This window comes from Balaenoptera acutorostrata, chromosome X (genome assembly GCF_949987535.1).
Source record: "Balaenoptera acutorostrata chromosome X, mBalAcu1.1, whole genome shotgun sequence".
Lineage (NCBI taxonomy): Eukaryota > Metazoa > Chordata > Mammalia > Artiodactyla > Balaenopteridae > Balaenoptera > Balaenoptera acutorostrata.
Window position 1 is genome coordinate 133048080 of NC_080085.1, and position 144179 is coordinate 133192258.

General features: G+C 39.4%; 7 protein-coding genes and 1 pseudogene across 9 annotated transcripts in view; 3 read left to right on the top strand and 5 right to left on the bottom strand.

The window, feature by feature from the left end:
• The first annotated feature begins 1259 nt into the window (after positions 1 to 1259).
• On the top strand, positions 1260 to 21714 carry VBP1 (VHL binding protein 1). The gene is made up of 6 exons (XM_007184608.3): positions 1260 to 1394; positions 4857 to 4981; positions 15115 to 15181; positions 16145 to 16243; positions 18567 to 18705; positions 20633 to 21714. Exons 1-6 carry the CDS (start codon positions 1302 to 1304, stop codon positions 20701 to 20703), a joined length of 594 nt encoding a protein of 197 aa, XP_007184670.1. The 5' UTR covers positions 1260 to 1301; the 3' UTR covers positions 20704 to 21714.
• Positions 21715 to 39045: 17331 nt separating this feature from the next.
• Positions 39046 to 42809, bottom strand: RAB39B (RAB39B, member RAS oncogene family). Its single transcript, XM_007184607.2, has 2 exons — positions 42386 to 42809; positions 39046 to 39611 (listed from the first exon to the last, which is right to left on the bottom strand). Exons 1-2 carry the CDS (start codon positions 42598 to 42600, stop codon positions 39185 to 39187), a joined length of 642 nt encoding a protein of 213 aa, XP_007184669.2. The 5' UTR covers positions 42601 to 42809; the 3' UTR covers positions 39046 to 39184.
• A 12121-nt stretch (positions 42810 to 54930) lies between these two features.
• LOC130706385 (40-kDa huntingtin-associated protein) lies at positions 54931 to 56369 on the bottom strand. The gene has a single exon (XM_057538118.1). The coding sequence runs from the start codon at positions 56179 to 56181 to the stop codon at positions 55066 to 55068; it is 1116 nt and encodes a 371-aa protein (XP_057394101.1). The 5' UTR covers positions 56182 to 56369; the 3' UTR covers positions 54931 to 55065.
• A 1187-nt stretch (positions 56370 to 57556) lies between these two features.
• On the bottom strand, positions 57557 to 58007 carry LOC103018418 (histone H2A-Bbd type 2/3). Its single transcript, XM_007184603.2, has one exon. It carries the CDS (start codon positions 57903 to 57905, stop codon positions 57576 to 57578), a length of 330 nt encoding a protein of 109 aa, XP_007184665.1. The 5' UTR covers positions 57906 to 58007; the 3' UTR covers positions 57557 to 57575.
• Positions 57904 to 62079, top strand: LOC103017008 (uncharacterized; annotated as a pseudogene).
• Positions 62080 to 69779: 7700 nt separating this feature from the next.
• On the bottom strand, positions 69780 to 100576 carry CLIC2 (chloride intracellular channel 2). Its single transcript, XM_007184596.3, has 6 exons — positions 100283 to 100576; positions 93806 to 93915; positions 93555 to 93680; positions 72452 to 72558; positions 70900 to 71081; positions 69780 to 70130 (listed from the first exon to the last, which is right to left on the bottom strand). Exons 1-6 carry the CDS (start codon positions 100337 to 100339, stop codon positions 69969 to 69971), a joined length of 744 nt encoding a protein of 247 aa, XP_007184658.3. The 5' UTR covers positions 100340 to 100576; the 3' UTR covers positions 69780 to 69968.
• Positions 100577 to 108538: 7962 nt separating this feature from the next.
• Positions 108539 to 108989, top strand: LOC130706478 (histone H2A-Bbd type 2/3-like). The gene has a single exon (XM_057538640.1). It carries the CDS (start codon positions 108641 to 108643, stop codon positions 108968 to 108970), a length of 330 nt encoding a protein of 109 aa, XP_057394623.1. The 5' UTR covers positions 108539 to 108640; the 3' UTR covers positions 108971 to 108989.
• A 34740-nt stretch (positions 108990 to 143729) lies between these two features.
• Positions 143730 to 144179, bottom strand: part of TMLHE (trimethyllysine hydroxylase, epsilon) — a 59982-nt gene continuing 59532 nt past the window's right edge. For all 3 annotated transcript variants that reach the window (XM_057539115.1, XM_057539114.1, XM_057539113.1), the window contains one exon: positions 143730 to 144179. This exon is cut by the window's right edge and continues 636 nt beyond it. The gene's annotated coding sequence lies outside the window, so the exon portion shown is untranslated.

The following is a 144179-nucleotide window of genomic DNA, read 5'->3' on the forward strand; positions in this document are numbered from 1 at the left end:
TCTCCCCCACTTTTGCAGTTTCATCCGCTCCCTCTTCGCACTTCTTCAGCCTCGCCTAGTTTCCTCATTGCTTTAGCCCTACTGTGTGGCAAGTACTTATTAGGTATTCTACATACATAATCTCATTTAATCTTTACAACAGCCTTGTTGGTACGTGTTGTAATTCTCATTTTAAAATGACTTATGTAGTGTCTTCACCTGTGCTCCTTTCCTACCCCGTATGTCACGGTTATAACATTGATTCTATTATCTTACCAATCGTTCATTTTAAGTCCCTTTACTTGTCTGCAAACTAGGGGTGATATTAGGGACACTGAGCTGTGGGGTTTAAAGAACATGACTCAGTGATTTGCACATAGTTCGTTTTTATTAAATGTTAATAACTATTATATATGTGTCCCCACTAAGTAAGGAAACTGACATTTATCCTTTATTCAGACAGGGCCTGTCTCATGGTAGGCTTTGTGTGAGTGGATGAAGCACCGGTGTACTGTGAAGCACTACAGTGCAGGCAAACGCAGGAACAAACACGGTGGTTAGATGTCAGAAAACAGATAGAAGAATAATTACTTGCTTTCAAAGGGTTGCAGTGGTGGATGATCTTGGGGAATGCGTTGGGCCTAGAAGCATCGGAAGAGTTCTTAGGATTTTCTATGCACACTGTGAAGTTTTGAAAACGTTTGAGCTGGGGTGCTGAGAGTCTGATCAAAGGTGGCTTTCGGTAAATTGTGACAAAATGGGCGGAGTGTTTATTAGGATGAAGCCACTGGGTCCACCCGGAAGCAGGCACAAAACAAGTCCCCTTCAAGGGCCAGGAAGCTCGTGAATATGGTGGGCCCAGAAAGACACCGAGACCCAGGCCCTGTGGTGGCGTCTAGATCCCGATTTGCTTGAATCCGAGAAGGGATCGGGTCGCTTCGAAGGCTATTCTGGAGAGTGCCGCGTGTTCTGGGGTGGTAGTGGGCTCCGTTCCGGCTTGGTCCCCGATTGTCAGGGTCCTCCAGCCAGCCCACCCACAAAACCCCCGGAATCCCTTTTCCCAGGACTAGGTATTGGTCCTCCCAGCAGAGCCAGCTTCGCCTCGGCAGTCCTTCCACGCTTGTCAATCACCTGCGCGCAACCAATTAGAACCCAGAGGTTGGGGGACTCACCCGACGGGTAAGGGGCGGCTACTTCCTGTGAGCCAATGAATGCGCAGACTCACAAGCGAGGGGCGGGCCTGCCGTTGTGAGCGAGCCAATCACAGGCCCCCGGCTACAGGCAGCTCAACAGGCCGTTAGTCGCGCGCTTGCTTCCCCAAGATGGCGGCCGTTAAGGATGATTGTGGTTTGGGAGAAGTGGCCGGAGGGAACGGGCGGCGGCTCCACCTGGGGATTCCTGAGGCCGTTTTCGTGGTAAGAGACACGCTGGTGCTCGGTATCTTGACGCTACGCTATGGGCTACCCCTTCCTTCTTGGCCCCCAGCCCGGCCTCGGTTGTTGGGGGAAGGAATTGAGCTAAAGGACCGCGGAGAGAGCGCTCCGTCCGCTCTCCCCCTCCGTGCCAGGACCGACTGAGCTGTGTCAGGACCCGCCGGGGGGCGCGCGGTCCGAGAAGGCCCCAGAAGATGGGGGGGGGGCGCGGGGCGAAGGACTCAGGAGCAGGAGCGGGAGCGGGGCCGCTCTCAGGGACCGCCTCCCCCCCCCCCACCAGCCCATCCCCGACGCGGGATTTCGACCCTACTTCCCGGAAAAACGGAGGCGGTGAGAAGCTTGAGAGTCAGCCTAGATGCCGGGGAGGCCGATGCGCAGATGGTGACGGGGTACAGTGAGCAGGCAGAGGAGCTCAGGTGTGAACATAGGAAATGGCACCTAGTGTGTTGAAGGGCTGCGGTGGCCAGTTGCCTCGGAAGAAGGCGGAGGGGAGCGTCGGACCGGGGAGACCTTGCAGGCCTTGTGTGGCCCGCTGGGCCCCTGCGGCTTTAGCCAGTCGGCCACGGGCGGTCACCAGAAGGTGTCTAAGTGAAGCCGCTGTGTAAGCACATTTGCTTTTAGCTAAACGGTCTTAACGACTTAGAGAATAAATCGTGTGCAGTTGAGAGGAAGCAGGGAATGCGATGTTGGAGGCTTCACAGAGCAGGGAGACCAACCCAAGGCCAAACAGAGGGAAACAAGTAGTGCTTTCAATCCTGTCCCCCCGTAAGGCTGTTCTCGAAATAGTATTTGGATATTATTTGAATAATGAGAGAAAACCTGAGTGGCCTTCCAGGCCAGTATCGCCCATCTTTCTCCACTCAGTTCTGCCTGAACTACTATAAAATCTTAATGGAAATTTCTCAACCTTTTGGTTTGTACCTATATTGCCTTGTCTCTACCTTTTTGTTCATGGTATCTTCCAGCCTTCAAAAGACCCATTTCTTTTATTTATTCTTTTATTTACACCACTTTTATATACATTCTGTGCATATTTGCATTTGCTGATTCGGTTTTGTACTATTTTCTTCAGTTATTTTGTTTTTTCTCCCTGAGCCGTGCCATTTATTTCTTTCCACTCATCTCCCAGGTAACTGTCAGCAAGAGGGAAAATTTGTTGAATACCGGGCACTTTCCTAATGCTTTTACAAAACTGTAAGAGGCAGATACTGTTATTCTCATTTTGTACATGTTGAAACAGAGGCACAGAGCCCTTGAGTAACTTGCTCCAAGTCACACAGGGTGTAAGTGAGTTCCCCAGGCTTTGAACTTGGGCAATCTGTGGGGCTGCAGAGCTCTACTTCTATGCCATGCTCTGCCACTGGGAGGGAAGTTAGGTCATTATCTTGCCCCCTGTCATTTCTCCTGCCGCTAGCACAGTACCTGACACAGCATAAGCTCATAACTAAGTGTTGATTGAATTTCCATAGTGCCTTAAAATACCACACCCATGGTGCTCAGCCAGAGATGGCTTCAGAAATCTAATTCAGGAGGATAAACTTTATCAAAGGGCTTTATAAGCTGTTATCTTAAAATGCATTTTCCATAAAACGTCACAAGTTATCTTTTCTAGACCTTAACATTTCTATCAATATGATATAATAAATAATCCAAATTTACATAAGTATTTGTATGTTCCTAAACTAATCGGAATAGCATGGTATTATAGAAAGAACAGTGGTTTCTAAATAGAACAAGGTTTGAATCATGCCTCTACTTCCCAGTTGCTGCTTAATCTTGAGCATATTATTTTACAATCTGAGCCTCCGTTTCTTTAACTGAAATAGGAGTAACGGTAGTTAGAGTTGCCCCGAGAAACAGAGACTGTGCTTTCAGTATTGCAAGTAGATGCTTAATATATATTAGTTTCTGTGATGATAGTGGTTAAAAGTCACACCTTGCCTTTTCCCCATTCCCGTTGATGCAGTAATTTGTTTTCTTTCTCTTCTTTAATTGTCCCTTTCCCGCCTTGTCCATTTGTTGACCTCTCCATCTCTCAACATCTAGTTCAGATATGACCTCCCTGTAGTTTTTCCTGACCACCACCCCAAGATGGAATTCTTGGCACCTTTATCTGTTCACTTATACATATCTAATGTTGAACACTTACTAGCTGTTGTGTACTCTTGTAAGTACTTTACACGTGCTAACTCATTTAATCCCCTGTGAGGAAAAGGTCCTTTTTTTCTTTTTACAGATGAGGAAATTGAGCCAAAGAGAAAGGTTAAATAACTTCCCCAAGGTCATCTAGTATGTGATGAAGCCAGCATTCAAACCAGGCAGCCCCTGTCTCTTAACCACAAACCTATGCTGCTGTAGTTAATTCTCCTTGCTAGAGTCTAAGCTTCTAATAACATGTGCTAAAAACTTTGACATTTCTCATCCTACAGTGAGCGTTCTAGGAAGATGCTATCTCCATTTTATCTCCAAAATGCATTTATCTGCATTTTAACTGCATGCATTTCATCTCCACGCAGAACTCAGCCATTGCCTCGGCCTCACCTTTTCAGTTTCTTTCACAGCCTCTAGCTTGATTGCTCCATAGTTCACTCCTTTGCTGTGTTTCTCTTCTTTTTTCTTCTTGCCTTGCTTCTGCTGAAATACTCCCTTATAGCTAGTAAGCATGGATAAGAATAATGATGTAGAGATCCCAGAAACTGTGAGATAATTGAATTTAACTTAGTTGCAATGAAGGACTAAAGTTCTTTAAACTACTAGAAGGCTGTTACAGAATCTCCTTAAAGTTTCCATATAGTTTCACTTAGTTCCTGATCCTTAACTAATTAACTAGCTTTTCTTCAAGGACCAGCATGTGCAGTATACATTAAAAAAATGCAGTTCAGTTTTATTGCTTTTCTTTTGCTTATTTATTCCTGTTACAAAAGATTGTTCAGTTTGCCTTTTAGGCTTACTTTATTTCAACCACTTGATACTCAAGGAAGCAGTTGTGACTTGTTTTGGGATCCTAATGAGCATATTTAGCATGATATCTGTGGCAGAACTTGTTGAGTTAAAAATTTCAGTAATAAAACCTATGATTTTGGCACACAGCCTGTTGAATCGTTTTGTGGCTAGGGCACATGAGTAGGCAATGTGCTTGACTGTTGGTAATTTTCATATTTATTGCTAGTGCTGCATGGCAGATGTATAAAGCAGACAAGGTCATCTTTCTTTCCCTATATATAAATAAAAAGAGGAAGGTGGAAGAATAATAAATTAGCTACATAATGTATGTGCACTGTCTGAAATGGTCTCTAACTTTTTATAACTACTTTTTTAGTTAAAAACAAGCCTTTGGAGAAAAAGAAACACAAGCTCTTTTTATGTTTAAAAATAAAGCTAAAGCAGTCAAAAATCAGAGGTATGAATTCTAAAATTTGTAATATATTCTTTTTGATATTAAAGGAAGATGTAGATTCCTTCATGAAACAGCCTGGGAATGAGACTGCAGATACAGTACTGAAGAAGCTGGATGAACAGTACCAGAAGTATAAGTTTATGGAGCTCAACCTTGCTCAAAAGAAAAGGAGGTAAGTGCAAAATTTCTAAGTTTTTAAAATTAATATTGTATAGCTTAAACTTTTAGAAGATCGAGACATAATTTGCATACACATAAAATGTCTATGCGTTGAATGTTCAGTTTGATGAGTTTTGATAAATGTATCCACTTCTGTAACCATTGCCCAGATCAATATATGGAACATTTCTGTTACCTCAGGAAGTTTCCTCCTGCCCCTTTCCGCCCAACCCTGCGCACTCCCAGAGACAACCACTGTTCTGATTATTTTCACCATAAATTAGTTTTGTCTCTTCTTGAACTTCATATAAATGGAAGCATATAGTAACTACTGTTCTACGTCAGGCTTATTACACTTAGTATAATGCTTTTTGAGAGTCATCCATGGTGTTGTGTGTATCAGTAAATTAGTTTCTTTTTAGTGCTGAGTCATTTTCCATTGTATGTGGATGTACCACAGTTTTTGTCTGTTTTTATCTATTTGCTTGTCGATGGACATATGGTTTGTTTCCCCATTTGGTTTTAGGTCTTTGGGTGGACATATGTTTTCATTTCTCCTGGGTAATTATCCAAGGGGTAGAATTGCTGACTTGTATGGTAAGTGTATGTTTAATGTTATAAGAAACTGCCAAAAGTCCTCCTAGGTGGCTTTAGCATATTACACTGCCACCAGCAATGTATGGGAGTTCCAGTTGTTCTTCATTCTCACCATCACTTTGGTATTGTCAGTCTAAAGATGCTTTTGAAAACATAATAGAATGAATATTGAAGTCCTTATTCCAAAGCATCTAGGATCGTAACATCTTAAATGTCTAGTTCATTCTTTTCATTTTGCCGATGAGATGAGAAACCCACAGAAGTTGTGACTTTGCCAAGACTTCATAAGTGATAGGGAAGAAGTATTCTTGCTCTCGATCCTTTATTCCCCTGTATGTTCATAGTAGCTTATGAAATCAATTCACAGTAATAAATACCTATAGATACCTGCTATACACATGTGACAGCATTCTTCTGTCAGTTGAATGTTTATGGAATTCCTAATAGGTGCCAGATACTGTTTTGGGTGAAATAAGGTCCAGTATCTGCTTTCAACAGGGTTATGGTCTAGGGGCATGATAGATATTTAAGTAAGTACACAGAGTATAGCAGTCAAGGTGTTATGGTGCACAGTAATGAGTTAGCATAGGGGAACGGGTGATCTGAAGGGGGACAGAGGGATTCAGGGGAAACTTCCAAGAGAAGCAGATGGCCATGTAGAATTTTGAAGCCTGGTTATGAGTTTGGAGGCAGGCTCCAGTGAGGAAGGGTAGTCTGGGCGTGAGGGTACCACTTACGCAAAAATACAAAAGTTTGTTTTTAGATGAGAATTCCCTGGTGGTCCAGTGGTTAGGACTCCGCGCTTTCACTACCGAGGGTGCGGGTTCAATCCCTGGTCAGGGAACTAAGATCCCACAAGCCACGCGGCGCAACCAAAATAAAAAGAAAACAACAAAAAACAAACCAAAAGTTTGTTTTTAGATATATTTTCTCATTTGATTTTGGTGACAACTGAGGAAATTTGAATAGGGCTAGGTGTTAGATGATATGAAAAGTCATCAACATGGACAGATGAGGGGTGTTAATAGGAAAAAGGATAGAAAACACTATGAACATTATCTCTTCTTATTTGGGGAAAAAATGTGTGTGTGCACAGAAATACCTGGAAGAATTGACACTAATGTTATATTAACAGTGGTAATCTTTGGGTGGTGGGAAATGGCATTTTTCTTATTTTGCTTACCTGTATTCTTAATTTTCTACAATGTACATTTACTGCTTTTATAATAAAACTTTATTTTAATTTCAAAAAGAAGCATAAAGCCATTGGCTTTGAGGTCATTTGCACGGAAGTTACAGATAGAGAAGAAAATGGACCTCAGGACCAAGCCTTGGGGAAGCGGAGGGAATCCGTGTGTCAAAGTTACCTTGGTAACTCTAGTACTGTGGAGGCATGTGGGATGGCTCCCAGGTCTGAGCAACTGGAAGGGAGAGTTACCACCATCTGAGAAGACTGTGGGTGGAGCAGGTTTGGGGGAAGATCAGGAGGAATTCAATTCTGGACACATTTGAGATGCCTTTTGGACATCCAGGTGGAGGTGTTAGGTAGACAGTTAAATATATAAATGTGACTTTTGGGAGCGATCTGGGCTGGAGATAAAAATTTGGGAGTCATTTAAAGCCAGGGGACTGAATGAGGTCCATCACCAAGAGAGTGCATCAAGTGAAGAGAAGATCAAAGATCTGGACATTGCAACAGTAAGAAGTTAGGGAGAAGAGGGAACACCAGCAAAAAAGACTGAAAAGAAGCTTTAAGTGAGGTCAGAAAAACTGGGAGATCATGGGGTTCTGGAAGCCTAGCTAAGAAAATGTATCATGGAGGAGGGAATGATCACCTGTGTCAAATGCTGCGGATGGCTCACCCAAGTGCGATAAGGACTGAGAATGGACTTGGACTTAGCAAAGTGGAAGTCATTGGTGTTCTGGATGGGAGCAGTGTCGGCCCAGTGGTTCAAAGAAGAATGATGGAGACAGCAAATGTGGAAAACTAATTTTTGAAGAGTTTTATTCATTTAACAATGGGTTGGTTGTCTTTTTTTATTTGTAGGAATTCTTTATATATTGGATACTAGTCCTTTTAGGTTATATGTGAGAAATTTTTCTTGCTTTTGTAATTTGTCTTTTTTTTCCCCTTATGATTTCTTTCGATGAGTAGTTCTTAATTTAAATGTTTTAAGTCAAAAGTTCTCTTAGTAGTTAGTGCTTTTTGTGTATTGTTTAAGAAATCCTATTTTGTATTCCATGTTCAAAAAGACATACTCCTAAGTGTTCTTCTAAAAGTCTTAAAATTTTTCATTTTCATATCTAACTTCTTAATCCATCGGAAGTTTATTTTTATGTGTGGTATATGGTAGGCTTCCGATTTCTTTTTTTAAATGGAAGCACTGTGGATATACTGTTTGAGTCATCACCCTTTATTTTTAATGTAGTTTGATTTAAGAATTTTTCCTTAATGGTTAGTGCTTTTTGTGTCCTATTTAAGAAATATCCCAAGTTCATGAAGATATTCTCTTAATGTTTTATTCTCAAAGCTTTATTGTTTTATCTTTCACATTTAGATTCATAATCTATGGGTTATTCAGAAGTATGTTGCTAAATTTCAAAGCAATTGTGGGATTTTCAAGCATGTTTCTTTGCCCTTTCTATTTATTATAAGTTGATAGTTGTATATGCAGTCTTGTTCATAGTCAGGTTTTTCTTCTCTTTCGTTTCTTTGTTTTTTTTCTTTTTTGGCAACATTGTTTCATAGGTTTGTGTATTGTTTCTCCATTAAGAGGCAGATAGTATCTAGTTGTTTCTTAGAATGATACTGAATTCCTAGATCCATTAATTATGAGTTGCAAAATGATGATGTTCTAATTGTTATTTATTTTTTTATTTATTAATAAGCTGGCATATTTCCATAAAGAGAAATGTCCCTTCATGTACTCTTTGGTAAAAAGTGGCTGCAGGAAATCAGCTCACCTGTCACTTTGTTCCCTTGCAGGAATAGCCCTGTAGCTCCTATCACCTCAGCAGCTCTCTGCTACGTGAACAGTTAGAGGTGCAAATGCTAGTCTGCTGCCAGCTTAACCTGAAACAATTTCTATCCTTTTTTTTTAAAGCTTTTTAGTCTATTCTATTAGGTGCATGCAATTTGAGAATTACAAAGTCTTCTTGGTGAATTTAACCCTATGTAAAATAATGCTTATTGTTTTAGTCAGTTTTGTTGGACACTTAGAGCTACTCTGGCTTTCTTTTGGCTAATATTTAAAAAAAAGAAATTTATTAGAGTATAGTCGATTTACAATGTGCTAGTTTCAGGTGTACAGTAAAGTGAGTCAGTTATACACATACATATATCCATTCTTTTTTAGATTCTTTTCCCATATAGGTCATTACAGAGTATTGAGTAGAGTTCCCTGTGCTATACAGCAGGTTCTTATTAGTTATCTATTTTATGTATAGTAGTGTGTATATGTCAATCCCAATCTCCCAATTTATCCCTCCCCCCTTCCCCCTCTGGTAACCATAAGTTTGTTTTCTACATCTGTGACTCTATTTCTGTTTTCTAAATAAGTTCATTTGTACCATTTTTTTTAGATTCCACATATAAGCAATATCATATGATATTTGTCTTTCTCTGAGTTACTTCGCTCAGTATGACAATCTCTAGGTCCATCCATGTTGCTGCAAATGGCATTATTTCATTCTTTTTTATGGCTAATATTCCATTGTATACATGTAACACGTCTTCTTTTTTTTTTATTTTTTTAAGTATTTCTTTTTTTTTTTTTAATTTTTATTTATTTATTTATTTATTTATTTATTTTTGGCTGTGTTGGGTCTTCGGTTCGTGCGAGGGCTTTCTCCAGTTGCGGCAAGCGGGGGCCACTCTTCATCGCGGTGCGGGGACCGCTCTTCATCACGGTGCGCGGGCCTTTCTCTATCGCGGCCCCTCCCGTTGCGGGGCACAGGCTCCAGACGCGCAGGCTCAGCAATTGTGGCTCACGGGCCCAGCTGCTCCATGGCATGTGGGATCTTCCCAGACCAGGGCTCGAACCCGTGTCCCCTGCATTAGCAGGCAGATTCTCAACCACTGCGCCACCAGGGAAGCCCGTAACACGTCTTCTTTATCGATTCATCTGTTGATGGACATTTAGGTTGCTTCCATGTCTTGGCTATTGTAAATAGTGCTACAATGAACAGTGGGGTGCATGTATCTTTTCGAATTATAGTTTTTTCCAGATATATACCCAGGAGTGGTGGCTAACATTTTCCTGGTGTCTCTTTTCCAATCCCTTTTGTTTCAACTTATTTATTATTTATATTTAAGGGTGTTCCATGTAAACAACATATGGTTATTATTTTAAATCTTTTTAGATAAACTAATTTTTCTTTTTGGATACTTTCAAGATTGTCATCTCTTTTGTTTTATCTGACTATAATTTGTCTTTGTGAGGATATCTTTCTTAAATTCTTCCTGAACTAACTATATGTCAGCTTCCTGTAACCATGGATACCTGTGTGGATTGCTTTTATCTATAGAGGATTTTGCTTTTGCAGGAGCTGTGGGTCTTTATCAGCCTTGGACTGCTTGAGCCCTGTTCCAAGTTCTTGCACTTAATATATGAGCTCCCCCATTGAGCTGAGCGTCAGGGGCCCAGGCTCAGGTCTACAGCTGGTATTGTCACCTGCCTTGAGATGCCTGCTTTTCTCTAGTCCTCACTGCTCAACTCAAAGCCTTTTCCAGTTTTATTCCCTTTTATTTTTTCTGAAAGTTCCCTCACCTCTGTGATACCAGCTGTGCAACAAAAACTGTTTCTGTGCTTGACTGAGTTGTTTTGCAGCAGATGGCTGTGTAGTTTGGATACTAACCTTTTCTTTACAGGTGTTGTAAATCTTTTGTTGCAGCCTGTCGTTTAACTTTACCTTCAGCTGTATAAGAAGCAGCAGCATAGCACAGGGAAATCGGCTTGGTGCTTGGCCATGACCTAGAGGGGTGGGATAGGGAGGGTGGGAGCGAGGCTCAAGAGGGACGGGATATGGGGACATGTGTATGCATATGGCTGATTCACTTTGTTATACAGCAGAAACTGACACGGTATTGTGAAGCAATTATACTCCAATAAAGATCTATTTAAAAAATACGTAAAGTAATTATTGATAGGTATATAAAAAAAGTTATTTAGTATTTCATTCTCTTGTGGTGAACTCTAACACATGAGTTATATGCGCTTTATCTTTCTCTAACTGGAAATTTTGTGATTATCATTTTTTCATTTTTTCTGTCATCTGTTAATTTTTCTCCTTCTCTCCTTCTGGGATTCCTGTTAATATGGATGTTGACTCTTCTAATTCTGCCTTCCCTGTCTCTTTATTATTTCCTCTCTTCTGCTATTTCAGTAATTTGTCTTTTGGCAATTAAATGGATATCTGTGAGTTCCTTATTTCAACCATTACACTTTTTATACCTAGTATTTTTGGTTGGTTCTTCTTACAGCTACTTGTTTCTTCTTCATGTTACCAATATCCTGTCTTTTCTCTTTGAAGTATTTTAAAATACTCACTGTATAATCTTGTAGAATTTGATTTTGTTTCATCTGGTACAGGTTGTCGAGTTTATTGTCTTTATTTTATTTTGTAGTTGAGTTTATCAGATTACCATTTTTTTCCCCATCAGCTCATATTCCCTCAGGGTTATCAGTTCCTTTGGCCATTAATGTGTGTGGGAACAGGAGTAATTCAAGTCCCTCCTGGTGGGCGGGGTTTACACTCTGCGGCACGGCCATTGGACAGATGCTGTTTCTCCCCAACCAGGTGCCTCGGCCTCTGGGACGTTCTTTCCTCTGGGACGTTCTTTCCGTTCCTCTGTCTTTGGCTGTTTTCACTGGCATCTCCCCTGGGAGGGGGAGTGGGCAAGGGGAACTGCTGGGGGCCAGTACCTGTGTTCTCAGCTCCTCAGCCTGACCTTCTCCCTGCCTTTGGCCAATTCTACTGTTTTTCTGCCCTGTAGCAGTGATGGGGTAGGTAATGTGATTCACCCACAGCAATTTAGAGGGAGGAAAAACACCTAAAAAGTTAACCCTTTAGCCTTAAATTCCCCCTTTGAAGACTTGATCCACTTACCTTCTAAGCTGCTGTCTTCCCTCTCACTTCCCTACCCACTCCCAGGACCTAGAGATTTCCATTGTTCATAGAATAACAAAGATCTAGAACTGATCCAAGTGTCTGTTGATAGGAAGTGGATAAACAAGTTGTGTTATATTTGTAAATGGGTATTACACAGCAGTGAAAATGAATGAACAAATCTTAGGAACTTAATTGAGTTATAAAGCAAAACCCCAGAAAAATGCATACAACATGAGACTATTTGTATTAAGCTAAGAAACTAGCAAAGAATATATTGTTCAGGGTTACACATAAATGTGATGAAACTATTTGAAAAAGTAAAAAGACTGTAAACACACAGTTCAGGAGAGCTGCTGTCTTTTGGGACAGAGCAGGGTGGGGAGGGTGTATTGCTCAGACTTGCACAGTGGCCTGCGCTCTAGAGCCCGCGAGCCACAGCTACAGAGCCCGCGCGCCTAGAGCCCGTGCTCCGCAGCAAGAGAAGCCACCGCAATGAGAAGCCCGTGCACCGCAATGAAGAGTAGCCCCCGCTCGCCGCAACTAGAGGAAGCCCGCGCGCAGCTATGAAGACCCAACTCAGCTATAAATCAATCTGTCAGTCAATCATAGAAATCATTTACATGACCAAAAAACTTGATCTGAACATACTAATGTTATATGTGTATCAGATATTTTATAAATGCATGTAGATCTTTCTAGCATTTACCTATATCAGCATATACAAAAATAAGCAAAATTGAGAGATCTACGACATCCATACTGAATTGTAAAGAGTTCACAGAACATTAGCCTCTAAACTACGCTTTAAAAAAAATCAGTGCTAAGGGTGTGTTTCTCAATTCTTCACTGGGCTGTACTACCAGATAGTGATACTATTTTTTAAGCAGCAGGCTTATCTGACATATTTGCCGGGTCAGTAGCACACGCTGTAATAAAGTTTGCCGTGCTAACCTTCTTCACACATGATGTGGGTTCCTTTATATAATTCAGGAAGTACATTTTCATTATCATATTTAAATTTTGTTTACATGCTGATCTCTAATAATATTTTGTTAAATGTATTTTGAAAGAACCACAGCTTTGTTTTTGTATCCTTAGTCTGTTTTCTTACAGATTACATTGTGATTTGACAGGACTCCCAGAACTGTTTTGCACATTTTTCCATGCAAAACACTTTAAAGCCTTGGGCAGCTTTAATCCAAAAAAAGAGCTAAAAATGTTTCATTCTTTCTTGTCTAAGTTTGACTTTGAGTGTTTTCAGCATATTTTTATCTCTTATTTTCTTGTCAGTGAGATTGATTTCATTTGGGAATTAGTTGCTAGTAGTTTTTAAAAATTATTTTTAATACACTTTATTTTTCAGGCCAGTTTTAGTTTCATAGCAAACTTGAGCAGAAAATGCAGAGATTTCCTGTATAGCCCCTGCCCCGCCCCCACACACATAGCCTCCCCATTATCAACACCCTTCACCGGAGTGGAACATTTGTTACAATTGATGAGCCAAGATTGCTATGTTATTATTAACTAAAGTCCATAGTTTACATTAGCGTTCTCCCTCGTGTTGTACGTTCTGTGGGTTTGGACACATGCACGATGTCATGTATCCACCATTACAGCATCATCAGGGTAGTTTCACTGCCCTAAGAATGCTCTGTGCTCTGCATGTTCATGCCTCCCTCCCCCTCCTAAACCCCTGGCAACCACGGATCCTTTTACTGTCTCCATAGTTTTGTCTTTTCCAGAGTGTCTTATAGCTGGAATCATACAGTCTGCAGCCTTTTCAGGTTGGCGTCCTTCGCTTAGTCCTATGCATTCAGGGTTCCTCCATGGCTTTTCGTGGCTTGATAGATCATTTCTCATTAGCAGTGAATACTATTCCATTGTCTGGATGGACCACAGTTTATTTCTGCATTTGCCTACCAAGGTCATCTTGGTTGCTTCCAAGTTTTGGCAATTATGAATAAAGCTTCCATAAGCATTTGTGTGCAGTTTTTGTGTGGACCTAAGTTTTCAGCTCCTTTGAGTAAATACCAAGGAGCATGATTGCTGTATCATATGGTGAGAGTATTTTTACTTTGTAAGAACCTGACAGACTGTCTTCCAAAGTGGCTGTTGCTCCACATCCGCACCAACATCCGGACTTGTCAGTATTCTGGATTTTGGCCATTGTAGTAGGTGTGTAGCGGTGTCTCGTTTTAATTTGCAATCCTCTGATAACATACGATGTGGAGCATCTTTTCGTATGCTTATTTGCCATGTGTATATCTTTGGTAGGGTATCTGTTAAAGGCTTTGGTCCATTTTTTTAATCCAATTGTTCATTTTCTTATTGTTGAGTTTCGAGAGTTCTTTGGGTATTTTGGATACCAGTCCGTTATCAAATGTGTCTTTTGCAAATAAATATTTTCCCACAGTCTGTGGCTTGTCTTTTTGTTCTCTTGACAGGGTCTTGTGCAGAGTGGAAGTTGTTAATTTTAATAAAGTCCAGCATATCAATTATTTCTTTCATGGATTGTGCCTTTGGTGTTGTATCTAAAAAGTCATCACCATACCCAGGGTCATTTAGGTTTTCTCCTATGTTATCTTCTAGGAGCTTTATAGTTTTGCATTGTACCTTTACATATGTGATTCATGTGAAATTAAGTTCTGTGAAATGTGTAGCGTCTGTGTCTAGATTCATGTGTTTTATGTGTGGATGTCCAGTTTTTCCAGGCTAGTTGGGTTTCTAGTAGCTATAATAGAACTTACCTGGTGAGTCTGATCAGTCTCATCATGTCCATTGTTTTCTTAAGTTTCTTGTGTTCAAACAGTGGTCCATTTATAATTTTAAGAACAGTTGTTACCTATCTTGAAAAGAAAGTATTTTTCAACATAAAAGTTAAAGAAAAATTACCCAAAGCTTAAAAGAATCGCAAAGTTGTGCTGGATCTTACTGTGGTGTGTGAGGCATTCAAGCGCTTTCACAGTGTGGGAAGCGCAGGCCTGAGAAGCTGCCCCTGCACGTGCTGGCGCTGAGCTGCCTGTGACTGAGGGAGGTGGTGGTTTTCAATTTAGAATATAGTATTTGAATGCATGTTATTTTAAAAATGAGTATTTAAAATGCAATTCTAATTAAATGTAGAACCTCTGAATCACCTCTGTGGAATATGATGTTCTCTAGAAATGTTAACTAATGATGGGGGGTTTGACGTATAGAACAGGACTCTGTGCACAGTAGTCATTCCGTAAATATTTGCTATTATATCTAAGTATTTTAATAAATATGTCTGAAATATCTTAAATATTTTAAGAAACAAAATTTATTAAATATCTTACAGATAAAGTATCTTAAATAGTTCATATTTATAAATTGTCCTCAAAACATATCAGTAGAAAATGCAAAGCTAGTAAGACTGTGTCCTGGTGCCAAATACTAAGTTAACCTTTTTCTTATTCACAGGCTAAAAGGTCAGATTCCTGAAATTAAGCAGACTTTAGAAATTCTAAAGTACATGCAGAAGAAAAAAGTAAGTGCATTTTTCTTTGTAAACATGAGCAAACCAGGATACTTCAGCAGAGACGTGTTCCTTGACTCCTTGGTCACTGGTATTTGAACCAGTCCTGAGCACGTGTACTGACGTCACAGACAGACATGTGGCTTTCCGCCAAAAGTCAGGTTTAATTCTAGGACCCACACTTCTTGGGGTATTTTACTTATATGTAGTATCTGCAGAACTTAAATGCAATTTGAAATTATTTTAAGTACAAAAAGGAAACGTCATTTTCAGGTAGCAGCATCTAACAGTTTTTGTTGTTGTTATTGTTATTGTTCTCTCTGCGAATAAGCAGTGAGTCCAGTACTTATAGAGCTGGAAAGAATTTTAGAAATGACGTTTCAGGTTCTCATTTCACAGCTGAGGCAACATTTGCAAAGAGGTTACACTTGACCACTGTTACATAGCTAGTTACTGGCAGAACTGGATTTGGGACTCTTCCAAGTCCTCATCCAATATTTGTTACATGAGCAGGCTGTAAAAGTTAAATGTCGTAAGTATATTGTATTTAAAATATTATGTGTATGTGTATGTATATATGATTTATTACTTGACTGGTAGAATAACTACATTTCTAGTATGTTTTTTATGTCATGAACTTAATAAGAGGCTTCAGAAAACTGGTTGTTGAGCATGAAGCGCTGATGAAGTAATAATAGATAGCGCTTGTCTAGTGCTTACTCTGTGCCAGGCACTGGGGTGTGTGTGTGGGGGGTGTGAGTGTGTGAGAACTCTGCTTGCCACAGCGTTCAGAGCTGAGCCAGAACACACAAGCTTCCCTGCCCATCCGTCTGGCTCCAGCATTCCTTTCTTTACCACTCTACTTAGTCTGCGTGATAGGACTGTTTTAAATGGCTTAGGCTCAGCTCTGTGATCTCTTCCTTATAACCTTGGTGTGAAAATGGACTGTTTACAGTACTGTCATTGTTTTTGAAGGAGTCCACCAATTCACTGGAGACCAGGTTCTTACTGGCAGATAACCTGTATTGCAAAGCTTCCGTTCCTCCTACTGATAAAGTGTGTCTGTGGTTGGGGGTAAGTAAATGTAATAGCCACAGCTTCCTTGGCTGACATTTGTAGAGCGTTATTGTTGAAGCTGTGGAAGGAACGAAGGGGTGGCATTCAGGGGGATCGGGGTGTGAGGAAGATTGCCGCGGAAACACGCTCGAGTCCCTCCCAATCAAAACAAAACGGACCAGAGCCCTGCTTCCCCTCCAGCTAATGCTTTAGCTCTTAAATGTAACAGAAGGTGCTGTTGAACCTTAGAGAGATGTTTCTTCATCATCAGAGTTTGTTAGTTCTAGAAAGATCTCTAAATTTGAGGGGGCAAGGATTATTACAAAAACCTTGAGGTTAGAACCCATTTTTAAGAATCATATATTTCAATTTTGATGATTTCACAGACCTTCTCTGTGATTTTTTCGTATTTTACTCCTCTCAGTCCCATGATCGACCAGCCAAGCCATTCCTGACTGTCCAGCTAGCTATCCCTAGGTCTTATTACCTCAGGCAAGTTCCCATACAAAGCAGCCAGTCACGACTGCTCTCAGCTCTCCCAACTGGGAGGATTTCCGCTTGCTATCCTGTAGAGTCATCCCTGAGAGGCGGTCTCGTGCCATGAAAGATAGGCAGATTCGTACATGGAAACTCACTTCTCTGTCCCTTAGCTCCTCCTCCTGATTTCTGTTAGCTGTAATCTTTTCAGCGTTTGTACATTTATTTCTACAAGCATAACTCCCGTACTTGTTTAGTTTTAGTTCTGTAAATGGAACAGCTACCCACCCAGTAGCCCAGATCCTAGGGGTTGTTGTCCTTTGTTTCTCTTTCCCTTGGCGCACATTTAATCAGTAAGTGGGGGTAAGATGATTTCATAAACTAGACTGGGACAACAGGGAGCGAGAGAGACAGAGAGAGAGAGACAGAGAGAGAGAGAGAGAGAGAGAGAGAGAATTACGGCTGGAGCCCACCTTACACGAGAGTGAATTCCAAGTGGATCACATTTGAAATGTGTGATGAAATACTGACACCATCAAAATTGTAGGCCTAGTCACAGATAACTTATTTGGAGCCCTGAAATAAGGATGGTTTTTCAGGCCTCAAAACTCAGAAACCATGAGCAAAGTCAAAAGACAATCAACAGGAAAAATATTTGTAACTCATATCGCAGGCAAAGGACTAACAGGTTTGCAGGGTGACTTGGAGTTGTGTTTTGGGCATGTCAGTCTTGAGGTGACTATTAGACCGTCAAATAGAGAGGCTGATCAGGCAGTATTTAGGGGTGAATCAACTAAGGAGATATACTTGGCACAGGGTACTTCCTGAATGAATGATTGATGTTTTTTGACATGAATGAAGTGTTTTTAAATGTATTCGATTTTCTCTTGTTAAAAGTAAACAAAGTATAGAAATTTTCTGGAAAAGAAAAAGTAATAAGAAGCATCAGTCATTGAGAAATGAGATTGTGGGTCTGGGTTTAGAGAGGGATTTACTCTGCACTGAATATTTTTAGTCCAATCTGAATTTTTATACAGTTTTCTAATTATCATGGATTGGCATATTCAGTCAATAAGAATGTAGCACCTACTTTGTGCTAAGCACTTTCATGTTGTCTCATTTAATTCTTCCAACAATCCTTTGAGTAATTTTTAAATTCCATTTGTCAGATAAGGAAAGTGGTTCAGGAAATGCCCAGTGTTAAGTCAGGTGCTAGGAGTATGGTTCCCCCTGTGTCAGCATTTACTCTGGAGGTAGGAAGGGGGCAGTAAAAGCCAGCTGTTTCTCTCAATGGATCAAATGTAGATAATACATATGTTTTTGAAAACTTTTGGTATCTTAAGCTCAGAAACAACTATTTCAGTTGATCTGAATGTAATACTATTTGGTGTCACAATAGAGCTAGTAGAAAGATAGGATTTGGTAACTAAAGGTACTGGTTCTTATGGTAATTCTTCCATTTATGTAGTATCCCCGAAAGCGTAGGTAACCTGACCTCTTGGAGCCTCTGTTTTCTTAACTGTAGAGAAGGTAACTTGCCTCACCACGGTTGTTATGACGAGTAAATGATAAAATGTATGTGAATATATTCTCTAAACCAGGGGTCAGTAAATGTTCTGTTAAAGGCCAGAGAGTAAATATTTTTGGTTCTGCAGACCACACGGTCTCTGTCACAAGTAGTACTTAGCTTTGCCACTGTAGCATGCAAGTCTAAGTGAATAAAGAAATGGCTGGGTTTCAATAAAACTTAGGACAAAAGGCGGCCGGCCAGATTTGGCCCAAGGGCTGTAGTTTGCCAACCCCTGCTCTAACCTGTAAAGCACTGGGTCAATGTTCGGACATTGTCATGCTTTTCTGTCTTCAGGCGAATGTAATGCTTGAATATGATATTGATGAAGCTCAGGCGTTGTTGGAAAAGAATTTATCGACTGCCACAAAGAATCTTGATTCTCTTGAGGAAGACCTCGACTTTCTTCGAGATCAATTTACTACCACAGAAGTCAGTATCCTTTCCTAAAAAAAGGCAAAGGGGGGAAAGGAGAAAGATGCTTTCAACGTTCTTACATGCATTGCTTTAATGAAAAGAATGTCCTTATTCTTAGACTGATGTTAAGTTGCAGATTTTATGAGAGTAGTAAATGACATACTTGGAACTAATATTTAATAACTTTATAGATAGACTAATCTGAATTTGAAGTGTGAAAGTGTGGAAACAGCAAAGTCGATTTAGCAAATGAGTATTTTTCTTTCAAATATTTTCTCAAGACATCTTCATAGCTAGTCAAGTAGTGTATTTATTAAGGGTCTCCTGTGTTCCTGCAACTGTACTCAGCTGTATGGGGCATGGGCTGGTGAGAGGATCAGTGCAAAACAAGAAGAGTGGCGAAGTCTTGCTCTGTTACAACTGCACATGTGAACCTGCTGAATGATCGTCTCACAGCAAAATATAAGTAAGTTCACTTCATGTACTCAACACCAAGGCAGTTTAAAGTTAGGGAAAGATAGGTGTGGGCTGGAATTAGTTCAGAGCAGGCTTTGAGAAGATAGGACTGAGACTGTATTTAAGGCAGAGAGAACAGGCAGCGGCAGGTATTCTGCTCGAGGGGGAGGGCTCGCATGTTGACCCAGCCGCTCGCTCCTGTCGCCTAGTCGTCGGCCCCGCACAGTCACCCAGCACAGAACCGTGGGAGTCGACCTTCGCTCCTCTCTCTTTCATCACCAGAAGCCGACTAATCACCAGATTCTTGTCAGCTTTCCCTTGTAAACCTCTCTGTCCACTGCTGTTACTCTCATTTTGGCCTTCTAGAAGCTAGACTCAGTAGTTTTCTAGTCTGGTTTCCTCACATCTGTCCTTTACACTGTCTCCACCACGAATTCACTGAGTCACACTTGTTTTTATTCCTCTGGTTATAATGCTTCAGTGCTCTTTGTCACATGCAAGGTGCGCACGTGGGCGCCCTCTCCCAGTGCACCCAAGTTCCAGATAACCCCGATCGGTTTCTCTCGGCCCCCAAATGTGCTGTGTCCTTTGTCCACACTTGGTTCCTCCTATCTACACTGATTTCCCCCTGTTTACCTGGGTTCCTCTGTTTTATCTTTCATATGTCGGCTCAAGCAGCAGAACATTTCTGGACATTTTCCTCTGTGCTCCCGGTGCACGTTGCACGTAGTGGTTTATTCTTTTTCATGCCAGACTGGGAGCTCTTCAAGCGTAGGAGCTCCACTTTCTCTCTCTCCTCCACAGCACGTAGCACATGACAGGTGTTGAGTGGTTGGTGAGGGAAGGCAGGCCTGTTTGAGGCCTAGAGCAGGAGTTGGCACGTGACTGGTAATGTGGAGACTTCATTCAGACAAAAAAAAAAAAACTATAACATTCCCAGAAGATAACATTGGAGAAAATCTAGATGACCTTTAGTACAATGGTGGCATTTTGGATGTACCCCCAAAGGCATGATCCATGAAACAAATAATCGATATGTGAAGGCCTACGCAGGGTGGTGTTTGTGGAAAGGAAAAGATGTAGATGCTTAATAAATTGGGTGAATGTCCTGTTAGCCAAACAGAGGGTAAGAGATAAAATGATTGATAATTGTAATAATTTAAACATTACATGTCAGTGTATGCTTTGAACTACCTTTGAAATATCATGGATGAGGGGCTCTCTATAAAACTGTTGACAGTGTCAAGCACATATTTGTTAAATATAATACCATAGTTGACTAGATATGCTAAACAATTATTGATTTGAGGCCTTGACTTGATTTTGGTGTAATTTTGTTCCCTTTTTTGGCAGATGATACTACACCTTGCTGTAGTCACTAGTATTTTTTGTGTGTGATTTCTGTCTTTGATTCAGTGTGTGAATGAATACTTAGTCGTTGATTGTTATCTTTAGAATTGCATTTGCATTTTCTTTGACAAATCTTGCAGATATGGCCAGGGTTTATAATTGGGATGTAAAAAGAAGAAACAAAGATGATCCTACCAAGAACAAAGCATAATGCTGGCAATTAAAAATGTGGTTCAATTTTCCAAACATGTTATTTTAAATACCCCAAAGTTTATCCTTAAAAGTTGACATAACTTTAAATAATTTTTAACAGCAAGAATGACTAAAATTTTAAAAAAAGATAAACACCACTTTATTTATTTATAAAAACAAAATTAGTTTCAAATATTTTATGAAATTTGCAGTATTTTTATTTTTATTTTTTGCATTTCCAACAAAGTAAATGCTGCTTTCATCATTTTGTTTGTTTGTTTGCTTGTTTGTTATAAGAAAAGTCTTAGCTGAAATGGCTGAAAACTGTGAGATATGCTATAGAAGCTGAAGTTTTGGACAGTTTAGCACATTTTACTTTTTCTTTATTGGCTGGTGTTACTCTCACTTGTGATGTGGTTAAACCAGTTTAGAGGTAGGAAAAACAGTTGGAATATTTGAAAAATTGTTTTTCTTCAGCACACGTGGGGCTTTATGGTCCTCTATTGCTGTTATTTGTCCTATGTAAATGCAGTTTCATGAATTACTGCTTAGCCAGTAACTATGATAATATTCTGTACTTTTCAGGAAGTGGTAATTTGCATTCCTAAACAGTAAGAGGGCTATTGAGACAACGCTTTCTAACCTGATATAAGTGCACAGAGCCTTTGCAATGCTAACATAAAGGAGATCTTGGCCAACATGAAATAACAAAATTACGCACTGAAAACTCTTGCCTGAGGCGATTTTGTACTTCTTAACAGTTCCCCAAAGCAGCTGAACAGGAATATTAAGATAAATATAAATCTGTGATGGTTTAAAGGAGTTGTGAGCTTTTTTATTCATGATAATACTTCGTAAGAGTGTTAGAAGATCCCTGTGGAAAGCCACTGGTACAGTGGCTAGTACTGGGTGATACAGATTCTGGTAAAAACACAAATGTATTATTCCATCTCCATGTAGTAAAGAGTATACTTGTACAATGTTTTGTACTTGTATTTCATGATATTAAAACAGTGAAGTTAAAACTGTGGCACAGTACCTTTTTTTATGTTATACTTTCTAAAATTAACATGGGTCTTTTCACATACTCGTAAAGTTTATTTACTTACACCATAACTAGCCGTGTCCCAAGAACCTCTTATGTTTGTAGAAACAACGTTAAGATCCCTTTGGAAGGAATATAGATAAACAATTGAGAAGTTAAATCTGAAAGATAGCAAAGTTCCTTGTCAATTTTTCTTTCATAATTTTAAATTCCCATATTTTAGAATTTGAGGTTTGTAAACGTCTTGATATATTTTAAGTGCTACTTTTTCCCAAACTTTATTATGGTAAGTATATTGGTATAAAATGTCCCTGTTAATATTAGGATAGGAATGATTTGCTCAGAAGATCTTAATTTTGTCTTACTTTAAGTCCGTGAAAATCTAAATACGAATTTTTAGGTATTCCAGGCAATATGAGGAAACAGCTCTTTAGAGATGTGAATTACAGAGCAGAAATTAAGTTAATTATTCAACAAATATACATAAGCACCCAGTATGTGTCAGAAACAGTATTAGGCTCTGTTAATTAAAAAAAAGATATTTAAATCTTGCCTTTGCTAGAAAGTTTCTCTTATAACAGTCTACATTTTCAGAATAACATAACCATCCTGATTTGACATGATATTTTCAAGCTTAATATTAGGATAGTAAACCCGAAAAGATAATGAGCACAAGATTGACTACAGAAAGTGATACTGAGTAACAAATGTGTTGGAAATGCGACTGAAATGTAACTATTTTTCCACTGTAAACATGTTCATTTGAGAAAGTTTAGAGAATAGGAAAAAAAAGACATTTAAGTTCCACTTGCAGTCCGCCCTAATGATTCTGTGGCTTCCATTTCTTTTTCTATGCATAGGTTTTTTTTTTAAATATATTTCAAATTATATTCTTTTCTTTTATTTATTTATTTATTTATTTATTTATTTATTTATTTATTTATTTATTTATCTATTTTTGGCTGTGTTGGGTCTTCGGTTCGTGCGAGGGCTTTCTCCAGTTGCGGCAAGCGGGGGCCACTCTTCATCGCGGTGCGGGGACCGCTCTTCATCGCGGTGCGCGGGCCTTTCTCTATCGCGGCCCCTCCCGTCGCGGGGCACAGGCTCCAGACGCGCAGGCTCAGCAATTGTGGCTCACGGGCCCAGCTGCTCCGTGGCATGTGGGATCTTCCCAGACCAGGGCTCGAACCCGTGTCCCCTGCATTAGCAGGCAAATTCTCAACCACTGCGCCACCAGGGAAGCCCTATGCATAGGTTTTTTAAAAACATAATTGAAATAATTTTGTCTGTATAATTTTTATCCTACTTTCTTTACTTATTATGGAATTTGCTTATTATATACTGCTTTTAAATTAACATTATTTTACTGGTTTCATAGTATTCTGATAGGTAAACTCTAGTAAACTGTGATTCACAGACAATTGGTTGTTTTAAAAATTTTTTCTGTAAGTAGGAAATAACTTAGCAGTTTGCATTTTTACAGAAGGATTTTTCTTTTATTTAGGATTTTTCCTGAGATTAGATTACCAAAAATGGAATTATGGAGTCAAAGATTATAGCATTTTATTTTCTGGGGTTAACTGAGAGTGGTTTGGTCAGTAGCAACAGCAGGGGATGATGGGAAGCACAGTTGATCATCCTTGCTGCCCCTATAGACGCTGACCGCCACAGCTGCGTAGCCAGAGTGAAGCCCAGATCTGGTTCCTGGGTGAATTTCCTTCCCTCTGTACCATGGTGCCTTGCTCTTATTTAGAAACACCTAATAATTCATTAAGTTCAATCCCTTAATGAATGCATACTCTTCTTTCTTTGTGTGTTTGCTATTCTCTGCCCTAAACCTCATGATACCTTTAAGGGTGTTGAACCGTTTCTGAAAGGTTTTTCTTGGTTGGTTCTGAAGACTCTGCTGAGAGCGTGTACAGCACCCCCCATAGCTGGTGTTGAGTTCGACTACACGTTAAACTCACAAGACCCGGATAGGCCACGTCTGACACCAGTTTGCTCTGAAGGACACAGGACAGGCAAGACACCGTGGGCACCATGCCAGGGGGCAGCTTTAGGCACAATTCTAATGTCCCCACAGGTGGCCACAGGAGCCGCCCTGGCTTAGAAGCCATCAGAGAGCACTCTGCCTTGTAACAGCCAGGGTCAGGGCCCAGGAGCGATAGGCCCACTGCACTCAGGGACCCTGAGCTGTGACTCCCAGCAGGTGTTGATGTGCAGTTGCAGCCCTCCCAGACCAGGCGCAGGGAACCTCCCGGGACACCTGCCGGAAGCAGGCCCGCCCATCCCACAGCTGGCCATCCACCTTCATCAGGTTTCCAGGGCAACCAAACTAGAAAGTGAATCCGAGGTCAGTGCCTCACCTCGAGGGAGAAAGGGGTTTTGAACACCTCACTCAGCCTGTTGGGTTTTGCATGATCATGGCCAGTTTTTGACAATGGCTTACTTCCTTTTCCAGTTCCTTTCATAAGGCCGCTTAGCTAATATCTGCCTCTGCAAAAAAGGTAATAATAGTTCAGATATTTTAAAGAGCCAGATGGAAGCATCAGGTGGGAGGTTTGAAGTTTTACGATTGCATGATGGATTGGAGAGCTTTTTTCTCCTTGCCCCAAGTGACGCCATAAATTTATTGAAGCTTTATGCACTCATCGCAGAGTGGCTTTTTAGTCTTGTGGCCAAAACTCATTGATAAACTTTTACATTTTTTATTTTGAAATTTTATAACTACAACCAGTATCATAGAATAGACAGGCCTGCTAATGCACCATGTTTTCTCTATATTAATACTCTTCTGTATACAGGGAGTACTGTTTACACAACCAGTTCTGAAAGGCACCAGTGTTGGAGGAGTTGGTTAGTGTATTATGTGTGCAGAACTGCTTTTCTTTGAGTTGTTAGCAGGACATGGCCCAGGGTTCTAGCTGAAAACTCAGGTGTGGATGGTGCTTCAGAGTTCAGCTGAAGAATTTACTTTTGTTTGTATCCCTTTCTTGTGTGCTCAGTATATTTGAGCGGTTTGTGTATAAATGATCATGTCTCCTGGCCGTGGTTTATGTTCAGTTGATTGTGTAACAACTCTATTTGCCTTTAGGGGATTCTTTATTCAGAGGTAGGCCATGAGTATTTTTCTGGATCTTTTAGCTCCCCAAATAAACCCATCTTAGACTGAGTCAGCTTATTTTCCCCAGATCAGACCTGTGGATTCTAGAGAGTAAAATATACAAAAATTTAAAAAGCAAAAGGTCAGGGGATAACAATCTCTTCCTTTTCCTCAATACTTAACATCTTTGGCTACTAAGTCCCTGTTCGGAGTGGATTGGGCAATAGTTTATTCTCAGTCAGGTGGTCCAGAGGCAGCTTAAGAGTTAAATTTTAACTGACCCTAGACATTTAATTTTCAACTTTACTGTCACTGTTGGTTGCAATACCAGCGCAAAGTGACAATGTTAGCTTTTCGGTATCGACTTAGCGTCACACTGTGACAGCGGTGTTCAGTTAAAAGTGGGCTGTGGTCGCGCTTGTCTACTCCATTGGTCCGCGGCTGCCTGAGAGATGACCAAGGTCTAGGACTGACCTTGGCTTTCTGGATAGAGTCTGTGCAGGTCAGATGAAAAGGAAGGTGCTGGAGAAAAAAAGTTTTATCCCAGAGAAGGATTGGTCCGAGACAAAGATGATCCTGGAAGACGAAGGGCAGGAAGACCAAGGGAATTTGGCCCTGGGCAATACAGAGGTGGGCAAGTTGGGAAGTAAGCCTGGACCCCCTTCCCTTCCTCCCGGCTCCCTATCATACCCTGTACTTGACCCTCCCCCTATCCCATAGGTATTCAGTTGGTTATACCAGAAACTTGTGAAAGCAGATCGGGCCCAACATGGTTCTGGGAGAAATCCAGATAACCAGTAACTGGAGGGAAAACTGTTCACCCATAGTAAAGACCAAGGAAAGGGACATTTTAAAAGCAGATAATAAGAACAAAGCTTGGAAGGGTTTTTGAAAGGGAAGGAGTATGGTCAGAGTGCCTTTGTACAGCTCAGACTTTTCATGTATGAGTCCGCATATGTCATAAGACAAAATTATTCAGATTGCTGAAAAATGGCAAATAGATACCAATATTTAATATGAAGCTTAGAAGCAGTGGGGTATACTGAACACTGGTTATGGAATTGCCATTAATACAAGTTTTCAGAGTAACATAGTTTTAAAAAATGTTTTGAACACTTCAAATGAGACAGCAGTGGGATGTTTTGGAGAATCAATTTTTTGGGCTTCCTGTAGAATTTAATGCAGTGAGAACACTTAGGAACAGAGGATTCAGATGAAAATATGAACTCAAAAGAATAAAAATAAATGTCCAGCACACTAACTTTTGTTGCCTCCATCTGTCCCTTAAGGTAATACGGCTCCTCCTGCTTGACCGTCTCCCCTCTGGTGGTCTTGACCTTCTCCCCATCCCTCGGCCACAGTCACACCTGGGACCTTGTCATTACCAATCACCGCAGCCCCTTCCTAATCTCAACCTCAAGCCATTGAGGTTTACACTGCCCGCAACATCTTGACTTCTTTCATGGTCTGTCTTGCTCTCTTCCTTGTGCATACCACTAATGCTCTTGCCCCCTGCTGCTTCGCTGTCCTGGCCTGGCTAAGCCAGTGTCTTGTTCAGTCTGACTCTGCCAGTTCCCAGCACTTTAAAGTGGTGGCTGCAAAGCCTTACGAGGGTGGCGGTGCTGCGCGGTCATCGTTCACAGTGGGAGGGATCGGCGCGTGGCCCCCCGCCCCCCACACGTATCTACCCACCATCTGCCAATATTTATAAGCCTTTGCTGTCACTTCACTCACTAAAAAACAAAAACAAAAGTTAAGGAAAAACCAAACGACAAAAGAAGCTTTTGTATGGGAGGCCCCTTCCTGAGCGCAGCCCCAGCCTGTGGCGCTCTGCCACCCCTCTGAAGGCGCTGGGGCGGGATCCCTCCAGTTTTCACGTGGCATTCTCCCTGTGTGCATGTCTGTGTCTAAATGTCCCCCTTTTATAAGGACACCAGTCATATTGGATCAGGGGCCCATCCTATTCCAGGATGACCTCAACTAATTACATCTGCCAACTCTATCTCCAAATAAGGTCAAATTCACAGGTACTGAGTGTTAACCTCAACATATCTTTCTGGGGGGACGTGATTCAACCCATAACTGTTGATGTGCAGCTTTGCACAACATTGAAGTGTCGGGAGTGCGTGCATTGCACTGTGGTCCACAGCAGGACAGCTGTCCTTGCTCCACTTCCCCTCCCCCAATTCCCCTCTCTCCTGCATCCTCGGTCTTCCCCGCTGAAGCTTTCTCATCTTAAAAAAAATTCTCTCTTGGCCTGACTTCCCCCAAGCTGTCATCCTCATTTCTCTTCCCTTCGGAGAAAGTGTTGTCTCAGAAGTGTTGTCTGTACTCACAATCTCCGTTGTTTCTCTCCTGTTCTCTATCAGGTGCATTTGACACAGATTACTCTCGCCTCCGAACATTCCCTCCTTGGTTTCTATGATTGCTGCCTGGTTTTCCTCCCCTCTCGGCCTGCTGCTTCTCAGTTTCATGTGCTGGTGCTTCTGCCTCCTAGACTTCATTCAACCCTGTGCTGGAAAATACTGCCTCTGCACTGGCGATGCTCAGATTTTTATCTCCAACGTGGACCAAGTCAGCAACATCTGCATCACTGCCACAGCCTCCGGAGTGGGCTGTCTGCTTCCACCCTTGCCTCTCTTCAGGGCACAGCCAGCATCCTGACAGTGGTCTCAATTCACTGACGTGAGATTAGCTTCCACTTTTCTCTTCATTTGCCTCCTACCCTTCCCCTTGTGCCTTCTGCTGTAGCACACCTGTCTCTTTCCTGTTCCTGGAACGGACTCATTTTGTTCCTACTTCAGGACTTTTCCGCTTGTTGTTCTCTCTTCCTGAAAAGTGCTTCCCCAGGAATCTACAGATATCTACATGGCTTACCCCTCCACTCAAATATAACTTCATAAATAAGCTTTATGTGGCCACCATATACACATTTGAAATGAGTAGCCCCCACAAAACACACGTAAAAGTGTGTCCTTATCCCTCTTCCTTGCTATTTTCCCATTAGTACTTAACTCTAGTATGTATGCCATGGCTTACTAGGGACAGCCCTGGTTTATACCTATTGTAGGGCAGTCAGTTAACACCCTGTTTTTAGCTCCCCCTTCTACTTTCAATACTGTCTCAGCTTGGTTGTGATTTCTGACTGGAGCACAGAGAAGGGAAGGCCCAGGGAACTGGATTGTACTGGAGTGAGACACATAGGGAGGAGCTTAGGAAAGCGAACCTGTGAGTTCCCTAGGTTTTCCTAATCAACACACCAAAGACTTCAAAAGCTGAGCAAAAGGATAGTCCACTGCCCAGTTTCTGGACGGCCCACTGAGTGCTGCACGAACACAGGAAAGATCTCAGTGCCTCAGCAAAAGTTTTGAGAACAACTGGCATTGGAAAAACAGCCCACAGAGACCAGTTTGGAATGTGAGACCTTAGCCCATCCAGATAAATTGTCTGCTAAAACAAAAATATCTATGTTCACCATAGAATTTAAACAAGACCCAGAGTCACATAACATTCAAGAACCAGAGAAGTATCCACTCACTCAAAAAAAACAAAAAGTATAAATTTATGTAGATAACATAGAAATTAATACATTACAATGCAGAAAAGGTCAAATTGATCAAACCAAGAACAGAACTGGTTCTTTGAAAATACTGATAAAAACAGACAAACCTCTAATAACTCCTCTGAATAATAAAACACAGAAACATATAACATTATAAATGAAAGGTTTCTAACCACCAATACAGATATTTTATAGTAGATTCTTTTTTTTTTAATTAATTAATTTATTTATTTATTTTTGGCTGTGTTGGGTCTTCGTTTCTGTGTGAGGGCTTTCTCTAGTTGCGGCAAGCGCGAGCCACTCCTCATCACGGTGCGCGGGCCTCTCACTATCGCGGCCTCTCCCGCTGCGGAGCACAGGCTCCAGACGCGCAGGCTCAGTAATTGTGGCTCACGGGCTTCGTTGCTCCGCGGCATGTGGGATCCCCCCGGACCAGGGCTCGAACCCGTGTGCCCTGCGTTGGCAGGCAGACTCTCAACCACTGCGCCACCAGGGAAGCCCCAGATATTTTAAAATTATACCAAGCACAACTGTATGCCAGTGCATTTGAAAATCTAGAAAGAAAATATAACTTTCAAGGAAAATATAAATTACCAACATTTACCCACAAGGATGCATGTGTTAATCTGGACAAGCTGTGTGATGCTACGTTAGTCAATCCCAATCCCTGTGGCCACTTCACTCTGGAATCCAGGCTGACGGATTAAACTATTCTAAGGTATATAAAAAGACAGATTCCCAACCATTTCATGAATTCATAAGGCCAGAATAACCATGATGCCACACCCAACAGAAAGCACCAAAGATCAACATTTTCCAATGTGTTTCTCACTGAATAGTAATTCTTTAAAATCCTTGAGAAAGTGAATTTTTTTGTCATATGGGTTGAGGAGAGCCCCTATATGTAATAGTGTAGTCCTACAGAATACTATTTTGCTTTGTTTAATCCACAATTTTCCAAATTTATTTTGACTGTATGTTCCTCCCCCCACCCCAACCCAATTCCTCTTAATCCCTGCGGAGTACTTTTTTGGAAATACTCTTATGAACCAACCTCAAACATGAATATAGATGCAAAGATGCTAATAAAATATTAGTAAATTAAATCAAGCAGTGTTTAAAAACTACACCATGAACAAGTAGAGTTTATGCTAAGAATGTTAAGCAATATTGTTAAACATTAACAGATTTACTAATACAATTAATTATATTAATAGGCTAAGGGAAGAAAACCACTTGATTATTTCAATGGGTACAAGAAAGACATTTGAAAAACTCAACATACACTCTTTCTCAAAGCTCTTAGTAAAATAGGAATGCAGTGAAAAGTTCTATAACCTAATAAAGATAATTTAAAGTTAAAATTCTTCTAGCAGGAGCAAGACAAAGATGCCCACCATCATTGTTGTTATTCATCATTTTACTCCAGGCTCTGGCCAGTGTAAGAAGACCAAAATAATAATAATAATAGTAAATATTAGAAAGGAAGAGAGAAAATTATCATTATTTGTAGACTATAATGTCAACCTAGAAAACAGAAGAGATCAATTGAAAAACTAAAGTAATGAGAGTTTAGTAATGTGTCTGTTTACAAGATGTAATCATACACAAATCCACAGATTTCCTACACAGTAGAAATAACCAACTAGAACAGGTAATGAGAAAAAACCTATTTATGATATATAAATATTAAATTAAATTAAGGATTAAATTAATGGAATGACATATTCTATCAGTGTCAGTAAATTAATGCAATCAAAATCCTAACCCTACCTGAGGGGAGTCATGACACATTTATACTTATTTTATTTTTAAAATAAAATTGTATACATTTAAGGTGTACAACGTGATGATTTGATATACATATGCATAGTGAAATGATTACTACAGTCAAGCTAATTAACACATCCATCTCCTCACATAGTTACTGTTTTTTTGTGTGTGTGGTGAGAGCACCTGAAACCTAGTCTCTTAGCAAATTTCCAGTGTTCAGTACAGTAGATGTCCAGAACCTATTCATCTTACATAACTACAACTTTGTACCCTTTTACCAGCATCTCCCCATTTCCCCTGCCCCCCTGTGCCTGCTTCTATGTATTTGAGGCTTTCAGATTCCACATACAAGTGAGATCATGTAGTTGTTTTCTTTCTGTGTCTGGCCTTTTCAACATATGAATAGATAAAGAAACTGACACATTTATTCTTAAGTTCTAATATACTGCATGAGAATATCAAAGAAAATTTTGAAGGGAAAAGAGATCATAAATACATATTATGGAATTATCATAACTAAAACAATGTAGTATTAGGACAGGAATAGGCAGATTAATGAACTATAATACAGGAGTCCAAAAACAGACCCCCCCTCATATATATATATATATATATATATATATATATATATATATATATATATATATATATTTGATATCCAAATTTAATGTTTGAAAGGGGTAAAATATAGAATGGAGTATTCTGTGGATAGTATGGGTTAAAAAACTAGGCATTTGGGAAAAATAGTTGTTATCCCTACCTCCACATTCTATACATAGGTCAATTCCTAAAGGAACCCTAAATCCATTATAGGAAATCATAGGAAAATGGTTTTCTAGTATTTGGGTGGAGAAGGTCTATCTAAATCTACCATTACTGCCAGAAAGCATTAACAAAACAGGCCGTATAAGAAAAATAACAAGGTACATGGTACAGAAATCACAACTGCCCCCCAGCCACTCAGTTCCCCAACTCTGAGACAGCTGTTTCCAGTTTCTTGGAGACAACATATTAAATAATTATTAAATAATAAATACTAAATATTATTTAGTATTAAATTATTTAGTAATAATAAGTAATATTATTTATTATTAAATATTAAAGACTTCTGTATTACCAAACACCATAAGTAAAAAGTCAGAAAAACATGAAAAAGTGTTGTAACATATGTGATGGATAAAGAATTGTTTTCCAGGACTTCCCTGGTGGCGCAGTGGTTAAGAATCCGCCTGCCAATGCAGGGAACACGGGTTTGAGCCCCGGTCTGGGAAGATCCCACATGCCGCAGAGCAACTAAGCCCATGTGCCACAACTACTGAGCTTGCGCTCTAGAGCCCGTGAGCCACAACTACTGAGCCCGTGCGCCACAACTACTGAAGCCCGCACACCTAGAGCCTGTGCTCTGCAACGAGAAGCCACTGCAATGAGAAGCCCACGCACTGCAACGGAGAGTAGCCCCCGCTCGCCACAACTAGAGAAAGCCCGTGCACAGCAGCAAAAACCCAATGCAGCCAAAAATAAATAAATAAATTTATATAAAAAAATAAAAACCTCTAAAAGAAAAGAATTGTTTTCCATATATAAGATCTTACTAATTAATAAGATAAAAGCCAGCACCTTTTTTATTAGTTAGGACTATTTTCAGCAGCAAGGAACAGAAAACCAATAACCAAAGGTATGCAAATTTAAAAATATTTATATATTATTCACCTCTCAGATTTGCAAAGAGTTAAAAGATTCACAATAATACTCAGTATAGGCATTATTATACACTGTTCATGGGCATTCAGTTTAACCTTTCTGGAGAGCAATCTGGTTAATTATATCAAAATTTTAAATGTGTATATTATTTGATTCATAAATTGGTCACATTTATGCCTTTGACTTGAGGACACAATTGGTCAGATGCACAAAGATATGTATGTATTGAGGAATTGGTTTATAATAGCAAAACATTGTACGTAACCTAATGTTCACCAAAGAGAATTGATTAAGTAACTTATTGTATGTACATACGTATAATAGAATTCTGTTGTATTAGTTAGGAGTCTTTCAGCTACAAGTGGAAAAAAATGGCATAAACTAAAAGGGGATTTACTGTCTCTTGTAATAAGACGTCTTAATATAGAGTGGCTTCAGGATAGTTAAATCTGTAGCTCAGTGGCGTCATGAAGGACCCAGCTTTCTTCTATGTCTGCTTCGTCATCTTCAATATGTCAACTAATTCCTTCTGATCACATTCAACAAATATGGGGAATTCCCTGGTGGTCCAGTGGTTAGGACTCGGTGCTTTCACTGCCACGTGCCCGGGTTCAATCCCTGGTCGGGGAACTAAGATCCCACAAGCCGCATAGCACAGCCAAAAAAAAAAAAAAAAAGTACTAGGCACTGATTGACTGTAGAGATATTATCATATGAGCAAAAATAGCTACTGCCATCATGCATTCACAGAAAATATACTGTATGTGAAAAAGGTAACAGCACAGTATGTGTTGCATGATACCATTTATGAAAAAGATTCATTTAGGTGCAAACATAATACATAAACTGAGTATGTTTACTATGTGACGTTCAGCAAGTGCCAGGGCTTTTGCTAAGTATTTTATGTAGATCATCTCATTTCATCCTCACAACAACCTTATAGATTATATAGTATTATTATCCCATTTAATATATGTGAAAACCGAGACTTGTAGAGTCAGAATTTGAACCCATGTTTGTCTTACTCCAAAATCCACACTTTTAACCGCTCTGTTAAATAACCTTTTGAGAAGTAAAATGAAAAAATCTAGAAGGAAATGGATCAAACTTTTAACAACCATTTTCTTTAGGAACTGATGACTTGAATGCAGTTGACCAGAAAAGCCAGGAGACAGAGGGAGAGAAACAAAGTCAAGGGGTACCTTGATTGATAGACTGGCAATGGGCAGTGACTGATTGCCTGAAGGTTCTAAAGAAGTTTAAAACAGGATTCAAGGGATAGAGTGGATAACCAGAGCTTGTAATCGGAGAGGAATTTCAGAGGTTGTATAAAATTTTGTAATGCTTTAGGATGGGGCCATGTGTGTATTTTATGGAAGTGAAGTAACAGTCAAGGTCATTGGATTGAAGTAGGGCAAGAAAAAAATCATTCATTCAAATATTTATTGATGATTCAAGCCTATATCTATGGTACAGGTTGTGGAAATACTGGAGAACAAGATGAATAAGGTTCTTACTTTCATGGACCTTATAATTAGAGTAGGCAGAGGCCAGATCATGCAAGACCTTGTAGCCATGTTAAGAAATGTAAGGTTTGTTTGGATTTTGTTCTAAATGTGATGAGAAACCACTGGTGGGTTTTAAGCAGGTGAATGACTTGATCTGATTTGCATTTTGAAAAGATCATTCTGGCTGTTATGTTGAGAATGTGTCATGGGAATAAGAGCAGAAGTAGGGAGACCACTTAGGAAGATATTAAGTAGTTCAGCAAAGAGTTGATAGTGGCTTAGACAAACGTGATAGCAATGGAGATGGAGAAAATGGAAGACTTGGATATATTTTGAAGATAGAGCTGATAGGGCTTGATGATTAATTTGATATGGGAGGTGAGGGGAAGTGAGGAATTAAGAATAACTCTTTAGTTTCTGTGTTGAACAAGGGGGTAGATGGTGGTGTCATTTATAGAGATAAGAAAGACTGGGGTTGAAGGAGCACATTTTGATAAATGTTGATCTCATACTGGACAGGTGAAGTTTGAGGAATTTGTGGATGTGTTTAGTAGGCAAGTTGGTTGTATTGGTACAATGCTCAGTGGGCTGAAGTCCTTCATTTGGGAGTCTTCAACGCAAAGACAATAACTGAAGTCATGAGAGTAGGTAAGATTGTCTAGGGAGAAGAGAGGATGGAGAACGAGGAAAGAATTGGGCCTCCCACAGAACTAAGAACACTGACTTCCTGAGAGGCTTGGTGCAGGCAGAAATCATTCCACCAGCACTATGCCGGCAAAGGTCGTGCATGACTTCCTTAAATGCTATGGATATATTTTAGTCCTTGTCTTTCTGAACCCACTGCTGCATGGTGATACTATTGTCTACTCCTTCCTGTGAAACTGTGCTCTCCAGGTTTTCCATTCTCTCCTTCTAAGTTCCCTTTCCCTAAAGTTTGTTGTTCCCCAGGGAATAATCATCTACTCGTAATTCCCCAGTGGTTATCCATTTTAGTCAGCTGAAAACCCAAAGTCCTTCCAATGGCCTTCAGAAGAACCCTTAAAAGTGAAGTCCATCCCCATCCCATCACCCGTGCAACCTTGTTTCTTACTGCTGACCCCTTGATCATTCTACTCCAGCTACACAGTTTTCTTTCCTGTTCATCAAATGCACCCAGCACATTCACACCTCAGGGCCTTTGTACTTGCCCTTCACTCAATCTGGAATTCTCTATCTTGAGATGTCTGCATGGATTTCTCCCTCACCTCCATCAAGTTCTGAAACCAACGGCTTCCCAAATCTGCAAGCAGCTTCCTGATCCTAGAGAAGATGAGGCTGCACAAGTTGTTCCTGACAGCTCAGCATAGAGTCTGACTCTTTAGTCCTCTTCTGTGTGGAGAATAGAGTGTGGGGGCAAAGAGTGGAAGCAGTGAAATCAGCTCTCACAGTAACTCAGGCAACAAATGACGGTGTGACACGTTCCATTTCTGATCCTAATAGACTCTCAAATGGAGATATTGGCTACACAGTTGCTTCTAAAGGTCCAGAGTCCATGGGAAAGATACGAGCTGGAGATAGAAATTCAGGACTCGTTGGTAGTTACAGCCATGGAACTGAATGAGGTCACCAAGGGACTTAACACAACTGAAGAAAAGATAATCAAGCCCTGAGGAGTGATAAACTATGTTAAACGCTGTTGCATTGTTGGTCCTTCCTTCCTTCCCTCCCTCTTTATTTCCCACCCTCCCTCCCTCCCTCCCTCCCTCATTCACTCATGATTATAAAAGTGATAAAGCTGCACAGAACTCAGCGTACCTATGCCCAGACTCAGAATCAAACATCTTCCCCCTTTTTTTTTACCCTCCCCAAAATATGTACTATAAACCCCAGGCAACGTTTGTATGCTCCAAGTGATCCTGACACAAAGAGCACACCTTAGTAGGACTTGAAAAGACTGAGGCAATTTAGCCTGGAGAAAAGAAGACTTTCCAGGGAAGACAACAATTGTAATAAGCTACCTGGCCTCTATCTGAAGAAAACAAAAACTCTAATTCAAAAATATACATGCACCCAATGTTCACAGCAGCACTATTTACAATAGTCAAACATGGAAGCAACCTAAATGTCCATCAACAGATGAATGGATAAAGAAGATGTGGTGTGTGTGTGTGTGTGTGTATATATATATATAATGGGGTGTGTGTGTATATATATATATATATATGTATAAAATGTGGTGTATATATATATATATATATATATATATATAATGGAATATTACTCGGCCGTAAAAAAAAGAATGAAATATTTTCATTTGCAGGAACATTGATGGACCTAGAGATTATCATACTAAGTGAAGTAAGTCAGACAGAGAAAGACAAATATTACATCACCTATATATGGAGTCTAAGAAATACAATAAACTGCTGAATATAACAAAACAGAAGCAGACTCACAGATATGGAGAACAAACCAGTGGTTAGCAGTGAGGACAGGGAAGGGGGAGGGGCAAGATAGGGGTAGAGGATTAAGAGGTACAAACTACTATGTATAAAATAAAGTAGCTACAAGAATATATTGTACAGCACAGGGAATATAGCCAATATTTTGGAATAACTTTAAATGGAGTATAATTTATAAAAACACTGAATCACTATTTTGTACATCTGAAATGAATATATTGTAAATTAACTATACTTCAATTAAAAAACAAAAAAATTTTAGGAGCTATTTAATAAAAATGGTTAAGGGCTTCCCTGGTGGCACAGTGGTTAAGAATCTGCCTGCCAGTGCAGGGGACACAGGTTCGAGCCCTGGTCCAGGAAGATCCCACATGCCGTGGAGCAACTAAGCCCGTGAGCCACAACTACTGAGCCTGTGCTCTAGAGCCACGAGCCACAACTACTGAGCCCATGTGCCACAACTACTGAGCCCGCGAGCCACAACTACTGAAGCCCACGTGCCTAGAGCCCATGCTCTGCAACAAGAGAAGCCACCGCAGTGAGAAGCCCATGCACCGCAACGAAGAGTAGCCCCTGCTCACCGCAACTAGAGAAAGCCTGCGCGCAGCAACAAAGACCCAACGCAGCCAAAAATTAAAAAAAATAAATAAATAAATAAATTTAATTTTAAAAATGGTTAAAATTTAAATAAAAAGATCCTTGACTAAAAATTGCATTGATTCAGATTTAGACTTGACAGAACTGATGTTTCCAAAAGTGGTATGGGATTTCCAGGCATTAGTGAGGTCTCTGTGACTTTCAACATGATGATCATATAACTTTCTGGCTTTAAGATACTGTTGTGCATAGCATATGTCACAGCTAACTGATGTTCTTTGTAGTGGTTGCTACACTGTAGTGACAGACTCCTCTGGAAACAGCTACAACACACACTTGGAATCTCACAGTCACATAATCAACCATTTTACTAAATACAAGCATATTTTCATTCACATACAGCTAAAGAAAACATCTTTTTCACATTTCATTACAGTGCACAACAAAGTGAGGAAAAGTATACAGTACATTTTATTCTGAAATATGAGACAATCTAATCCAACATGCAGTTGTGGTCTTTGTTACAAGTTAGTTTACCTTGTCTTCACCTATGTAATAAAATAGCTTCTAAAGCTTTATCCTTAATATTGTATTAACACCTGATTTTTTTCACACATTTTCTAAAACCCAGTTATTGCAGTGACAACAGCACTGAATTCTACTAAAATGAGTTTGAAAGTTCTAGAACTTGTTTAAGCAATTAAGCTCAGCCACTTCTGCTGGATCTATGCTGAGAATTTTTAAACCTGCCTAAAAAATGCAAGGAATGGGAAAAGTATACATATGATGTATTTAAGTCAAGAAAACGGTAGAGAGTTTTGTTTCTATCCTTTTTTTTGAACTGACAGAATCCAGTCAACTCTCATCTATCCACTGGATAATCTTGCTTTCAGAATCTTCTAAACATAATTAAGTATAGTAGTTGATGAAACTTTGTGTTAACCCAATTTACTATCTTTTGTTTGTCGTCTACAACCACAAAGCTGGCAACTTAATTACTCCACCCAAGCCAGGTCATGCTAAACGAAGGAAGAGACGATGACTGGGTCACTTGGGGTTGATGCTGCACGTAGGTCCAAGGTGGTTTGTTTCCATAATTTTCATGATCTGACTTCTTTATTCCAGCTGAAGTAAATCCCCCAAATTTCAGATTTGGTTACATCCATCCTGAAGTTCAGTACCATATTTCAAAGCAATTTACCATCCTCAGGCTTTCCTATCACAATGGATATGAGAAAACTGACTCTAATCAGAATTATTTTCTTACTGTGAAAAGTATGGCTTTTGCCTAGCTGAACTGGCTACAATTCAAAAAAATCATTTAAAGCATCACGTCTCTTCAAGAAGATAATGGAACCTCAAGCCAACCATTCCAAGTTTCTGATGCAGTTAGCTGCCTGTTCACCTGAGAATTGAGAGCTGACTTTCTAGGGTAGACAGGAACCCAGGGTGGGCATAAGGCAAACAAGTGGCCAAGGTCATTGTGAGGTGAGTATTTTAACCCCATCCCACTCCCCATTGCCGTATTTGGTTCCTTTCAATAATATATCCACTGTGTTTCAGTGATAAGAACATTTATAGCCCGAACAGTTCCAACGTGTTTTCACTGTGCAGTTATTCACTTGTGTAAAATCCTCTTGTCAATAATACCTGAATGGGCTTTACCTTTGACTCATGCCCGGGTTCCCGCAGGATTATAGCTGAGTTGTAATCAATAAGGAAACATATCCTAACATGTAGAGAATATTTATTTACAGTCATATCGCTTCCAAAGTAAACAAATTAATAACAGTTTATTCATCTGACAGCAGGATGATGCGGTGAAACAAGAACCAGGGGTCAAGTGACTCTCCTGCCCCTCAGTTAATTTTTTCGTAAACTGGGGAAGAAACCCTAACGGCTTGTTACGATGATCAAATAGGTAAGCCAATGAACTGTAATGTGTCTGTAAGGCTTACCGCACCTCCTGTTGAGCAGGTGTTTACCTTCAGATTGCAGTCGTCAATGCAGTGAAACCCCAGGCGTGGTCAGAGGGGAAGGAGGGCATGGGAGTTACAGTGTTTCTCTCTTCTACTTACATGGTAATTTGCGTGGGACAATTTCTTACACACAGCTGGTTATTCTTTCACAAGGCTGTACATTTTTTCAAGTGTGACAATAACAGTGTGTAAAGAGCCTCCCTTTTCCACATTCACACCGTTTTCACTAGAACACCAGGCCTTGAAAGGGTCTTAGCAAAAGGCTGGTCCACACCCCTCATTTTACACATGAGTTGTTTAGAAGCTAATTGGTACCTTTTAACCAAACCCAGCACATATGTTTAGTGCAGGATATTCTCACTGATTAAGCTGATCTCATACTCTTTTTTAGGTTGGCTAATTGTTCCCAATGTGATACTTTTCTCCCCTTTACATATTTCTTTATGATCGTGACCTATGAATGAGCTGAAATACCAAGAAATAGTTGTCCTGACTGTGGGTGTACTTTTCTGGGGCCTAGCTCCCCAGACCTCAGTTCCTTGACATGCGGTCCACAAAGGGCACACAGAGCGGCCACTGCCCAGCATGGGCCACAAAACAGTGCCAGTTCCAGCACCCAGGCTCCCCCACCCACCCACCCGCCCATCACCTGTCCAAGGGCCCCTTGGGGAGCAGGCTCACTTGGTATCCAATATGGAGGTTGAGTTCTCTTCAGTCGCACGATGATTCTATTCATTTTGGTCACTTTTAAGTTCAGGTGGGAGAGCATGTTTTGGAGATAAAAGGGCTGACTAGCACAAACACCTTCTCTCTGATTTGACAACCTCTTCTGAAGAGTGAACCATGTTTGGTACAAATCCACTCTTCACCCCTTCCCAGCCCTCCTGGATGGTAATATCCCCCCTTTTAACCAGCTCGTATATGTCTCTTGTCAGGTCTGTGAAGGCTTTCTCCACATTGATGGCATCTCGGGCTGACGTTTCAATGTACTTCATGCCGTACGCAGCAGCCAGTTTCTCTGCCTCGTGGCGAGTCACTTGCCTCTGTGTATCCAGGTCACACTTGTGACCCACGAGAACAAATACAATTTGGTAGGGCTGAACGTGTACTTTGGTCTCTTCTAACCACTCATGGACATTCTGGAAGGACCTGCGGTTGGTAATGTCAAATAAGAGCAGACCACCTACTGAGTTCCTGTAGTAGGCACGAGTGATGGACCTACAACACAAGAAAGAAGTAAAGAATGAAGGCCATGCCCAAACTCCTGCACTTCAATGAACTCAGTGTATTCTGTTGTCTCTGGTTAGTGACATAGTCCTTTGGTGAAAATTGTTTTCTTTTTTTAACAAAGGAATACAAATGTCATTCCATAATAATAATGATATATGAATTCTCAATTGAGCAAAACTTTGAGATGGAATCTTCTAGAAACGAATGCTCATGGACATACAGGCATTTTCCCTCGATTTAGGCAAGAGCCACAGTTAACTCTCCATGCCCACATCTGAATAGCTGAATGAGACTTCCTCTTCTGTTCAGTGGGATACCTAAGTAACAGGTTATCATGAGGCAAATGAAATAATGGATGTTAAAGTATTCTGTGACCTGGAGAACTCATTACAAATTATAGTAGTTGGAAGAGGATTTTCTAAAAAATAAGAATGAATTTACGATAGTTGACAGAAAATGCTTATAAGTATATAGGTATATTACAATATACTCCATTTTTTCCCATTTATCATTACCACGTTTGTCTATTATTATATTTTTATTTTAATCTAACAGGGGTCCTCAGTCTCTTCTGTGAGGAGGAACATAATTTTGTTTTTTATTTTCCAGGCCATGTGGGAATAGGAAAAAGAGGGATGGTCTGCAAAGGCCTTGAGCCAAGTGTCTGCTGGCCCCACTTCCTGACACATTTCGAAGAGGCTGGCTTGGGAGCCACAGGCTGGGAAAAACTGCCCAAATAGCCAAAGCTTCCCCTTAAAATGCTATGATTTATTTAAAGCATTGTAGAATGCTTTAGAATGTTTCTAAAACCTATTATACATTTTCTGTGCTTCTTAAGCAGAAGAAACCTCGTGCATTTTCGCTCCTTGGTTTGAGGAGCTTCATTTTCAATACGCATTATGGTACTTTTCTCAGAGCATATTAGACACTGTAGAACTTCTTGCTTGTACAATCACTTGCTTTAGACTACTGTGCTTTTTGATCTGTTTATTTTTAGTTTTTCTGTCTCCTTGGATGAAGATCAACAACGAGGGACTCAATAGCTTAAGGCTTAGGGCAAATGGCCCAGTGGTAACAGAATAAACAATGTCCGGGGAATTAAAGTCCAAGCTAGATGATGGTAAGAACAAACCTTACAAATTGAGTTTGTCTCCAGAACCAGGCAAATCGGCCGTAAGGACTGAAAGCATTTCTAATTCCCTTATGTTTGAAGATTCATGGAGAATGGTAGGTGTACCAGAAAATTCAACATGAACATAGATTGTGATTCATGAACAGCTTGGTTCAAGAAATCAATAGGCAAGCTGTAGTCAAAACTCTAAAATACATGATTACATTAATGGTTTGTGACTATTTAGAAAGTAGCAAAGCCCTTTCTTTATAAATACAACACAAGGCTACATAAAAATTAAAACCTCCCATACATCAAAAATTTTTCTTAAAGTTAAAAGACAAATGAAAAACTGGGAAAATAGTTTACAATATCCATGACAGGAAAGGATTAATGTTCTTAATATATAAAGAGCTGTTAGAAATCACTATCACCCAATAAATAATAATCAGTGGATAGGAAAAGGCTGTTCATACAGAAAGAAATTCCAATAAGCATAAAAGATACCTTTCTTCAATTATAATATGAGAAATGCAATCACAAGTTCAAAGTGAACCTGAACAAGGATATTTGAAATTTTTTCTCCCCCCCATCTTCAACCACCTAAGCAGCATCTTCTACGCTTGATTAGTGTTCTATAGCTAAATGAAGAAACGATCCTAAACATGAGCTATTGAGCCCTCTTGATCTAGTTCCTGCTGCTTGGCATGACTGTAGCTCAAAGTTTTCTGTGTACACTGCTCTCCCTCACTTCTGTCTTCACACATGCTGCTTCCTTGCCCTGGGCTTTTCCTGTTTTGCTTGGGTATCACACTCATCAGGCCTCATCTTCTCCACTTAGCCTTCCCTCATCTGTGTTCATACGTATAATTACAAATGATACATACTACAAGGGCCACCAAAGGGTTGTAAGAGAAAATTAAACCTGTTCATTGAGTACTCAATATGTGCTAAGCGTTCTGGTAGGCCGTGGGCATACAAATATGAACAAGGCACTCTTTTGTGTACTTGCTGGTCTATTTTGCCCCCAGTATGCTAGCACAGACATTCTAAGAGGGAAATGCCTATGTCTGTTTTGTTTACATGGCATTCCCTTGCAGGAGTTTCCTCAGGCTGTTTTCCCAGAAACAGTGCAGTGTCTGGCATATAGTGGATGATCATTCAATGTCTGCTGGTTGCAAGAAGGCATCAATCATCAGTGTCTATTTCATATATATATCTATAGTTCTATATAGTATCTATGTTTATGTCTATATATCTATATCTAGCTATCTATATCTCTATCTCTACATCATCTATCTATATCTGTCAGTTACATTAGGATGACCTGGGAACATTTTCGAAATGTAGTATAGGGACTGAAATTGATGAATTACAGTGATCAACTCCAGCTCGTTTATTAGCCGCCAAGGGGCAGGTTAGTGCAGTTGTGGCGCCAGCAGTATGTGTTATTGACTGGCCTTCCCTGCCAGGGTGCATCTTTCCCTGCACTGAACTCCCAGCTACCTGAAGGTGGGCTTGAGCAGAAACTCTCAGACCCTCGGTATCTTCCCTAAGGGCGGCGACCAGGACCAGGAAGTCCTCTTTCCCCAGGAACGGTGCAAGCCCCGAAGACCCTCCCACTGCTCGCGGGCCCGGGCTGCGCTCCCACCTGAACCTCTCTTGACCCGCGGTATCCCAGATCTGGAGCTTGATGCGTTTTCCTGGCTCGATCTCCACCAGACGGGAGAAAAAATCCACCCCCACCGTGGGGTCCGAAACCTGGGCAAAGCGGCCCTCGGTGAAGCGGCGGATCAGACAGGACTTGCCCACCGTGGAATCCCCGATGACAATGAGCCGGAACTGGTACAGCCAGATGGCCTCCATGGCCGGGGCTCGGCAGGTCTCCTCGGCCCGGGCCGTGGGCGGCGAGATGGGGGCGCCCGGCCGAGGCCTCAGAGAGCGCGGCTCGGTCCTGATCTAGATCGGCCACGAGCGCATCGTTGGCCTGGGAGCCTGAGGCGAGGTAGGCCCAGGCGCAGGGAGAGCGGAGGGACGGATGCTGCGCTCGCAGAGGTGATGAAATGGCAGCAGCATCAGCACCACGCACTCTGACTCATCACTGACTACAGGGTTACTGTAATCCTCCACGTAGAGGCGACGCTCAGGACCGCACTGTCTGTAAGAGGAGCGCACACAGAAATGGCCGGGAAAACAGCTCGTTCCCTTCCTTTCTAATTCCTCTTCTTAATTAAAAATTTTCTCTATCTTTCAAATTGCAAAAGTAACACCTCTTCATTAAAACTAACGAAACAATACAAAAATATACAAAAAAGGAAAGTCTATTATTATCTGCCCCCTACCTCCCCAAGATATTAACAGTTTGTTATATATTCTTCCACGTGTATTTCTATGAAAATATATATACATATACACATTTATTGCTGTTTGATTTTACAAAAATATGATCGAACTGGACCATTACTCTGACACTTGCTTTTTGCAATTAATAAAGAATCATTGGCATCTCTCCATTTCCAACTATTTTCCTTTTGCCATAACAATGCTGCAATATTCTCTTAAGTATAGTCACACATACATTATTTCTATGAAATAGAGTCTTAATAAGAAAGACCAGGAAGTCAAAGAGTATGAATATTTTAAATGTTATATATATGGGCATTATACTTTGCAAACATACTGAGCAATTTAAATTCTAGTCAGCAAGATGTGAAAAGACCATTTTTTAGCATTACTTCAAGCATCATATATGATATTCTTTCTTAATTCTTGCCAATCTGATGTCATTAAAAATAAATGGAATCATGGAATATGTAGACTTTTGTAACTGGCTTCTTTCACTTACCATGATGTTTTAGAGTTCATCCACATTGTAACATGCATCAGGACTTCATTCCTTTATATAACTGAATACTATTCCATTGGGTGACATAACACATTTTGTTTATCCATTTATCTGTTGATGGACATTTGGGTTGTTTCCGTCTTTTGGCTATTATGAATAATGCTGCTATGAACATTTGTGTACAAGTTTTTGTTTGAACACGTACTTCGAACTCTTTTGGGTTTAAACCTAGGAGTAGAATTCCTTTGACCTATGGTAACTATATGTTACATCCTTTGAAGAAATTCCAGACTGTTTTCCACAGTGGCTGCACCATTTTACATTCCTACCAGCAGTGTATGAGGGTTCTGATTTCTCCATAGCTTTTCCAACACTTGTTATTTTCTGACTTTTTGATTCCAGACATCCTAGTGGGTATGAAGTGGTATCTCATTGTGGTTTTGATTTGCATTTCCCTGATGACTGATGACAATGTGCATATTTTCACATTCTTATTGGCCATTTGCATATCCTCCTTGGAGAAAGGTAGGCTCAGGTCCTTTGCCTTTTTTTTTTTTTGGCCGCCGAGTGGCTTTTGGGATCTTAGTTCCCCAACCAGGGATTGATTGAACCTGGGCCCCTGGCAGTGAGAGCTCAGAGTTCTAACCACTGGATCACCAGGGAATTCCCCCTTTGTCCATTTAAAAACTGGATTATTTGTCTTTTTATTACTGAGTTGTAAGAGTTCTTTACATATTGTAGGTGTAAGTCTCTTATCAGATATGTGACTTGTAAATATTTCCTCCCATTCTGTGTGTCCTTTCTGAACTTTCTTAAGGGTGTCCTTTGAAGTGCAAAGTTTTAAATTTTGATGAAGTAAAGATCGTCTGTTTTTTCTTTTGTTGCTTGTGCTTCTGGTGTCATGTCTAAGAATACTTTGCCAAATTCAAGTTCATGAAGATTTACTCCTATGTATTCTTCTAAGAGTTTTGTAGTTTTAGCTCATACATTTAGGTCTGTGATTCATTTTATGATAATTTTTATATATGCCGTGAGGTAGGGGTCCAGCTGCCTTCTTTTGCATGTGGATATCTACTTGTTCAAGCACCATTTGTTGGAGAGACTATTCTTTCCCCATTTAAAAAAAAATTTTATTTATCTTATTTTTGGCTGCGTCGGGTCTTAGTTGCGGCACTCGGGATCTTCGTTGCGGCCTGCGGGCTCCTCCTTGCTGCGTGCAGGCTTCTCTCTAGTTGTGACCCATGTGCTCAGTAGTTGCGGTGGGCGGGCTTAGTTGCCCCGCGGCACGTGGGATCTTAGTTCCCTGACCAAGGGTCGAACCTGCATCCTCTGCATTGGAAGGTGGATTCTTAACAACTGGACCACCAGGGAAGTCCCTCTTTCCCCATTGAATGATTTTGGCATCCTTGTTGAAAATCAGTTGACCATAGACTGGTTTAATTCTGGACTCTCAATTTTATTCCATCGGTCTATGTCTAGTCTTCTTCCAGTATCACATTGTCTTGACTGTTGTAGCTTTGTAGTAAGTTTAGAAATCGGGAAGCATGAGTCCTCCTACTGTGCTCTTTTTTTCCAAGATTGTTTTTGGCTACTTGGGGCCCCTTTCAATTTCATATGAATTTTAAGATCTGCTTGTCAATTTCTGCATATAAGGCAGCTATGATATTGATTGAGATTTCATTAAATCTGTAGATCAGTTTGGGGAATACTGCCATCTGAACAAAATTAAGTCTTCAAATCCTTGAACATAGACTATCTTTCCATATATTTAGGTCTTTTAAAATTTCTTTCAACAATGCTTTGTAGTTTTCAGTTTACAAGTCTTACACTTCTTTAGCTAAGTTATTCCTAAGTATTTTATTATTTTTGATGCTATTGTGAGTGAATTGTTTTCTTAATTTCATTTTCAGATTGGTCATTGCAAGTGTATAAAAATATAATTGATTTTATATTTTTCAACTTTTTTTTTTTTTTTTTGGCCGCACCATGCAGCTTTGCAGGATCTTAGTTCCCCGACCAGGGATCAAACCCAGGCCCTGGAAGTGAAAGCGCTGAGTCCTAACCATTGGACCGCCAGGGAATTCCCGATTTTTTTAGTGTATTCTTTAAGATGTGGTCAAATGGTTTTTCTGCGTCTTCGAGATGATCATGTGATTTGTTTTTATTCTATTTGGTATAATGTATTACATTAATTGATTTTTGGATATTGAGTTAACCTTGCATTCCTGGTATAAATCTTATTGATCATGGTGTATAATTTTAAAAATATGTTTTTGGATTTGATTTCTAGTATTTTTGAGGATATTTTCATTCATATGCATGACATTTATTGGTCTATAGTTTTCTTTTTTTTCTTTTTTTTTCGGAGGGAATTTATTTATTTATATTTTTTGGCTGTGTTGGGTCTTCATTTCTGTGCAAGGGCTTTCTCTAGTTGTGGCAAGTGGGGGCCACTCTTCATCGCGGTGCGCGGGCCTCTCACTATCGCGGCCTCTCTTATTGCAGAGCACAGGCTCCAGATGCGCAGGCTCAGTAGTTGGGGCTCACGGGCCCAGTTGCTCCGCGGCATGTGGGATCTTCCCAGACCAGGGCTCGAACCCGTGTCCCCTGCATTGGCAGGCAGATTCTCAACCACTGCGCCACCAGGGAAGCCCTATAGTTTTCTTTTATTGCAATGTCCTCTTCTGGTTTTAGTATCAGGGTAATATTGGCCTCATAAAATGAGCTGAGAAGCATTCTTTCCTTTTCTGCTTTTTGGAAGAGTTTGTGAAGAACTGGTATTAATTCTTCTTTAAATGTCTGCTAGAATTTAGCAGTGAAGCCATCTGGGTCTGGGCTTTTCTCTGTGGGTAGTGTTTTGATTACTAATTCAATTTCTTCACTTGTTATAGCTCTATTCAAATTGTCTATTTCTTCTTGAGTCAGTTTCAGTAGTTTGTATCTTGGTAGAAATGTCTCCATTTCATCTAAGTTATCCAATTTGTTGGCATACAATTATTCATAGTATTCCTTATAAAGGAATACTATGTATTCCTTTAAAATTTTGTAAGGTCAGTAGTAATGTCCCTTCTTTCATTTATGATTCTAGTGATTTGAGTCTTCTTTTTCTTCTTGGTCAATCTAGCTAAAGATTTGTCAATTTTGTTTACAAAGAACCGACTTTTGGTTTTGTTTATTCTATTTTTTAATTTGCTCTCCATTTCATATATCTCTGCTCTAATCTTAAGTATTTCATTCCTTCTGTGTGATTTAGTTTGTTCATCTTTTTCCAGTTCCTTAAGGTGTAAAGTTAGGTTATCGATTTGAGATCTTCCTTTTCTCTAAATATAGGCATTTACAGTTATGAATTTCCCTTTGAGCACTGCTTTATCTGCATCCTATAAGTTTTGATATTGGTATCTTCATTTTCATTTGTCTCAAATTATTTTATGATATCTCCTTTGACCCATTTGTTACTTAGGAGTGTTTTGTTTAATTTCTATATATTTGTGAGTTTTCCATATTTTTCCTGCTATTTACTTGTAATTTTATTTCTTGTGGTCAGAGAGCATTCTTTGTATCATTTGTATCTTTTTAAAATTCTTAAGGTTTGCTTTATGGCATAGTATATGGTCTATTTTGGAGAATGCTCTCCATGTGCACTTGAGAAAAATGTATATTCTGCTTTTGGGTGGAGTGTTCTATATATGTGAATTAGGTCTAATTGGTTTTTAGTGTGGGCCAAGTCTCCTATTTTCTTGTTGATCTTCCGTATAGTTGTCCTATCCATTAATGAAAGTGTAGTATAAAGTCTTCAACTATTATTGTACAACTATTTCTCACTTCAATTCTATCAGTTTTTGCCCCATATATTTTGGATTTCTGTTTTTCAATGCATATGTATTTGTAATAAGAATGAATTGACCCTTTTATCATTATGAAATGTTCTTCTTTGTCTCCAGTAACTTTTCTTTTGTTTTGAAGTCTATTTTGTCTGATATTAGTATAGCCACTTCAGCTTTCTTGTGGTTGCTGTTTGCATAATATATTTCCATATTTTTACTTTCAATCAATTTGTATTGTGGAATATTAAGTATGTCTCCTGTAGACGGCATACAGTTTATCATGTTATTTTATCCGCTCTCACAATCTCTGCTTTTTTCCTGGACTGTTAGTATTGTTATCATTGTTATAGTTGATTTACATCTGCCATTTTTTTTTCCTTTTTTTTTTTTTTTAAATTAATTTATTTATTTTTGGCTGTGTTGGGTCTTCGTTTCTATGCAAGGGCTTTCTCTAGTTGCGGCAAGCGGGGGCCACTCTTCAACATCTGCCATTTTATTTCTTTCCTTTTTATATAACTTATGGGGTTTTTTTATTCCTCTTTCTGCTTTATTACCTTTTTTTTGCATTAAGTGAATATTTTATAATGTAGCATTTGAAGTTTTTAAATGATTTTTTAAAATATATTTTTGAGGTTTTTTTTTTTTTAGTGGTTGCTCTAGGGTTTACCAAATATTTCTTAATTTATCAGAATCACCTTCAGATGTATACTACCTTATTCCATATATATATAGTCTATATAATATATAGAAACATGACTCCTATAGAGCTCCATTCCCTTTTCTCCCTTTTAATATTACTATTATACCTATTATGTCCATTAATATTACAAATCCAACAATACATTGTTATAATTATTGCTTTGCCATCTGTAGTCATTTCCTTAGCCCAATATAGCTTGACTCCCAGTCACTTCTTTTGCACTGCTTTTGGCAAGTATATTACATTTTATGTTATAGGCCCAACAGTACACCATATACATATTATTTTATACATTAAAAAAAATCAGTTCAAAAAAAGGAGAAAAATATACATTTATGCACTTTTATAATTACATAAACACCTTTACTGGTGCTGTTTTTTTGTGTGTGTCTGTGTGTGTGTGTTTGTTTGAATTGCCATCTGCAGTCGCTTTCAGCTTGAAGAACTTCCTTCAGTATTTCTTGTAAGGCAGGTCTGCAACAAATTCAGTCATTGCTTGTTTGTTTATCTTGTCTTTATCTCCTTTCCTTTTTTGAAAGATAGATTTGCTGAATATAGGATTCTTGGTTTACATTTTTTTCTTTATCATTTTGAATATGTTATCCCAATGCATTTTCTTTTCTTACCATTTTCATTCTTTATTTTACTGAGGTATAGTTGATGTACAGTATTATATAAGTTCCAGGTGTACAACACATTGATTCACAATTTTTAAAGATTATATTCTATTTATAGTTATCATAAGATTTTGGCTATATTCCCTGTGTTGTATAATATATCCTTGTAGCTTACTTATTTTATACATAGTAGTTTGTACCTCTTAATCCCCTACTCCTATCTTGCCCCTCCCCTGCATTGTTTCTTTTGAGAAGTTGACTGTTAATCTTTTTAAAAATTAATTAATTAATTAATTAATTAATTATATTATGTTTTGGCTGCTTGGGTCTTCATTGCTGTGCATGGGCTTTCTCTAGTTGCGGCGAGTGGGGGCTACTCTTTGTTGCGGTGCGTGGGCTTCTCATTGCGTTGGCTTCTCTTGTGGCATGCAGGCCCTAGAGCTTGTGGGCTTTAGTAGTTGTGGCTCGCGGTCTCTAGAGTGCAGGCTCAGTAGTTGTGGCACATGAGCTAAGTTGCTCCGCGGCATGTGGGATCTTCCTGGACCAGGGATTGAGCCCGTGTCCCCTGCATTGGTAGGCAGATTCTTAACCACTGCACCACCAGGGAAGTCCTTGACTGTTAATCTTATTGGTGTTCCCTTTTAAGTGAGTCATTTTTTTTCTTATTACATTCAAGATTTTCTCTGTGACTTTTATCATTTCTTTGATTTTCAGAATTTTTACTATGATGCATCTGTTTGCGAATCTCATTATCTTTATCCTGCTAGTTCATTGAGTTTCTTGGGATGTGTGGGTTATTGTTTTTCAATAAATTTAGGAAGTTTTCTGATTTTTTTTTGGACATTTTTTCTACTCTCTTCTCTCTTCTGGTATTCTCATTACACCTGTGTCGGTGCACTTGATGGTGTCCCACATTTCTCTGAGGCTCTGTTCATTTTTCTTCATTCTTTTTGACTCATTTTCAGCTTGCATACTCTCTATTGAACTGTCTTCAAATTTTCTAATTCTTTCTTCTGCTAGTTGAAATCTGTTGAACCCATCTAGTGAATTATTTATTTCAGTTATTGTACTTTTCAACTCCAGAATTTCCTTTTGGTTCTTTTTTCTATCTCTGTATTGATATTCTATATTTGATGTGACATTGCCATCGTATGGACCTTTACTTTTTTAACCATGCTTTCCTTTAGTTCTGTGAACATATTTGTAATGACTTCTTTGAAGTCTTTTGCTGTTAGATCTGACAGCTACTTGCTATCACGGGCAGTTTCTGTTGCCTACTTCCCCCCCCCCCCCCAGTGTATGAATCATACTTTGTTTCTTTGCATGTCTCATAATTTTTTTTGTTGGAAACTAGACATTTTAGACAATATATTGTAGTAAGTCTGACTGTTGGTCCAGTCCCCACCCCAAGGTTGGTTATTGTTAATTCTTCTTCTTCTTCTTCTTTAGTGACTAGCTGGACTATATTAGTGAAGTCTGTCCCCTTGCCCCCATGATGTTTCACCCTGGAATGACAGTAATATTGGCAGGACTCTCTTTGCCTGACCACATCCAGCTGTTAAACTCCACAAATTGCCAGCTGATAATATACTGTTTTCATCAAAGCCTTGGGAGCATAAATTGGTCTTCAAACTAATTCAATCATCACATTGCAGCTCCTTTGAAGAATAGTTTCTGAGGTTCATGCTTGATATTTGTTCTGACCCCAGGAAGGCTCCTACCTGGCTGATAGTCTGTATTTTCATTAAATCCACAAGTTTCTACCCAGTACCTTTTACTACAACCTCCACTGTTCTTGAGGGTGTCCTTAGGTTTGAACTTCTCCATGCTCTCTTGTAAATAAAATCAGTTCCTTTGGGAAGACATTAGGAGCTAGCTGTTTTATGGTCTGCTCCTCCCTTTGGGCAAAATCTCTGAGCCAGGGCTCTGGAACTGGGGTTGGGGACAATGGCCAGCTTCTCTCTGAGTGACACTCCGGCTCTAGGAGTTGAACATTTGGAAGGGGGCATCAGCCTGAAGTGGAACCACCAACTCATAAGCCAGGGAAAGAGCAAGATGATCAGGACCCCGGTCTTCTCAACGCACTGCACCCAATGTAGAGCCTCAGTCTCGTAAGTGGGGGCTGAGTGGAAGAGGGGAACTGCCACTTCTCAACCACACTTGCCTGGGACTCAGCCTCAGCAACACATAGTTGGGGTCAGGATGAGAAATGTTGATATACTGCTCCTCCCAGGAAGAAAGCCCTCTGGAGGGAAGAGAAAGCTACAGCAGTCTGGAGTGGAGTGATGAGTGGGGTGGGGGGTGGGTGGGAAGGGAGGGAGTGGTCTCGGTTCAAATACTACAGATTTCTGCTTTATAAAATTTTTATAGATTTTCTTGATAGGTGTTTCTCTGTTTTCTGTTTGCAGTAGACATTCATTTCACATATTCTAAAAGCTTAAAATCTCACTAAGAAATTTTAATGTATTACTCTTTTGAAAAATATACTGTGACTTGTTTATAGACTTTCACTTTCTTCCCTTGGCAACTACTGTGCCCAACTTCAAATATGTTCATCAGTACAGTCTTTTTTCTTCACAATTAAAAAAAACACGAATGTTTCAGAATTGCTATTCCCATATCCCTTCAAAAAGCAAGCCTGCTAAGAATGGTTCAAGATATTACTGATGTTCTGAGTTCTTTTCAGGTTGAGACTATATAGGCAAAGAATTGCATTAAAAAATACAGGCATGCGTTTTTTTCTTTTCTCCTTGCAAGTGTTTGTTAATTATTTGAAGTATAGTTGAGTTCGTCTTTTTGGTTTGTTTTAGGATTATTGTTCTCCTATCATTGTTGATTTTACTTTATCTTTTTAATATGTAGAACATTAACATGATTACAAAAGTCAACACTATAAAAATCTTTTCACCCCTTGTAGCTAACCAATTTTATTTGTTTCTTGTTTACCTTTCTGTTTCTTCTATAGAGATAAGCATATATATATGTGTGTGTGTGTGTGTGTGTGTATATATACACATACACACACACACACCCACATACATATATGGGACAAAGGATCAAAATCTCAATGGAAAAATGTGTAAAAGATATAAATGAATATATATTCATAAATTAGAAATATTAGCTATTAATCTGTAATATATGTTGTAAATATTTTTTCCCAGTTTGTCTTTTGACTTTATGTGTTTTAACCATGTAAAGGTTTTTAATTAAAAAAAAATTTTTATGAAGTCAAATTTACCAATTTTTAATTTTGCTGTATTTGATTTTAAGTCATAGTTAGAAAGTATTTCCCTTCACTAAGGCTAAAGAAAATTTTTGTAATATTTTCTCCTGATACTTGTATGGTATATTTTAAAATATTTAGACCCCTATATATCTAGAGTTTATTTTTGTGTATGGTGTGAGATATGGATCTACTTTTTTTCTCAATAGCTTTCCAGTTGTCCCAGAACCATTTATTAAAATGTCCATCTTTTCTCTAGAGACTTAAGATGCTATCTTTATCTTACACTAAATTTTCATATGTATCTATCTGGCTCTATTTTTGGACATTTTATTCACTTCAGAGGTCTGTTTGCCTATTCCTACACCACAACCCCACTGTTTTACTTAAGGATGCTTTATTGTATACTTTAATACCTTGTCAGTCTACTCTTCCCTCATAGTTTTTCCTTTTTAGTGTTTTCCTGGCTATTCTTTCTTGTTCGCTTTTTCATATGAACTTAGTATCAATATGTCTAGGTCCCTAAAAAAGCTTGTTGGAACTTTTATTGGAATTGCAATATACTTATAAGTTACTTTATGGAGAACTAACATGTTTATGGTGTTGAGTCATCCTAAACAAGAACAAGGGAGGCCTTTCCGTATGTTGAAGTTTTCATTTGTGTCTTTCAGGAGTGTTTAAGCTTTTTCTAGTCCAGGTTTAAACATTTCTTGTTGTTTATTCCTAAATATTTCATCTTCCTTGCTGCTACTGTAAATGGTCATTTTCTCTACCATCATGTCCTCTAACAGGTTATTGTGTATGTATATGAAGGCTACTGATTTCTGTGTGTTAGATTTATATCCTGTAACTTTACTGAATTCTGGGATTTCTTGGACGTATTTTTAGTATTCATTCTCTAGGAGTTGCCAATTCTGTCAGGGTTGGCAATCTTCTGCAAAGAGGTAAGAAGTAAATATTTAAAACTTGATGGGCCAAGAGGCAAAATTGAGAATATCATGTAGGTATCTATACAAAAAGAGAATTTAAAAATTTCCACAAATTGATGAAATACAAAATATAATAATTTTTGTAATACAGGTCTATTCATGTGAAGATTACAGTTATTTTGGGGGGACAACATTTTACTTAACTATGGTACAAAGTTAGTGTTCCCTACCATTAAAATCAATCCAAATGTTCATCTGTTAAGGCTGATCTGTAATGAGATTCTATATATTTCATTTTTTAAATATACCTTTTAAAACAGGTACTGTTGAACACTGACATCATGGAATAAATACATATATATATATATATAGAGAGAGAGAGAGAGAGAGAAAAAAACAGAGAGAGAGACAGACAGAGAGAGAGACTGATTCTGTTGTTTTTGTTTCTCTGGAGAACTCTAATACTGCTCGTATACCCAATACCAGGCTCTCTGGTACTCCCTCCCCCCACCTCCTCAGAGCAAGGAGTTCAGACCAGAGGTCTAAGGAGGCTTTTCCTTGCGCCCAAACCCAAATGCTGTCACCAGCCACAGCCCATAATTCCGAAGCATTCTTGTCACGAGGACAGTAAGGAAGGCGGCCAGGGCTGCAGCCCAGGCTGACAAGAGTGTACCAGAAAAAGCAAAAGCACAAGGGAGCGAGCACCCTTACCACTTCGGCAACAAGCTGCACTAGGCCTTTAGGGCTCGGAAAGACCCTTCCCGGCAGCCAAGTGAGAGCACAGGAAGGGTGGCCGAATCCGTCCCAAACGGGCCTCCCCTACACTTCCTTAGCCACTGCTTCCACACTGCTGAAACAGAAGTAGAAAAGAATACCCTAAAAGTCCCATCCATTTGGGGACACGTAACTCATAGTGACAACACTCCACATATTCCCCCTCCCCCCCCAAATACACAAAACCAAGATCTGTTCCCAAACTGTGTCCTTAAATCTCACCTCAAAAGATTAGTGCTGTCTACAACTTCAGCCTAAAGGATGCGTTTTCCCAAGCCGAATGAATGAGAATGAGATTACATTCTGAAGAGTTCCTACCATCACTCTCAACACTAAAGAAAATAAAATTGAATTTGAGAAAGCTAAGTCGGTTTGCATGCAACGTTTGGACCAAAACGCCTTGGAAATTTAGTGTTTAAAAATGGAACGCCATCCTGCTTTTGGGGAGCAAGGGCACAGTCTGGCACACACACGATCACACAATACCAAAGCAGCGTGCTGATTTTACACATTTGAGTTAACTGAGATTTGTAGAAGGATCCGCACACAAATGAAAGCTGCCACGTGGACTACCCGCACCTCTCGAAACGGAGCCAGAACTGAAAACTCCAATGCACAGCTGACACCTTTGCTGTGGAGCCCACCCCGCTCTGCACCGAACACATTCGCACTGCAGCTGAGAAAGGCCACATCGCAAATGACCTCTGCAGATTCACAGGCACACTGTCCACTTCGAATGAACGAATCCATCTTGGAGCTAAAAGGGAGCTATCTGCTTCTGCTTGCCGCCTCCTGCCAGGGAGATAAGCTAGTCCCATTTCATAGATGAGGTAAATCCGAACCACAAGCTAGGAGGGTCAGAATGGCTTTATTATGGACTGAGGGCTGTAGCGACAACAGCCTAGTACTGAATCCAGTGATTCCCACGAACACGTACGGGGCGCGTGAAACACAGGGGGAACTGGGCGATCACGCAGGCGGACATCGAAATACGCTAAGCAATCAGAGTCACCGTGAAAAAATCATGCAGCTTAAGTAGCGAGCCAGAGCTGTGCAAATTAATCCTCAGTCGGAAAGAAGGACGCGGGGGGAGGGGAGCCTTGCGGGGGAAGAGGGGTGGGTGGGGACAGTTGGGTGAAAACAGAAGAGGAAAGGGGGCGGAAGGGGCTCTCATGGTTCTGTTGCCGTTTCTGGGGAAGAGAATCAGAGACTACTCCGATTCTACCATATGGTTTCTTTTCTGCCACTATTGTGGAAACAACGTAACTTGTAGTCAACCGCATTCCTCTGGTGGCAACAGGGGTAAGATACACTGCAAAGGCAGAAGCGCCGGGTCAACGCCTCTTGTGTCCCCGTAAACGCGCAGGCGGGTGCGTGAGGTTCGGGGACAGGCACAGAGTCGCTGGGAGTGACTCGTCAGATCCCCTGGCCCGACGGGGAGATGGTTTCCTGCAGAACGAGGTGCAGGAGGTGGTTCTGCTCGGCGCTCAACAGGGGCCACATCTCCACCTGCAGCGACTTGACGGCTTCCGTGTCCTTCTCGTGGGTGGCCATGACCAAGGACTGCAGCAGCAGGAAGAGCTCCTCGGGAAGCGGGCCGCTGCCGTCCTGCCCGTGGCCGTCGAAGGCCTCCCAGGAGTACTTCTCCAGGGTGTGCGCGTGCTCCGGCAGGAGCTTGGCGGGCGGCGGCTGCAGGAGCAGCAGCAGCAGCACGCGGGACACCTCGCAGCGGACCAGCACGTCGGCGAAGGCGCCCAGCGCGGCGGGGGAGGGCGCGGCCGCGGAGCCCGCGCCGGGTGGGAGCAGCGCGAGCGGTGGGGCGGAGGCCGCGCCGGCCCCGGGCTGCGGCTGCGGCGGGGGCTGCGGCCCCGGCGGCGGCAGCGGGTGGGCGCCGTGCTCCAGCGCCAGGCGCTGCATGCGCGTGAAGAGCGCCAGGGCGCCGCTGTAGTCGCGCGCCAGCAGCTGGCAGGACGCGGCGTCGCCGAGCGCCTGCAGGGCGGCCAGGGGCAGCTGGGGCAGCTGCAGCTGCGCGGCGCGTTGGAAGTGGCCGGCGGCGGCGGCCGGCTGGCCCAGGTCGCGCAGGGCGGCCGCCAGCTCGAGGCAGAGCGCGGCGGCGGCAGCCGGCTGGCCTAGCTCCAGGTGCAGGCGCACGGCGGCGCCCAGGGCGGCGGCGGCGGCCTGCAGCGGCTCCCCGTAGGCGGCGGGGCAGGCCAAGCGCTGGCGCGCGTCGCGCTCCTGCCGCAGGAAGAGGCGCGCGGCCTCGGTCAGCGCCAGCGCCTCCCCGGGCCCGTGGAAGAGCGCCTGCTGGCAGCGGGCCACGGCCAGCTGGCACCAGGCCGCGTACGGCAGGCACTCCTGGGCGCGCAGCTCGCGCCCCAGCTGGCTGAACTGCTCGCCGGCCTCCGCCACGTTCGGCTTCCGCAGGAACCGCTTCTTCAGCTTGTTGCACACCTGGCGGTAGCGCGCCAGGAAGTCCCCGGCCTCAGGCCCGGGACCCGAACCGCCGCCCAGCCCGGCCGCGGAAGCCGCCATGTTCACCGCCTAGGCATTTCCGGGCGCGCTGACGCAAGTGTACGCAAGTGCTGGGCGACGGCGGCGGGCTGAGACGCGCACCGCGTCGGGCTCCGGCCCACCGCGCTACCGCGCCGGCTCGGCCGCCCGGAGCTCTCGTCCTCCTGGTGATACACAAAGTAGCAAGCGCGGAGGCCCGTCCGGGACTGGCTGCGGGTGGCGTATGCAAATTGACGGCCCTGGGGCGGGGCCTGGCCCGCCGTCCGGGGTTCCGTGAGCAGACCAAGGGTGCTGGGGCGGGGCCTGGCTGGGCGCCCCCTGTTGCTAGGTGACAGCTTTTTTTAAAAATTTATTTATTTTATTTTTTTATTTTTGGCAGTGTTGGGTCTTTGTTGCTGTGCAGGGGCTTTCTCTAGTTGCGGCGCGCGGGGGCTACTCTTCCTTGCCGTGCGCGGGCTTCTCATTGCGGTGGCTTCTCGTTGTGGAGCACGGCTTCTAGGCACGCGGGCTTCAGTAGTTGTGGCACATGGGCTCAGTAGTTGCGGCTCTCGGGCTCTAGAGCACAGGCTCAGTAGTTGTGGCGCACGGCCTTCCTTGCTCCGCGGCATGTGGGATCTTCCCAGACAAGGGCTCCAACCGGTAGGTGACAGCTTGTTTACGCAGGTTGCCAAGCAGGGCATCTCTTGGCATCTCTAGGGGAACACAGCCAAAAACTCTTGACCCCGCGTGACCCTAATTCCGACTTTGCCTTTGTGTCGATTGTGTCCCGCCCACCCCAATCCCCATCACGCCTCCGTCTTCCCGTCAAAGCCCCTGCCCCATGGGAGTCCATGCCAAGCGCTCTGTCCACCCACCCCTGCATCCCGCACCCAGGGCGGTCGGTCGCCTTGGCACCTTCACGCTATCACGACGCTGCCCTCACGGTGTCGAGCGCCGCCGCAAGGAACCCCGTCCCTCTGGGGACTTTGGCCTGGCTCCGACTTGCTCAGAGCCAGCGGGGGAGCCTTCCGTTGTCCGGCCTCACCCGAGGCCCCAGTCCGCCCCCACCCCCGCCGCAGCCAGCCTCTCCCACCCAGGGCCACCCCAGGCACTGTCACCGTGAGAGACCGCTCCTCTCTGTCTGTCAGCCCCGACTCCACCCCCCCACCCCCCAACTCCGGCCAGACCCCCGCCCTCCATCCCTCCGACGAGGGGTGTCCCACCACCACCACCTCCCACGCCAAGTGAGTGAAGCACGCGCAGGGCATCTCTTGAAACACTTTATTGACTCGCAATGACTGTGCCCAAGGGGGCGGGCAGGCCGGGGCTGCCCGGGCTGTGCGGTCGGTCGGTGAGCGGGCCTGGCGCCTGGCGGCCGCGCCCCCCGCCCCGCCCCGCCCCCCCCGGAGGCCGGGGACCCAGGTGTCGCTGGGCAGCTAGTGCTGGGCCGGGGCCGCCTGGGAGATGGTGCTAGTGCTGAAGAAGCCGCTGAGCAGCGCGTTGTTGCGGGCCGCCACGTCCACCAGCTCCGGAGTGAGGCGCCTCCGGCCGCTGTTCTGGGCCTCATGGCCCGCCCGCTCCAGGACCCTGGCCGTCAGGTACTGGATGATGGCCCCTAGGGAGACGGGTGCGGATGAGCTCAGGCGCTGGGCGTAGTGGCCCTCCCGCAGGAGGCGCTCCATGTGGCTCACGGAGCAGGACCGCTCGGCTCGGGCGGTGCGGGAGCGGCGACCGGGTGACCCTCCACGGCCCCTCTTCCCCGGCATGCTGGCCGTTGGGCAGCTTTCTGCGACGGCCTCGCTCTGCGGTGCGCTGGGATGAGGGGCGGTCGGTTGTGCCTGCTGGTCCCAACATCTCTACACAACCGGTGTTCTCAGGCCCCTACTCCGTATCCTAGCGACCACAGGCCGGGCCCTCATTGGTTGGGGGGGGGGTGAGCACGCCCCGTAACACGTAGACCCTGTGAGGTCACTGCTTTCCCATAACCCCTCCCCCACCCCACCTCACCCCGCCCCCACCCCCACCGCCGGGGTCCTGGGCCTGCAAAGAAATGGTGCTGGCAGGACCCTGCTCGCCGTGCTCGCTGGACCCTCTCTTTGCTGGAACTCTCACTGTCCACCGGACGGGAACTTTGTACAGAGAAGGCAGCTAATGGCGGACCATCCAGGGGCACCAAGTATACACTGGCGGTGCTGGGCCACCATCACGACTATATATCTACTTCCAAGACGTTGGCACCAGCCCAAAGAGAAACCCCTGTACCCGCCAGGCAGTCACTCCCCACTGCCCCTCCTGCAGTGTCCCCCACCCCACCCCACCCCCCATAGTCCCCAGGCAACCACTCATCTGCTTCCTGTGCACAGACATTTGCCTGCTCTGGAGACTTCCTAGAGATGGAAGCAGACAATAAATAGGTGGCCTTTTGTGTCCGGCTGCTTTCACTTATGTTTGTGTTAGGGTTCATCCACGCGGTAGCACCAATCAGCACTTCATGCCTTTTCCTGGCTGACTAATATTCCAATGCGTGGCTAGGCCACACATGTTGTGTATCCGCTCAGCAGCTGATGTACATTTGGGTGACTTCCACCTTGTGCCTGTTGGGCATAGTGCTGTGGTGAACATTCCTGTGCAGGGTTCTGTTTGAACGCCTGTTTTCAACTCATTTGGGTTTGCAACCCATGGGATAGATCTATGGGTTTATTTCTGGACTCGTAGTTCTACTCCCCTGATCTATGTGTCTATCCTTATGCTAGTGCCACATAGTTTTGATAACTGTAGCTTTGGACTAAGTTTTGAAATAGGGACGTGTGAGTCCTCCATGCCTTGGTACACTCCCCAAAATGTATACTGTTAATCTTTTTCCTGGCCTTCCCGAAAGGGACCTACACCTTTTTAATCAGTGTGATTTTGAATTGGGGGAGAAACCTTTTGGGGACTATTGGACACTGGCCTTGAACTCACACTGATTCCAAGAGACCCAAAGTGTCACTATGGTCCATCAGTTATAGTAGGAGATTATGGAGGTCTGGTGATCAATGAAATTTTAGCTTAGGCCCGTCTCCATTGGGTCCAGTGGGTGCCCAGACCCATCCTGTGGTTATGTCCACAGTTCTGGAAGGCAAAATTAGGAGAGACATATTCAGCAACTGGCAGACCCCACGACGTATCAGTTTCCTGACCTGTGGAGTGAGGGTTATTTTGGTAGGAAAGGCCAAATGGAAACCATTAGAACTGCCTCTATCTAGAAAAATAGTAAACCAAAAGCACTGCATATACCTGAGTGGATTTCAGAGATCAGTGGCACCATCAAGGACTAGAAACATGCAGGAGTGGTGATTTCCTGCATATCCCCATTAAACTAGCCTATTTGGCCTGTGCAGAAGACAGATGGGTCTTGGAGAATGACAGTGGATTTTCATAAGCTTGACCAGGTGGTGATTTCAATTTCAGGTGCTGTACTAATGTGGTTTCATTGCTTGAGCAAATTGAGATCTCCACTGCTACCTGGTATGGAGCTACTTAGCTGGCAAATGCATTTTTCTCCATCCCTGTCCATAAGACCCACCAGATGCAGTTTGTTTTCAGCTTGTGAGGGCTGCAGTACACCTTTGCCATCCTACTTTAGGTATATTAACTCTCCATCTCTATGTCATCATTTATTTAGCAGGGATCTTGACCACCTTTTCCTTCCACAAGCTATCACACTAGTCCATTACACTGATGACATTATGCTGATTGGACCTAGTGAGCAAGAAGTAGCAACTTCCCTAGACTTACTGATAAGGTGTCTACTTGTATGAGGTGGGAAAAAATCCAACTACAATTCAGGGGTCTTCTATCTCAGTGAAATATCTAGGGGTCCAGTGTTGGTTATTCTGGCCCATTCCAAGTGACTCAGAAAGCTACTAATTTGAGTAGGGCCCAGAACCAGAGAAGGCTCTGGATCAGGTCCAGGGTGTCATGCAAGCTGCCTTGCCACTTGTGCCATATGATCCAGCAGACCCAATGGTGCTTGAAAGTGTCAGTGGCAGGAAGGGATGCTGTTTGGAGACTTTGGTAAGCCCCTACAGTATTTTAGAGCAAGGCTCTGCCATCTTTGCAGATGACTTCTCTCATTTCGAGAAACAGCTGTTGGTCGGCTACCAGGCCTTCGTAGAAGCTGAATGCTTAACCGTGGGCCACGAGGTTACCATGCGACTTGAGCTGCCCATCATAAACTGGGTGGTATCTGACCTACCAAGCCATAAAGTTGGGGGTGCACAGCAGCACTCCATCATCCAAGGGAAGTGGTATATACATAACCAGGCCCAAGCAGGCCCTGAAGGCACAATAAGTTACACAAAGAAGTGGCCCAAATTCCCATGGTCCCTACCTTTGCTACACTGCCTTCTCTACCCCAGCCTGCACCTGTGGCCTCGTGGGGCATTCTCTATGATCAGTTGCCAGGGGAAGAAAAGACTTGGGCCTGGTTTAGAGATGGTTCTGCGCGATCTGCAGGCAGCACCACAGGTGGACAGCGGCAACGTGACGGCCTGTCTCGGGGGCATCCCTGAAGGACGTGGTGAAGGAAATGCTCCTAGTGGGCAGAACTTCGAGCAATGCACCTGACTGCTTGGAAGGGTAACTGGCCAGATGTGCGGTTATATACCAGTCCATGGGCCCTGGCCAATGTTTTAGGTGGATGGTCAGGGACTTGGGAAGAATATGATTGGAAAATTGGCAACAAAGGAATTTGGGGAAGAGGTATGGATAGACCTCTCTGGATGGGCAAAAAATGTAACAATATTTGTGTCCCATGTGAATGCTCACCAAAGGGTGACCTCAGCAGAGGAGGACGTTAGTAATCAAGTAGATAGGATGACCCGTTCTTTGGATTCCAATTGGCCTCTTTCCCCAGACACAAAGTGTCCTCTTTCCTACAGCAAAGTGTCTGTGGTGCCAGGGATGGAGATGATGTGTGGGCTCAGCAACGTGGACTTCCACTCACCAAGTCCAGCCCGGCTATGGCCACTGCTGAGTGCCCAATCTGCCAGCAACAGAGACTAGTACTGAGTCCCAGTATGGTACCAATCCCCAGACTGATCAGCCAGCTCCCTGGTGGCAGGTTGATTACCTTGGACCACTTCCACTGTGGAAAGGACAGCTGGCTTGATAGAAGGGTGGAAGGGCCCCTTGCAGACTCACTTACAGTGCCAGCTAGGTGGAGATACCCTCTGGGGCAGGGGCAAGGTTCTCCAGAAGGCTGTATACACTCAGAGTCAGCGTTCAGTGTACGGTGCTGTTCTTCCCACAGCCAGGATTCAAGGTGCAGGCATCAGGGGCTGGAAATGGGGGTGGTACCACTCTCTATTACCCCCAGTGACCCATGGGCAAAAGCTTTGCTTCCTGTTTCTGCAGCATCATGCTCTGCTGGCCCAGAGGTCTTAGCTCCAGAGGGAGGAGGCTTCCACAAGGAAACACAACAATGATTCCATTGAACCGGAAGTTAAAACTCTCACTCAGCCACTTTGGGCTCCTCATGCCTCTGAATCAACAGGCAAGGAATGGACTTCCTGTGCTGGCTGGGGCGATTGATCCTGACTACCAAGGGGAAATTGGACTGCTGGTCCACACTGGAGGTAAGGAAGACTATGTCTGGAATATGGGACATCCCTTAGGGTGTCTCTTAGTATTACTTACCATGCCCTATGATTAAAGCCAATGGAAAACTACAATAACCCGATTCAGGCAGGAGTACTAATGGCCCATATCCTAGAGGATGAAGTTTGGGTCATCCTACCAGCTAAAGAGCTACAACCAGTTGAGGTGTTCGCTGAGGGCAAATGGAATATGGAACAGATAGTGGAAGAAGGTAATTATGAAAGCAATGATGAACATGTGACCACTTACAGAAACAAGGGCTATAATTGTCATGAGTATTTCCTTCTTATTTTGTTATGAATATGTTTGTGTGTATATAAACATATATTAAGCAAATATCTTTGTTTTTATTATTCTTCTATTGCTTTATTATGTAACCTATATCATATAGAGGTTATTGACTTTATATCATAGTATTTAAGTATTGTTAACTTTCCATGATATTATTCAAGTTAAGGATACCGGGGAAGAGTAGGAGACATCACTCGAGGACTTAACCTCCTCTTCTGAGGAAGGCGTTAGTGTGTTTTACTTTGTACTGCAGAATAGTTATATCATATGAGATGGAATTAAGATCTATTATTGTCTTTACTTGGAGAGTAAGTGTGATGTAAGGAGATGTGTATAAGTGCCAAGTAGAAAACGGGTGGAATTGTGATGGCTAATTTTATGTGTCAAGTTGACTGGGCTAAGGGATGCCAAAATAGGTGGTAAAACATTATTTCTGGGTGTGTCTGTGAAGATGTTTCGCTCGCATTTGAATGGCAAACTGAATAAAGAAGATTCGCCCTCAGCGATGTGGGTGGCATCATTCAATCCTTTGAGGGCCCAAATAGAATAAAAAGGCAAAAGAAGGGCCGATTTCCTCTCTTCTTGAGCTGGGACATCTATCTTTTCCTGCCTTTGGACATTGGAGGTCATGGTTCTAGGGCCTTCAGACTCTGTTACACCAGTCAGTGCCTCCTACTTCGGACTCAGACTGAATTGTACCACCAGCTTTCCTGGTTCTCCAGATTGCAGAGGGCAGGTTGTGGAATTTCTCAGCCTCCATAAACTGTGTGAGCCAATTCCAATAATAAATCTCCTCTCATATATATCTATATTTATCTAATTGGTTGTGTTTTTCTGGAGAACCCTGACAAATACTCCCACCCCCCACCCCCACTTTCATACTCTTTGGAAGCAAGTCACTAAGTGCAGCCCACACTCTAGGAGTTAAGCCCTAGAGTTAAGGGAGTATCTCCTAAATTATTTGGAATTCTTCTGTATGGGAGATTTGCCTCTTCTCTACTTTTTATTTATTTATATCCATATGGACTCATGTATATTTATTTCATACTTTGGGTTATAATCCAATACAACAGTATTTGTTTTTGTTGCTCAAATTGTTCCAACTTTGGGAGTTCTTTCAGGTTGGCTCCTCTGTCCGTTTGCCATGCACCCATACCTTTGGTTTTTGAGCACTTCTTCACTTTCTGATGCTTCAAAATGCTCCAGGCTCATTTTGTATTTGTCCCTGCCCCAACACTAAAATAAGCTACTTCTCCAGTGAACCCTGGTTCTTTTCTTTGGAGAATGGTGTGAAACCAGTATCTTGGTACTGGGTGTGTTTGTTGTTAGTAGAGTACCATTGCTTCTGGACCCTCTCAGCTGTCAAAGCTAGGAAATTTACTTGTGTATATTGACTCATGTATATACATGTATCTAATTTTTGTATTTATTCATCTCTCTCTCTCTCTATATATATATTAAGTTAAATATAAGTACATACTGATGTCTCTGAATCTAATCCAGTACCACATGGTTCATTGTAGCCTTCCCTTCCCCCTTCCTTATTTGTAACTTCTTTCAGACAATGAGAAACCCTGGTTTCTTCCATCCACCATCCATTTACTTATTTTTCAATCCTAATATTCATATACGGCTGTTTCAAAATTCTTTACCCATATCCCCTTGAGAAACAACTTTGCCATTTAGACACACTGTTTATGTACAGTTTCTTTTGTCTTTAGTTTTATATTTTCCAGTGAAAACACGATTTTCCAGAGTTACTTTTGCCAATTCCTTTTTTCCTCCACCTCGTTTGGCTAACAAATGAGCCACTCAATAGTTTATTTTGATTGCAGCCTCTTTTCATTTTTTATTTTTGTGAAGAAATTATGTTGTGATATTTCTATTTAAATCTTCTAAGTTTTCTGACTGTTGCTTTCCCATGAGTAAGGAATATTGTGATGAGTGCTTAGTCTGGTGATGTCAGTGTATGTTGGATTCTTTTAACACAGCTATAGTCTCATTACATAATAAACACACTACTTTGCCATCTATTTTGATAACAAAGTAACCCACACTCCACTGTGCCTTAAGAATGCAACATTTGAAATCCACTTTGCAACGAAAAGTAATTAATTAATTAATTAATTAAAAATAAAAATGGTCCACATCAAAAATAAATAAATAAATAAATAAATAAAATTCCTAGGCAGAAGGCCCTTTTAAAAATGTTTTACTACTTTCTAGTTTTATTTTATTGTGATCAATCAGACAGTGTTGTTTGCAATATTTGTACTTTATGAAATTATTGATCTTTTCTTTGTGACCGAACATATGATCAGTTTCTGTGATGTGGACACCTGAGAAGATGTCTTCTTTAATACTAGTGTGTAATGCATAAAATCAACATTTTCATGTTGTCTAGGTCCTCTACATTATTACTTAATTTTTGCCTACTTGAGCTGTCTTAGAGTGATATATTCAAGTCTCCTATCTTTAGTGTGTTTTTATCTCTGATTCTATACATCTTCTATATTTTTTGCTTCATAAAACTAGTTACTGTGTTATATGATTCATATTGAATTGCAGATTTTAGTGTCAAAAAGCACCCTTCTTTGTCACATTCAATGTTTCTGGCTTGAATTCTGCTTTGTCTGATATAAGAAACACTACCCCTGATTTCTTATTGTTCCATTTGCCTTGTACATCTTTATCCCTTCTTTTATTTTTGGCTTTTCTCAATCATTTTGCTCTCTGTGGTCTGTTGCCTGCAGCATATGATTGGTTCTTGCTTTGTGAGTCAAATTGAAAAGTCTCTTCTTTTAATGGATAAATTAAGCCCATTCACATTTATTGATCTAACTGACATGCTTGCCTCAATTTAGTCATCATATCTTACAATTATGTATACAATGTTATATTTTATGTTTCCTTCTCTACAGATGTGCTTTCTATGCTTATTTTTAAAATTTACTTATTTATTTTAGCATACAAAGAGGTTTGCATTTTTTCTAGCGGTTACCTTTGTACTTATACCTTTTTGAAACTTTTTATTTTGAAGTAATTACAGAATCAAAAGAAGTTTCAAAAACAGTACAGTATTTTACCCATCACATAACTTCCCCCAACAGTAATGTTTGCATAATGTTAGTACCTATACCTTTTAAAAATTGCTTATGGGCACATTGGCACAGAATTTTCTAAGTCCTGGTTTGTTTAAAACTTTTTCTTTTTCCGTAACCTTGATATTTAAAGACTAGTTTCACTGGATATAAAATTCTTGGCTCACACTCTCTTTCCTAAGTTTCTTCCTTACTTTTTATGTTGTTTTGGGAAGCCTGGCACCAGGTTAATTAATTTACCTTCACAGGTTATTTGATCTGTTTGCTTAGAGGTCTTGAGGATATATTTTCTTTATCTTTCATGTCTAATAGTTTTACTAGGATATGCCTTGGATTGATTAGTTTGGTTAATTTTCCTAGGAACCCAGTGAGACCTTTCAATGTGTGGACTGAGGTCTTTAATTTTGGAAAATTTTCTTGGATTATAGGTTTAAATCTTTTAAATATTAGTTCTGTTCCATTGTTTTGTTTTTCTTTCCCAGTGATTCGAATTTTACAACTGCTATTCCTTTTTTGCTTGTCTTTCTGATCCTTTTTACTTCGTTCTAAATGTCATTTTCATTCTCTCAGTTATTTTTCTGCCTTTTTCCATGCATCTTATTAAATTTTCTTGAGTCCATTTTTGCTTGGGAACCTTTTAATTTATCCTCAGTTCTGAGATAATTTTATCTTTTTCTTCCATTTATTTTCATAGTTTGAGTAATTTTCTCCATTTTTTTCTCGATTTTTTGAAAGTCTGAATCAAGTCCTTGCTGGGATTTGGTTTTTTTTTTCTTTTTTAACTTAGAGTTATATTGAGGTTTGGGTATTTTTCTATCTTCACGTTATGTTTACCGTGTGGTTTTAGTGCCTTTTAAAATGTGTTCTTGTTATTCTGTATTGTTTTTGGAGGAAATATTGGGAGACACAGACCAAGGCAGCCACCATTGTCTTCAGCAACTGGAAGTCTTATTGAATAGTCTTTTTGAAGTTTCCTAACTTATGAAAACCAAATCTACCATCCCCTACTCTGCTGAATTCACAAGGTATTTTGTTCCTTACCTCAAGGCCCTTCCAGCTGTGTTGATCACAAAGCAGATCTTGGAGGTGATCTTAGGTTTGTAACTTGTATAAAAGAAAGCCTATCCCCAGACACTTGGCTGCTATACACTTACCTACTTCTTTATTATAAATGGCAGCCTTGTTTTAAAATTGTGCCCCCTCCACCAGAACTCATATGTTGAAACACTAATCCCCCAATGTGACTGTATCTGGAGATGGGGCCTTTGGGAGATAATTAGGGTTAGATGAGGTCATGAAGGTGGAGACAACAGAGAGCTTGCTTCCTCTCTCTCTCCACCATGTGAGGATACAGTGAGAAGGCAGCTGTCTGCAAACCAGAGCGAGAGTTCTTGCCAGAATCTGTCCATGTTGGCACTCTGATCTCAGACTTCTGCCTCCAGAATTATGAAAAATAAATTGTTATTTAAGCCAGCCAGTTTATGGTATTTTGTTGTGGCAGCCTGAGCAGACTAAGACAAATTTTGGTACTGAGAAGTGGGGTGCTGCCCTAACAAATAGCTAAGCATGTGGAAGCAACTTTGTAAGTGGGCAATGTATAGAGGCTGGAAGAGTTTTGAGGTGCATGCCAGAAATATGGACATTATAGGTGATTCTGGTGAGGGCTCAGAAAGAAGAGAGAAGAGCAGTAGAGAAAGATTCTGTCATCTTGGAGAATACACATATCATCGTGACCAGAATGTCACTAGAAATGTGAATGCTAAAGGTGCTTCTGGTGAGCTCTCAGACAGAAATGAGGAACATGTTATGGGACACTGGAGGAAAGGCCATCCTTGTCATAAAGTGGCAAAAAATACAGCTGAATTGTGTTCTAGTGTTTCACCACTGATCAGAAATGCCACCTTATCAGATAGTAAGTTTTCATACATCTCTCTATGTTTGGAATCTCTATTCCACTACTATCTGTGTTTGCACCAACATGTAATGCTTTCATAATTAGAAAAAATTTCCTTGTTATTTTTTAAAATTTGACACTAATGAGTAAAAATTCCCTGTCTCATATTGGGTAATCTACAGCAGTAGGGTAACAGGTTGCGGATGCTAGGTTCATCCAGGACCCTGCTTTGGAGTCATGTGTCTGCCCAGGTGGGAAAAAAATTTACCTTCTCATAAAAACACATCTCTAAGAATTTTCACAGAGGTTGTGCTATGCAAAGGCTATATGACCAAGTGGAACTTGTTTGAGGTCAGGCTGGGGGAACACATAAGGATGTACTTCTGTTATGTAACCTTGTGCTTACTCTTTTCATAACACATATGTATTGTAATTGCACGTCTAATTGCCTGTGTCCATTATTGAAGTGCGTGTTTCATGAGGATAGGGACTGTTCCTTTGGCATGAGGTTGTTGTGAAGATTAAATAACTAAATAATAATAACATAGTAAGTACTCAATAAGTAGTTACTGAATTGAATTGTATTAATGTCATCTAAGAAGATAATAATCCTTTTGTCTAGGAGGGTAATTCTGAGCTGTATCAGTACCTATGAAGTTGGATAAGACTTACTTGCAGCTTTGCAATGACATGAATACACTTTTAAGTATGGTGTAATCTGTAAAAGACTGCTTCTATTAATGAGTTTAAGGGCATGGTAGTGAGAAACTTTGTTCTTTCTTTCTTTGTTTCTTTCTTTTGCCACACTGGGGGGCATGTGGGATCTTAGTTCCCCAAGCAGGGGTGAACCTGTGCCCCCTGCAGTGGAAGCAGGGAGTCTTAACCACTGGACCGCCAGGGAAGTCCCGAGAAACTTTGTTCTTTAAAATCATAGATCTTAAAACACTTGACTCTTTGAAATCCTACCAGTGAGAATGAACGGCTCTGAGATGTTCAGAGAAGTCACAACCTTGCCATCTAGTCCAGGTACAACTGTCTCAGATCAGGGTCTTCCTATCAAAGAAGGGACACAACATAATGTATTTATCTTAACTCTGGCTCCAAGGACAGTGCATTGAGCCCTTTCTGTACCCAGGCCTGTTAACTCTTTTTGTTTTTTAATTTTATTGAAGTATAGTTGATTTACAATGCTGTGCTAATTTCTGCTGTACAGCATAGTGACTCAGTTATACATACATATATATATACATATTCTTTTCCATTATGGTTTATCAAAGGATAGTGAATATACTTCCCTGAGCTATATACAGTAGGACCTTGTTGTTTATCCATCCATCTGATATATAATAGTTTGCCTCTGCTAATCTCACACTCCCAATCATTTCCTCCCAAACCCGCTTTGGCAACCACAAGTCTGTTCTCTATGTGAGTCTGTTTCGTAGATATGTTGATTTATGTCGTATTTTAGATTCCACATATAAGTGATATCATAAGATATTTGTCTTTCTCTTTCTGACTTACTTCGCTTAGTATGACAATCTCTAGGTCCATCCACATTGCTGCAAGTGACATTAGTTCATTCTTTTTTATGTCTGAGTAATATTCCACTATATCTATCTATCTATATCTATATCTATATACACACACACACCACATCTTCTTTATCCATTCATCTGTTGATGGACATTTAGGTTGTTTCCATGTCTTGGCTATTGTGAATAGTGTTGCTATGAAAATAGGGATGCATGTATCTTTTCAAATTAAAGTTCTGTCTGGGTATATGCCCAGGAGTGGGATTGCTGGATCATGTGGCAACTCTGTTTTTAGTTTTTTTGAGGAACCTCCATACTGTTTTCCATAGTGGCTGCACCAACTTATATTCCCACCAACAGTGTAGGAGAGTTCCCTTTCCTCCGCACCCTCTCCAGCATTTATTATTTGTAGACTCTTTAATGATGGCCATTCTGACCGGTGTGACCTGGTACCTCATTGTAGTTTTGATTTGCATTTCTCTAATAATTAGCAATGATGAGCATTTTTTCATGTGCCTGTTCCAGGCCTGTTAACTCTTTACTCATTGCCTTACTTTTCTTTGAACCTATGAAAACACTGCTTTATTTAAATTTTATCTAGGGACTTCCCTGGTGGTCCAGTGGTTAAGACTCTGAGCTTCCACTGCAGGGGGCATGGGTTCCATCCCTGGTTGGGGAACTAAGACCCACATGCCCCGCAGTATGGCCAAAAAATAAATAAATAAATTTTATGTATATCCCACCAAGACCTCTAATAACACCTATCTCTCTTTTTTGAGGCTGAACTTTGTTTCTCTTTTGAAGGAGCAAAAATAAAGTTCAGTTTTTGTTTTCAGATTTGAGTGATTTGATTGTATTTTAACATGTATATTTGAGTACATATAGTAATGGAACATTATAAATTCTGTAGAAAGATTTGTGATTATCCTTTATGAACGGTTTACTTTACCCTTTAATGGACAGCAACAAGACCTTTTGGTCAGTCAAATTTCTTAGTAAAATTGTTTTAATGATTTAGATGTAAATATTTCTAAGGAACAGTTTGAGACTGTGACTGTATGTTATTTGTAACTTCAGCCATCTGTTGAGCTTGCACACATGATGCATTCTAGCAAAAGATATTGATACTTTCCATATCATTTAAGATTGCAGTGGTTGTGCCATGGGAATTAAAAAGTGAAATGAAAATATAAAGACCTTTAAAATACACAGTGAGCAGATAGTTTGGATTAACTAGATACAGAAAATATAGCATTCTTTTTCATAAGAAAGTTGGATAGAGGAAACCATATTTTCCATATTCTTATTTCCAAAAGATTTTCTAATATGATTACAAGTGAAAAGAGAGGTTGTTCTACTGAAAGAGCTGTCCTAACTCTTTTGCTTAGCCACACTTGCATAGGTATTTTCAATTTCTTTGTCTTCAGGACACGTGTGGGTAAATTCTTCACGGGCATAGGCATTGTGGAGATAGCGCCAGACTCCTGAGAATTCTCCTGGAATGTCGAAATCACGGTATTTCTTTGCAGCAACCTAGGGTTTTGGAAAAAAAAAAAAAGGAAAAAGCAATTGGTAGTGAGCGGCATCAGTAAAAGGCCTAGTGTGTAAAAACATATGTCAAAAATCAGGATCATTGAAGACATGTTACCTACACAAAAAGTACTACAAAATAAACTTAAAGAATCTTGGATTTACTACTTTAATGTTTTGTCTACAAATGTAGACAAAACTCCATGCTTGTAATCATTTTTATATTTATGGTGTATTTAATTATGAATGTTTAGAAGAAGGAAGCGCAGAAAAAGAGCACAGATCTTTTCACTGTTCAGGGTCCGACAGTGTCTTACTTCTTTATGTATTCTTTGTGTCTGGCATAGGACCTGAGATAGAATAAGGTCTGTTCAATAAAAATTTGTTAAATTAATGATTAGATAATAATAATAATAATATTAATAGCTCACTTTATTATCACTTGTTATGATTCAGACACTTTTCTAAGTATTTCATATGCCTTAATTTAATTTTCTCAACAGTTCTGTGAAATGGGTACTATTACCCTTGTTTTATAGACAAGACAGTGGAAAACACCTTCTGGTTTAGGAAGAAAGAAACAAGAAGTTTTTATGCTTCCCAGAGAAGATCATTATGGATTTTTCCTCTGAGGAGAAAAAGGAGATATACCCTATGCATAATGATGATGACAAAGCCCTCGTATAAAAACTCACACTGAATGGTCACTGTGCTTCCTGTTGGCAACTCCCAAACTCCTCTCAATCATTCAGCCTGCCCTATGAAGACTTACTTTAATAATGTTCAGTTTGGGTAACAAACTGCAGTCAGCCAGTGTCAGCTGATCCCCATCCAAGAACAATCTTCTGGAAACTGTGAGTTCCTCAGCACTGTCTATATCAATTTCATCTAGAAGTGGGGTGTTCAAGTAGTCATCCAGACGCTTAAATTCTTTGAGCAGAGATTTTTCAAAATCTGAGGCAATGGAGTCAAAGGGTTACTTATAAATGTGCAGTCTTCATGACTAAATACATTCCCAATATGCTTTTTTTTTAAACATCTTTATTGGAGTATAATTGCTTTACAATGGTGTGTTAGTTTCTGCTTTATAACAAAGTGAATCAGTTATACATATACATATGTTCCCACATCTCTTCCCTCTTGCATCTCCCTCCCTCCCACCCTCCCTATCCCACCCCTCTAGGTGGTCACAAAGCACCGAGCTGATCTCCCTGTGCTATGCGGTTGCTTCCCACTAGCTATCTATTTTACATTTGGTAGTGTATATATGTCCATGCCACTCTGTCACATCTTACCCCTCCCCCTCCCCATATCCTCAAGTCCATTCTCTAGTAGGTCTGTGTCTTTATTCCCATCTTGCCACTAGGTTCTTCATGACCTTTTTTTTTTTTCTTCGTTAGATTCCATATATATGTGTTAGCATACTGTATTTGTTTTTCTCTTTCTGACTTACTTCACTCTGTATGACAAACTCTAACTCCATCCACCTCACTACAAATAACTCCATTTCATTTCTTTTTATGGCTGAGTAATATTCCATTGTATATATGTGCCACATCTTCTTTATCCATTCATCTGTCGATGGACACTTAGGTTGCTTCCATGTCCTGGCTATTGTAAATAGAGCTGCAATGCAGCTAACCCTCAGAATGGGAGAAAATATTTGCAAATGAAGCAACTGACAAAGGATTAATCCCCAATATGCTTTTCACACATTTAGACATCTCTATATACTTAACTAGAATGCTCAACTACCCACTGATAAGACAGAATCAGATGTTTAATCAAATGGTGAGTAGACATATTTTTGGACTCTTCTTGAGGAGGTAAATTGGGAGGAGAGTCAAAGAAAAAGAAAGGTAATATATATTATCACTCAAGAAGAGTCAGAAAGTGGAATCAGAGACTAATAGCTCTCATGATTCAGAGAATAGTAAACCTATTCAAGATTCAGAGAATGATTCAGAGAATAGTAAACCTATTCAAGAGTGTGGGAAATGGTAGGTGCTATGGTTTAAGAAACCTTAAAGGTACACAAGACTGGGAAAGTTGGAGGGGTTAAGAAATACAGTCCAGCAGTTAGTTCACCCCTGGCATGTCAATGTTCTAATAGAGCTAAGTTGGTGATTGCTATATTGAATATTAGATTCTAAGTCCAATTAAAGTTCATGGAAGGAATTTCAGAAGAGAGAACAGAGAGTGAGATGAAGAGTATTCCCCAATATATACTATATATTCAGGAAAGTCCTATTTCAGTTGAGTCAGAATATGAGAGTGAGCATGTGAGTGAGAAAAACAAAAAGACTTAAAGAAAGGTATCTTACTCTTATTTGCCTCCTTTTGTGCATTCTTAATGTATGCAGAAAACTTGGCAAAGAGGTTACAGCCCACGTCAAAAGACTCCTTGTTCTTGGGACTCAGGTGAGGATACCTTAAAAAGAAACATCACTGCACATAACATTCACCCATAACAAGACATAGACCTGGTGTCTTAGTTGCACTCTACTGAGAGAAGTTTTGGAAAATTGTGCTGGAAACTGAAGGTGCTGAGAAACCTTTCATTGGAAATATGTTTTTTTCCCACTCTGAGAATACTTTAGCTTATAAAGTTCACAGGGAAACCAGCTGTTTGGAATTCAAAGCTCATTTATCTATAGAAACAATGTTTCAAATGGCGTTTGGGTCCCCATACTTGCTCCTAAAAGCCTGTTTGGCAGAAGATATGGTGGTAATACATTTTCAAAGATAAGTAGTAGGAAAAAACATGGCTTCAAATAACAAAATACATAAAAGAATAAAGAGGATGGAGAGCATGGGGGAAAAGTAGCCAAGATGTCCTCCTCTTAGTAATACAAAGTTAATTTAGCATAATAAATTAAAGTAATGTAATACTGTAATTTACCACATTAACAAATTAAATAAGGAAAACCGTATGATCATGAATAGATGCCCAAAAAGTGTTCAGTGAAAATCAATTCCTATTCATAAAACCTCACACTAGGATCTAGAAGTGGTTGAGCCACACACTTAGCCATCTTCCTTGATCCCTCTTTCTCTCCATGCCCACATTTGATCCATTAGCAACTCCAGCCAGACTACCTTTCAAAATGTATCCAGAATCTGTCCACTACTCACCACCTCCACTGCTCCCTGCCTGGTCCAAAGCCTATATTACTGAAACACTTTTTGATTATCCCCCCTCTCCCATGCTTATCCCTCACACTCCCAGGATATTCTCCACCTGCTGCCAGGGCAGTCATGTTAACACTTAAGTCATATCATGTCTCTTTCCTACTCATTACCTTGCAATGTCCCCATCTCATTCAGACTCAGAGCCCAAGTCTTCACAGTGGTCTACAAGGGCCAGTGTGATCTGAGCCAACCTTACCTTCTGCTCTCATCTCTTCCTACTCTCTTCCTTATGTCACTTCACACTGACCTCCTTGCTCTTCTTCAAATAGGCCTGACAAGCTCCCACCCCAGGTCCTTTTCACTTGGTCTGCCCTTAAATAAAGTGCTTTCCCTCATTTATGCACATGGCCCTCTCCCCGTCTTCTTTCAGGTATTTTAATCTGATATATCCTCCTAAGTGAGGCCTTTCTCTGGCCACCTTATTGGACATTGCAACCTCTCCCCTGGCCCTAACACTCACTACTTCCCTCCCTTGCTTTACTTTTTCTTAGTATTTTTCATCATCTAGAATAGTTTATATTTTGCTTTTTATCTTGCTTATTTGCTGTCTTCCTTAACTAAAATGTAAGCTCTGCTAGGGCAGAGAGTTTTTGCCCATTTTATTCACTGATGTGTCCCAAGTGCCTAGAATAGTACCTGACACTTAGTAAGTATTCAGTAAATATTTGTTAAATGATTAAATGAATTTATTAATTTCTTTAACTTGGTCAAAAGTATCCATCAAAAACTTTCAGCAAGCATCATTTTAAATGGTGAAATGTTAGCACTATTTCCTTTAAAATCAGTAAAGGTTGCAGATAATCATGATCACTACTGCGCTTCAACATTGTGCTGAATGTACTGATCAGTAAGACAAGAAAAAACACCATTCTAAATGGTGACTCTACATTTTTTACATTAAGTTTAGGAACAAGACAGAAATGCCTACAATTACTATTATAGTTGACATTTTTCTGAGGTTTTAGCAAGTGGAGGAAGACAACAACATAAAGCAATCAGTATAATTATTGGAAGAGAAGTAACAATATAATTGTATACTTAGAAAAACCAAGAAAGTATAGAAAAACAATTACTAGAATTAATGAGCTATTTTGGTAAGATGGCTAAATACAAATAAAACATTAAAGAAATAGCTTTTCTATGTTAGCAATAACCAGAACGAAATGGATATTAGTAGCGTATTCCACTTACAATAGTGACAAAAGTATAAAATATTTAGAAATAATTTAATACAAAAGGTATAGAATCAATATAAAAACAAAACACTATAAAATCTCATCAAAGAACATAAAACAGACATTTAGGTTCATAACCTAAGTGTCCATCAGTGGATGAATAGATAAAGAAGATGTGGTTTGACACACACACACACACACACACACACAAAATGGAATATTAGCCATGAGAAAGAAGGAAATCCTGCCATTTGTGCCAACATGAATGGATCTTGAGAGCATTATAGTAAGTGAAGTCAGACAAAGACAAATACTGTATGAATCACTTATATGTACAATCTAAAAAAGCCAAACTCATAAAGATAGAGAGTAGAATGCTGGGGGCTGGAGGAATTGGGGAGATGTTTAAGAGTAAAAACTTTCAACTAGTAAATAAATAAGTCCAAGAAGTCGAGTCTGCTGCATAGTGATTATAGTCAACAATATTATAAACTTCAAGTTGCTAATAGACTAGATCTGAACCATTATCACAACTAAAAATAAATGATAATTATGTGATGGAAGAGAGGTGTTAGCTGATGCTATGGTGGTAATCATTTTGCACTATATAAATATATCGAATCAATTTGTTGTATACCTTAAACTTACACAATGTTATATGACAATTATACCTCAATTTTCAAAAAAGAACATAAGATGATACCCAAATACTCAAATCATGTCCTCTGATGGGAAGAATTCACATCATAAAAATGAAATTTGTATAAATAGTAATACAAATTAAATGTAATTTCAATTAAAATCCAATAGTATTTTTAAAATTGAGGTAAAATTCACATAACATGAAACTCACCATTTAAACCATTTTAAAGTGTACAATTCATTGAGATTTTTAATACATTCACAGTGTTGTGCACCCATCACCCCTATCTAGTTCCAGAACATTTTCATCACTCAAAAAGGAAACTGTGTTCCCATTAAGCAGTTACTCCCCATTCACTCCTTGAATCACTAATCTTTCTGTCACTATGGACTTGTTTATACTGGACATTTCATGTAAATGGAATCATAAAATGCATGGCCTTTTGTGTTTGGCTTCTTTCACTTAGTATAATGCTTCGAGGTTCATCCTTATTCTAGTATGTATCAGTACTTCATTCCTTTTTATGGATGAATAATATTTCATTGTATGGATATACCACATTTTGTTTATTTGATCATCAGTTGATGGACATTCGTGTTGTTTTCAGCTCTTAGCTAGTGTGAATACTGTTGCTATGAACATTTGTGCACGTGTTTCTGTTTGAATACGTATTAGAACTAAGAAATGAATACAGTAAACTTGCAGGATACATGATTAATATACAGAAATCTGTTAATTTTCTATACTCTAATAAAGAACTATTAGAAAGAGAAATTAAGGAAACAACTCCACTTACAAGTATGTCAAAAAGAATAAAATACCTTGGAAAAAATTAACCAAGGAGGTGAAACACCTATACTCTAAAAACTATAAACATTGATGAGGGAATTTGAAAATGATACAGAGAAATGGAAAAACATCTTGTGTTCTTGGACTGGAAGAATTACTATTGTTAAAATGTCCACACTACCCAAAGCAATCTACAGAATTAATGCAACCCCTATCAAAATACCCTGACATTTTCCACAGAACTAAGAACAAATAATCCTAAAATTTATATGGAACCACAAAAGACCCCCAAATACCAAAGCAATCTTGAGGAAAAGAAAGAACAAAGCTGGTGGTATCACAGTCTCTGACATCAGACTATACTACAAAGCTACAGTAATCAAAACAGTGTGGTACTGGAACAAAAACAGACATAAATCAGTGGAATAGAATAGAGAACCAAGAAATAAACCCACACACTTATGGTCAATTAATCTACAATAAAGGAGACAAAAATATACAACGGAGAAAAGACAGTGTCTTCAATAAGTGGTCACAAAGAAAGAAAATGACAGGCCAATATCACTGATGAACATAGATGCAAAAATCCTCAACAAAATACTAGCAAACAGAATCCAACAGCACATTAAAAGGATCATACACCATGATCAAGTGGGGTTTATCCCAGGAATGCAAGGATTCTTCAATACACACAAATCAAGCAATGTGATACACCATATTAACAAATTGAAGAAGAAAAACCACATCATCATCTCAATAGATGCAGAGAAAGCTTTTGACAAAATTCAACACCCATTTTTGATAAAAACCCTCCAGAAAGTAGACATTGAGGGAACTTACCTCAACATGATAAAGGCCATATATGACAAACCCACAGCCAACATCGTCCTCAATGGTGAAAAACTGAAACCATTTCCACTAAGATCAGGACCAAGACAAGGTTGCCCACTCTCACCATAGTTTTGGAAGTCTTAGCCACAGCAATCAGAGAAGAGAAAGAAATAAAAGGAATCCAAATCGGAAAAGAAGTAAAGCCATCACTATTTGCAGATGACATGATACTATACATAGAGAATCCTAAAGATGCTACCAGAAAACTCCTAGAGCTAATCAATGAATTTGGTAAAGTAGCAGGATACAAAATTAATGCACAGAAATCCCTTGCATTCCTATACACTAATGATGAAAAATCTGAAAGCGAAATTAAGAAACACTCCCATTTCCCATTGCAACAAAAAGAATAAAATACCTAGGAATAAACCTACCTAGGGAGACAAAAGACCTGTATGCAGAAAATTATAAGACACTGATGAATGAAATTAAAGATGATACAAATAGATGGAGAGATATACCATGTTCTTGGATTGGAAGAATCAACATTGTGAAAATGACTCTACTACCCAAAGCAATCTACAGATTCAATGTGATCCCTATCAAACTACCAATGGCATTTTTCACAGAACTAGAACAAAAAATTTCACAATTTATATGGAAACACAAAAGACCCCGAACAGCCAAAGCAATCTTGAGAAAGAAAAACGGAGCTGGAGGAATCAGGCTCTCAGACTTCAGACTATACTACAAAGCTACACTAATCAAGACAGTATGGTACTGGCACAAAAACAGAAATATAGATCAATGGAACAGGATTCAAAGCCCAGAGATAAACCCACGCACATATGGTCACCTTGTCTTTGATAAAAGAGGCAAGAATATACAATGGAGAAAACACAGCCTCTTCAATAAGTGGTGCTGGGAAAACTGGTCAGCTACATGTAAAAGAATGAAATTAGAACAATCCCTAACACCATACACAAAAATAAACTCAAAATGGATTAAAGACCTAAATATAAGGCCAGACACTCTCAAACTCTTAGAGGAAAACCTAGGCAGAACACTCTATGACATAAATCACAGCAAGATCCTTTTTGACCCACCTCCTAGAGAAATGGAAATAAAAACAAAAATAAACAAATGGGACCTAATGAAACTTAAAAGCGTTTGCACAGGAAAGGAAACCATAAACAAGACAAAAAGACAACCCTCAGAATGGTAGAAAATATTTGCAAATGAAGCAACTGACAAAGGGTTAGTCTCCAAAATTTACAAGCAGCTCATGCAGCTCAATATCAAAAAAACAACCCAAACCAAAAATGGGCAGAAGACCTAAATAAACATTTCTCCAAAGAAGACATACAGATTGCCAACAAACACATGAAAGAATGCTCAACATCATTAATCATTACAGAAATGCAAATCAAAACTACAATGAGATATCATCACACACCGGTCAGAATGGCCATCATCAAAAAATCTACAAACAGTAAATGCTGGAGAGGGTGTGGAGAAAAGGGAACCCTCTTGCACTGTTGGTGGGAATGTAAATTGATACAGCCACTATGGAGAACAGTATGGAGGTTCCTTAAAAAACTAAAAATAGAACTACCATACTACCCAGCAATCCCACTACTGGGCATATACCCAGAGAAAACCATAATTCAAAAAGAGTCATGTACCACAGTGTTCACTGCAGCTCTATTTACAATAGCCAGGACATGGAAGCAACCTAAGTGTCCATCGACCAATGAATGGATAAAGAAGATGTGGCACATATATACAATGGAATATTACTCAGCCATAAAAGGAAACGAAATTGAGTTATTTGTAGTAAGGTGGATGGACCTAGAGACTGTCATACAGAGTGAAGTAAGTCAGAAAGAGAAAAACAAATACCGTATGCTAACACATATATATGGAATCTAAAAAAAAAAAAAAAAAAGGTCATGAAGAACCTAGGGCCAAGACGGGAATAAAGACACAGACCTACTAGAGAATGGACTTGAGGACACAGGGAGGGGGAGGGGTAAGCTGGGACAAAGTGAGAGAGTGGCATGGACATATATACACTACCAAATGTAAAATAGATAGCTAGTGGGAAGCAGCCACATAGCACAGGTAGATCAGCTTGGTGCTTTGTGACCACCTAGAGGGGTGGGAGGGAGGGAGAGGCAAGAGGGAAGAGATATGGGGATATATGTATATGTATAACTGATTCACTTTGTTATAAAGCAGAAACTAACCCACCATTGTAAAGCAATTATACTCCAATAAAGATGTAAAAAAATAGTGGTTCTGGGAAAACTGGACAGCTACATGTAAAAGAATGTGATTACAAAATTTTCTCACACCAGAAACAAAAAAATTAACTGAAAATGGATTAAACACCTAAATGTAAGACCTGAAACCATAAAACTCCTAGAAAAGAACCTAGTCAAAAGAACTCTTTGACATAAATCACAGGAATATTTTTTTAGATCTGTCTCCTAAGGCAAAAGATATAAAAGCAAAAATAAACAAATGTGACCTAATTAAACTTAAAACTTTTGTGCAGAAAAGGAAACCATTGACAAAATGCAAACACAACCTATTGAATGGGAGGAAATATTTGCAAATGACATGACCAATAATGTGCTAATATCCAAAATTTATAAACAGCTCATACAACTCAATCTCAAAAAAACAAAGAACCCAATTAACATTGGGCATTGTGGAGAGGAGGAACCAAGATGGCGTAGTAGAAGGACGTGCTCTCACTCCCTCTTGCGAGAACACCAGAATCACAACTAGCTGCTGGACAATCATCGACAGGAAGACACTGGAACTCACCAAAAAAGATACCCCACATCCAAAGACAAAGGAGAAGCCACAATGAGACAGTAGGAGGGGTGCAATCACAGTAAAATCAAATCGCATAACTGGTGGGTTGGTGACTCATAGACTGGTGAACACTTATACCACAGAAGTCCACCCACTGGAGTGAAGGTTCTGAGCCCCACGCCAGGCTTCCCAACCTGGGGGTCCGGCAACGGGAGGAGGAATTCCCAGAGAATCAGACTTTGAAGCCTAGTGGGAATTGATTGCAGGACTTCGACAGGACTGGGGGAAACAGAGACCCCACTCTTGGAGGGCGCACACGGAATAGTGTGTGCATCGGGACCCAGGGGAAGGAGCAGTGACCCCGGGGGAGACTGAACCAGATCTACCTGCTAGTGTTGGAAGGTCTCCTGCAGAAGCGGGGGGTGGCTCTGTTTCACCGTGGAGACAAGGACACTGGCAGCAGAAGTTCTGGGAAGTACTCCTTGGCATGAGCCCTCCCAGAGTCTGTCATTAGCCCCACAAAAGAGCCCACTTAGGCTCCAGTGTCGGGTTGCCTCAGGCCAAACAACCAACAGGGAGGGAACCCAGCCCCACCCATCAACAGTCAAGTGGATTAAAGTTTACTGAGCTCTGCCCACCAGAGCAACAGTCAGCTCTACCCACCACCAGTCCCTCCCATCAAGCCTCTTAGATAGCCTCATCCACCAGAGGGCAGACAGCAGAAGCAAGAAAAACTACAATCCTGCAGCCTGTGGAACAAAAACCACATTCACAGAAAGAGAGACAAGATGAAAAGGCAGAGGGCTATATACAAGATTAAGGAACAAGATAAAACCCCAGAAAAACAACTAAATGAAGTGGAGATAGACAACCTTCCAGAAAAAGAATTCAGAATAATGATAGTGAAGATGATCCAGGACCTCGGAAAAAGAATGGAGGCAAAGATTGAGAAGATGCAAAAAATGTTTAACAAAGACCTAGAAGAATTAAAGAACAAACAAACAGAGATGAACAATACAATAACTGAAATGAAAACTACACTAGAAGGAATCAACAGCAGAATAACTGAGGCAGAAGAACGGATAAGTGACCTGGAAGACAGAATGGTGGAATTCACTGCTGCAGAACAGACTAAAGAAAAAAGAATGAAAAGAAATGAAGACAGCCTAAGAGACCTCTGGGAAAACATTAAACGCAACAACATTCGCATTATAGGGGTCCCAGAAGGAGAAGAGAGAGAGAAAGGACCAGAGAAAATATTTGAAGAGATTATAGTTGAAAGTTTCCCTAACATGGGAAAGGAAATAGCCACCCAAGTGCAGAAAGCAAAGAGAGTCCCATACAGGATAAACCCAAGGAGAAACACGCCGAGACACATAGTAATCAAAGTGGCAAAAATTAAAGACAAAGAAAAATTATTGAAAGCAGCAAGGGAAAAACAACAAAAAACATACAAGGGAACTCCCATAAGGTTAACAGCTGATTTCTCAGCAGAAAGTCTACAAGCCAGAAGGGGAGTGGCATGATATACTTAAAGTGATGAAAGGGAAGAACCTACAATCAACATTACTCTACCCGGCAAGGATCTCATTCAGATTTGATGGAGAAATCAAAAGCTTTACAGACAAGCAAAAGCTAAGAGAATTCAGCACCACTAAACCAGCTCTACAACAAATGCTAAAGGAACTTCTCTAAGTGGGAAACAAAAGAGAAGAAAAGGACCTACAAAAACAAACCCAAAACAATTAAGAAAATGGTCATAGGAACATACATATTGATAATTACCTTAAACGTGAATGGATTAAATGCTCCAACCAAAAGACACAGGCTTGCTGAATGGATACAAAAACAAGACCCAAATATATGCTGTCTACAAGAGACCCACTTCAGACCTAGGGACACATACAGACTGAAATTGAGGGGATGGAGAAAGATATTCCATGCAAATGGAAATCAAAAGAAAGCTGGAGTAGCTACACTCATATCAGATAAAATAGACTTTAATATAAAGAATGTTACAAGAGATAAGGAAGGACACTACATAATGCTCAAGGGATCAATCCAAGAAGAAGATATAACAATTATAAATATATATGCACCCAATATAGGAGCACCTCAACACATAAGGCAACTGCTAACAGCTATAAAACAAGAAATTGACAGTAACACAATAATAGTGGGGGACTTTAACACCTCACTTAAACCAATGGACAGATCATCCAAAATGAAAATAAATAAGGAAACAGAAGCTTTAAATGACACAATAGAACAGATAGATTTAATTGATATTTATAGGACATTCCATCCAAAAACTGCAGATTACACTTTCTTCTGAAGTGCGCATGGAACATTCTCCAGGATAGATCACATCTTGGGTCACAAATCAAGCCTCAGTAAATTTAAGAAAATTGAAATCATATCAAGCATCTTTTCTGACCACAACGCTATGAGATTAGAAATGAATTACAGGGAAAACAATGTAAAAAACACAAACACATGGAGGCTAAACAATACGTTACTAAATAACCAAGAGATCACTGAAGAAATCAAAGAGGAAATCAAAAAATACCTAGAGACAAATGACAATGAAAACACGATGATACAAAACCTATGGGATGCAGCAAAAGCAATTCTAAGAGGGAAATTTATAGCTATACAAGCCTACCTCAAGAAACAAGAAAAATCTCAAGTAAACAATCTAACCTTACACCTAAAGGAACTAGAGAAAGAAGAACAAACAAAACCCAAAGTTAGCAAAAGGAAAGAAATCATAAAGATCAGAGTAGAAATAAATGAAATAGAAACAAAGAAAACAATAGCAAAGATCAATAAAACTAAAAGCTGGTTCTTTGAGAAGATAAACAAAATTGATAAACCATTAGCCAGACTCATCAAGAAAAAGAGGGAGAGGACTCAAATCAATAAAATTAGAAATGAAAAAGGAGAAGTTACAACAGACACCGCAGAAATACAAAGCATCCTAAGAGACTACTACAAGCAACTCTATGCCAATAAAATGGACAACCTGGAAGAAATGGACAGATTCTTAGAAAGGTATAACCTTCCAGGACTGAACCAGGAAGAAACAGAAAATATGAACAGACCAATCACAAGAAATGAAATTGAAACTGTGATTAAAAATCTTCCAACAAACCAAAGTCCAGGACCAGATGGCTTCACAGGTGAATTCTATCAAACATTTAGAGAGGAGCTAACACTCATCCTTCTCAAACTCTTCCAAAAAGTTGCAGAGGAAGGAACACTCCCAAACTCATTCTATGAGGCCACCATCAACCTGATACCAAAACCAGACAAAGATACTACAAAAAAAGAAAATTACAGACCAATATCACTGATGAATATAGATGCAAAAATCCTCAACAAAATACTAGCTAACAGAATCCAACAACACATTAAAAGGATCATACACCATGATCAAGTGGGATTTATCCCAGGGATGCAAGGATTCTTCAATATATGCAAATCAATCAATGTGATACACCATATTAACAAATTGAAGAATAAAAACCATATGATCATCTTAATAGATGCAGAAAAAGCTTTTGACAAAATTCAACACCCATTTATGATAAAAACTGTCCAGAAAGTGGGCATAGAGGGAACCTACCTCAACATAATAAAGGTCATATACGACAAACCCACAGCAAACATCATTCTCAACGGTGAAAAACTGAAAGCAATTCCTCTAAGATCAGGAATGAGGCAAGGATGTCCACTCTCACCACTATTATTCAACATAGTTTTGGAAGTCCTAGCCACGGCAGTCAGAGAAGAAAAAGAAATAAAAGGAATACAAATTGTAAAAGAAGAAGTAAAACTGTCACTGCTTGCAGATGACGTGATACTATACATAGAGAATCCTAAAGATGCCACCAGAAAACTACTAGAGCTAATCAATGAATTTGGTAAAGTTGCAGGATACAAAATTAATGCACAGAAATCTCTTGCATTCCTATACACTAATGATGAAAAATCTGAAAGAGAAATTAAGGAAACACTCCCATTTACCACTGCAACAAAAAGAATAAAATACCTAGGAATAAACCTACCTGGGGAGACAAAAGACCTGTATGCAGAAAACTATAAGACACTGATGAAAGAAATTAAAGATGATACCAACATATGGAGAGATATACCATGTTCTTGGATTGGAAGAATCAATATTGTGAAAATGACTATACTACCCAAAGCAATCTACAGATTCAATGCAATCCCTATCAAATTACCAATGGCATTTTTTACAGAACTAGAACAAATCATCTTAAAATGTGTATGGAGACACAAAAGACCCCGAATAGCCAAAGCAGTCTTGAGGGAAAAAAACGGAGCTGGAGGAATCAGGCTCCCTGACTTCAGACTATACTACAAAGCTACAGTAATCAAGACAATATGGTACTGGCACAAAAACAGAAACATAGATCAATGGAACAAGATAGAAAGCCCAGAGATAAACCCACGCACCTATGGTCAACTAATCTACGACAAAGGAGGCAAAGATATACAATGGAGAAAAGACAGTCTCTTCAATAAGTGGTGCTGCGAAACTGGACAGCTACATGTAAAAGAATGAAATTAGAACACTCTCTAACACCATACACAAAAATAAACTCAAAATGGATTCGAGACCTAAATGTAAGACCGTACACTATAAAACTCTTAGAGGAAAACACAGGAAGAACACTCTTTGACATAAATCACAACAAGATCTTTTTTGATCCACCTCCTAGAGTAATGGAAATAAAAACAAAAATAAACAAATGGGACCTAATGAAATTTCAAAGCTTTAGCACAACAAAGGAAACCATAAACAAGAGGAAAAGACAACCCTCAGAAGGGGAGAAAATATTTGCAAATGAATCAATGGACAAAGGATTAATCTCCAAAATATATAAACAGCTCATGCAGCTCAATATTAAAGAAACAAAAACCTAATCCAAAAATGGGCAGAAGACCTAAATAGACATTTCTTCAAAGAAGACATACAGATGGCCAAGAAGCACATGAAAAGCTGCTCAACATCACTAATTATTAGAGAAATGCAAATCAAAACTACAATGAGGTATCACCTCACACCAGTTAGAATGGGCATCATCAGAAAATCTACAAATGACAAATGCTGGAGAGGGTGTGGAGAAAAGGGAACCCTCTTGCACTGTTGGTGGGAATGTAAATTGATACAGCCACTATGGAGAACAGTATGGAGGTCCCTTAAAAAACTAAAAATAGAATTACCATATGATCAAGCAATCCCACTACTGGGCATATACCCAGAGAAAACCGTAATTCAAAAAGACACATGCACCCCAATGTTCATTGCAGCACTACTTACAATAGCCAGTTCATGGAAGCAACCTAAATGCCCATCAACAGACAAATGGATAAAGAAGTTGTGGTACGTATATACAATGGAATATTACTCAGCCATAAAAAGGAACGAAATTGAGTCATTTGTTGAGATGTGGATGGATCTAGAGACTGTCATACAGAGTGAAGTAAGTCAGAAAGAGAAAAACAAATATCGTATATTAACGCATGTATGTGGAACCTAGAAAAATGGTACAGATGGAGCGGTTTGCAGGGCAGAAGTTGAGACAGAGATGTAGAGAACAAACGTATGGACAGCAAGGGGGGAAAACCGCGGTTGTGTGGGGATGGTGGTGTGCTGAATTGGACGATTGGGATTGACATGTATACACTGACGTGTGTAAAATTGATGACTGATAAGAACCTGCAGTACAAAAAAACAAACAAACAAAAACAACTAACATTAAACTTTCTTTGGGTTATTTGTATGGAAATATGTTAACATAAATGTTTCAGACATTACATGAAATTTCTAAAAATCTTATATGTTCTGGTATAATGTTATAAGTCATAATTCTAGTTATTACTTTAAAATGTATATCTCAGAAGTAACTAAATTTCCTTGTCAATTGCATTATTATGAACTTTCATCAAATCTTTAACCATGGTCATTTTTAAGTCTTTTGTCATTTACAGACAGTTCTGGGTGTACTCTGATGCTTTTGCAAAAATGTTCCTATAAAAGGGTTTCATCTTCAAGGAATTCATGGAAAAGACTCTGACAAGTACAGGTTTCTGGTAACTGACTATACTGCTGAACTGAATGAATAAGCATTTTCAGAACTCTAATGGAAAACTGATGAATTCATAAAAGTGCTAACAAAAGATCAAGATGAAAAAAAATTAATTACATGGGACTGAGTGAACTGATGAGGATGATTATAATTTTTGTGACTTTCTGTTTGAATAAAAAAAATCACACAAGGACTCAGAGGCAAAAAATATACAAATCAATTTTCACTGCAAAGTAAAGGAGCTGTTACAGTGGAGGATTACTGGACTGAATGTCAATATTATGACATAGTATGAGTGTGTTTCGTGTTTGGTGTTGCAATCATTGTTGCTTTTGTTGTGGTCATCCATTTACAATGCTTGGTGTCAGTTTATTTACCTCTTGTAAATATAAAATACAGTGTGTGTCTGTGAAAAAAAAAATGGGCATTGTGGTTTTGATTTGCATTCCTCTATTGACTAATGACATTAAGTATCTTTGCAAGTACTTTTTAGCCACTTGTATATATTCTCTGGAGAATTGTCTACTCAAATCCTCTTTCCATTTTAAAATTAGGTTGTTTGCTTTCTGTTGTTGAATTGTAAGAGTTCTTTTATATATTTTGGATACTAGTCACATACAAGGGAACCGCCATAAGGCTGTCAGCTTATTTTTCTGCAGAAACTTTGCAGGCCAGAAGGGAGTGACATGATATATTTAAAGTTCTGAAAGGGAAAAACCTACAACCTAGGATACTCTACCCAGCAAAGTTATCATTCAGAATTGAAGGAGAGGTAAAGAACTTCTCAGACAAGAAAAAACTAAAAAAGCTCATCAATACTAAACCAACCCTAAAAGAAGTGTTAAAGGGTCTTCTCTAAGTGGAAAAAAAATATTCTTTTTCTCTTGTTGCCTTTAGAATTCTCTCTTTATCTTTAAATTTTGCCATTTTAAATATGATATGTCTTGGTGTGGGTCTCTTTGGGTTTATCTTGTTTGGGAGTCTCTGTACTTCCTGTACCTGGAAATCTTTTTCCTTCATCAGCTTCAGGAAATTTTCAGCCATGATTTCATCAAATACCTTTCTATCCCTTTCTCTCTTTTCTCCTTTGGGGATCCCTATAATGTGAACATTAGTACACTTGATGTTGTCTCAGAGGTCCCTTAAACGTTCCTTATTTTAAAAAAATTTTCTTTGTACTGTTCTGATTGGGTTATTTCCATTATTCTATCTTCCAGATCATCTAATTTTTCTATTTTCTATTTTCTTCTTTTGCTGTATGTGCTTTTGGTGTTATATCTAAGAATCCATTGCCGAATACAAGGTCTTGAAGATTTACCTCTATATTGTCTTCTAAAAGTTTTATAGTTTTAATCCACACATTAGGTGTTTGATATATTTTAAGTTGATTTTGGTATATGATGTGAGGTAAGGGTATAACTTTATTCTTTGGCATGCCAATGTGAATATCTAGTTGTCCCAGCACCACTTGTTGGAGAGACTATTCTTTCACCATTGAATGGTTTTGGCACTCTTGAAAATCAATTGACCACAGATGTATGGGTTTATTTTTGGACTTTCAATTCTATTCCAATGGTATATTATTATGCAAGTACTGATTGTTTTGATTACTGTAGCTGTGTAGTAAGTTTTGAAATCGGGAAGCATGAGTCCTCCAATTTTTTTGTCTTTATCAAAGACTATTTTAGCTATTTGTGATCTCTTGCAATTCCATATGAATTTGAGGGTTGGCTTTTTCATTTCTGTAAAAACACCATTGGAATTTTGGTTGGTATTGCATTGAATTAATAGATCACTTTGGGGAATATTTCTACATTAATATATTAGGTCTTCTAATCCATGAACATGGGATATTTGTATGGGTTGAATTGTGTCCCCCAAAAAAGGTATGTTGAAGTCATAAACTCCAATACTTCATAATGTAACCTTATTTTGAAATAGGATTGTTACAGCTGTAATAGTTAAGATGAGGCCATATGGAGTAAGGTGGGCCCATTAATCCAATATGACTGGTGTCCTTGAAAAAGAACACTTTGTGAAGAGACAGAGACACAAGGAGAATGCTATGTGAAGATGGAGGGTTGGAGTTATGTATCTATAAGGTAATGATTGCTGGAAAACCATGAGAAGCTAGGAAGTTATTTTAGCAATTGTTTGTAGTCTTCGTGTACAAGTCTTTCTCTTCCTTGGTTAAATTTATTTCTAAGTAGTTTATTATTTTTGATGCTACTGAAAATGGAATTGTTTTCCTAATTTACTTTTTGGATGATTCATTGACAGTATATAGAAATAAAATTATTTTTTGTATTTTGATCTGTATCTTGCAACTGTGCTGAATTTCTATTAGTTCTAATAGTATTTCAGTGGACTTTAAAGGATTTTCTACATAAAAGATCATATCTGCCAATATCATTTTACTTTTTCTTTTCCAATTTGGATGCCTTTTATTTCTTTTTCTTGAATAATTGCTCTGGCTAGAACTTTCAGTACAATGTTGAATAGAAGTGGCAAAAATGGCATCTTTGTCTTGTATCTGATCTTAGGGAGAAAGTTTTCAATCCTTTACTTTTAAGTATGATGTTATCTGTGGGTTTTTCATAGATTCCCTTTATCAGGTTAAGGAAGCTCCCTTTTATTCCTAGTTTGTTGAGTATTATAACATGGTGTTGGATTTTGTCAAATGCTTTTTCTGCACCAACTGAGATGATCATGTGTGTTATTTTTCCTTTACTGGTGCTCTTTTATTTCTTATATGACTTTGAATTACTTTCTAATGGCCTCTCATTTCTGCCTGAAGGACTTCTGATAGCATTTCTTGCAGAGCAGGCCTACTAGCAACAAAATCCCTCAGTTTTCACTCATGTGGAATGTCTTAAGTTCTCTTTCATTTTTGAAGGATATTTTTGCCAGATATTGAATTCTTGGTTGACTTTCTTTCTCTCAGCACTTTAAATATATCATCTCTCTGCCTTCTGGCCTCCATGATTTCTGATGAAAAATTATCTGTTAATCTTATTGAGAATCCCCTCTACATGATGAGTCATTTATTTCTTGATGCTTTCAAGATTATATCTTTGGCTTTGGCTTTAGATAATTTTATAATAATATATCTTGGTGTTGATCTCTTTGAGTTTATTCCACTTGGAGTTTGTTGACCTTCTTGGATGTATAGGTTTATGTCTCTTTCATTAAACTTGGGAAGTTTTCAGCCATTGTTTCTTCAAATATTCTTTCTGCCTCTTTCTCTCTGCCATCTCTTCCCTTATCATGTGTATCTTTGTACATTTTATGGCATCCAACAGGTCTGTTAGGCTTTGTTAATTTTCTTCCTTTTCCTTAGACTGGATACTCTCAATTAACTTATGTTCAGTTTTGCTGATTCTTTCTTCTATCTGTTCAAATCTGCTGTTGAAACCCTCTAGTGAATTATTCATTTTAGTTATTGTACTTTTCAACTCCAGAATGTCTATTTGATTCCTTTTTATTATTTTTATTTTTTATTGATATTCTCTCTTTATTGAGACATTGTTTTCTTGGTTTCCTTTAATTCTTTGTCCATGGTTTTCTTTAGCTATCTAAACATATTTAAGACAGTTGATTTAAAGTCTTTGTCTATTAAATCAGGGTCTGGGTTTCCTCAGGGACAATTTCTATTAATTTCTTTTTTTTCTGTGAATGGGCCATACATTCTTGTTTTTTTTGACATGCCTTATATATATATTTTGAAAACAGGACACTTTAATATTATAATGTGGAAACTCTGGAAAACAGATTCTTCCCTTCCCTTCCAACAAATAGGGTTTGTTGTTGCTTTTTTTGGGTGTTGTTGTTTATTTGTTTAGTGAATGTTCTGAAGTATTTTTGTAAAGTCTGTTCTTTCTTGTGTGTGGCCACTGAAATCTTTGTCTCATTATCTTTGGTCAGTTATTGATTTGACAGAGATTTCCTTAAACTCCTGGAAGCAAAACAAACAAAGAGACAAACAAACAAACAACAAACCAAGGGAAAAAAAGCTCTCCCGGTGTTTGTAAGCTGGCTCTGTGTTTGGGTACTCCTTCAATGCTTAGGTATGCAGTTTATAATTCTGCCTTAGCCTTCACTTTCTACTTGTGTGGTGCCTGAAGTTTAGCCAGAAGTGAAAGCTTAAAGTCTTCTCAGGTTTTTTTTTCTGAGCATAGGTCGAGACTTGGGCATGTGCCTGGACTTCTAGATTCCCTAGAATACATTAATTTAAAGCCCTTATTCCACTATCTCCAAGTGTCTCAGCCTCTTTCTTTTTTTTTTATAAATTTATTTATTTATTTTTGGCTGCGTTGGGTCTTCATTTCTGCACGCAGACTTTCTCTAGTTGCAGTGAGCGGGGGCTACTCTTCATTGCAGTGCGTGGGCTTCTCATTGTGGTGGCTTCTCTTGTTGTGGAGCATGGGCTCTAGGTGCATGGACTTCAGTAGTTTTGGCTCGCGGGCTCAGTAGTTTTGGCACGTGGGCTCAGTAGTTGTGGCACATGGGCTTAGTTGCTCCGTGGCATGTGGGATCTTCCTGGACCAGGGCTCGAACCTGTGGCCCCTGCATTGGCAGGCAGATTCTTAACCACTGCACCACGAGGGAAGTCCTGTCTCAGCCTCTTTCTTCGCAGACTTGTCAGTTTGTCTATTGCTTTCTCCAAGTTTTATTCCTTGCCCCCTGTGGCAGTGGCTAATACATTTGCTTCTAAACGCCTTCCATGAGTGCCAACAGGGAAGCTGCCTCAGCCCTGAGGAAGCTCCAAAGTAGGTGAAAAAAAAGGCAAACCCTTGAGCCAATCCCTCAAGGTGCCACCAGGTCAAACCACACAACCACAGTTATTTGAGAATAAGGTCCATATCCTGTCCTCTGGTACAAGCAACCTGTTTCTGCAATGTGGACTGCTCTCTTTAAGGCTTCTAAAGAGCTGAGTAGTGGAGGATGGTAACAGGGTAACCTAAAATGCCACAGGGCTCTCTTACTGAAATTTTGCTTCTTTCTTCTTCATTAAGAAACCCCAGGCTGCTTGTAAATTTTTGGTTAGATTCCAGAGTTCTGGCAAAGTTGATTCTGACAGCTTTTGCTGGGCTATTAATTGTTATTATGGAGGGATGACATTTTGGAGTTCCCTACTCCACCATTTTCATTGATGTGGGTATCTAACAGGTTTTAAAATTTTAGATGAAACAAAGATTATATGGAAGAGCTCTTGTATTTAGCAATATGGCAGAGTAAATAACCACTCTGGAGGACCTTGTCAAAAGAAAGTTCATTTTAGCATTGTTTGTAACACCAAAACTTGGAAAAAATCTTCCAGCTCTTTCTCCAACAATGGTAACTATTATGAACCAGGGATTTTTATTTTTATTCCAGTTATCCAATTCCCGCTCCACCACTGACTATTGCGTGTGTCAAGCAGAAGGTGGAAAGAACTTGTCTTTTAATTTATTTGATTGTTCGACCATTAATATCTAAGAGAGATGTTGCGCATCACTCAAAGATCCTGGACTTTGAACTGGATGCAGTAACTGTAGGGGACTTGGAAGTTATCTCTCTGGGGAGTAAGTGTGTTCCATGTATGGGAATAAGGATACACACATTTATTTGGATGGTCAGAGGGGCAGAATATGGAAGATAACACAGTTATGTACCACTTTCTCCCTCTCTCTCTCTCCCTCTCTCTCTGTCTCTCATTAACTGAATCTTATTTTGTTAGGGATGGCAATACACCTGGATGAAAACTATGTTTCCTAGCTTCCCTTTGTACTTAGGTATGACTATGTGAATTACTTCTGAATAATGAGATGTTAATGGAAATTGATGAATGTGGCTTCTGTGAAAGCTCCTTAAAGCTGACTTGCATCTTTTGCCCTTTGCCCTTTTCCTTCTTCCTGTGTGGGAGTTAGATCTGTTGCCTGGAATTCCAGCAGACATATTGTCACCGTGAATTAAACTTAAGACTGGAAAACTCACCTGAAGGATGGCAGAGAAGAAATATTAGATAGAGCCTGGGTCCCCAGTGAAATTATGGAGCTGTCATTCTACCCCTACAATGCCTCATTCTTGGTGTCTTATTATGTAAGAAAAATAAAACCCATATTTATCTAAGCCACTACTTTTTGGGTCTCTAGTTATCAGAGTTGAATGCAATCCCTAAATGATACATAAGCTAATAGAAAATCAGAAGAATTTGACAAGGTAATTCACAGAACAAAACCAAATGCTCAACCAACATGTGTAAAGATGTTCTAATTCACCTATTATTCACGGAAATGCAAACTAAAGTATCAATGAGATATCACTACACCCGTCAGGTTGCCATAAATTTTAAAAGGGTGATAATGCATAGTACTACAGATATGTGGGAAAAGTGTATACTTATACACTGATGGATAAAGCAGTAAAAATTTTAAAAGATATATACCATTTGAATTTTACTCCTGGAAATCTATTCCACAGGAATAAAAACACCAGTACATAAGGACATATGAGCAAGGATTTTATTTATAGCACTGTTTGTAGTGGTAAAAAACTGGAAGGAAAGGGAATTTGTTATTGTGCTTATATGAACATAAAAAAGGGTATGGAAAGATAACACAATGGATTTTTTCACTAGTTAATCTTTGGGAGCAAGAAAAGTTTGGAGAGCAGATGGTTTGAGGGGTGGCAGTAGTAGAGGAGGATGGATGAGGAGAAAAGAACAAAATAAGACTCAATACTTGGAGCCGGTGCTTAAAATATAAGAAGCCACCAATAATGGATGAAAGAGACATAGTATAGGCACACAGAAAAGAATCTAAAATAGTATCCCTAATTTCTTAGGTAGGAAGAATTTTGGACCGATAGAACCTTTTATTTATCATATGTATGTGTAACGATTAAGACGTTATTTTTTAGAGCAGTTTTAAGTTTACAGCCAGACTTCTGACCAGTGAAAACTGTGGGATAATAAATGAGCGACATTTTAAGACACTGAGTTTGTTGCACAGAAATAAAAAATGAATACAGTAGGCTTATTGTTTCCAGATACTATCCTGGGTGGGCAGAGACATACAGCTGTCATTCAAGTGTAGACAGTACAGTTATGGCCTCTGGCTAACTGTGAGAGACCTATTTCCTGGTTTTCTTGTGTTGGGTATGTTCTATCTTCATGCCATCAGTGGTATGACAGACTAGTCCTGACCAGTCCTCATGGACTATACAGTGCTATTACCCCATGCCCTCGCTCCTAACCCACCATAGGTTTCTTCTCTATTTCTAGACTACAGAGAATTTACTTTCTTATTTTAAGCAAGCTATGCATTTTAAAAATAATTTGAAATATTATATTGACTGTCTTTGTGTATTTGAAGTTGAAGGGGGGAAGTTTATGTGTGATAGACATAATATTTCTCAACCTGTAGAGCTAAGAGATCAGACTGAATTAAAGGCTATTTCAAAATTGTAGATCTTCTGAGGGCTCTACAATAAAATAAGTCTGATTTCTGTCAGTATAAATGTCCCCAAACCTCATTATGGATCAGATAACATGGATAAAATTAAATGTGGCCTAAATTTACTTGTCTTTCCTAAATTTCCAAGTCTATCCTTTGCCCATTCCTAATATACTACTTGCATCACATAAAGTTTTAATAGCTTTACATATGTTAAATAAATAATTATGTAGTAAAGTTTTCTAATCATACATGGAGTGATCGGGGAATCTTTGCAAACTTTTCTAGAAAGATAGCAAAAAAGAGGTCTGAAACTGAAAAAGAGTTAGATGTTTAGATGAATCCTCAATTTGCAATAAATAAGCCAATAAAATAGATTATCTCAAGAACAATAATATCCTGTAAAAATGTTGTACCTTGGAGGAGCCAGTGTGTGCTCTAGGAACTCCTCAATTTTAATGAAGTCTGTTTTCAACTCCTTGTTATATATCAGGAAGGGAGGATTGATGCCTGGGGCTAAGTCCTTCAGCTCTTCAGGCTTTCTATGATTATTGAAAATAAGCAGAGTTAGGCCTCTAGATAAAGTACACATTATGCAAACACCAACATTGTATTGGTGTCTACTGATTTTAATCCCCAGAATGAAACATGTCCTGATTTGTCTTACCTGGTCATGTCAACAGTAGTCACATTGAATTTAACTCCTTTAAGCCAGAGGATCATAAAAAGGCGTTGGCAAAAGGGACAGTTTCCAATACTCTCCCCATCACTTCCAGCCTATTAAGATAAAGAAAGGCTTCATTCATTCATTTGCTCAACAAGTATGTATTGAGTGCCTGCTGGGAAATAAGCTAGTTGCTAGAGACAAAGTTGGAAGTCCTTAATCTCATGAATTCTACCATCTGTGGGCAGAGAGAGATAATGAAGCAAATAATTTCATTGTACGTAAAATTACCAGAGTGATGAGTGCATAACAACAGAATGCTGACTAAAGACTATGTTCATTTTCCATTTTCATAGATCCTGCCAAATTTCCTTCTTGAAAGGTATATTCAGTATTTTCATTGGACCTTTGATTTCCTTATTCTGTGACTTGTTTGTTCATGACAATTTTATATTTTTCTATTAAGGTGATGACCTTTTCCTTATTACTTTGGAAAAATTACTTGTATACTAAAGACACTAACTCTTTCTGATAATGTTACATGTAATTTTTAAACAATGTCTTATGTAAAATTAAAATTTTACATAAAATCTTATATTGTTTTCCTTTATGAAATCTGGTTTTTCTGATCTGCTTACACAGCTGTTATGTACATCAAGATTGCAAAGAAAAAAAATACTTTCTTATTTTGTTTTACTATAAAGATGTTCTCTCATGTTCTCTTCTAGTAACTTTACGGTTTCATTTTTACATTTGTTTCATCTATTTAGAATTTATTTTGGCATAAGGAATGTATTGGGACTCCAGCTTTATTATTTTTATTTTATTATTTTACAAATAGTTAATAGTTGTCTTAACACCACTCATTTAAAACTTCATCTTTTGCTCAACATAGCAAATTATTAGAGAAAGGCAAATCAAAACTACAATGAGGTACCACCTCATACTGGTCAGAATGGCCATCATTAAAAGTCTACAAATAATAAATGCTGGAGAGGGTGTGGAGTAAAGGGAACCCTCCTACACTGCTGGTGGGAACGTAAATTGGTGCAGCCACTATGGAGAACAGTATGGAGGCTCCTTAAAAAAATAAAAATAGAGTTACCATATGATCCAGCAATCCTACTCCTGGGCATGTATCCAGACAAAACTATAATTTGAAAAGATACATGCACCCGTATGCTCGTTGCAGCACTATTTAGAATAGCCAAGACATGGAAGCAACTTAAGTGTCCATTGACAGACAAATGGATTAAGAAGATGTGATATATATATATATATACATATATATATACGTATATATATATGTATATATAGCCATTATATATACAATGGAATGGTATATATAATATACATATATAATGGAATGGTATATATATATATAATATATATATTATTTATATATAATATATATATGATGGAATACTACTCAGCCGTAAAAAATGAAATAATGCCATTTGCAGCAACATGGATGTACCTAGAGATTATCATACTAAGTGAAGTAAACCAGAGAAAGACAAATATCATAGATATGGCTTATATGTGGAATCTCAAATATGACACAAATGAACTTATCTATGAAACAGAAACAGACTCACAGACATAGAGAACAGACTTGTGGTTGCCACTGTGGGGGGAGGAGAGGGAGGGAAGGATTGGGAGCTTGGGATTAGTAGATGAAAACTATTATATATAGAATGGATAAACAACAAGGCCCTACTGTATAGCACAGGAAACTATATTCAATATCCTGTGATAAACCATGATGCAAAAGAATATGAAAAAGGATGTGTATATATATATATAACTGAATCACTTTGCTGTACAGCAGAAATTAACACAACATTGTAAATCAGAGACACTTCAGTGAAAAAATGAGCACATCTTACTTTATGTAAATTATACCTCAATAAAGTGTATTAAAATGGAAAAGTTCAAAAAGAAGAACAAAAAACCCCTCAAATAAATGATATTATGCAGCGATTGCAGACATTGCAATAACAAAGGTAAGGGTATAACCATGGAAGGGGGTGCCTGAGAGATTATGAAGAACACGGTCACTGGAGGAGAGAAAGCCAAGGATGTGAGAGGACAGAGTGTTGGAAGGGTCATTTGTGTAGATATTAAAATCACCAAGAATTATGATAGGCATAGTGTTGAAGAGTGTGACAATGATCCAGGAAATAAAATCCTTAAGAAGTAAGGGAAAGTGACCTGGGATTGGGAAGACTAATATAACAAAGAGGGGTAGTGATTGGTTTAGTCTGATTTTATGAGACAACCTAGATATTTCTCTGGATGGGAGAGATAGAATGGTCTGGAAACAAGAATGAGGAGCAAGGATATCTAAAGACACTTACCCCATCGCCACCCTCAGTGGTAATAGAAATGAGGAAGAAAGGGGAGCCACTCCTTGAGAGGGCTATAGCTGATGTTGTCTCCTGATGGGAGATCCAAGTTTTAGACACCTCAATCTCTAACATGTCCCAAAGTGAATTCTTTCCCTTTTCTTTACTCCACACACTTACCTACTCTTTAGAGTTCCTAATCCTGTGAATTGCACTGCTATCTACTTTGGATTTGTGAATTGTGTTCCCCCCAAATTAAAGTGTTGAATCCCTGTCCCCCAATGTGATGGTAGCTGGAGGTGAGGTGTTTGGGAAGTGATTGGTTTAGATGAGGTCATGAGGGTAGAACCCTTACGATGGGATTAATGCCCTTATAAGAAGAAACCAGAGCTCTCTCTCTTTTTCTTTCTCTCTTTCTTCATCTCCCCCAACAACCATGTATATAAGGTCACAGCAAGAAGGCACCTATCTATAATAAACCAGGAAGAGAGTTCTCACCAGAAACTGACCATGCTGACACCTTGATCTTGGACATAATTCTTATTTTTTGGTAAATTTTCCTTTTCCTGGCAGTGAGTACAACAGAGGAAATAATGTTTATTGTTGCTCTTTTGTGGCGTCAGGGAGTGAAGAGGTATGGGAAGAGGCAACCACCTTGGCAGCTGAATTTCTTTTGTAACAGAAGTCAGGCTAAAGATCCAATCATAACTGGGGTTAGTGAATGGAAACTTGATTAGGCAGGAAGAGGAATGAAGTCTGATAATAGATACAGCAGGAAGGGTGGGTTGCCTTTGGCAAAAGGAAAGGCAAAACAGTGAGGTGTGGGGGAAATGCAGCACAATTTTACAGGAAAACTGAACTTTTTTCTGTTTATAATAATGCTGATTTAAAGTGCCACTACACAAAATGTATGAATATACAATGGAGAAAAGACAGGCTCTTCCATAAGTGGTGCGGGGAACACTGGACAGCTACATGTAAAAGAATGAAATTAGAACACTCCCTAACACCATACACAAAAATAAACTCAAAATGGATTAAAAACCTAAACGTAAGGCCAGACACTATAAAACTCTTAGAGGAAACATAGGCAGAACACTCTATGACATAAATCACAGCAAGATCCTTTTTGACCCACCTCCTAGAGAAATGGACATGAAAACTACCACGATGTGGTCATTCACCAAAACAACTTTTTCTCTTTGCGTTTGTGATCTATGTTTCTAAACATGAAAAATAATAATGGCTGGAACATCTGACATTTATTGAATGTTTACTATGTTAACAACTACTGTGTCTTACAAATTTATTTTATTTAATGCTTACAATGAAGATGATCCTGTGAGGTAGGTTCTGTCATTACTCTTGTTTTACAGATGAGGAAATTGAAGCTCAGAGAAGCTGACTTGCTCAAGTACACTCAGCTAGACAAGAGTTGATGACCCATACACTCTTCTCATGTAGCTAATCCAGGACTGTCTACTCCACAATCCACACTCCTTAAACACTGATTTCTCCCATCTAATAGTTTTATTGGATTTTTTATTAATCAGTCTTTATAATAGTCTTTATGATAGTTCTAAGATAATTTGAAAATGGTCTGAACATTCAGAGAAGAGTATCATCTCTTTTTCTATTTTACATTTATCAATAAAGACAAAAATATTACATTCAGGATTTTGGCCCAAATGTTAGAGTCTATAATATTATGTACAAATCTATGAAAACTTAATTTTAGACTGGTAGAGAACACAAAAACTCCATTTATCAATGAACAACAAACCAATAAGATAAACTCTGCATTTAGAGAAAACAAAATGTGTTCTTTTAGAAAATCCTTTGTTCTTAGTTGCTGGATATAAATCTTGCCCAAATCATTCAGAGTTGAAAGGCAATGTTTTCACTCACTCCATGGAACACATGGGGGTGTGTGATATAAATTCTTAATTGTGTCAGGAAAGGACTTACTTTCTTGTAGGGATCCCATCAGTGGAGTTGGGAAATTGTGGTAGGGTCCCCAGACACAGCTGGGGAAATTACAGACTCATTTAATCTTTAGAAAGATACCACATTATAAGGGAGATACAACTGGTAAACAGTAGTGCTTTTAAAATTTTCTCATTAACATTTTCACCCCCTCAGTCCCTATTCCCCCTCTTCTATGAAACTTCTAGAGATCTTTGGAATCCATCTCAAAGCAAAGCAAAACAAAAACCCAGATCAGATGATACTCAAGGTTCTTCCAGAAAATCTGTGACTCGTATCAATGTCATTAGATAAGCTTACATCTAGAGGATTTCATCTAATGAAATTCTGGGAAATGTTACTAAAAAGTGTGCCAAATTGAAAACAATGAATTAAGATTATGCACAGCTATTTTAAGGGACTGGAATCTTGACCCTGCCATTTACTAGCTATGTGACCTTAGGCAAAGCTACTTAGCTACTTTTTGCTTTAGTTTCTGTAGCCATAAAATAGGGTTAAAAATAAACCACTTAGCACAGCCCCTGCCAAAAGTACTCAATAAATGATTAGGTTTTTAACCTGAAAGTTATTATTTAATTTAACATTTGCTCATCCAACGTGTGATTTCCTAAATTCCCCTGTCTAGATTACCACCTAAATTATGGGAAGTCTATGAAGATAAACACACAGATCAATGACAACAACTGGTTAGAGGAGTTTGATTGGATTGAATAAACAAGTTTAGACAAAAGAAACTAGTTACCCTATGAAGAGACTTATTACCTCTGGGTTGGATTTGGTAGTTATAAAAAGTCAGTTAGGAAGTTAAGGCTTACTTATGTTGAGTCTGAGCAGTGACATGTTTTGCTAGAATCCAGAGATAGGAGAAGTAGCTCTTATGCCCCACAGTCAAGCAAACACTTACTTGGATTGTTTTGCTATGCAGGAATTCAAGAGTCTCCTATAATTTTGAAAAGGCTGGTTAATTATGTCCTTGATGTATATATGTGACCAGTTGTCAAATATTTTAAAATTATTGTAAAAGTATTAGTTTGGCCAACAGATGTTTAACCTAAAATTTGGTAAGCACACCTTATTTTATGTCTTTGTAGGCCATCAAGAGGCAATGTAGTTTTAGAGGCAAGTTACTTAAACCTTATTTCCTTAGCTTACTTACCTAGAAATCATGAGGACAATATTACTAAAGTTTTGAGTACTATTACCACCACTACTACTGATGATACTACTTTACTACTATTAACGTATCTTCTAAGTTGTTAGGACTAAATGAGATAATATACATAAAGTGTTAGAAGAGGGTTAAGCATGATATAAGAGTTTGTTATTATTATTACCATACTAAATACTTCCAATAGTCAATGAAAATATAGAGAAAAATAGTTAATATAAGCAAGGATTTAGGAAACTGTGTAATTTCTACTTGGAATAACCCGTACAAAATTGTTTCTTTTTCTTGATGAGCTAATTTAGAAACACATGTTCCTTTCTCCTGCTTTAGGGGTTTTCCAAAGGGCTTTTCTGAAATGTTAAGACACTAAAAAAAAAAAAAAAAGCCAAGGCAAAATGCCTCCTACTCATATAACAGGCACACAGACTCCTGGCTTTTTTCTCCTCTAGTGTCCATTGGACCCTGCTGTGATGTTCATCCATTGTGGGAGAATTTTAGAAGGCTCTATTTGGACCATGTGTGGGAATGAGGCTCTCAGGCCATTCTTGGCCCTCTCCTCCCCACATTCAGGCCTTCCAAAACATATCTCATAAAACACAGATTATGAGAACTGGAAAGCCCTTAAGTATCATTTTGTCAGGCTCCTTTATTGTACAGATGGAAAAACAAAGAGGGAGGGAGGGATTTGTCCAAGGTTACATAGGAAGTCACTAATAATACAATTTACTTGTTCTAACTACCAGCAAGTCTAGTTGTCTTTCCACCATATCTTCTTGCTTTTTTCAGATAGGATGTTTTTCTATTGTTATATAAGAGCAGCCAAACACCCAGGTATTCTTCTAGGACTCAGAGTAAGTATAAAATTACAAAATTATTTCCTATCTCTAGCTGAAATGTTGACTTTAAAAAAAAAAAGCTGAGGTCCAGTATCAAGGAATAATACATTCTGTATGCTCTCATTATAGCTAGAAAACTTACCTTCACAAAAAGCTCAATTTCAGGGTCTGCTTGACTGCTGGGCCTCGGGTCTGCCATCTTTCTGTTTTTATTGCCAGTTTTCAGCCCCCTGCCTTCTGTGCAGTCCACAGTACTCACAGATTCTTTTCCTCCAGTTTTATCCAAAGGCTTAAATGAAGGTTGTGCTTTAAGAGGAAAGTCCAGCTTGTAATAGTCAGAGCTGGACTAGTCTCTCTTCAAGAGGTGCAGAAAATTCTAGATGCTTGAGAGTAACTCTTGAATTCGTTTTCTTTCTTCCTCTTGACCTAACATTTGAATCAAGGAGGAGCCGATGGCGTGTGTATAAACTGGTTGGCTAGAAGGGTGGGGGTGTTTCCAAAGAGGCTTCAATGCTATGAGTCAGCAGAGAGAAACACATACACACAAACACACACATGAAGTTTCAATATATCAAGCAGACCAGATGTTCTCTAGAGCTTCCCTTTGAATCCTGGGCTCCATGCCCAGAAAATGGCCTCTTATACTGTTCTTATAACCTGACAGCAGCAAAAATCTCTTCCAGGAAAAGGCCACAAATGACTCGGGTTTTAGCATTGAAAAGGATGTTTATCTAATGACACTGTCTAAATGTTGGTTTAAAAAGAAGTGGGCTTCCCTGGTGGCACAGTGTTTAAGAATCCGCCTGCAAATGCAGAGGGGACACGGGTTCAAGCCCTGGTCCGGGAAGACCCCACATACCGTGGAGCAGCTAAGCCCGTGTGCCACAACTACTGAGCCTGCACTCTAGAGCCCGCAAGCCACAACTACTGAGCCCACGTGCCACAACTACTGAAGCCCGCGCACCTAGAGCCCATGCTCCGCAACGAGAGAAGCCACCGCAATGAGAAGCCCACGCACCACAACAAAGAGTAGCCACCCTCGCCGCAACTAGAGAAAGCCCACACACAGCAACGAAGACCCAATGCAGCCAAAAATAAATCAAAAAAAAAAAAGAAGTACACTTCATCAAATGTCTACACCCTCAATTCTACTGCTGACACAGCCAGATTTCCCTTCTGGGTTGCAAATTTCACTTCTCTTCTATAATCAGGGAATGTCTGATGGGTCGGTTGAGTCTGGGGGCATCTTTTGCGTGTCCCACCTCATTCTCTATTTCTGGGAAGGGTGGATTGGGAGGGATCACTTCCTGGTTTTGGTATCTGTATCAGGAACCGCAAGCGGTTCTGTATCTCTGCTTGTCAACCCTGGGAACAGCAGTAAAACATCCAAATTTGTCACTCACTGTCTGCAGTGTTTCTGGCAGCTGTGTTTTCTGCCTGCCAGGATGGTGGGTGGGTGGAGCTGTGGGCCCTGGATTAATAAACCCCCTCGGATGGGAAACGTCTCTTTCTGCTTGGAGCCAAAGTGAACATAGACCCACCAGTTGGGCACCATTATGACCCTCTTTCTACAACACCAAACATCCCCCATGCTCATATGGGCTGTACATGTACCTGCCATTGCCCACGTGTAAAGAATTTACAGGATGAGAGGCTTTGGGCAAAACCCGGTCCCTGCCACAGCTGCAGGGTTTAGGCAAGGAGTGGCCACCGGTATGAATGTGAGTGTTGTTCAAGGCGTGGGACCTGTTGATTTCCCAAATGGTCAATAGAGTGAGAGGGAAATTCTGATAGACGTCTGCTGAGCTGACCTTGTGGGTGAGTATAGGGCTGGTTGTTTGGAGGACCTGGTGGATGCGTTGACCATATGTTTACTCTGTTCGTTCATTCTTCCACTCCAAAGACAATCAATGAACGCTTACTCTGTGCCAGGGTGCTGCTCCACTCCCAGAGGTTAGCAGCACAGGAGGACAGTAGGTTTGAGAGGACAACAGGAGCTCAACTTGAAGCATGTGAAGTCTGAGGCGTCCTCACTCTTCCCCATTCCCAGTATCTAATCAGTACAAAATCTTGTCACTTCCGCATCCTGAATATGTTTTTAAACCCATCCACTTCTCTTCGCCCCCACTGCTACTCAGAATTTCAACCCAGCAACATTCTTTTTCTGTTAATTTTTAAAATTTTTATTGTAAAAGACCCAAATCACTGCTTGACCCTCAGCCCTCATGGGAAAACCACCATAACCACGGCAACAACGACATCAACAACATACAACAGCCCAATGAGCTCTGTATGACCCCTAATAAATTGTGTCAATTGACACAAACTTTATTTTCTCTACTTCCCAAAGTGTTTTTAAAATTTTGTATCGAGATATAATTTACACACCATAAATTTGACTCATTTTACGTGTACATTCAAGGATTTTTAGTAAACTTATCGAGTGGTGCAACCATCACTAGAATCCAATATTAGATATTTCCATCACCTCAACGGCACCTCTCTCTTGCGCATGTGCACTTAGTCCCCATTACCACCCTAGCCCCTGGGAACCACCAATCTGCTTCTTGTCTCTATGGATTTGCCTATTCTGGACATTTCGTATAAATGGAATCACGCAGTTTGCAATCTTTTGTGACTTGCTTCTTTTACTTAGTGTGACGTTTTCAAGTTTCATCCATGTTGTAATGTGAATCAGTACTTCATTACTTTTGATGGCCGAATAATGGTATATAATATATGTATATACCACCTTTTGTTTATGGACATTTAGGTTATTTCCACCTTTTGGCTATTGTGAATAAGCTGGTATGGACATTCACGCACAAGATTTTGGGTGTACGTATGTTTTCGATTCTCTTGGGTAGGTACCTAGGAGTGGAATTGCTGGTCATATGGTAACTCTGTGTTGAACTCTTTGAGTAACTGCCAAACTATTTTTCACAGTGGCTGCACCATTTTACATTCCCACCAGCAGCATATGAAAATCCCAGTTTTTCCACATCCTAGCCAATACTTGTTATTTTCTGTTTTTATTTATTTTTTTATTGTAGCCAGCCTAGTGGGTGTGGAAGTGGTATCTCATTGTGGTTTTGATTTGCATTTCCCTAATGATTAATGATATTGAGCATATTTTCATGTGCTTATTGGCCATTTGTATATCTATTTTGCTAAATATCTACTCATGTCCTTTGCTATTTTTAAATTCGATTCTTTGTCTTTTTGTTATTGAGTTGGAAGAGTTCTTCTGGAGACTAGACCCTTATCAGATATTTGATTTGCAAACATTTTGTCCTGGTCTATGGCTTGTCTTTCAATTTTCTTAACAGTATCTTTTGAACAGCCAAGCTTTAGAATTTTTATAAGGTCTAATTTATCAGTTCTTTTCTTTTATGAATTGTGTTCTTTGGTGTTGTATTTAAGAACTCTTTACCTAACCCAAAGTCATGAAATTTTTTTCCCTCTATTGTCTTCTGAGACTTTAATACAGTTGTCTCTCAGTATCCATGGGATTATCCATGGGATTAGGGTCCCCATGGATGCCAAAATCTGAGGATGCTCATGCCCCTTACATAAAATAGCATAGTACAGTCGGCCCTCCACATCTGCAGATGCAGAAGCTGTGGATTCAACCAACTGCAGATCAAAAATCTTTATATCTCTTATATTTAGGTCTCATTCATTTTGAGTTAATCTTTGTGTATGGTGTGAGGTAAGGGTCTAAATTCCTCTTTTTGTATGTGGCTATCCAATTGTTCCAGCACCATTTGTTGAAAAGACTATCCTTTCCCCCATTGAATGTCCTTGGCATCTTTGTCAACAATAAATTGACCATAAATATAAGGGTTAATTTCTAGATTCTCTGTTCTGTTTCACTGATTTATATGTTTATCCTTATGCAGGTACCATACTTAATAACTGCTTTATAGTTGGTTTTAAAATCAGGAAGTAAAAGTCTTTCCACTTTTTTTTCTTTCTTTTCAATGTTGTTTTGGTTATTCTGGGCTCTTTGCATTTCCAGATAAATTTTAGGATCAGCTTATAAATTTCTGCAAAAAAAGTCTGCTGGCTCTATTTACAATAGCCAGGACATGGAAGCAACCTAAATGTCCATCGACAGATGAATGGATAAAGAAGATGTGGCACATATATACAATGGAATATTACTCAGCCATAAAAAGAAATAAAATGGAGGTATTTGTAATGAGGTGGATGGAGTTAGAGTCTGTCATACAGAGTGAAGTAAGTCAGAAAGAGAAAAACAAATACAGTATGCTAACACATATATATGGAATCTAAGGGAAAAAAAAAAAAAGGCCATGAAGAACCTAGCAGCAAGACGGGAATAAAGACACAGACCTACTAGAGAATGGACTTGGGGATGTGGGGAGGGGGTGGGGTGAGATGTGACGGGGTGGGAGAGTGTCATGGACATGTATACACTGCCAAATGTGAAATGGATGGCTGGTGGGAGGCGGCCGCATGGCACAGGGAGATCAGCTCGGTGCTTTGTGACCACCTAGAGGGGTGGGATGGGGAGGGTGAGAGGGAGGGAGATGCAAGAGGGAAGAGAAATGGGAACATATTGTATATGTGTAACATTCACTTTGTTATAAAGCAGATGCTAACACACTATTGTAAGGCAATTATACTTCAATAAAGATGTTTGAAAAAAAAAAAAAAGTCTGCTGACATTTTAAGGAATGTGTTGAATATATACATCGATTTGAAGAGTATTTAATCTTAACAGTATTGAGTTTTAATATCCGTGAACGTGAAATGACTATCCATTTATTTAGATTTTTTATCTTTCCTCAACAGTATTTTATAGTTTTCACTGTACAAGTCTTGCACTTCTTTTTTTAAAAATAATTAATTAATTAATTTATTTATTTATTTTTGGCTGTGTTGGGTCTTCGTTTCTGTGTGAGGGCTTCCTCTAGTTGTGGCGAGCAGGGGCCACTCTTCATCGCGGTGCGCGGGCCTTTCACTGTCGCGGCCTCTCTTGTTGCAGGGCACAGGCTCCAGACGCACAGGCTCAGTAGTTGTGGCTCACGGGCCTAGTTGCTCCACGGCATGTGGGATCTTCCCAGACCAGGACTCGAACCCATGTCCCCTGCATTGGCAGGCAGATTCTCAACCACTGCACCACCAGGGAAGCCCCCTTGCACTCCTTTTGATAAATTTATTCCTAGGCATTTTATTTTTTGATGCTGTTATGAATGAAAATATTTTAATTTCATTTTTGGAATGGTCACATTAGTATATAGAAATAGAACTGATTTTTTAAAAAGAAATTTTTGTTCTGAAATAACTTCAGGTTTACACAAAAGTTGCAAAGATAGTACAGAGAGTTCTCATATTTTCCTCACTCAGTTTTCTTACCATTAACATCTTATATGGATATGGTACAGTTGAAAACAATAAGAAACCTACATTATTACATTATTAACTAAATTCCATATTTGGAGTTCACCATATTCCCACTAATGTCCCATTTCTGTTCCAGGATCCCTTTCAAGAAATGACATCACATTTCGTCACCATTTCTCTATAGTCTCCTCTCATGTGTGACAGTTCTCACTCTTTCTTTTTTTCTTGTCATATTGGAAGTTTTCAAGTACTGGCCAAGTATTTTGTAGAATGCTCCTCTATTTGGGTTTGATGTTTTTATCATGATTAGACTGAAGTTATTGGTTTGGGGAAGAATACTCTAAAGATGAAATGCTCTTCTCATCACATCATCACGGGGTACATGGTATCAACATGACTTCTCACTGGTAAGGTTAAACTTCATCATCTGGCCAAGGTAGTGTTTGCTAGGTTACTTTATGTAAAGTTACTATCCCCGCCTTTTCCATACTCTATTCTTTGGAAACAAGTCACTAAATCCAGCCCACACTCAATGCTGGGGAAGGGAGGTTAAAGATTTACCTCCTGAAGGGAGTTCTAACTACATAAATTATTTGAGCACACCAAAATTTAAAACTATTCACAGAGCAACTATTGATGAGAATGACATGAAGACTAGCAGAGAAGATCTGAAAGAAGGAACCACAACGACACGGGTAGAAGGGGTGAAGATGTGGTATAGTCAAAACCCATACCCTCGTGGTAGGCAACCCACAAGTGGGAGGATAATTACCATTACACAGCTTCTCGCCAAAGACTGAGGGGGTCTGAGCCCCACATCAGGCTCCTTAGCCCGAGGGTCCTGTGCCAGGAAGACAAGACCCCAGAGCATTTGGCTTTGAAGACCAGACACTAACTCTTTCTGATAATGTTACATGTAATTTTTAAACAATGTCTTATGTAAAATTAAAATTTTACATAAAATCTTATATTGTTTTCCTTTATGAAATCTGGTTTTTCTGATCTGCTTACACAGATGTTATGTACATCAAGATTGCAAAGAAAAAAATTACTACAAGAAATAGCTATAATAACCTGTGCTATACAACATACCCTTGTTGCTTATCTATTTTATACATAGTAGTGTGTATCTCTTAACCCCATACCCTTAATTTGCCCCTCCCACTTCCATCTCCCCTTTGGTAACCACTGGTCTGTTTTCTATGTCTGAGTCTGTTCTGGTTTTGCATATGCACTCATTTGTATTATTTTCTAGGTTCCACATATAAGTGACATCATGCAGTATTTGTCTTTCTCTGTTTGACTCATTTCATTAAGTATAATATTCTCTAGGTCCATCCATGTAACTGCAAATGGCAGAATTTCATTCTTTTTTATGCCTATTATCTTCTTAATCCATTTGTCTGTTGATGGGCGTTTGGGTTGCTTCCATACCTTGGGTATTGTTAATAGTGCTGCTACAAACATTGGGGTGCATGTATCTTTTTGAATTAGTGTTTGCATATTTTATGGATATATACCCTGGAGTGGAATTCTTGGATTATACGATGGTTCTATTTGTAGTTTTTTGAGGAACTTCATACTGTTTTCCATAGTAGCAATAATTTTGTTACCTGTAGACTTTTTGATGTTAGCCATTCTGACAAGTGTGATGTGATATCTCATTGTTGCATACCCTAGCACTGTTGTGTTGCATATCCTAGCAATGAAAAAACAATCCAAAATGAAATTGACAACAGTTCTATTTCAGACAACATCAAAAGGAATAAAATACACAGGGATAAATTTAGCCAAGGAGGTGCAAGCCTTGTGCACCGAAAACTACAAAGCACTGCTGAAAGAAATTAATGATGACCTTAAAAAAAAAAAAAGGAAAGATAGCAGATTTTGTGGACTGGAAGACTTAATATTTTTAAGATGGCAATCCCACCCGAAGTTATCTAGAGATTTAATGCAATCCCTATGGAAATCGTAATGCTCTGTTTTACAGAAAGGTAAAAGCCAATCCTAAATGCATACGGAATTTCAAGTGACCTTGAATAGCCAAAATAATCTTGGAAAAGAAGAAAAAAGTTGGAGGACTCACACGTCCCTATTTCAAAACTTAGTCCAAAGCTACAGTTATCAAAACTATGTGGCACTAGCATAAGGATAGACACATAGATCAGGGGAGTAGAACTACGAGTCCAGAAATAAACCCATAGATCTATCCCATGGGTTGCAAACCCAAATGAGTTGAAAACAGGCGTTCAAACAGAACCCTGCACAGGAATGTTCACCACAGCACTATGCCCAACAGGCACAAGGTGGAAGTCACCCAAATGTACATCAGCTGCTGAGCGGATACACAACATGTGTGGCCTAGCCACGCATTGGAATATTAGTCAGCCAGGAAAAGGCATGAAGTGCTGATTGGTGCTACCGCGTGGATGAACCCTAACACAAACATAAGTGAAAGCAGCCGGACACAAAAGGCCACCTATTTATTGTCTGCTTCCATCTCTAGGAAGTCTCCAGAGCAGGCAAATGTCTGTGCACAGGAAGCAGATGAGTGGTTGCCTGGGGACTATGGGGGGTGGGGTGGGGTGGGGGACACTGCAGGAGGGGCAGTGGGGAGTGACTGCCTGGCGGGTACAGGGGTTTCTCTTTGGGCTGGTGCCAACGTCTTGGAAGTAGATATATAGTCGTGATGGTGGCCCAGCACCGCCAGTGTATACTTGGTGCCCCTGGATGGTCCGCCATTAGCTGCCTTCTCTGTACAAAGTTCCCGTCCGGTGGACAGTGAGAGTTCCAGCAAAGAGAGGGTCCAGCGAGCACGGCGAGCAGGGTCCTGCCAGCACCATTTCTTTGCAGGCCCAGGACCCCGGCGGTGGGGGTGGGGGCGGGGTGAGGTGGGGTGGGGGAGGGGTTATGGGAAAGCAGTGACCTCACAGGGTCTACGTGTTACGGGGCGTGCTCACCCCCCCCCCAACCAATGAGGGCCCGGCCTGTGGTCGCTAGGATACGGAGTAGGGGCCTGAGAACACCGGTTGTGTAGAGATGTTGGGACCAGCAGGCACAACCGACCGCCCCTCATCCCAGCGCACCGCAGAGCGAGGCCGTCGCAGAAAGCTGCCCAACGGCCAGCATGCCGGGGAAGAGGGGCCGTGGAGGGTCACCCGGTCGCCGCTCCCGCACCGCCCGAGCCGAGCGGTCCTGCTCCGTGAGCCACATGGAGCGCCTCCTGCGGGAGGGCCACTACGCCCAGCGCCTGAGCTCATCCGCACCCGTCTCCCTAGGGGCCATCATCCAGTACCTGACGGCCAGGGTCCTGGAGCGGGCGGGCCATGAGGCCCAGAACAGCGGCCGGAGGCGCCTCACTCCGGAGCTGGTGGACGTGGCGGCCCGCAACAACGCGCTGCTCAGCGGCTTCTTCAGCACTAGCACCATCTCCCAGGCGGCCCCGGCCCAGCACTAGCTGCCCAGCGACACCTGGGTCCCCGGCCTCCGGGGGGGGCGGGGCGGGGCGGGGGGCGCGGCCGCCAGGCGCCAGGCCCGCTCACCGACCGACCGCACAGCCCGGGCAGCCCCGGCCTGCCCGCCCCCTTGGGCACAGTCATTGCGAGTCAATAAAGTGTTTCAAGAGATGCCCTGCGCGTGCTTCACTCACTTGGCGTGGGAGGTGGTGGTGGTGGGACACCCCTCGTCGGAGGGATGGAGGGCGGGGGTCTGGCCGGAGTTGGGGGGTGGGGGGGTGGAGTCGGGGCTGACAGACAGAGAGGAGCGGTCTCTCACGGTGACAGTGCCTGGGGTGGCCCTGGGTGGGAGAGGCTGGCTGCGGCGGGGGTGGGGGCGGACTGGGGCCTCGGGTGAGGCCGGACAACGGAAGGCTCCCCCGCTGGCTCTGAGCAAGTCGGAGCCAGGCCAAAGTCCCCAGAGGGACGGGGTTCCTTGCGGCGGCGCTCGACACCGTGAGGGCAGCGTCGTGATAGCGTGAAGGTGCCAAGGCGACCGACCGCCCTGGGTGCGGGATGCAGGGGTGGGTGGACAGAGCGCTTGGCATGGACTCCCATGGGGCAGGGGCTTTGACGGGAAGACGGAGGCGTGATGGGGATTGGGGTGGGCGGGACACAATCGACACAAAGGCAAAGTCGGAATTAGGGTCACGCGGGGTCAAGAGTTTTTGGCTGTGTTCCCCTAGAGATGCCAAGAGATGCCCTGCTTGGCAACCTGCGTAAACAAGCTGTCACCTAGCAACAGCGGGCGGGCGCTCGGCCAGGCCCCACCCCAGCACCCCTGGTTTGCATACGAAGATTGCACCACGCACGGCCCCTCCCCTCAAGATTCCTGCATATGAATCTTGCCCCTGAAAGGCTTTTCTCCCAAACTCTCAATTTGCATATGTGACTTTCGCTGGACCAGGCTCCGCCTCTGATCACTCAATTTGCATGTCACCGTGGAAATGGCAGTTTAGCATAGAAAGCTAGAGTAGTAACCACGTCTGAGACCCACGTTTTAAAATTAATTCTATTTCTTTATGCCTTACGTAGTTTTGATTAGTAAGAAACTTTATGCCTACTGCTTCCCTGATAGGGTACTAGCCTTTTAATGAAATTTAATTTCTTCACTTTTAATAATGAGAGTGTAATACCTGCCCACCATTTCAGATTAGTGATTAGAAGAGTTAGAGAGAAATTACATATATATGATATATATATATATATATATATATATATATATATATACATGATATATAATATATATAATATATAACATAAAATATATTTTTAAAATATATAAAAATATAGTTGTGCTAAAATAAGAATTTACCAAGTAGTGGGGATAGTACTGCATGCAGTCCATGGCACTCTGTTATTTCTTTTTTTTGTTTTATATGTTATGCAATAAAATCAACGTCTTTTGGAGCCCAGTTCTATGAATTTAGCACATGTATATATGTGTGTATCCACCACCACATTCAGGCCATGGAACAGCTCCAGCAACCCAGGAAAGTCCCTGGTCTGGTACTGCTGGCCCTGTTTAAGTGCTTGATTTTTGCTAAACTAACGTTTGTTCAGTAGAGTCCTGGGTGGGGAGTTGGATGGTGAGCCAAGATTCAACAAAGACCACAAGGGAAAGTGAAATAGAGAAGTTTATTGCTGTACTCACAGGTCCTGGATGAGGTACACAGCACGCCTGGAGGGCCACACAGGAGGTCAAGGCAGGGTGCAGGCAGCGGGCAAGCAGCGGGACCTGCGGCTTATGCCTTTATTAGGGTCCATAGGTGACGTGTTTCTGAGGTTCCCTGGATAAGGCCAGATTGGCAATTCAAAACCAAAAAAAGAGCAGGGTTTTGGTAAGCTCTGTGGGAGTCCTATCTAAGGGACCCACAAGGGGAAGGAGCTGGGAGGCGGAAGAGACTGTTTTATCTCCAGGGGCTTTGGGGAACTCATATCAGTTACACTTTCTTGTGACTTTGCTGGCTGTCATCCAGGGCATGCCCTTGAGGTTAGGTGTTTGTCCACCCAAGGCCCCTGCAGGCCCCTTAGCCACACAAAAAGAATGCAGAGGCTGCAGTATTATGGAGTAGTTTAACTAAACTCTCAACAGTTGTCAAACTCTTTCTTCAGACCTAACCCTTGACAACCACTGCTCTGTTCTCCATCTCTAAAAAACTGCCTTTCCCATATGTCTTGCAAGTGGATTCATAAAGTGTGTCAGCTTTTGAGGCTGGCTCCTATCACTAAACATACTGCTTTCGAGGTTCATCTAGATTGTTATGTGTATCAATAGTTATGTTCTATTGTTGAGTAGTATTCCATTGTGTGGATGTACCACAGTTTGTTTACCCGTTGGCCTATTGTAGGACATTTTGGTTGTTTCCAGGTTTTGCAAATTTTTAATAAAGCCGATATGAATATTCATGGATAAGTTTTTGTATGAACTTAAATTTTCATTTCTCTAGGGTAAATACCCAGGAGTTGGACTGCTGGATCATATGAAAAGGCTCCTCAGGTCTCTTCCCAATTAGCCTCATCCTCATCCCCTAAGGGCAACCACTGTTTTTATTTTTTTCACCACATATTGCTTTTGCCTGTTTTAGAACTTCAAATAATGGAATCATACATGTGAATACTTTCAGTGAAGCCTCTTTTGAGATCCACTTATGTTGGATGTGTGCATCAATGATTCATTCCTTTTTATCACCTAGTGTTATTTAGCTATATTGGTAAACTACACTTGATTTATACGTTCAACAGTTGATGGACATCTGGCCTGTTTTCAGTTCTTTATTATTATGAAAGAAGCTGCTATAAGCATTTGTGTTCAAGTTACTGTGTACACTTATCTTTTCATTTTCCTTGGGTAATTCTTAAAAGTGGAAGTGTTTGGGTAATAGGTTAGGTGTATATCTAGCTTTATGAAAAACTGATAAACTATTTTCCAAAGTGTTTGTACCATTTTATGCTCTCACTATGTATGAGGGTTCCGGTCATTCATTTATCCTTGCCAAAATTTGATGTTGTCAGCTGGTTAGTTTCAGCCATTCTGGTGGATGTATAGTGATATCTCATTGTGGCTTTAATTTGCAATTACCTAACGACTAAAGATGTTGAGCATATTTTCAATTTGCCAATAGAGAGATATTAAAATCTCCAACATAATTGTAATTTTTCTAATATCTAAATAACCATCCCAGCTTTCTTAGGCCTTCAGTTTGTACGGTACATATTTATACTTTTACTTTCAGTCTTTCTTTGTCCTCTTATTTAGAAAGCGTCTCTTTTTAAATTTTTATTTTATTGTGATAACCCTTAAAATGAGCTCTATCCTCAATACATTTTTACTGTACAATATATTATCATTGACTATAGATACAATGTTATACAGCAGATCTTGAACTAATTCATCTTGCTTATCTGAAACAATGCCCATTGATTAGTAACTCTCCATATCCCCCTCCCCTTAGTACTTGGCAACTACCATTGCACTCTTTGATTCTACAAATTTGACTACTTTAGATACCTCGTATAAGTGTAATCATGCCATATTTGTCTTTCTGACTGTCTTATTTCACTTAGCATAATGTCCTCAAGCTTCATCTGTATTGTTAAAGGGCATTTCTTATAGCCAGCATATAGTCAGGTGTTGCTTTTATACACAGTATGATCATCATATTAGTCTGCTATGTTGCCAGAGCTGAAAGTAAGTCCTATCAATATTTTAAAGATGTTGGAACCATGTCTTAGTTGGAATTCAGTTTCAAAATACTCTTTGCTCCTCTTTCCTTGGTGGCCTTTGCATAATAGGTTTCCACATGCTCATGTATTGGGAATGAGAATTCAGCATCTAATTCCCCATTCCACTTCTTGCTCCAGATATATTTCTTTTATATGTACAATGATTTATGGAATTTAAAAATCTTAATTAAACTCTTTAATGTTTAAAAAAATTAACAGTGTTTCTCCAGGCCTACCTAGGATTCCAGAGCCAAAGATAGAGATGAGGGTTCTTTGTAAAAGGCCAAGAATTTCCTTCCTTTTTTAGCAACTTTCTCAAGGTTTTCAGACCATCAGATTGGTACTGTCATATATAGAGGCTTGGACTATCAGTCCTTCTGCTGAATACTCACTGAGTAGGGTAGATGGTCACATCTTATATTTTCCCATCTCTATCTTCTCTGATCATGTTTACTTAATGTTACAGACTATTTTTACTCAGGGATTTTCCTCAGCCCCTAATTTATACTTAACATTTTTTAGTTAATACTCTTCTTTATCATCATTTTAGACATTTTATAACGAGGAACTAATAATCTATACATATACAAACAACTTCCTAGTTTTTATTTTATAAAAAAAGATTTTCACACACAGCAATCCAAACTCAAGTAATATTTGTATGGGACCCTTGAACTGGAGATGAGTTCTTGGATATTCTTTGTGTATATGTTCCCTCTACAGATAATGGTTTGACCTCATCGGCTGCAGTACTACAGCATTAGGTTATAGACAAGAATTTTGCATTACATATCAAACCTACCTCATAGTACATTAAGTGGATGGGGTTAAGGCCGGCAGAGAAGTACATTATTTCCCTTTTCTTGTCACTACAATATTAATTCACTTTTAATATAAATTTATTTATTTTTGGCTGCATTGGGTCTTTGTTGCTGTGTGCAGGCTTTCTCTAGTTGCTGCGAGCGGGGGCTACTCTTCGTTGTGGTGGCCTCTCTTGTTGCGGAGCACGGGCTCTAGGCACATGGGCTTCAGTAGTTGTGGCACACGGGCTCAGTAGTTGTGGCTCATGGGATCTAGAGCACAGGCTCAGTAGTTGTGGCACACGGCCTTCCTTGCTCCGCGGCATGTGGGATCTTCCCAGACAAGGGCTCGAACCCGTGGCCCCTGCATTGGCAGGCGGATTCTTAACCAGTGCGCCACCAGGGAAGTCCCTACAATATTCTTAACTGACCTCATTTTTCTAGTGAAAGCCAAAACCATAAACTAGTTCAATGCATAGTACCTACTTAGGCTCTGTTGGCCCTTCAGATGATCAGTTAAAATGATGCATTTTGCATAACTGTGAGAAATAGTCTTTCTTTTTGCTTTTTCTTCTTATCTTTCCTTTTTTCTCTCTGGGTATGGATCTCTCTTTCTCTCTCTCTCTCTCTCTCTCTCTCTCTCTCTCACACACACACACACACACACACACACACACACACACACACAAGAGACAAAGAGTGGACTCTGTTTATAGACAATGAGGATCTTTTAGAAGTTTGAGGCTAGTGATTCTGAATCCCAGTGCCATCGTGAGCTAGATGCGGGCAAGTGAGGAAACACGGCACCAAATGGCTATTCTAGGACAATTTCTGAGATGCACAGGCTTGCATTTTCGATCAGTGCTGAGTTGTCTCTATTTGGCAGTTGTGCTGGAAGCAGTCCCAGAATTTTCAGGTGAGTTGATAATTTCTGATGCTGTCTTTTCTTTTGATACTAGGACAGTCTCCATCCCTACCCACCACACATTTAGTTATTACTGTTACTAGTTATTACATTTAGTTATTTTGGTATTACTCATTACTGTTGTGGAATGAGTATAGAAAACATCTGTGAGTTGATACATCCTGATATCATCTGATCAGCACCAGTGAAGAGGAAGGGAGCTGCACTGAGCCCAAGTATTCTTAGAGCACAGAGAATGAAGCTGATTTTGGAGTGAAATGTAAGGGAGAATAAGAAAATTGATGTGAGAAGATAGAAGATGAGATTTTCCTCATTATAAACCCAAGAGATGCACTTGAAAAAAAACCCACTTTCCCAAGCATTTCTTGCTGTTCTGTGGACATGAGAGTCTTGTGTTTATATGCAGAAGGAAATTGTATGCTGTCAGGGAACTGCTAAAGCAAGAAGAGGAAGTCAAGAATAAATGGCCTATGAAGTCTTCTGAGAGAGATACCAAATACCTCTTTTCTGCAGAGGTCTGAATATTGTTTGGCTTTTGTGAATGTTTCATAGTTAGGCTTCTTCCTGTTGATACTGAAACTATCCCCAGAGCCCAGGTTATAGAAAAATTATTTCAGAGAAAGAAATGGGTTCAAGATTAAATACTTTCCTGGAGAACAGAAAAATGGAGTCTTCACCAGCAGAGCAAAGTAGGTCCTCAACACAATTACCTTAATGATTTAGGCCAGATGTCTTGTCAGCGGGGGACAGACTGTATCAGATTTGGAGGATTTTATGCCTGTATTAACACAATTCACTACAAATATATCTTTTTCCATTTGGTTTAAGTAGGCACAGCTCTTGACAGTCCTTCCCTCTGCTTCCCTCCAGAGGACTCTTGGGGACATTACATAAAGTGACACTGGTGAACATCAGCCCTGGCCTAAGTGTCAGGAAAATGTATTCTTTCCTTGCTATATAGATAGGGAAACTGTGGTTGACTCTGGGAACAAGTAAGTGGAAAAGCCAAATCCACTCTTTTAAACAATATGATGATTTGTATTATTCACAGCATCACTAGAGCTTGTGAGATAACTAAATTGTCAACTGTTCTTCAGTTTATTCTGAAGCAAGATGGTGGCTCATGATTTAATGTTGGAAACTTATTGTTACTGTTATTTAGTTGAGTCAATAGTTTAAATGCCACATTTGATGCTACTATCTTTTTTAATTTGTTTCATTTTTGAGGATTGTATTTTTGTTGTTGTTGAAAGTATAATAAGGTTCTTGTTCCAACTCTAGAAAATACGATCATAACTCAAAGCCACTAGGGTCCAGAGCCAAACTCATACTCTTATTATTACCTTTTTGTAGAAGAGTAACTTCAGACACAGAGAGATTAAGTGATTGAGGGAGAAAGGAAAGAGGAGGTCAGTGCTCAAGATCTAGTACCAAGTAGCAGATGTGAGGAGGGGGCATCAGGGTATAAACAAGAGATGAGTTGAGGTTTCTGCACCTGAGAAGTTCAGAAATTGGCAAGAGGTAGAGAGCACAAAGGATGGAGGGTACCAGTTCAGCAAAGAGGATGTGAGGAATTGAAAGCTTCTGTCTCTTCTGACTGGGGAGTTGTTTACATTTTACAAGGGCAGGATTGCTAGATTCCATGCCTGTGTGGGACTCCACCTTCTCCCCTCAGGCCTTCCCTGTTGGGCAGGTCATAGATGAACTATTTTCCATATTTTCTCAGTAAAAGTCTACATTGTAATCTGGAACAGATGTTAGGTAGGGTATGAGATTCTGTGAACTTGTATACCTTTCCCATTAAGTCATAGGCTGATACCTTTCCTATTAGATCATATATCAGAATTGGCCTTAATGACAAGTGATTCTAAGATCCCTACATTATATGATCTGATACTCATCAGAGTATATATGTTCTGGTCATTTGAATGGGTATAGGTGTATAGAGTGTAACAGGAAATTAAAATAAGCTAAATGTACCAATAAAAGTTGAAGATGAGTGGTTGTGCATGAATCCAAGAGCAGAAGGCAACAGTGTAAAGTCAAAAGCCTAGATTTGAGTTCTAGCTCCATAACATATTTGTTTATTTCTTATCAATTTCACCTGTTGATTCTCTCTGTATTCTGAAAGTATTTCTCATACTAGTCCTTCTTGTAATATATGTGATTTTCTGTAATGATGACTTATCTTTGCTGCTTATGTTGGTTTAATCTGTAATCATCTTCTTTCCTTACCTTCTCTCCCTAATCCATTTACTTCTTAGTTTCTTAACTTTCTTATTTGCTCCATTTTTAATTTGTGCATTCTCATGTGCACATCTTTCATCAGCTCAGGAACATTTTTCTTCTAGCTTTAAATTTGATTATTTCTTCTGCTTGTTCAATAGTAGGCTATTCCTCAAAAAACATCAAATATCAACATATTAGCTTGCCATTGTCTGCAAAAGATTATCTAGTTCATCTTTATCAACAATTTGATTTTATACACCAATGCATTGTTCTTGAATTATTTAAGACTCATTTTTTTCATCCATAAAGTAGATATTATACCAACCTTATTTTATGACTCTCCTTTCCACCCAACTTTGTTCTCTCCTTGTGATGTCCTACTACTATTGTAAACAGGACTCTTTTTTAGAAAAAAAAACTCAGGAAGTTTATTCTGTATTTTGTAGATTATTTTGAAAGATATGCTCTTTTTCTGAATTAACTAGCTGCTCTTCCTTTCTCTTGTTCTTTATTAATTTTTAACTTAAACTTCACATTAGTTGCTTTTTTCTTTGTTCAATTTCAGGAAATATTGAGATTTGTCCTGATTAATTGTCTTTAGCTAGAGTGAGTTAACTACCTTTAGTTCTGCTCTATGTCTTCTTGCATCTTAGTCTACTCTACTTTTGATATCTACAGTGATATTTTAGCTTGACTAGAATTCTAACAGTTTTCAGTTCACATTACTCTACACTACTGATATGACTGCTTTATCCTGGACAAAAGTCCAGGACCGAATGTCTTCACTGGAGAATTCTACCAAACATACAAAGAACTTACACCCATCCTTCTCAAACTATTCCAAAAAATGTAAGAGTAGGGCACACTCCCAAACTCATTCTATGAAGCCACCATCATCCTGATACCAAAATCAGACAAAGACACTACCAAATAAGAAAATTACAGACAAATATCTTTGATGAATATAGATGCAAAAATCCTCAACAAAGTATTAGCAAACTGAATCCAAGAAGATATATAAGGATCATACAGCATGATCAAGTTGGATTCATTCCATGGTCACAAGGATGGTTCAACATATAGAAATCAAGTAGTGTGATACACCACATTAACAAAAGGGAAGACAAAAGCCACACGATCAACTCAATAGACCCAGAAAAAGCATTTGACAAAATTCAACATCCATTCATGATAAAAAACTCTCACCAAAGTTGGGTATAGAGGGAACATATCTCAACATAACAAAAGGCATTTATGACAACCCCACATAATACTCCATGGGGAAAAGCTGAAAGCCTTCTCGCTAAATTCAGGAATAAGACAAGGATGCCCACTCTCACCACTTCTATTCAACATAGCATTTGAAGCCTTAGACAAGCAATCAGACAAGAAAAAGAAATTAAAGTTATCCAAATTGGAAGGGAAGAAGTAAAAATGTCATTATTTGCAAATGACATGCTACTGCATATAGAGAACCCTAAAGTATCTGCACAAAAACTGTTAGAACTAATAAATGAATTCAACAAGGTAGCAGGATACAAGATTAATGTACAAAAATCTCTTGCATTTTTTTAATAATGAAATATCAGAAATAAAAAGTAAAAAAACAATTTCGTTTAAAAACACATACAAGAAAATAAAATACTTACGAATAAACTTAACCAAGGCGGTGAAAGACCTTTACACTGAGAAGTATAAAACATTGATAAAGGAAATTGAAGATGATTCAAAGAAATGGAAATATCTCACTTGGGGTTGGGAAAATTGCTGCCACTCACACACAAAAAATGGGGCTTCTGTTAGTAAATAAAGGGAGAAATAAATACTGTGTATTTCATTAAAAGTGTCTGATGCAGGCTGATAAGACTTGAGACCATGGAATAGTATCCTGGGTTTCAAAATAGAAGAAAACAGTAGCTGCCAGAAACTACATTGTACTCTATTTTGTTCAGACTCATCTGATATTGTTTCCAGCACCTTAAGAAGTTTATTGTCAAACTAGACAGGATTCATAAGAGATTTCCACGTATGGTGAGGAGTTTGAAAACCATTTAGAAGGAAGAAAAGTTGAGAAAATTTGGTTTGTGATCCAAGAAAGTCCAAGAAAGTCACTGTGCTTAAACATCTAAGGAAGCATCACGGGAAAGTGAGCTCAGTCCTGTTCTATGTAACTCCACGTAATAGAAGTAGGATCATTAAATAGAAGTTGCAGCAGGGAGGCCAGGGTTTCAGTCAACTTGAGAAAACACTTTAACAGAACTATTCAACAACCATGTTTCAAATCCCCTGTTACTAAAAGGTGTTTAAGCAGATGCCAGATGACCAATTGCTGGGATTCTGTAAAAGATATTCAGGGACTGTGTGGCGGGCTAGCCAAGATGAAATTGGAGGTCCTTCACCCTACACAAAATCCTTTGGGAGTTATACAGTATTTTGCTCCATTGTCTATCTCTAAAGTTCCCTCAGGCTACCTAAAGAAAGTCCTGAAGAACCATACAGCTCACGCCTGTGAAGGAGAGAAACTTGGAATCACTTGCCCACAAAAGACATCTATCAGCATCCTTTCTGCTTTTTATGGTCGTAAAGTCCCTGATGAAAACTTTTGTCCAACTCTAACTGGTAAGACCAGTGAAAATGCCACCTGTGTGTCAATCACAGCTAGACAGGTAAGATCCAACTTCTCAGAAAGCAAGGGCCCAGGTAACTTTGCATTCAAAAGGAAACCTATCTAATTTTAGTTGAGAAAATAGTAGATTAGATATGTAATTACCAGGGAAATGTGAGTAAAATGGAAAAGAAAGAAATTAATCATAGATGACTTGACTACACCATTTAGATTAGAAGAGTTTTGATTTTAGTTACATAATCTTAATTTGACCATTTCCTTTCCTCTCTCATATAATAATAGCTAACATTTTTTGAGTACTAACTATGTGCTAGGCATGTTGTTTGGCACAATACATGAATTCTCTCCTTTAATACACATAACCACGTGAAGTAGGTACTATCTTTAAATATCATTTTATAGATGAGGAAACTGACGATCAGATAGGTGAACTGATTCTCCCAAGGTTACACAGCTATTCAGTGATAGAGGTTATTGGTGACCTAGATGGAGCTGGATTAAGGTATCTATCATTTGGGAAGCTTCCTAGAGCTCAGTAGCTAATAGAAGCTAAAATATACCTGGAATCCATTGAGAACATTATAGTTCTCCCTAGAGGCTAATATATATAAGCAGCTTCCTGACTGACATCATTTAATCCTTATCTCCTTGAGAGAATACACTCTCCATCTTTACTTTCTTGGTAGCAATTCACTTAATCTTATTCCTGCCACCACTAACTCCACTGAGGTCACTATTGATCCTCATGAAGTTACATTTGATGGATACTTTTATGTTTTTATCTAATGTGACTTCTTGGTGTCATTTGACACAGTCTACCATTCCACCTTTCTTTAAACACTCAGTTCCTCTGGTTCTCATGATACCATGCTCTCTTGTTTTTTTTCTCACCTTTAAGTGCTGCCTCTCTCATTCCCATTTTAATTAACCACAATAATTGTTTGGCCACCTGGTGTTTTTAACCATTTCTAGAACCAGAGAGTATTCAACTTGTCCATATATTAAAAGCTTTCATTTCTGTATAAATTAGATTTGAAAATAGCCTTTTGCTTAACTTGTGCCAGGAATTCGTATCTCTATTTAACATAGAAATACAATTTCACAGAGGCAATTTGTTGATAATCACATAGCAAGTAAGTAACAGAGCTGTAATTCAAGGCCTTAGTGTTTATGTCTAATCCATCACTATATATACATTCTCTTCTCAGAGTTCAGTAAATAGAATGTCTAGATGTCAGGGGAAAAAGAAACATTTTATTGGAAAGTTAAAGAATTTAACTTTTTTAAATTTTGTAAAATTCATTAGTGGAAATAACACATTGATGTGAACTTTTATTCAGTAACTTCTCTCCCTTTTCCTTCTTCACAAGAAACTCCTGGATGAGTGCAAGGACCAACGCTGGTGTCAGATATCTGTGAATAGTCAAATGTTTGGACAAGATCCATGTCCTGGCACATACAAGTATCTTGTAGTATCTTATAAATGTAGACCAGGCAAGTTTCACAGCGCTATTTAAAATCAAGAGGGAATTTACCAAAAAGGATGGGACCTACATAGTTTGTGGGCTCATTTCTAAGTGCAGTTTCTGTTTTCATGCTTAGCAATTTGAAAAGCACTGCATAATACCTTAAGCTGTATAACCCAGAAACACAAAATACTTCTTGGTGACATGGCTTACTTCTATTCTATAATTAAAGAAAGATTTGAAATTTGCCTAAAAGTAAGAGCTTTAACCCTCCTCTTATTTAAAATTTTTTCATGGAATCCCAAATTTGGGTTGTAATCCTTCTGATAGCTTATTTCTACAAGTTCAGATGACTCTATTATATATTTCTCCTCATTTTAAGGAGGCTTAAACTATCAGTGCTTCAAAACAGTTTAAAAATATAAATGTTGGAATGTAATATTGAATTTGAAAGGGAATCTAAAGTATCAACCTTGTTTCCTAGTGAACTACCGAATAAAGACAGTATGTGAGAATGGTACGCTGAGGCTTCGGTGCAGAAATAAATCTGTCTTGACAATTTTCTCTGCAAATTATGGCAAATTCATGGAAGGAAAACAAGAATGTGATGTAATGAATCAAAATGGACCTGTCATAGGTATGTTGGAAATAGAAGACACACAAATCTACAACAGACTTTTCCAAATTCTCTGTTCAACATTAGTGATTTACTGAACTTTAAATAATGGACTAATATATTCCAGATCACTATGATATCCAACATATAAGCAATGTTATGAGACTAGCATTGAATACATAATATGTACATTCTCAGCTGGTTCAAAACTATATTATGAGCAAGAGTAGAATCTTGATCAGCTAGTTCAGGGCCACAGAAATGTTGGTTTTGAAAGCTATGCCTTATATGTTTTGCAGAGACAGTGTGGGTGTAAGACAATGCTTAGTTTTAAAATGTGCAAACTCAGTAGCCTCTGCCTACTCCAATTTATCCTGAAGTGTATGCCACAGAAGAAATTAACATTCCTAAGAATTTAATTGGAAAACCCAGTTGCATTGACATTCTCAGTTAATAATGCAACATTGTATCACATTATTGCTGAAGTGTGCTGAAACTTTAGTATCAATAAATAGGGTCTGTGTGCAATTTCCAGGGCCATAATTTCTGTCTTTGGCCTATACTGCTCTCATTTTCAGTGATGCTGCTCTGTGATTACTGTTGCATTGTGTTGCTTCCTGGTATATTCATGGTTCTGTAGAAGGCATGTTTCTTGAATGCTTCAGGTTAAAAGGCTTTGAATAACCTTTGTTGATTTGCACAAACCTTGGCATAGTTCAGGGCAAAATCTTCATAAACATTTTTCCTATTACACAGGATTATGCACAGGATTATTTAGTTTACCTCTGGTCCAGTGATTCTCAATCAGAGGTGACTTTAACCTCTTTCCCAAAGACACTGTGTCTGGAAACATGTTTGGTTCTCACAACCGGGGGCAGTTGTTACTGACATCTAGTGGGTAGAGGTCAAGGATGCTGTTAAACATTGTACAATGCACAAGACAGCCCCCTACAACTAAGAATTATCCAGCCCTAAAAGTCAATAGTCCCAAGGTTGAGAAACTCTGCTCTAGTGATAGAGCGTAAGATACCTCTGACCTAGCTCCCTCATCCACACTTCAATTCCTTCTTCTGTAAGAGACAGAAGAAAATTAATATTTAAAAATTTTAGCCATAAGCATCTTCCAAGTCACTAGTCAGTACTAATATCTTTAATTGCTAAATACATATAGATACTGAAAATCTAAAATAATACACTGCAAACTCTATATTCAGAGCAGTAAAAAGAATTTGAGCTGGTAGGAGCTTGGAGAAAATTAGAATCTTTAAAACCCTTGGCAAACAAAAATTGTATTGCACTTTTTCAAGTACAAAAATCACAAGAGTTTCTTTCATGCATTTCAGAGGAGAGAAAACCTAAGACTAGGCATTATTTGATATTGGCCAAGAACCTGGGAGGTCCTATGGTTTTGCTTCCTGGGGAAGATAAGCCAAGATGCTGGCTTCTCTCTAAGCCAGAAGACAATTCTGGACCTGGTGTTGTGTTGAAGCCTGGCAGTACGATGTGACAGAAAAAAAAAATCAAGATTACTCTTTCCATCCAAGAATAATGTGCATTTGTTGCTGTTGCCCAGCATCTATTTTCTGTCCTACCAACATCCTGAATTTCCTATTAGGAAATTATTAACATCGACTATAGTCTAATGGGACAATACTATTCGCTAGCCAAGGAGTGGGCATGCTAGCCAAGTCAGGCCAATCCAGTAGATATTCTTTCCATGATCATTTGTATCTCAAGTAAAGTGACAAAGAGGATAACAGTATCCAGATTCATTTACCCCAGTGGTGGTACCCTGAATAGACTGTTTTGACCGCAAGACCATCCTTTTAGTTCTGTTTCCTTGCGACCTCAAAATATTTTGCATGTTAAAAAAAAAACACTCTCAAGCCTGCATTGCAGAAATACCTATTCTTGTTCTCCTATGCATTCTACCTCTTTTTTTCTTCCCAACTCTCAAATTATTTGTTTGTTTGAATCATAACCAACAGAGTGCTTAGCTCCTGATGCTCTACAAAGAGTCTTGAGACAGTGTCAAAAGAGAGAAAACTGTACATTGTTTGCAGATACAGCTACTTTTGGTGAACCTTGTTTCCCAGGAGTGAAGAAACAGCTGCAAGTTTCCTACATATGTGGTAAGAAAAACAGGGTATCTCTATCACTTAATAAATTACTGTGAGAAAGCTACAATATTATAAATTATATTTTACAATTACAATAATAGCTAAAATCTGTATAGCACTTTTCAGTTTAAAATTTTTTTGACATCCATGTTTCTCACTTGATCATTACAATAATCCTGTGAGGTAGGTATGTATTATTCCCATTCTATAGAAAAGCAAACAGAAGTTCAGAAAGAAGAAGTAACATGTTCAAGTTTATACAGTTATTAAGTGACTTTGGTTCCATACCTGTGAGATATTCAGGAGAAAATTATAAGTAAGCAGGTATATATATGCGTATGGATCTGAAGGTGAGGCCAGTAGTGAAGGTATTAGGAGATGTATCTTTTGGGGATGCTTAGGTACAAGCGGTAGAGGTCAACGTAAGCTGATTGAGCAGAAAAAGAGTTTATTAAAAGGGCAGTGGATGTCTCAAAGCAGTTATTGAGAAGGATGTATAACCTGTCTCAGCTATACACCAAAGAAAAATGCCCCAAACTGTACTTTGGAACTTTCTGGTAAGAAAAATGCTTATTCCACTAAACAGCTGCTGCCACCAAAGAGAGAAAACTTATGTCTCTAGCTTCCAAGTCAATCTGGCATAGACACATCTGATTGGGGGAGCCTAGGTCATGTTACAAATCCCTAGTTGTAAGGGAGATTGGAAAAGTCAGTATCTAGAACTTTCATCTCCTGTGATAGGAGGTAGATTTTTCTCTGCACAAAAACCCATAATGTGAGTTAATACTGCAGTCATAGAAAGGGGTTAAGGCTTTGAGTAGCCAAAGAGGTTAACATAGCTATCACTCATATATCTTAAATGATGCTTACATTCTCCTTAAAAGGTTAATGATATTTATCCTACTCATATTTATAGAACGGGGAAATCTCCAAACAATAAGGTGACCTAGCATGATAACTGTTGTGTATAGTTTGAAGAGAAGAGGGGCTAGAACAAAGTCCAAAGGAATATTAGCCTTAAGATACTTGCAGAGAAAAAGAGATTTCAAAGGGGACTAAGAAGAGATAAGTAAAGTATGAAGACGATGAGAAGAATGTGATGTGAACGCATAAAGGGAGAAGACTGATGGAAAGGAAGACGTAATCAACTGTGCCTATAATGTTAAGAGGGACAGTGAGATGAAACCTTAGAGATAGCTCTAAGGGCATGTGAGATCACAGAGAAATTTTTATTTTTGATTTAAAATATGTCAACACTTTTCTAAACTGAGAGGAAGGAGCCATTCCATACATTAAAACAATGGCCTCATCTTCTTTGGTTTTTGGCAAATCCTTATTTTGAAATTGCTTCAGTCCAAAGTCTTCAGTACTTTCCAGTTCAAGAGTCCTTAGTACTTAGTGTACACTCCTTACTTCTGTGCTTTGAAATTTCATTAGTTCATTTATTTCTTCCTCTGTTCTGTGACAATGCCTAGACCATTACCTGATTCAATACTTACAATTTATTCCATGGAAATAAATAGGTATGATAATGCTGTCACTTTAAAATTCAGGTTTAACACTAATTTAGTCTCTCACAATATATTATTTTTTTAATGAATGTCCGCCAAATATCAACTTTCTATCCATCCCCACTATATGAACAGTAACTGCAATTCCCATGCCAAATTTTCTACTCCTTGATGTTTTGCATTTCAGTGCCTATAAAGCTGCTGCAACAAATGGACCATAGCTCACTGGACCCGTTTACACTGTCTGATTATATATATGGTAAGTATCAGAAGACATTCTGCATAGTAGGACTGCCTACAAGTGAATGATTAGAAATGGAATAGCTAAATAGTTTTATTTAATACTAAATTTTCTTTTCTTTATCCTTTCCCCCCTTAAAAAACTTGGATCCAAACTGATCTCTTGCAGAATGCCTTCCTATAAAATATCTCTTCCATTCTGACACAGTCATGGGAATTTAATCTAATCTAGAGAGTCTTAAGTGCAAAAATAAAGCCTCATAAAAATGGAATTTAATATTTGAAATGGTACTTTGTTGCCTAACTCTATTGGAAATCTTGCCTAGAATGTCTGACGGTGGAAAGCTTCTTCCATACAGTAGATCCCTTCCATACAAACAATCTCTGGGGCTCAGATGTTATATCATAATTAGATATTTAAATTATAGAGTTAAATTATAGAGTTAATATATAATAGCAGAGTCTAAGGTGATTAGTCCAAACTTCATTAATATTTGACTCATTCTCAAATGGCAAACTTCCTCCAAAAAGTTTTCTTTTATTTCATTTTTTGCAGATTTTTGTAGGTATAATTTACATACCATAAAATTCACCCATATTAAGCATACAATTAGTGATTTTTAGTATATGCACAGAGTTGTGTAACCATTACCACGGTCACATTTTAGAACATTTTATCACCCCTAAAAGAAATCCTGTACCCAGTAGCAGCTTATATTGGATTCCCAAGAGACCTATTGGCTCAAAAATAGTTAAGAATACTTATATATTATCAGTCCAATGCAGTTTTCAAATGATGTCAAATGCTATAGACCTTTTTGGTGAAAGTATATGTAGAAAGGTGAATTTTTGAGCAGGTCCCTTATAGATGCTCCTAGATGACTCTGCCACTGCAACATACCCAAAGCTGGCCAACAAACTGGGGAGACAGAATAGGTTACCACTCCCTTGAGACACATTTCCCGTAGGGTTGACTCACTTCCTATATGGTCGTCAGGAAAAGAAGTATCCCTGCTCCATCTTATACAAATTACTCGCACAAACATGCATGCATCTTCATTCCTTGAGATCTCTGGCACATGGATGACAATTTTCTTTTCTGTAGTAATGAGTGAAGTGTTCTGTTTGTGACTATTAGATCAATATTATTAATTGTGTTGAGTTTTCACATCCCTCCTTTACTCCTGTAAGTTTTTGATTATGGATGTTGAGGCTATGTTATCACTTGCCTAAGATACTACATCATCCTGGTGTACTGACCTTTTATTTGTATGTAGTGACCTTTTAAGTCTTCAGTAAGTTTTATTACCCTAACGTCTATTGTGTTTGATGTTAATATAGTTGCACCAACATTTTGTGGTTTGCATTTTCCTGTTATAGCTTTAAAGTTCCTATTGCTTTCTACATTTCAGGATTGGCGTATTTTCATTTTATTCTGATTTTCAAATTTATTTGCATAGAGTTGAGCAAAGTAGACTCACATAGAACTTTTAAACTTTTAATTTTGAAATAACTTCAAACATATAGAAAACTTTTAAGAATAGTACAAAGAACTCACCTAGGTTCTCCATTTAAAAATATTTTTTGTACATCATGCAGGGACTTCCCTGACAGTCCAGTGGTTAAGACTCTGGGCTTCCACTGCAGGGGGCATGAGTTCAATCCCTGGTCAGGGGACTAAGATCCCACATGCTGTGTGGCCAAAAAAAATTTTTTTTATCACATATGCTTTCTTATTATATCACCTAACCATCTATCTCTGGGTATATATCCATAATACTGTTTTTCTGAACACATTGAGGATATGTTGTAGATTTGATGCCCCAGTATTCTAAAGTAGTTCAGTGTATATCTTTAAAACCACAAGCATCTCTCATTCATAAGCATGGAGCAAAAACCATAACCATTGTATATCCATACAATCCATACAAAGACATACATACAAACCACTGTATATCCATAAAACCCTTGAAATCTGGGAATTAACACTGACAAAACCACCATTAAATCCAGATACCCTTTTCAAAAATTTCCAGTTGTTTCAATAATGCTCTTTATAACTATATTTTTTTCTGATCTAGGATTCAATACATGATCATATGTTGCATTTGCATTTCATGTTTTTAGTTTCAATGTAGTCTCTTACAATCTGTAACAGTTCCTTGGTCTTTTCTCTCATGATCTTGACATTTTTGAAGAGGCATAGACCCACTGTTTTGTAGAATGTCCATAAGTTCAGATTTGTCTAGTGTTTCCTCATGATTAGATTCATGTTATGCACTTTTGGCAGAAATACCATAGAAGTGACATATTTGTCCCATTACTGATCATGTTATCTTTGAAAACTTGGTTAAGGTCATGGGTCCCAGTTTTCTTTACTGTAAATAAATTTTCCCTTTGTAAGTAGTACATATCTTGTAGGGAGATGCTTTATATGAATGTCTTGTTCCTCAACAAACTTTCACTCACTATCAGTGATTTTTGCCTGAAAGAATTATTATTTTGGTTGCAAAATAGTGATTTTCCAATTCTCATTTCTTCTACATTTATTTGTTGTAATTCATTTTTAAAAAGAGGTTTCCTTTCTCCTCATTTATTAAGATACTTTCATTGGTTTTTAAATGCAGTGTCTAGATGTGGATTTCTTTTTATTCACCCTGATTGGTATTCATTGGAATTACTGAACCTGTGGATTTCATCAGTTCTAGAAAATATAAGCCTTTATAACTTCATATATTACCTCTGCTCAGTTTTCCTCTCCTCTCCTTCTAAGCCTCTGATTAACCATATAGTAAAGTTTCATACTCTATCCTTCATGTTTTTTATCTCTTGTATTTATTTTTTATCTCTATGCTGCATTCCAAATAATTTCTTCTGGTCTATCTTCCAGTGCTCTAAATTCAGCTGTATCTGATCTGCCATTAAACCTATCAGATTAATTTTAATTAAAATTATTATATTTTTATTTACAGAATTCCTTTTGGTTCTTCTTCAAATCTACTGGGTCATTTTTATGGTTTTTGCTCTATATGCATATTTTCAATCTCTTATTTACATAAAATATATTAAACAATGTTATTTTATATAGTGTTCTTGATAATTCCTTGTGCTCCAAATCACTATACTGCTTCTGGATCCTTCAGGAATTAGGAGTAGGTTGGAGTACGAGAGAGAAGTAAGGAGACAAAATGGTTTTAACTGAATAGTGCTGTTGTAATATGGTATTAGTGTCCTGTAGGTGGCAGGTGCCCTAATGTTGGTTGTTTCCCTTTGGGGATCCTTTTGGGACGTTCAATACTGCACTCCTTCTGGACATAATGATGCACTCTTTGTCTTACCTCTCATGAACCTACACAGCTTTTAAGTTTCATTAGGTCCCATTTGTTTATTTTTCTTTTTATTCTCATTACTGTAGGAGGTGGGTCAAAAAAGATCTTGCTGTGATTTATGTCAAAGAGTGTTCTGCCTATGTTTTCCTCTAAGAGTTTTATAGTGTCTGGCCTTACATTTAGTTCTTTAATCCATTTTGAGTTTATTTTTGTGTATGGTGTTAGGTAGTGTTCTAATTTCATTCTTTTACATGTAGCTGTCCAGTTTTCCCAACACCACTGATGGAAGAGCCTGTCTTTTCTCCATTGTATATCCTTGCCTCTTTTGTCATAGATTAGTTGACCATAGGTGCGTGGGTTTATCTCTGGGCTTTCTATCTTGTTCCATTGATCTATATTTCTGTTTTTGTGCCAGTACCATACTGTCTGGATTACTGTAGCTTTGTAGTATAGTCTGAAGTCAGGGAGCCTGATTCCTCCAGCTCCGTTTTTCTTTCTCAATATTGCTTTGGTTATTTGGGGTCTTTTGTGTTTCCATACAACTTGTAAAATTTTTTCTTCTAGTTCTGTAAAAAATGCCATTGGTAATTTGATAGGGATTGCATTGAATCTGTAGATTGCTTTGGGTAGTATAGTCATTTTCACAATATTGATTCTTCCAATCCAAGAACATGGTATATCTCTCCATCTGTTTATGTCCTAGTCACATTCTCTGATGTCCACTCTGGCCCAAGGGAAGCAATACACTTTATCTTTCAATCAAAACTTGGGCAGTGAAGGCTGCTCCTCACCAACTGTATCTCTGCTTTGTTATTTCAAACAACTCCAGCTAGCCTCTTGTTTCTGGACTTTTTAAAAAAGAGCCCGTTACCAAGTTCTGTGTCCTTCAGACTCCAGGGGATATAGATAAAGCTTGCTCCAAAATTCTCTTACATGTTTTACTTCAGTAGTAGTACAAGGTAGGACTGTAAACTTTTTAATCTCAGCACATCCAGCAGGGATGATGTGGGGTTGGAGGTGACACATCCATACTTTATGAGGGTAAAAATTTCCTCATGTGAAAAAGGATAGTGTATGAAAAGCACTTAACCAGGGAGGGGAAACAGCACTCCACACACTATCACCTGATGGAAGATGCTTCAAAGAAATTTGTGCTACCAGCCTCTTTCCACAAGCACTCTCTCATTCTTTTATATAGCCTGGAGATGGATGATTACGAGCTAAAAGACACAAAACTGTTTCGGAGTCAGCCCTTTATAAGTCCTGCTCAGATGAATGGTCAACTACCTCTCTTTAATGTGGAGGTACTTGGACCTATTGTTCTCAACAGCAATTCTGTGGCAGGAAAATTCCTATTCTAGTATCTGTTTTTATAGTGTATTCTTATTTTTTGTGCTCAGTGGCAAAAAATTTAAGGTAAAGTTTTCATCACAATCACCTTCTAAGATAAGGCATAAGGCTACTTGAGGGAGCAGCTGTTGAAATGATTAGAGCTTTAGACTGAGAGATACATAAGTGGATTTAAAACAAATTTTGTTCTGTGTGGTGTGTAACACATAAAGCTGATGTGCTTTAGTGAACAGTGTCATGGCTAAGAAGCACAGTTCAATAGCTGAATATATTTTTTAAAGAGATAAAGTTCTTTACTTTCATTTCTTAAAATCTTGAAAGGGTATATGTAGACCATAGCAACGTTTCTTTAAAACTCCTTTTCAAGCTTCTGTAGGACTTTGCTAAAGATCAACTTTTCATAGCTTTTTTTGGAAACATATTTGTGTTTCTTTTACACATCTTACTGAGAATCTTTGGGGATGGGGTGGCAAGAAGGCTGAGTTTCATATGTCCATCTATTGAGGAGACTATGCTTTCTGAGGGCAAAGACTTCATTCATCTTTATTGTGTCACCAGCAGTAAAGTACCTAGCAATCAGAGGCGGGTAATAAATATTTGTTGAACATTTCATTGATCAAAGCAAGTCACATGGCCATGCTGGGTTCAGTAGGAAAGGGATGTATAATGCTTCTATGGGAAGCAGCACTTCATGGTAAAAAACTGGAATATCTGGTGATGTTTTGTGCTGGTCTCAGACTATTGATAGTGATGTCATCAGCTAGAAATGTCTAGAAGCACTTACTTGGACCCGTAATACTCATAGTGAGCTCCTAAAGACACTTCCCCTTTCAGAGCCAATGTTGTGGCCGGACCAGCCCTTGTGGTTATTATGATTGCAAGACACACCTCAACAACAAACATCAGGGAACGTTGAAAAAAATCAAAGCAAGTTTTATTATTCATAGGTCCTGGAGGGTACACAGCATGCCTGGGGCCACACAGTGAGGTCCCAGGTAGAGAGTGAGAGAGAGGATATGGGGTTCTGCCTTTATTGGGATTGAAGGTAGGGTGCCTAGAGTTTCACAGGTTCACTCTTTATTGGTGAATTTAAAACATAAGAATAGGAATTAAAGTGCAGGAAGGGAAAAGCCAGAGCTCTCTAAACAAAAGGAAACTTGGGGTTGGGGGTGCCCTGACTCTTTATCTAGTAGCTGGCAATGTATTTGTTTGCGATGGATGTCTTTGAACATAAGAAATCAAAAGCTAATAGTCAGGCACTTACACCACGGGTGAACAATAAAACCATCTAGCATGAGTTATCCTTCTGGTCACCAAATATTCAGTATGGACAATACAATTACCTATTATCTATCAAACAATAAATCACTCAGAAAGTCCCAATCACTGACTGTATTGAGCTCAAAGTTTGGGATCTCTAGGTGGTATGTGGTAGTCTCTACATCAAGTCCAGATATGACTCCTCTTGATCCAGAAACACCTGAACTAAAAGTGACCGGAGGTGGAAAGTATTGTTTGATTAGGCCTTTGTTCTGTTCCTTGGGAGTAATTCTCCCACTGTGTCCTTATCTATGAATCTTGGCATTTTCCTTTAGAAAAATCTTTCTTTTTCTTTTATTCTTTTTGGTAATATTTGAAATATGAGGCTGTAGTTAGGGGCTGAGAAGCTCTCTGGGAATACTTCTTATCCATGAAAGGGTTATTTTAAAATCCACAACCATCATATTTTCCATTAGTTGAGACTTATTTTTATTTTAGCAGTACATTTTCTAAAATTTATTCAACTTTTTAGCTATTTTGTTTCAGTCAGATCCATGTACCAATAGCTGTACCTACAATATTTTTTAATGCTAATTTTATTGGAGTATAGTTGATTTACAATCTTGTGTTAGTTTCAGGTATACAGCAAAGTGATTCAGTTATATGTATACATATATTCATTCTTTTTAGATTTTTGTCTCATATAGGTTATCCCAGAATATTGAGTAGAGTTCCATGTGCTATACAGTAGGTCCTTGTTGATTATCTATCTTATATATAGTAGTGTGTATATGTTTATCCCAAACTCCTAATTTATCCCTCCTCCACCCACATTTCCCCTTTGGTAACCATAAGTTTGTTTTCCATATCTGTAAGTCTATTTCCATTTTGTAAATAAGTTCATTTGTTTCATTTTTTAAAAAATTAGATTCCACATGTGATATCATGATATTTGTCTTTGTCTGACATTTCACTTAGTATGATAATCTCTAGGTCCATCCATGTTACTGCAAATGGCATTATTTCATTCTTTTTTTTATGGCTGAGTACTATTCCATTGTATATATATATACCATATCATCTTTATCCATTCCTCTGGCATTGGACATTTAGGTTGCTTCCATGTCTTAGCTATTGTAAATAGTGCTGCAATGAACATTGGGGTGCATGTATCCTTTCAAATTATGGTTTTCCACAGATTATATGCCCAGGAGTGGGATTGCTAGATCATATGGTAGTTCTATTTTGAGTTTTTTAAGGAACCTCCATACTGTTCTCCATAGTAGCTGTACCAATTTACAGTCCCACCAACAGTGTAGGAGGGTTCCCTTTTCTCCACACCCTTTCCAGCATTTGTTTTTTGTAAACTTTGATGATGGTCATTCTGACCCCTGTGAGGTGATACTTCATTGCAGTTTTAATTTGCATTTCTCTGATAGTTAGTGATGTTGAGCATCTTTTCATGTGCTTTTTGGCCATCTGTATGTCTTCTTTGGAGAAATGTCTATTTAGATCTTCTGCCCATTTTTTCATTGGGTTGTTTGTTTTTTGATACTGAGCTGCATGAGCTGTTTGTGTATTTTGGATATTAATCCCTTGTTGGTCACTTCATTTGCAAATATTTTCTCCCATTCTGTGTACCCACAATATTTTTAAAACATGTTCTGTCTCTACACTTAATTAAATTAAATCTTCCAGATTTCTGTAGGAGAACTACAACCTTAATTTCTTTTCCCTGCACCATTTTTTATTTTATACACCATGAAAGGATTTAATAGGTACCAAATTATTTGATTCAGAGTTTAAAATTTCTCCTTCATTTATGAAAGACATTATTTTCTGGACATAGAACTCATTGTTAAAAGTCCTTTTCTTCTAGCACTTTAAATATGTCATCCCACTGCCTTCTAGCCTCAATGGTTTATTGATGGGAAATCAGCTGTTAAAATTATTGAGGATCCTATGTACATTATGAGTCACTTTTCTTTTGCAGGTTTCAAAATTCTTTTCATCTTAAACTTTCAACAGTTTTGTTATGATATGTCTAGGTATGAATCTCTGAGTTTTCTAACTTAGAGTTTGGTGAGTTTCTTGGATGTGTAGTGTTATGTTATTCATCAAATTTGGGGAGTTTTCTGTCATTATTTTTTCAACTACTCTTTCTGCCTATTCAACTCTCTCCTCTCTTTCTGGGACTCCTATTATGCATATGTTGGTATGTCTAATGGTGTCCCACAGGTCTCTGAGGCTATGTTAATTTATCTTCATTACTTTTTCTTTCTGTTTCTCAGACTGCATAACTTCAAAGAACTAAAGGAAAGTATGAAAATGATGTCTCACCAAATAGAGAATTTCAATAAAGAGATTATAAAAATTCAACTTGATATAAATTCTGGAGCTGAAAAGTATAACTAAAATGAAAAGTTTACTAGAGAGCTCACAGCATATTTGAGATGGCAGAAGAAAGAATCAGTGAAATTAAAGATAGGCCAATTGAAATAGGAGGGACAGATTCTCTAAAGAAAGCAAGTTGAAATAGGAATGATAAAATAGGTATAGGTATGGATTAGTTCAGATTAAGGAAGATGAGGGAGTTTCTTTTTTGAGAGTGGAGATAGGGATGAATAGGTGGGGCACTGTAATGGTAGACACATAACATTATGCATTTATCAAAATCCATAGAACTGTACAACATAAAGAGTGAATCCTAATATAAACTGTAGATTTAGTTAATAATAATATATCACTATTGATTCATCAATTGTAACAAATGTATTACACAAATGAAAAATGTTACTGAGTTGGCCAAAAAGTTCGTTTGGGTTTTTCCATAACACGGGTAGATCCTATAGAATATAAAGTCATTAAAACAAATTTAGAAAAATACCTGAAAGATCTACATCAAAAAGTTAACAGTCAGCATTCCTAAGTGATGATATTGCCGGTGGTTTTTTCCATTTTCTGTATTTTCTAAGTTTTATCATAATATATCTCATGTTTATAATAAAAAAAAGACAAAGATAAAAAGTTAATCCATCTCTCAGTGGGAAAGAAAGGCTATCTGGTCATTTCATGAAAAGATCATAATATTGTGAACATAATACTGCTCTAAAAAATAAAGTCCTTTTAAAAAAACAAAAGAAAAAAGATAATACTGCATATATAATGTTATCTGCTTTTTTCCAAGTAAACTCTCAGTAGCAGTTTCTCCTGTCATAATAAATAATTTTTAGATATCCAAAAAGACAACTAATTATAGGTAAAGGTCATGAAAAGATAAATTCTTCTTTCTGAATTGATAGCAAGGGGAGAAATATGTGTCTCTCTGGTGCACTGTGTTGCATTTAATATGGAAGTGGTGTGAAATAAGCACCTTCTTTGAAGGTAGGAATAGGAAGTGTACCATTTTATTCTCTGTAATTTGAACTTTGACAAATGAAAAATGCGTATCCAACTACTATCTTTTGTTTGAGACATTAGGAAAAACCCCCACTAAACCATGCTTGGGCTCTACATTTATAAAGATTAAATAAACACGAAGGCCCAGTCCAATTCTTATTCAATGTCTTAGTCTGCTCAGGCTTCCATAAGAAAATACCATAGACTAGTTGGTTTAAACAACAGAAGTTAATTTTCTCGCAGATCTGGAGACTAGAAGTTTCAGATCAAGGTGCCAGCATGGTCGGTTTCTGGTGGGAACTCTCTTCCTATACTGTAGACATCTGCCTTCTCACTACATGTCCTTAAATGGGAAAGAGAGAGAGGGACAGAGAGGGAGGGACAGAGAGAGAGAGACAGAGAGACAGAGACAGAGAGAGAGAGAGATCCTTATGTTGTCTCTTGTCATAAGGGCACTAATCCCATCATAGGGCCCCACCATCATGACCTTATCTAAACTTATTTTCCAAAGGTTTCATCTCCAAATACCATCACATTGAGGTTAGGGCTTCAAAACGTGAATTTGGGGGTAGCTACGCAATTTAATCTATAGCATTCAGGAATACAAAACCATCAAGAGACTAAAGAACTGGTTTGTCATTTGTCATTTATTCTTTGTTTTAGTATTTCTCATATCTGCCCCATTATAGAGTATTCTCAGAAGGATCTACCTTGGCTAAGCGATGAGATCAATAAATACTTGTCTCCTTGAACGATGCCCATGATCCTTACGGGTCACTGGTTTATTGTTTTCCTCACAGGCGTCCCTGAGAAAATGGGCCTGTATTTCCTGTGCGGTGTCTCCGGAGGTCTTATCTTTCTATTATGCATCTTTACTCCCAAAGTGACCTTTATCCAGGACTTGAAAGAAGTTTTCTGGTGTAAAAATTCCAAGTTGGGTAAGAGAAAGCTACAGGACCAAGAGGAAGAAGAAGAAGATAACCACAACGATGACAGTTCTTCTGGCTCCTCTTTCCATCATTTTACTCACACCTATCCAGCCTCAAATAGCCTGTTTTGCCCTGAACTGACTGCAGTTTTAGAGCGTGCAGCTAAGGAAAGAAACCGAGAAAGAGATGAAATCTGGATAGCCAAAGAACCTAGTCCCTATGCCATTTACAAAGTCAAATCTGCCACAAAATAAAATGACCCAGAATATGCTATTTACCTGAGTACCGAGTGTAAAGACAGATGATCGTATGTTTTAAATACAGAAATGCCACAAAATACTGGGTAATAGGGATGGAAAAGTATTATTGTTAATATATCAGTTTTCAAAGGTCTGATTGAGACCATGAGCTTTCAGGTTACAGTAAGGCCCCATAAGCTATATGACCATACTAAATTTTTTAGAAAGGTCTACAAAAAGGAAAATAGAAATGAGGTCATTAGTGTGAAAGTTTGTTAATAAGCAGGGGAGTAAGTCCTGGAATTTTTGGTAGATAGGGAAAGAAATTACAACATATAAACCTAGGATACTACCTATATCAATGAGTTCACCTGATGAAAAGATACTTTTAAGCATATATTTAGGATTTTATAAAGGCTCAGAGATGAGGTGGAACAAGCACTTGACAAGGAGTAGTAACAGGACACATGAACTTCAAGAGGTCACTCAATTTCTCCATTTTATGATCTATAAAATATACTTAAAATTGTGATTGTTTAGAAAATCAAAGGGATTATTGTATGTAAAGGTGTTATATAAAATGTAATTTAGGGTGGCAGGAGTTACTATGTTCCAATTGTTGGCACTTTAGAATCTATCTATATTCAAAGGCAAATCAGCAAAAATACTAACCTTATGTGGTACAGTGGATTATTCATTTGTGGATTGTCAGGTGTTAAATACTGCCCATTAAATGTCCTTTTTAAATAATTCATTCATTTAACATCTCCAAATGCTGGGTATTGGGGATATAGAAATGAATAAGACAGCCCCTGCTCTCAAGGAGTTCACAAATTAGTCAGGGGAAACTGGCTCTTAAACAGAATACGGGGGAAGCATAAGGTGCTAATGTGCAAAGGGCTGAGGTCAGGGAAAAGGCAAAATAATAAAGAATATTAATAACTAAAACATACAGGGTAAAAAGAGGTGAGGCTACGATTGAATCTTGTAGGATGAGTAAAAGTTTGCTAGGCACACTAGATGGTGGGAACATGGCATTCAAGGAAAAGGAAAAAGCATGTGAAAAGGCACAGAGGCAGGGGCAGGCATGGCACGTTGGGGGAACTGCAAATAATTATATATAAGATAACGTGTAGAATAGTGTGCAGTTTTTAAGGGCCACTCTGGGTTCAGTATGGAGATTCAATTAGGAACAAGGACAAGAGTGAAGGCAGGAACATGTTAGAAAGAATATTTTTAAACCTTTTAGAAATGTTTAGCTAAAATATATATAAATACATTTTAACCTGTAAACTTGTATTGATATTGACAAATTGCTCACAAAATTTACTCCCATAAGATAGACACACACCAAAGAGTGTATGAATGCTCACTTCTCCACATCTTAACAATGCATACTACAAATCTAAGGGAATCTACCCCAAATATGCTTCTCACCTTCCCTCCTATAAGCCTGAATTCTTTCTATATCTTTATTTATTGTCTTTTTCACTCATGTCTGAAAGTGTGAAGCACAATTTCTTTTTAAGTCCAGCTCACAATAATTGCAAGAAGTGTGTGTTTATTTCCACATGTTTTCTTTTTAAAAAATATTTCAGACATACAAGAGTGTAGATAATAATATAACAAATAACAATCTACTTACCACCAAGTTTTAGCTCTAAAGCATCACAACGATAGCTGAAGCCCCTGTGTATTCTTCCTTGATCTCATTGCCCTTTATTCCTCCAGTCCTTATTCCCCAGAGGTCATCATCACCTGAATTTGTAATTTATCATCCACACACAGATTTTTATTCTTTTGTTACATATTCACAGATTGCATAAAAATATCAGAGTGCTGTTCTGCCTTTTAAAAAACTTCACGTAATTGGTAATATATTGTACATATCTTTGTGCAGGTTGCAGTGTTCACTTAATCTTATGTTTGGGGAACATGTCCACTTGGGTAATCATGATGATGCAAATTGTTATCAGTTGTGGCAGGATGATGTTTACTAGGAAGTCAAGACATTGGGATGTCAAGTAGCATTTACTACCTGTGCAGTGATTAGAAAGATGGTGAAGTCACTAGGCTTCTTATGTGTCTAGAGATGTGCTGTCAAATAGGGTAGCTATTTGGCCACATGTGGCTTTTTACATTTAAATGCAAATTGAATGAAATTGAAAAATCAGTTTCTCAGTTCCACTAGCCACATTTCAAGTGCTCAAAAGCCACATGTGACTAAGGGCTACCATATAGGACAGCACAAATAAGAAACCTCTCCATCATCACAGAAAGTTTCTATTATATACCAAATGGTGGGATTTCTATTATATACCAAATGGTGGGATTTCTATTATATACCAAATGGTGGGATTTCTATTATATCCCAACTTAACTCATTTGTTTCACTCCTACAAAAGACGGATGGGTCGTGGAAAATGACAGCAGATCATCACAGATTTAATTTGGTGGCAATATCAATTGCAGCTGAGATTTCAGATGTGTTGTGAGCTCTGGAGCAAATCGACAACCCACAAAGTTTCTTTTCTCCGGTTCCCCACGATAAACAAAATCAGAATAAGTTTGCATTTACAAGGAGTATTAATTTTACTGTCCATCCCTCAGGGCAATGCCAGATCCCTTGTTCTTTGTTGTGAGTTGTGATATATATATATATATATATATATATAGATAGATAGATATAGATATAGATATAGATATATAGATCTATAGATATATAGATCTATCTATCTATCTATATATATATATAATGTCTGCCATAAGGAGGGAGATTAAACTCTGTGGAAGTTCTATGGAAAGTCAGGATATTACTTCTTAAGTGAGAGCAAGTTGCTGCACCTCACACTACTTATGATTAAGAAAGAGGCACAATAATTGGTGTGTCTCTTTGGATTTTGAAGACTGTGTACATTGATTTTGTATCCTGCTACTTTACCAAATTCATTGATTAGTTCTAGTAGTTTTCTGGTGGCATCTTTAGGATTCTCTATGTATAGTATCATGTCATCTGCCAACAGTGACACTTTTACTTCTTCTTTTCCGATTTGGATTCCTTTCATATCTTTTTCCAGAATCCTCTAATCTCTCCCTCTTCTCTGACTAGCTCCTTTCCTTTCAGTAAGAAACATGCTCCGGTCCACTCTCCCTTTCTGAAAATAAATATCCTCAAATGGATGGGTCTCCTCCTCATCTTCCTCACAATGTCAAACTATGTGCTTCACTGTAGAGTAATCCAGCTGGGCCCTTTTTGGGGACACTTCAGTATCAATATCCTTAGATATTTTTCTCTTTCGTTGGTCAGATGGCCCACAGAATACTCCTCCAGCTGCCAGAATTTTAGGGTCAGAGTTGGAGAAGACTGGGGGTTTATAGCTTTCAGGGTGCATACCTCCACTTAAGCCCTCTGTTTTCAATATGAGACTCCAACTGTTGGCTATGTTTGGGAACTCCCAATCCAGATTGTCTCTGCTTTACCCTCTCCAGAGAATAACACTTCAGACTTCTGTCAGGGCAGGGAAGGGCCAGACACTCAGCGCAGGCAGGCATCAACTACAGAAAGGGATTTTGAAAAGAATCTACTTCTTACTTTTCAAAAACCCTCATTAGTTTGGTACCCACTCCCCTTTCACCTCCCCTTCCAGAGTTACCTGTTGCAACCTTTGAAGATTCTTGTGAGGAGTGAAGGGGGGTTAGTAAATCAGGTTGTTTTCTGGCTTTTCCCACTAAGGGCTTAGAATTCCTAGTTTGTGGACTTCTTAGTTGTCTCTTTTCCTGCTCCTCTAATCTTTCCAAATATTGTTTTATAGTAGTTTCAGTGGGGTTTTGGAAGGTGAAGTTAGATGTGGAAGTATCATTGCAGGCATGGATGTCTCCCTGCCTGCCTCATTCACCCTACACATCTTTGTTATCAAGCCACTCTCCCTAAAACCCTCCAGACTCAGCTTTTCTCATCAGGCTCTCTGATCTCTTCTATGACCTTTCTGCTCTTTCAGCTCTCAGCCCTCAGACCACCTACCCCAAACCAACTTCCTATCCATAAAGGCCATGCTTGATGTTCAGATGCCTTGCCAGTACTTCTGCAATTCACGACCTGTCTACTCTCTCTGACCCTTAGCATTCCAAATACTTTTCCAGCTCTGACTCCCATAACTTTGCTCTTTCTCTCTAAGTAGAATGCTGATTTCTATCAAACATACAGGCTAACCCTGGTCTCTGCTATTTGTTCAAATAATGATATTGGTGACAATGATAACTACTAAGTACTGAGTGTTTATTATGTGCTGCTCACTATGGTAGACACTTTATACATATGACCTCATTTCATTCTTTACCACAGGTTTATCAGATAGATGTCATTTTTTACCCCACTTTGCAGGTTAAGAAACAGAGGCTCAAGGAGAGAAAGTGGCTTCCCAAAATTCTCCAGGCTAGTAAGAGACAGAGGTGGAATTCAAGCCAAGGTTGGTTCAAGTCCATGCTCTTCTTACAACACTATGCTGCCTCAGTCAAGGTATGAGAGAGGGAGCTAGAAAGCAGAAGGTGAGAGGACACTGAGTACCTGACTTGGAGGGAGTTAACCACCATCAATGGGGCAAAGGGTAGACCATAGGCAATGATGGGGCTAATAGAGAAAAGCCTTCACTGACTTCACAGGTTTGCATAGCATTGACCCTTGTGATCTTCACTTGTGCACACGATAAATTATCATGCTTATCCACCACATAGGAAGTAAGTTAGAACACCACTATTAATCAATATAATACACACCTACATGGCTTAAGACAATGTATCACAATTGTAAGAGATGTTTGATTAGTGTTTTCGAGAAAGGAAGCTTGGATTCCGTTAATCAAGCTAAGACTTTATACTGTTTCATAGTCTGGCACAAAAACAGACATGATAGCGATGAGTGTGATCCACCAAGAAAGTGTGCAGTCATATTTTGCAAACTCAATTTAGGGAATCAGGGAAGAAGAATATCAATATGGAAAAGATTTCCATTCAAGATGTTACAGTGAGTTCATGCTGTGGCTCACTTTGTGCTCCAAACACACAGCAATGATGGCAAAATATAAAAAGGTAAAATAAAAAAGGAATGGTCAACATACACACAAAAAGGATAATTGTCTCTGTGCTGAAGCAGCAGGCTTTTGCTGCACTGGAAGCAAACAATGGTGTCTAAAAGTTAAGCTCCTGCTTAACTATGAGCAAGATGGAAGCTCACTGCTTAAAGCCAAGAACCAGGATGGAATTACCCACAAACCCACCAACCCCTGAATGTAAATCAGGAAAAAAAGAGCTACGACCAAATCTCCCAGCATCTTTGGCTCTGGTGAGCTGCAATCTTGAAGAGGTGAGGACACGGACACAGGCTGACCTCACAACTAGGAGCGGAGCCAAGCCATCAGCTGGCTCTGTGAGTGGATCTCCAATATGCCCAAGAGATTCCTGGGGCAGTGATGTGAATAGGTCCTGTAAGGTGCTTTTGATCTTAACAACTGACTGGTATTTTGCGATTGTGGTAAGAAGGAAATATGCTGAATAGGTTGATTGATTTCCTTCTATCATCAAGGTTCCACCTTTGAAAGAGGTAAAATTAGAGAAAGTGAAGAACAGTTTTTAGAAAGTTGGGGGGGGGTGTTTGTGGATGTTTGCAGACTATTTGCAAAACAAATGTAGATATTCTCATGGTTCTTTTAAGATATTTTGGGAAAGACTGTGAAAGTGGAGATGATTGTTATCTATGATTGGTCAGCTAGACTGTGTAAGTATGGGAAAGGGGGGTAGGAATTAACATTTATTGAGCAATATGGCAAATTACTTTAAAGCATTGTCTCTGTGGCCAGACTGTGAAGGTTCTAATCCAAACTCTGACACTTATTTAGCTATGTGATCTTGGGTAAGCCACTTAATCTCTCATTGCCTGTATTTGTTTATTTCTAAAATGGGGATAGGGTTGCTGTGGGGATTAAAAGCACTTAGAACTGTGTCTGGCACATAGCAAGCACTATGTTAAGAGTTAGCTATTATTATTGGTCGTTATTATGTGCCGCAAACATCTTAGTTAATAATCAGAAATTTGTCACAAAACCCTGCAGGGTAGGTATTTTCCCTACTGTTCCCATATAAGAAAACGTAAGCGACGAGAGGCCAAACACAATTACAGAATAGCACCGCCTTTAGATGCTGCTTAGTCCAAGGCCTTCATTTTAAACTGAAGAAGAGAAAACTGAAAAGCAAAATGCAGCTAGCAGCAAGAAGGTAGGCTCAACAGTCATGATTTGCGTGGGACTTTCCCAGTTTTAAAAGTATAAGTTCTGCAGCCCAGGAAACCCCTCTCAGTTTGCACACACTTGAATGCTTGGTCTCTCTAGATGAAGATGAACAAAAGTCAACGCCAGTTAACTGCCAAACACAAAAAGACACACAGAGAATGGGATATTTTCTGGTGAGTTTGTTTGAAAATAATTCATTAATTTATTCTCATTACAGCAAATCCGTATTATGAAATGATTATATTAGGTGCTATGACACCATATTAGGTGCTGTGCTCTTGACTCTCTACTGATCCCATCCGACTATAGCAAAAGGTAAAAGTAACTCTACAGTGAGCTTGGTTGACACACACCCATGCTTACATTTTCAGGGACACCAGAAAGAGATGTGAAAAAGAAATCTCTCACGTAGAAAGTTGTCAATGACCATGATCAACACTCAAATAATTCCTTTTCCTCTTTCTTCCTCTGAGGAGAGTACACTGTAGAAAAGTATTGATTGAAAATTTAGGAACATGAGGATGAAATAATTAATGAATCAAGGTCCCAGGGAAGACAGAAGGTAAAGGGAGTCCTTCAGTAAGGGAGAAGATTGATCTGTGTCCTTATCACTCCAGGGCCATGAATATGTTCTTTCCTTGTCATAAAGCAATGCTGACCTCAGTTATAGTGTAATTTTCAAGGCTAATTTAGGCAAAACTTCAAAAAACGTAAATATCCTGATGAAGACTAATGAATGGTAACGTATTTTAAGAGTACATAATAGTACAGAGAAAAGGCGGTATGTTAAAATGTTGTTACTTCTATTCTAATTGCTAAAGGGTATACTCTTTAAGACGTGAACTTAATTATCAATCCTTTGACCTAAGAGGAAAACACATTTCATGGAAGACCCCTAAAGTTTCCTATATAGTACAATTAAAATGCAGAAATATTTGAGAACATATTTTGGAGCACTGGATGGGTCAATAAAATAATGTATGAACTATTAAATGTGAACTAGGAACTTCCTGAAAGCATCAGATTACGCTCTATTCTCAGTCAGAATACTAACTTTTCTTTGATTTGTGACTCCTAGCCTCACTAATAATGCTTTTTTCCTCTTGTGCACATCCTAGCCTGGACTGTCTTTCATCATTTTATAGCAGCCAATGTGGTTATTGTACAGCTTCGCTTTCAATGAAAGCCAAGGGAAAATAAACCTCACACCTATCTCTCTGTCTATTTCTGTCTCTCCCTCTCTCTCTCTCCACATATAAAGGAAAGCCATTAAAAAAATAAAAGAAACAGGGTATTATACTTAACCCAGTCAAATCTTGGCAATTAACATGTATAATATTTTAAGATAGGGAAAAAAAAGATTAGCAGAAATGGAGGAAAACAGATTGTATCCTAAATTCCATCAAAAGCCAAAAAGCAATTTTGGATAGTAATCTCCAGTTCTTTGGAGGCACATTATCGATTGTGATGAATTCCCTGAACAATCTTAGAGACTACCCCTCTGTACCCTTGGTTGTGTTTTGTGTGTATGCACACAAGCGTGTGCATATGTGTGTGAATTACTACATGGAACCTCAGAAACGTCTAAAAACTTTCTGCAATTATCCCTCACAGAATTACCAAACTGATGGGTTTGTTTCACAGGAGCTATTGTGACTTCTTAGTTTTACTCCTCAAGAGATGACTTAGATAGAGATAACTCTTCTCACAAGATAAAACACTCTGTATTCAGTTCCTACCTTATCACTGAGCTTGTGATATGAAGCAATTCCTACAATATCTGTAGTTCTAGGAGACCATAGAGAAAAATTTAGGGTTCCGGTTAAACTCTTTAATCCATAGGTCTATGTAAAGGACTGTCCCAAGGTATCCTCTAGCACACTGGTTCTCAAAGTGTGGTCTAAAGACACCTGGAGCAGTCCATGAGATCCATTTAGTGTGTTTGTGTATTAAAAACAATTTTTAATAACAACATTAAGATGATATTGCCTTTTTCACTCGAATTATCTGATGAATGTACAGAAGACTTTTCCAGAGGATACATGACATGTGATGATGTCATCTCTCTGATAGCTGATGGATGTGTGCTTTTTTGTTCTTAAATTTTAAACATTTCTAAGTTTTAA

Bases quoted from the DNA above. Each gene is read 5' to 3' on its own strand.
- VBP1 (XM_007184608.3), top strand. From the start codon at position 1,302: ATGGCGGCCGTTAAGGATGATTGTGGTTTGGGAGAAGTGGCCGGAGGG. The intron at 15,182-16,144 runs GTAAGTGCATTT...TTGTTTTTGAAG, and splicing joins AGTACATGCAGAAGAAAAAA to GAGTCCACCAATTCACTGGA. The intron at 16,244-18,566 runs GTAAGTAAATGT...TTCTGTCTTCAG, and splicing joins AAGTGTGTCTGTGGTTGGGG to GCGAATGTAATGCTTGAATA.
- RAB39B (XM_007184607.2), bottom strand. From the start codon at position 42,600: ATGGAGGCCATCTGGCTGTACCAGTTCCGGCTCATTGTCATCGGGGAT. The intron at 39,612-42,385 runs GTGGGAGCGCAG...CTTGTGTTGTAG, and splicing joins GCGGGTCAAGAGAGGTTCAG to GTCCATCACTCGTGCCTACT.
- LOC130706385 (XM_057538118.1), bottom strand. From the start codon at position 56,181: ATGGCGGCTTCCGCGGCCGGGCTGGGCGGCGGTTCGGGTCCCGGGCCT.
- LOC103018418 (XM_007184603.2), bottom strand. From the start codon at position 57,905: ATGCCGGGGAAGAGGGGCCGTGGAGGGTCACCCGGTCGCCGCTCCCGC.
- CLIC2 (XM_007184596.3), bottom strand. From the start codon at position 100,339: ATGGCAGACCCGAGGCCCAGCAGTCAAGCAGACCCTGAAATTGAGCTT. The intron at 93,916-100,282 runs GTAAGTTTTCTA...TTATCTTAATAG, and splicing joins AAATTGAGCTTTTTGTGAAG to GCTGGAAGTGATGGGGAGAG. The intron at 72,559-93,554 runs GTACAACATTTT...TTTCTTTTTAAG, and splicing joins CACACACTGGCTCCTCCAAG to GTATCCTCACCTGAGTCCCA.
- LOC130706478 (XM_057538640.1), top strand. From the start codon at position 108,641: ATGCCGGGGAAGAGGGGCCGTGGAGGGTCACCCGGTCGCCGCTCCCGC.